The sequence below is a fragment of the Argiope bruennichi genome, chromosome 3 (genome assembly GCF_947563725.1).
Source record: "Argiope bruennichi chromosome 3, qqArgBrue1.1, whole genome shotgun sequence".
NCBI lineage: Eukaryota > Metazoa > Arthropoda > Arachnida > Araneae > Araneidae > Argiope > Argiope bruennichi.
The window spans coordinates 46907070-47051248 of NC_079153.1; the positions used below are offsets into that span (position 1 = coordinate 46907070).

The 144179-nt window shown below is 27.7% G+C and overlaps 1 protein-coding gene across 2 annotated transcripts; it reads right to left on the reverse strand.

The window, feature by feature from the left end:
- Window positions 1-286: 286 nt before the first annotated feature.
- LOC129963083 (sodium- and chloride-dependent glycine transporter 2-like) lies at window positions 287-83526 on the reverse strand. 2 transcript variants are annotated; one of them, XM_056077118.1, is made up of 15 exons: window positions 83173-83522; window positions 77973-78396; window positions 72911-73042; window positions 69123-69292; window positions 62466-62515; window positions 56841-56973; window positions 55164-55298; window positions 53493-53596; window positions 51732-51862; window positions 44813-44925; window positions 40964-41092; window positions 39932-40031; window positions 37675-37775; window positions 29612-29782; window positions 287-1927 (listed from the first exon to the last, which is right to left on the reverse strand). In XM_056077118.1, the coding sequence occupies exons 2-15, from the start codon at window positions 78313-78315 to the stop codon at window positions 1760-1762; spliced, it is 1980 nt and encodes a 659-aa protein (XP_055933093.1). In that variant the 5' UTR covers window positions 78316-78396; window positions 83173-83522; the 3' UTR covers window positions 287-1759. The 2 variants fall into 2 exon arrangements, with proteins under 2 accessions (XP_055933093.1, XP_055933095.1); XM_056077120.1 differs by lacking the exon at window positions 287-1927 and having other exon boundaries at window positions 29618-29782; window positions 37671-37775; window positions 83173-83526.
- Window positions 83527-144179: the final 60653 nt, after the last annotated feature.

Sequence of the window (144179 nt, forward strand, 5' to 3'; positions counted from 1 at the left end):
TTCTTCAGCAGTACTTGCATTCTGATTTTTTTTCTTACGTTATGATAAAAAAATATACAACGAATGAAAAAAGATGTTCCATTAATTTTTTTATCGATTTGCATATCGCTGGCAAAGTTCCGACATGATGTTAGTTACTTATATATTTTAAGTTCTACATTAAGTTAATGCATAATGTTTGGTTTAATCTAATTCATAGACTATTCAATTTATTCCAGACACAAATAAACTTCATAAAATCAAATTTTTTTGAGATACAAGTTGGATATGTATAGATAAAGAACAATTATCACTGAAAATATGTGTAATTTTATTTGCATTTCCGCTCATCTCATCTTACATATTTGCACAACAAAATAAGAAATTTCATTTGAGTGCAAAAACATCATTTTCATTATGAGTACAAAATGATTTCAATTCTTATCCTCAAAATCCTATATATAAAACCCATAAATTGCTGAAATGATGTACTGTGCGTCAATTAAGTAATGTGACATTCAAGAAATGTAAGTAATTAAAAATTATAAAAAATACATTGCTGGATTTCTCCATTCTTCAAATTTCGTTCCAAGGCGCGTTTATTGCTTTATTTGCCGAAACGTTCTGAGAGCAGAAAATTCTTCAGATAATGAAGTTTGTATAATAAATAATAAAATAAGGCATATCCAATTTTATTGTTATTTCTCAGAAGAGAATAACATTATCAGAGGCTAGATTCTCCAACTTTGATAATATGGTGTATTGAATATTATACTTATTTTGCTAAATTTTCTCATGAATAACTGATACATATTTTTTTTTGTTTCAACTTTTATGCATGAAAAGTATATGATAATTCATTACGCGCTTTAATAATTAAATATGCCTATCTCAGAGAAATTTTCATGATTAATTATGATTAAATGATTAAATGATGATCTTCCAATTTAAAGAGAAAATTTCATTTTCTACAATAATGATTTTGAAATGACTGTTAAAGAAATTTTGATATAAATAAAAAAACATTGGATTTATTATGTTCCACATCTCTTCTTAAAAATTAGTTATTAGCAGCTTTAAACCTCATACACTGACTTTTTAAGATAATAGTAAAAATACTATCTACTTTTGAAAGTTAAAAATTTAATCAATATTTAATTAAAATTAAGCTAAGCAAAATAAACAGAAGTTTTTGTTTATTTATAATTTCGGTGAAATTCATTTCACAAGAAATACTTTTTATTACCTTAAAATTCAAACTTTTATCACTGTAATGATATCAGTTCCATTTGCGGTCAAATTTATAAATTGATTCTTATTAATTTTTTCACATTTTAATAAATATGTCAATAGACCGGCACGACATTTGAAAAAAAATTAGTTCTCGGCAGTTTATAAAAATCGTCTGATCCAATTCATATTCGCATTTTAATTTTAAAAAAACACTTCAGACGATTTAATAATTTTGTAAATTATAACGTTTTTTGCAAAAATATTTTTATATTAAAAATAATGGATGCGAAAATATTTTAATCCGATCAATATTTGGCACATCAGCTATAAGAGATAAAAATACTTCTTCCTATTTGCTATCTTTAGCCATTAAAAATATTAATGGAACTTTAAAATAAAAGGGATTTCGATATATCACTTTCAAAACCATTTCAGAAAGTAGAACCATCGCATTATTTTATTGACACACAATGCACAAATACCTAATGGATTTACTTCTTTCCTGATGCATCTTCTGAAACAGATGATACCAGACTGATAAGGATGCTCACAGATATTCTAAAATACCCGATTCATTGCTATTTCTGGCTAGATATCGAACCGAAGTGCTTTCACTGCTTGGAGCGGTATTGTCCATTTGTGCTTTGTAGAAATCTCTTATGAGCTCATCACTCGGGCCCCATTCTTCATTGGGCTTGATGGCAAGTTTGAATTTCTAGAAAACAAAAATAAGGGAAATTAATAAATTTCTTTAAGTGAAGAAAAATTCTTTTTGGATCATTCAGTTGAATTTTATGTTTGGAAAATTTCACTATTGACTGAAAATTGGTATTAGTGAGATCATTGTAATATATTGTTTATCACATCGTGCGTATGTGTGCGACAGTAATATTTTCCAGAGGCCTGCGTCCCACACATCTAAGATGAGCATTACATCTTTATAGCAACGTTATTTGTATTGTTTTGTATTTTATATGGGTATATGATATTGTAGCTTAGGGATACACTATTTACGTATGGTTCTCACAGATGTAAAATAATAAAATACTAGAGTGCCATACCACTTCTATGTGAGCTAATCAAAATAAGCTAAACTCTGATAAAACTAAAACAATTTAGCTAGATAGTATATATATCACACAATGTATTTGATGCCAACATGTGAATAACAATATATACATGTAGACATATCTTTTTAGCAGTTACGGGCCGAATAGAAGACAATTTTGAATTTTTAAATTAGAATTATTCTATCCGAGAGGCATATTATGAACAAGAAGTGATGATGAAATTGATGTCAGTTCATATCGCGATATAAGAGCGAAAGAGACAGATATTTTTCCCTCAGTGATTTTATGATGAAATTATTATAGGGATTTCTTTGACACATGTAGATTTAGGAAAGGGAAATTTAAATATCTTTAAAAGAATGCTGCAAACATTAAGGATTTTTATTCCTCCACTGGAAGTTTGAGAACCCTTTGATTTCAGCAGTTTTACAGAGCTCGTTGTAGGATTAATTAAATAAAAAAGGTGGGATTGGATGACGAAATAAGAGAATATTTTAGCATGAAATTAATATGGGCTAAATTAAGATAAATATTAAGAATTAATTAAGTTTTAAATTAGATTAAGAGATATCATTACATACATATACATCTTGTCCCTACACTCTGGTGTATTTGTAACCCTCTTAACCTTGGCACGCCATATGTAAGATAAAAATATTAATTATGCCAGCATTTTAGAAATAAGGTACAATGATGTCAACAGATGCTGTAACTAATTTATTCAGCAATGGATTCTACTGACATGACATCAGAATCACATGATAAGACTGCGCATGCATCTAACACCGGATTGAAATGAATTAAAAAATAACCGGGATTGGTGCAATTGATATAATATAAATAGACTCAAATTGTGTAAAATAACACAGATTTGATGCAATTATGCGATCGTTAATCAACCACCATTTTGTAAATTTCAGGCTTATTAAGAATATCTAAATGTATGTAGTTTGTTTGCCACACATACACACACTGTTTCTAACCTCCATTTCAGAATATCTTAATATAATAATGCTTTAAACTTGATTTGATTGTCTTCTTATCTTTTTAAAAATTACCTTTAATTATATAACAGTTAAAACTTATTTATACCCCTTCAATAATCAAAATTTGAGCATTTTTATTCTTATGAAATAAAAATGCATATTCAAAGAGTATGCATACAAGATTTGTCATTGATCCAGATATTAGTTTTTAATTGGAAAATGCCTAAAAACTTCTGCTTGATTTAGATCAGCTTGTTGAAGTTTATGAAAGCACTCCCGCTAGTTTGTTTTTGAATTCTTTGTAAATGTGTAGGATTGGTTACAAGACAAGGAGAATTAATCTTTAATTATCTTTTAATTTACTTAGAAAAAAGTTCGCTGCTTAATTATTCATATGATACATGTACTCGTTTATTACTATGAAAAATAAATCTATATTATTGTTTTAAATTGAATTTACCCGGAAAATATAGAATTTACCTGAGATATATCTTTTAACTAACCATTGTGTTTTTTTTTATAAAAAAAGAATGAATAAATGGAATGTCAAAATGATGAATTGTCTTGAATGGTGCTTAAAAGGAGACAGCCGAGTCTAAATAGTTAACATGCGTCAGTTTTCCATTTAATTTATGAAATCCTTCACTGTCTCGGGTGTAATAAAAATAGTCAAAAAATATTTTGCATTTTTTTATATTAGAGTCACATTCCAGCATCTGAATATTGCACATCTAGTCCTTGTTGAGATATTAATAAAGCTTCATTAAAAAAACCGCGAACAATGCAAAACGCAGAATTTATCCAGTTGTTAATGAATAGCATAAACGTTACGATCCTTGGAAACATGTTTTGTTTATATGAAGTGGATAATAAATCCTGCTATTTCCGAAAAAGATGTTACGGAAAGTTTTACGATTTCATAACATAAATGAAAACACGCAGACATTACAACTTAACGCAGATGTTATAAGGAAATCTTTATTTGCGTTTTCTTTTTTTCCTGGCAAAATAAACCGGCGTATGGAATAAATGAATGATATTTCTCCTCAGAGAAAATGAATGCAGTATGCATTGAATGAAAAAAATAATAATATGGTACTTGTTGCTAGAAAATTGCTAGAAATAAAATAAATTATTTTCAAAATTGAATTCCGAACATCAAATATTATGAGTTATCATTTCTTTTATTATTATTCGTGTATATTTATAAAATGAGGTAAAGAATTCGGTGGAAATTTAGCGAATACACAAAAATGTAAATAGTACACAAATTAGAATGTGGAAAAACGTTGTAGAAATTATGATTATGTTAGAACAATAACATTGTGAAACATATTTTTTTCTTTTTAATATTTTAAGTGTTCGAAATAAAATCAATAATAATAATAATAATAATAAAAGACTGAGAAAAAAGGGAATTACTTGTCAACTTCGCTTTTATACTGTGCGAGCTAAATTAAACACCTTTTGCTTGCGAAATATAGAAAAAAAGAGATTAATTTAGAAATGAAAGAGATTTAGAATTCTATGTTCTCGGGTTTTTTTTTGTTTAGAATAATTCATGAGTAATCTACTGAAGATCTAAATATTCTTTTTTACAGCAATAAATAAAATAAAATTTATCCTTTTGATCCTTTGATGGTTGCTTAATATTGGAAAAGTGTAAAAGCTTGTTACAATAATCTTATATCATAATAATCTTGTTTCAATCTTAGAGATTGAAGACATATATAAAGGTTAATTGAAATAATATGGACCTAGGTTCTATATAATCTCTAGTTATGCTGTTAATTAGTGATGTTCACAAACTGGCGGCTTCATTTTTTACTTTAGTAACAAATTGCTTATTGCTGTCCAAGTGGTTGTTGGAAATTTTTCTGATTTTTATTTTTATATAAGAAGTTATAATTAAATAACATGAAATTTCTCATACGATATTAACACTTTTGTAGAAGCAATTAATCAAGTTCTTATATGTTCATTAATTTCTTTTAGTTATTAGAATATTCATAAAACACTAAACATTTGCTTCAATAATATTAAAGTGGATGTTCAAGTATTCTGGAATCAAATAGATAAAAACAAATACATAAACAAAGTACACAAAATTAAAAAGAAAAGATAAACCTGAAATATATCATTAAAATATTAAAAAAAATGTGTTGAAATGTGAAAACTTAATTGTTTAGTTAACAATGACATATCGGAGATTGATAGCGCTTGGTATACAATTTGAGTGTTTCGCTTCTTGTAATCATCAGTGGCTTTGCTAATGGAAACTACTTCCGGATCTCTGTAATATTTTTCAAACTTTTCGCTTGATTTCTCTTTAAAAAATTACATATATGCCCTAACGTTTAGTCACCATAGTGTTCGGGTTATTCATACTACCCATACGTCTCTGCCAATTTATTGAAAGATGGGTCTTATAATGTGCGCTGCCTAGGACCGCAAAATACTCAATTCCGCCACTGATTACGAAAAAAAAATGCTAAATACCGAGCCAAAATTCATAGAAGTCGGTGGGAAATGGGATTAAATCTTGTAGACTAACCGTGACCAAGTAGCGTTTGTTGCCTCCCTTCCTATCTCAGTCCCCATTGCAGTCTTTTACATACAGAACTAATTTATATTTTCTAAATTTACCAGAAAGTCTTGGGGAAGGTACTTCCATTAGTTCACTCTGTGAAATATGAATATTAACCAGTTCATTCCAAAAATCTTACTATTGGTTAAATCAAATCTCTTCTCATATATTACAGCTATGTTAAATTTCTATTTCAGATGCTAGTTAGGAACTGCTTAATCATTTTGATCCGTTATATAAATGCCATATTCCTTTCATTAGAAGTCTTCTTGGTACAAGGATTTCATTAAGCATATTAAACAAAATGAAAATTAAAACCATCTCTAAAGATGAAATTTATATGATATAAAATTAACTAAAAACTTATTAAGTTAAAAGTGAATTATTAAATAAGAAAATAACTCGCTTATTCAGTTTGATATTTAATTTATAATCCAGTCGAGGAATCATGAAGAATATTAAAACTGTGAAAATACATGACAGTAATTGTTATTGAGTTTGGCTATCTTTAATGCTTAAAGCTTATAATGTTTAAGGTCTACCACTTCCTATCTCTTTTCTTAAATCCATTCATTGTTCTATTTTAAGCATAAATGCTCTAAATATTTCCATGTTTTTTTGTGGATCAAATTTTTTTCTGTAGTTATGTAATTTTCTTTTCATTTGCATTTTCTTAAGAATGTAGAAATAAAATCTGTATTATTTTTGTGATTTTTATTAACAGGTGAAATTTTCATGCTCATTCAACCACCTTGTAGCCATAATTGTGAAGGACATATGAGAAGGTGCCATACCTATCAAAAACAGGCTTTTAAATTGGCACTTAGATACAAGGAGTCAGGGCCGGCCATCTGGGGAGTGCAGCGGGTGCTATGCACCGGGGCCCCGCTACTGAGGGGGGGCATCGTGATTAAAAATTAAAATAGTGTTCTGAATAATAATATCTTTTATTCGTACTGAAAGTATACAAGTTTCCAAGTGGCTGGCTGAGCTTCGACTGACGCCGTTATTGGGCAATGATCGCAGTGATACCAATAAAAGAGGAAAAAATTCATTTATGAATAAGGAAATTCCCTTCAGACATGTTGAGAAAGAACTGCGCGATTTCTGGGCGCAGTCGGCTGTCAGATGTCGAGACTGCGGCTTTGTTCAAATGGACTTGTAAATCATCAGTTATTTACTTTTTTCTACATCTAATCTAATATTTTTTATGCATGCATCTGTGCATATTTGTTTCGATTAAGCTATCAAACAAAAAGTAAAACGAAGATAAATTAAAACGATCAACTCCACATTGCATTACTGCTTCTGCGGCCACGGCCGGAATGAAAAGAATTAAGGAAGAAGTTTAAATGGAGCAGTCGACGGATTTGAAAATATACGAAGTTTGCAATATATATTATAGTCAAGTGCAAGTGTGCAAAATATTGTTAATATAAGGTAAGTTACTACACCTACTTCTGGTAATAAATAATAACGTATTTTCATTCTATAAACTGCTTAATACTGTTAGATATAACCATGTTTATGCCAAAGAAATATCTCTCTGGGTGTCAAAAAAAATTATCAGAAAAAAAAATCTAAACTAACTCCAAGAAATCACAAGTAGATCTGTTTTCTTGACTACGAAGTAATCCTGGCAAAGAAATTGATTCGATTTCAGAAGTTACAGTTTAAGCTTCAACTGGGGAAGAAAGCTCCGCGCAAACTACACAGTCTTGCAGTGAAGATGTTGAACTCGGTGGAATTGTTAAAGAACCATGGGTTTATACAAATATGACCGAATCATAAAATAATGACGAAAATGACAATAACAAATATAATCAAGTGAGTATAAATGTTCCTGGTTTATGGCCAATTATTATAACTGATCGATTTAGAATATTTTGTGTTAAAATCGGACCTGTACAACACAAAGGGACTAAAAATGCTGACGGTAGATCATTTTCCACTACACATTACTTTAAAAAATGCCAAATCACGAAACTCAACTTCGCATCTAGTTCATTTATTCAAAAACGCAAGACTCCGTATTTTGTTTTTGTTGTATACTGTTTTCCAAAAGAAGAGGAAATGACCAAACTACACGATTTATAGGTGGCTATAATAACTACTGGAGAAAGCTGTCAACTGTAATCCAAGATTATAAGCGTTTTAGTTGTCATTTTAATTCGTTTATTGCTTGGAAAGAATTACTAAAATGACTCAATTTATGTTCGACTATCGATAAAATAAATGAAATTAATATAAGTAAGGAAACAGCACGACCCAAATTACTATTTCAAAGAATTGTAGATGTGATTCTATTTTTAGCGTGTAATAATCTTCCACTTCAAGGAACCTACGAAATAATAGGTACGCCTAATAATGGAATTTTTTTTAAGTTTAATCGAATTATTAAGTAAATACAACTCTGTGCTAATGGATCATATACACAAAATAATAAATTCTAAAAATAGAATTGTGCATCACTTAGCCCATAGGGTATAAGAAAAAATTATTTCTATAGTATCCAAATGAATTGTACTCCTGATATTTCCCATAAGGAATAAACTTCAATCATTATTAGGTATGTAAATTTTGAAGAGAAACGGTTAACTATAAATGAGTCATTTATAGGGTTTATTGAAGTAACTGATGTGACTGGAGAAGGATTAGAAAAAACTCTATTGAAAAGATTAAATGAGTTTAATATTATGAATTGTATAGGAAAAGCATACGACAACGGTAGAAACATTTTCTGCATCTACAAAAAGATGGAAAGTTCTACAAAAGCATTTAAACATTACTCTTAATCCATTATGTAACACTCGTTGGGAAGCCAAAATAGATTCGGTAAAAGCAGTCTGAACAAACTTGTAATGCCCTAGAAGAAGTAAGTAAGGATAATACAGTGGTATCCGAAGCTAAATGTTTATTGGGTGCAATACAAGAAATGCCATTTATTTTATGTTTAATAGCATGGTTTGCAATATTGTCTAAAATTAATATTATCAATAAACTATTTCAAGCAAATACAATTGTTCTTGATACGACTTTTAATTTAGTCAGTAAGAATAAAATTGAAATCCAAAATTTAAGAACAAAATTTAACTCATTTTTAGATGAAGTAAAAATGCTAGCACATAATTTGAACATTTCAGAACATTTTCCTGTAAAACGAATTCGATAAAGGAAAAGATTATATTCCGAATTAGTGGAAGACGAAGTTATAAAAAAAACCTGTAGAGGAATTTAAGTGTTATATTTTTTAAACACTGTAATTGATACTGTTATTGCACAAATAGAAGAGGGATTTAAAAGTATACCAAATATTTTTCTGATTTCAAATTAATCACTGATATAAAAACTTTAGAAAAACATGAATTAGAGAAATGTTCCAAAAAATTTGTAAAGTTTTGTAATAAAGATGTAGATGAAAATCTAATAAAGGAAATTTGTTTGCTACGAGATTTGATTTTGAATGAAAGATGTAATAATACACAAGGCGTATTGCAATACGTACTAAATAATAATTATAATGAGTTGTTTCTAAATGTATTAATTGTGTTAAAACTTTTCTTTACGTTGCTAGTTACTATGGCAAATGCAGAGCGCTCTTTCAGGAAATTAAAATTAATAAAGAATTATTTTCGGTCAAGCATGTGTTCAGAACGCTTAAATGCATTTGCTATGTTAAGCATAAAAAAAAAATGCAAAAAATTGTAATTTTTTTGAAGTAATGGATGTATTAGTAAGAATAAAAACACGCATTAAATAAGCATTCATTAATAATATATGTTCGTGTTTGTATTTTTTTACTTCATCAAAAAATAAGGGCTACAAATGGCTTCTTGCACCCGGCCCCTTTATAGAGAAGGCAGGCTCTGCAAGGAGTGTTCTAATGAAAAGGTACGAATCGTTGTAACAACTTAACCGTTAACATATTTGCTTATGCTGTTATATGAGAACATAGCGAGACATCTAGGGATGCGATTGGGGTCTCCGGCGTAGATCAGTGCAAGCGCGGTAGCCCGCATGCGCAGGAGAGATATTCATGTGTTTGGTCCCCTGAAAAAAACATTTGAAAGGGAAGCGCTTCAACTAGGACGGTGAACTCAAGGACGCTGTGAAGGACTGGGTCTCGTCACGGCCACAGGAATTCTGGGAACAAGAAATCCTTCGGCTCGTTACTCAATGGGATCGTTGTGCTTAGGCCAATGGTATATACTTTGAATAAAGTCTTCATTTATACCCAGAGTGTCTTTTCGTACTTTTTCATCTGAATACCCCTTGTATATCGCCGTTTAAGGGTGGGAGAGGAGAATTGCAGAAACTTGGACATCAATTTTTTTTAAATAAAAAGATATTAACCTGATTGGAAAATTTTAAATTTAAAAGCTGTATGGAAAAAAAAGAGTTTTAAAATGAACTGCCAAACATCATAATAGTCAATTAGATTACGTGTAAATTTAAAAAAAAAGATCAAATTTGGAAAAATTGTTTTTTTTTCTTCTCAGTTTAAATGAAAGTTTTAGAATTACGCTTAACTGTTACAAAGAAAAAAAAACTTGTAAAAATTTCAGATTGATATCTATATTACTTTTTGCCGAAAGGAAGAGTAACCGAAAAAATAGCTCTAAGAATTTTTCTTTCAATTAGAATTCGCGGACCGAAAAAAAAGCTTATTATAAAAATGATTTATACCATTATTGATTTATATATAATAGCAGTAAACATCCAAAACATGCTTTAAAGAAATAAGCGTAGAATTTTTTTACGATCTTTCTATAATTTGAAGAAAATAATCCAATTTTTAGCTATTATCAAGATTTATTGTCTATGCTTTGGCGAGATCATAGAGCAGCGAATCGAATAAAAAGACAGAAAGTAGGAAAGAGAGAGGGCGAAAAAGTTTACAGTACAAAAAAAAAATTAGAAAGGAATTTATGGAATCAGCATTTTAATCTCGTGGGAAACAGAAGAAGCAGCACAATTTAGAAATTCAACTTATAGTGAAGACATTTCTTAGAAACTAAATTAATTAGAATTTATAATGTACAAACTCACATTAAAGCAGTGAAATTTAAATTTGAAATCAATATTTTTTTTCAAAATTATTAAGGCGGATTTCCTTTTTTGAAGACCATACGCTTATGAATAATCAAGAATCATGGTTAAAAAATTGAGACTCTTATTCTTTTTCAAATTTTATTTTTATCCTTTTTTTTCTGAATATAGATCTTTACGATACCATCTAAAGTAGTAAAGTAATATGTTTAAAGAAAGAATTTTCTTTGGTTCGCTTATTCTGACTGATTGAAAAGAGCTTGTAAATATTTTTCGACCAGACAATTATTCAAGTTTGGAAACAAGTGTTTACAAAGGCCCGGATTCTTCATTCGACGAAATATTTTTTTGAATTTTATTTTAATATGAATCATGTAGTTTTTTTCCTTTATAATTCTAACGAAACTTGTTTAAAAATAAACATATTCGAAGAAAATTTAAAACGCATTATGTTGGATACTTTAACTGAAAACGATTTTATAAATGGTTCATAAAAGATTTCATTTATTATATATTTGCATTTTTTATCTCTTCACATTTTTAGAAACAGCGGTACCTATATTTATTAATTACAAAATAGTAAATTGCACTACAGTCGTATATCTGTAGATTTCTCTAAACTATAAATTTTTTTAACTGAAAATTATACTATGTTTTTTAAATGTAACATATGATTTGTTTTAGAATTTTTCTTTCTTTTAAAACCAAGAGATTGCTATTCTTTTACGACAAATTCTAAAGGCGTAGTTTTTTGTTTACACTTCTGTGTCCATGAAATATATACACGAATTTTTACTCTATATTTTTGAAGTAAACAGTACAATTGTATTGTATTAGAGCACTGATGTTTATGAGGGCTCTAATAAATGCTCTGTTTTCCAAAACTGAAAACTGGACATCCTACTGAGATGGTGTTATTCAAATGACATTATGTAAGATGAAAAGGAGTGTGTAATATACCAAGTCTTTGGTAATATATGAGTTTTTGACTCCATCTTTAAGACTGGGAACATATCTTTTCTGATTTTATTCAAAAGCTTTTGTTCTGCCGCTAATTTCGGGTTTTTTGCAGAACAATACACGTAAATCGTTCGTAAAGATATGCAGGTCTGAAAGGAGGTTTAATTAGGTAGATGACTCAAGATTTCGCAAGATAAATATTTTTTTATCGAAAAATAAGAGAGCGGAGAAAAATGATTGCGAACTCTATTTTTTCTGAGATGAGTTGATATCTATTCAGTTCTTTACCTGTAGTTTTTGTATGACTTGTTATTTTAAGTAGCTATAAAAGTTAATATTTTTTTCTCGTTTATTGAACTTGATTAAATAAAATACATACTGGAGTTTATTGTTGCTTTAAAAGTATTACCGACAAATGTATTGATCTGAATTTGAAATATTAACTAAGAGAAAAATTTTGATGTCATTATTAAAACATTCGACTTCCAATTTTTTATTATAAAAATAAAAAAAAAAATATATCCAGTAGTTTTGGTTATTTTTTAAAGGTAATTTTGCTAACATTTGCAAATTTATTAAAGCAAGATTTTTTTTTGTTCATATATGCATCAAGGAATTTAAATTTTGACACAAAAACCATAAATAAAGTTTTCAAATAAAATAAAAAAATCGTTTTCTTTATAAAATATTTAATTCATAAGGATGTATATTGGCGTATATTGGCGTCTTCTCTTTTTATTTGTTTTGCAGTTAGCATTTTAATTTAAATCAAATATAGATAATCAAACCTGTTAAAGAGATTAATATAAACATTGAAGATATTTTTCTATAAAAAATTATATTAAATATCTAAAAGATTGCAAGAATTTACCGATAAAAATAGTTATAAATATTAATTAAAAAATTCTATGAAATTTCGAAATACTTTAGATTATGTTGATGATTCAGAACGGTAACATTAAACATCTGTTTTTAATAAAGGCTTATTTTGATTTCTTGTGGAATAATTTGAATTTTACTAAATAAAACAAAGTATAATTTTCAATTTCTCCTTGAAGTATATATTTTTTCATAATTATTTTTAACGCCTTTTATCGAGATAAAAAAATCCATACCATACAGATATTCGGTTTAAATTGAGGTATGATATATTTTGAAACAATATTAAATGGTACGATTTTTGATTCAGTTATCAGCTAATTTCAATATTTTAATTTCATCTTATATAATGAATAAAAATCTATATTCTGCTTGGGTTACCAATATGAAACAAAAACGTCTTTAATTCTATTATGAAAGAAAAAATTTCCACCAAAACGGGAAACTATTTATTTAGGCGAATAAAAATATAGATATAAATTTTCTTCCTTCTATAAAGTAATAAAGAGATAATAAACTTCAGAAACGTCGAATTCTTGAAAACCAATAACGAATGTAATCCAGCACTATAATAATAATCACTACTTAATAAATAATCATTACTTAATAAAAAAAATCTATTAAATAATTTTTCTCATACGTTCCGTCATTTTTTTCAAGAAACAAATACTTGGAGATCGTTTCTTAAAATTAATAATCAAACCTCAATTGAAGGACGCCGATGCACTATTTAAATATGTGACTATGTTCGGCATGAAATAAAAAAAATCTTCAGAAATAGTTATATTTTTGAATATTTGCATAAAAAAGATTCAGAAAACATCCATGAAGCAAAAATATACAAGTTGAGTGGCAAATGTTTATTAAAAAATGCAAAAAAGGGACTTTTTTTCGCTAAAAAGAGATTTTCTCATTTAGAGATTTATGAAAGGATTTACTTAAAATTTTGCAGATAGCTTAAGAAATATATTACCTAGTTCTTAAAAAATATGAAGTAAAATATATTCTAGATATTCTTTAAATATTGGAGTTCGATGGATAAATAAGCGAAATTTCCAATTGTTTCCAATACCAAATTTGAATAAAAAATATGCATTAGATTTTATTTTATGAGGTTTTAAGTAAGAAAATTCCATCGCGTTTAGATTTTGAGAAAATAGCATCTAAAAATGGAAAAATTTATTAAAACGAATGCAAATATAAAAATCAGGGTAACTTCTCAAAAAACATCCATCTTCTTAAACTTAACTAAAACTTTTAGAAAGAAAATTCTAAAGGTTTTTATAAAGGAACCTGTTCAAACAATAAGAATATTAAACTTTAAAAAATTGATAATTTCGCAAAAAATTGACTTTTCAACGTAGTCGCCTATCTTAAAGAGCTTGGACTCGTGATCAGATGATGATGAATTTGACATTTACTTAGTTCTGTTTCATGCATGATTGAATAGATAAACATGAATTCGTTATTCCATATTACTGAATTTTTTTATTCTTAGATGAATATGGATTTGATATTCGATTCCAATGCATTTGTTTGTGATTAGATAATCAAAAAATGGATATGTGATTTTATTATATCTTTACCGATAGATCTTCTTTAACAGTCAACATATTCAAAAATGAAATTACAATATATTGACAATAAAAAACAGCGCTTGGAATATTGGGTAATAATGTAAAAACATTATTTAAATATAATATATCTATAAAACAATTAGAATACTAGCTTTAACGGGGAAATATGGAGTTAAGAAACTTGTCGAGATTCCTACCATTAGTTCACACTCTCGCTATATATTTTTACATATCTTGTTCAAATTTTCAATCGTTAATAAAATACATTTTATTCATCCACTCAAGTTCAAATACATTTTTTTAAGCTTGTAGTGAATGAAACTTGATGTTAATACAGTTTTTCCAAATATTAATTTATTAATTAAATTTAATTAATTTTTAATACTTTAAATAGAGTTTTAGCAGTTTGTAATGAAAATTGAAATCAACAGGCAGTAGCTCAATCGGTAAAATTTAAGGATTTCAGTATTTTTCAAGTCGAGGTGAAGCATGCGAGCTCAATTCTTGCAAAAATCAATAATTTTTTTCATACTTAATAATTTTTTGATAATTATTTAATAAAAAGTAACTAAAATAAAATTTTTCTTTGTTGACCTATGTAGGAATTGAATTAATTTTTTTTTATATTACTTGTTTTGTAGTAAGTTTAGAAACAAAAAATTATATCACCACTAATCTCCTTTAAGGGCTATTAAAAATTTAAATAATCTTCGTATTTCAAAATGGAAATGTTTAACTAGAAAGCATACAATTGCATAGCTCCTTTAACAAATCTGTGACAAAAAGTATTATTTATAACTAACGTCGACTTCTAATAGAATAAGAATGTCAAATTTGATATATTTATATGAAAATAAAGAGAGAAAATAATATATTTGATAACTGAAATATTAGAAGGAATTTCGAACGAGATGTTGCAAAATCCTAGGACAAATTAACATCATAAGATAGTTTCGAATTTTGGTTAATCCATCAACAGCTTACGTTAGATTGATCTATCTACTTGATTTCAAATTATATCAAATTTTGCGATTCATAAATTATTTATGAAACTAAACAGTAGTTTATATGGCCCACGCGTCTCATACCTTCATAATTCATTCCTAAAGATACCATGGCTTGTATGCATTTCTATCTCATTTGTTATCATAACCCAACTGCTTCGTAAATCCCCAAAATTCATCATAAACTCAAACTATATGGCATATTGTTATAGCGTCTTGGTTCATATCTCATTCGTAATATCTACTATGAGTAAGTGTAAGAGCAAGTTTAATTCCCTTTGGTACTATAGAAAGAAATTTCTTATAAATGCATCGTTTAACTTTCTGAAACTATCACAATATTTTAAAAGATTTTTTTGAGAATATTTTTATTTCTAAAAAAAAGAATTTTAAAATATTAGTTTATCATGCTCTTTGAAAAATATGCCTTTTATTAATTTTCAGGAATATATATTTATATCCCAAACTTCATATCATGTTCGCACTTGTGGATGGAATTTAAAGATTCAATTTTTATTAGAATTTCAATCAAAGATTCATCTTTATTTATAATTTACATCTTTTTACAAGTTAATTCATTTAAAATTATGGTAACTAACACGCGCACTTTTTAGCAGAAATTCTTTTCAGAAACATTTTTGGAATATTTAATGGAATTAGTTATTTAAATACATGGGTGGAAATGGTACGATTTTAGTTTAGTTTAGTTTAGTTTAGTTTAGTTATATTAGCGTCCCGTTGTAAAGCAACACTAGGGCTATTTTGGGACGGACCTCGTAATTTTGAACCGCGGTCAGATGCCGAGGACGACACCTGAGCTGGCACCCCCCTCTCCACACCACACCACACCAGCGGGAGGACGTTTGGTCTGACAGATTTAACGTGCAATAGACCCCCTTAAACGACGGTTCTTCGGTGGAATCGGGTCACGAACCTGAAACCCAACGGCTCACAAACCGGGACCTTACCACCAGGACACCGCAGCCTGTACGATTTTGTTGAAATTATAATTAAGAATAATTAAAAAATCAATTAAGCAAATCTTTGGCACTTTTAGCACTATCTATAGAAAACATTATTACACAAACTATTTTTACATCATTTTAGAACTCAAATAAGAGGGTTTGGCTTATTCAAAATTTTCTCCCATACTTTCCAATAAAGATCTTATCCACCTTTTTCCCCGCATAAAATTGCGAACCATGGGTAATTTCGCGAATACGTAGTCTGGCATTGGTGAGTGATAGTTATGAAATATAGCTTTGGTTTGAATCAAGCATTTTTAAGGAATTGATTGCGAGAATATGTATTATGGGCATTTTTTTGCCAATCGATTGAAATTAAATTTGATACGAAATTACAATTGTAGTAACATGATAAATACCAACTTTCATTGATTTAAGCCATTGCGTTTTGGAGCTACTGCATAAAAATGTGAAATCACAGTCTTATAAACGATCAATCTTTTGATAAATTTGGTTCAAAATTCGATAAGAATGTAGATTTTAGATGCTAAAACTGTGTACCAAATTTTATTTATCTAGCTCTTTACGTTTTTTAGTAACGCCGAATTTACTTCATCAGACATTCATACAGACATCATTTGAATGAATTTCTTTCTAAATTTTACATAAGTCTACAGTGGAAGTCTACATGGAGTGAAGAGTATAGACGTAATTTCATCCGGTTAGATCAAAGCAATCTTGAATTATCGTGCCCACAGATTGACTAACAGGTGGATATAATTCGAAAAAAGGGTTTTTCCACTGAAGGATGTCTGAAAAGTGGAGATTAATCAGAAATCTCGAGTACGAATTTTTTTTTTTTACGATTATATACTTTCTCGACAATTTGCAAACGAGAAAATAAAAATTAACCAATGTAATTGCTTGCAATTTTTATAAAACTTTGAAATTTTTAAAATTTTTTTACATGATTTCTAAGGATAGTTTCCATTTTTTTGATAAAATTCGCAGTTTTTATTGTTATTTTTCAAATATTTAATCGCGTAATTTCTTCAGTTGTAGGTTAATACGCTAAATGTATTTAGAGATTTATCGATTAGGAGCGAAGATATAATATCATTCCATAAACTTCCTTCTCTTGTAATGAAGAATATAAAAATACGAGAGACGGAGCTGCAGTTTAGAAGGAGTAATAAAGAAAAGTAGTAATAGTAGTAGAGAAAAGCCTCTCTTTGGAATGTTGATCTCGGGTAGTCTTTTCTGAATGCCTTGCGATATTGCGGTTGTTTATTAACTATTTGCTGCTGGTGTTCGTTTGTCTCATGCAAATGCTATCTTTGCGCACTTTTCTGCTGCTTTTCTTCCCTATGTCCAATATGTTTTTCATGAGAGGCAACGTCTTTATCTGTTATTGGATATTTTACTGTAAAACCATTGCATTTTTTCCTGTAATAACTATTTCGAAATGTTTTGCATATCATCCCTGTAAGTTGCATGAGAAATCTGGAATAAGTTACTTTACTAATAAGTACAGCGTACTATTTGACGATAGATTAATTGAAAAGATTAGTATTTAATAGAATCACAATATCGTAAGCCTTTCTTCAGTAAGAACGCTCATGTACTCAATAAGCAGAAGAGATGTAAGGTTATTATAATAATATGGCCATAATGTCTATTAAAATTTAATGTTTTGTTTTACAAAGACGAGTAAGTCTTGAGCATCAAGGTATGCATATGAGAGTTAGTTAATGCTGTTAATATAAATTTAATGTAAATTAAAGAATTAAATTAAAATAAAAATATATAAAAATTAATAACATTTGATTACAATAAAAGACTAAATATTATTAATATAAATTAAATTAATAAAACTTAATTTAATCGAACATTGTTCCACATTAAAAACTAATTATTTAACTTAACAAAAAATAATTTTAATATTTATATAAACTTAGATGAAACCATTTAAAAAATATAGCAAATGCATACTTCGAAAACATAAATAATGCACACCTTGACAAATTTAAATGCATAATTTGTAAATATAATAGCTCAATAAAACTTTAGCTTGTACACGCGAGCTCACCTAGAGTTGAAGTAGCACCACGAATTTCGTGTCTTTCGGCTCTGTCGGTTATAACAGATCTAATATTCCGAGCTAAGCACTTGGTTGTCAATGGCGATTATGTATGTTAAAATTTAATCCGCTGCAAATTCATTACATCAAAACAGTTTCATAAAATTTCTGATTATAAAATAGTATTATTAAATTAAAAAAAATTGAATTTAAGTGGAAATTGGCTCATAAGTTAAATGGCCGACAGTGTTTACATAAAACAAATTTTGGAAACATGAGCGCAAATTTTATTGATGAATACAATAGCTAAAACTATAATAATTTATATAGTATAATAATTATAACTATATATTATGTTATTTAATTTATATTATTATTGATGAATACAATAGCTAAAACTATAATAATTTATATAGTATAATAATTATAACTATATATTATATTATTTAATTTATATTATTATTGATGAATATAATAGCTAAAACTATTATAATTTATATTTAATAACAATTGCATTCCAGTCAATTCACATAAATTCAAAGTCAAATAAGAAACGTATTTACTACTTCATGTCTAATAATGTTGCATCTGTTTTTAGTATCAACAAAATGCAATGAATAAAACTTCTCTAATTACCAAAATGCTGGAACATCAGATTCTTTCAATCCATAATTTAGTTTAGTTTAGTTATATTAACGTCCCGTTTGAAGCAACACTAGGGCTATATTTTGGGACGGACCTCGTAATTTTGAACCGCGGTCAGATGACGAGGACGACACCTGAGCTGGCACCTCCCTCTCCACACCGCACCACACCACACCACACCAGCGGGAGGACGTTTGATCATAACGGATTTAACGTGCAACAGACCCCCTTACACGACGGTTCTTCGGTGGAATCGGGTCTCGAACCTGAAACCCTCCGGTTCCGAAGCCGAGACCTTACCACCAGGCCACCGCGACCATTCTTTCAATCCATAAGATTGATATGGAACGACGCAAATTTTCTTCTGTGACAAAATAACGCTCACATTTGTTGGAAAAGAATTTTATTGAGAAGATCTTAAGATTTACAAGAAGAATTCGAATCCATTTTTTAAAATTAAATTGCAGAGTTAAGACGTCACGTTCTTTAAAGTCTTGCATGTTGAGCGTTGGAACCTAAATTTAAATTGATGCAACGCAATCAACTCATGCTATGTGGATATGAGTTTATTCGATTTTATACTTAACAACTACACAGATATCATTAATCATTAAATATAAACTTGAGAAAAGTATTATGCAAGCAACACGCTCATAATGTAAAAAACAACCATAAAAACATTACTGATTTTTGTTATAAGATTGTGGTTAAAACGAAATTGTGTGACATTATTACAATGCAAAAATTTCAGTATTTTGAATATCCGTAAAATTGAAATGAACCATTTGCTATTGTATTAGTACAATTACTTTAATTCTTATCTGACTGTAAACCTAACGGTGGATTAGAGACTTATAAAGTTTAGATATATTTCATTCCTGCTAATTTCGACTTTTGCCGGAAAAGACAGTTTTGTTTAGCAAGTGAATGGTAAATTAAAGAAGTGAATGAGCCTTTACATGATAGGCGGTATTATTGCTACTGACCAACTGATTTGATATAATTATTTATTAGACTATAAACTGGCCAGATGTTTTTAGACCTCTCGAAAACTATAAATATAATAGCAAATCTTCAGGCAAAACAACCTTTCGTTTGCAAAAATATCAATATTATTGTTTATGATCCAAAAATCTCATATTGCTAATGTTAATCATTAAACAGTTTATAATGAAATCAGAAAAATCTGCCACTGGAATGTTTATTTAGTATGTTAGTCAGTCGGAAATGCATATAGTTCAAAATAAAAATAATTTTAATTCCTTGTGTTTTTTCACTAAAAACCTTCATCCTCAAAAAAATTGATAATTTTTTTTTCTTATTTTAAAATTGATTTTATCAAAATCCTTCTCACACCATAGTTTGTTACACATTTTTTAAACAAACGGTTTATTTATATAGCACTATTAAATATTTAGTATAAACAAAATATTACTCTATAGCACCATATTTACTAGTTACTAAAGCATTTATCTTTCCTGAGGAAAGAAAATCGCATTTCTGCTTTGTAATATTAAATTCATGTATATATTAGATATTAATATTAGTTTCAAGAAAAGTTAAAAGAAATTTTCATTACAAATTATAGGTTAAAACAATGGAATGTTCGTAGATGAATGCCTGCCGTGACCTTTCAAACTATTTTATTTTTAAATTGTAATTTTTATTCTTGCAATGATTATTTTCGTAATTATGTTTTCAGAATTTTTTTTCTCACTAACAAAAACCTTTTGCTTTGCCATGAAGGAAATACAATTAAAAGCCTACTGTAATTATTCAGAGGTCAGATTTCGAAATTTTTATGAATTTGAACATTTTAAAACTTTTTGTACTTAAGAAAAGAATAATTTACTTTCAAATTTATATTCGAACCTTTCGACTCAGAAAAATACATGAAAAAGAAAAGAAAATTTTCAAATTTTTTATACGATGGTCAACTCTTTAACTTCTCCTGGCATTTGATATTAAAACAAAATTATATAGATTATATTTATTGCAGAAGAAAAATGGAATTTTTTATTTGAAATAAATGTATAAATAAACTGATAAAATTATAAGAAGTGGTTATTTTTAATTATTAAGCAATTTTCGCTTATTTTTAATTCAGATACCTTATAGCTATATTGAATTCAAAATCATATATTTTTTAGTTAAATTTTTCAGAACGTAATTATAATGAAAATATAAAAAGCACATTGAAGAGAATTAGAGTTGGAGGTTTCATTCAGAAAAACTGTTCCGAAAGGGAAGTTTTACTTTTATTGCCGAATAGTCTTGAATTTTAATAACAGATGGCAGCACATACCGAATTATCAGACTACACGGACAAATTAATGCAACATACTTTTCTGCTATTTTAACGCAAATATAATACAAGTAAATTGGAAAGTAAGAAAAACCACTTTTGCGTGATTGCTTTAACATACGTAATCTTAGCTACTAAATGCTATGTTAAGAAAATTATACTTCACATTTCGAAATCGATATAACTGCCATCTATTGCGAAAATTGTAACAAAAACATTTTTTTGAAACCTGTGTTTACATTGATGACATTCATCTTCAATATTGCATTTATCAAACATGTTGGATTTATAACTTGAAGTGTAAAATGAAATATCTGGAAGTTAACTGAGATATTTATATCAATTTTATGTACTTTGTTTATTAAAAATACAATTTTATACAAGGTATGATTATATTATACCTTGAATATAAGATAAATTAATAGAAAAAAAAAAAAGAAAATATACAAGCTTTCAAAAAAGCATCTGGAAACATACGTTGTAAAAAAATTTCGATATTAAAAAAATAAATATAAATTTATGAACTAACCCAAATATTGTAATCACTTAAATATTCAATAAAAAATATAAGCTTGGAAATAAAGTATAAACAAAAGGCGAAATTATGTAAATTTCCTTCGATTGTTACGATGAAGTATAAACACAGTTTCTAAAAGGGAAAATGGAAGAATTAATCAAAATTATATTTTAAAGCAATTATTAGGATATATTAAATTTTTGTGATATAAAGAGACACTTGACACGTGCATGGAATTATTCAATTTTCAAAATTTACATCTGAAATTAAGTGAAAGTATTATGTCAATTAAAACTTAAAAATCACTTGGTTATTTCAAGTAACCTTTATGTTATTATAGGGATTGGAATTTCTATTATAGCATCTCTACGATGTTGTCAGATGTTTTTGAATGCCCGTCAATGTTGTAAAAATATCGTAGCAATGTTGTTGGGCATATTGTGCTAATAGGGATAAGAATAAATGCACTAAATAGGATGCCATCTTATTAGGAGGTTTAAAAAAATTCATGGGTGAGGAGTTTAAGAATACAGGATTTATTTTTGACTAACTCAAATTATACCACAATCTACCATATTATATATATATTACAACAATAAGAATTGAGAATTTTTTCTTAAGGTTTATGAAAATAAACTGAAATTCAAATTGGACGAATTTTTTTCGAGTAACAAAATTATAAAAAAAGAAAAAAAAAAGCTATATGCTTTTTATGATTATTCTTTTGTCATACGGATCTGTTATTGTTATCATTCTGCAAGTAAAGAAAAGCTTTTCATTGTATTGATAAAATAAAGTAGAATTAGAATGCAATTTTTAAGATGAACATAGTTAAAACTTTCCATTTTAAATGTAGGAATTTTAACTGTAATTGTCTGTGATTAATAGTTATGATGAATAGTTAATATTATGAATAGTTAGTTTCGATGGTTGAATGTAATAAAATATTTTTAATAAAAACTGTTAATTAGTAACAGTTCAAATAGTGTCCATATGCTTTAAGAGGTATAATTTAAGTGTTAATTTAGAAAAATATCGAATTATTTAAAAAAATGATAGCAGAAGAGTTATTTATAAGAAACTTATTTCAGTTTTGTACTTTAAAAATGAAAAAAATAGCAAACTTGACTTTGATAGCTGAAGTTAATCTATTTTTCGAACGGTTTGTTGAAACTGATTCCCCATGTGGCACTCAAATGAATTTTCCTAATTATTTAGAAACAATTAGTAAATGAAGTCGAGCTTTCTAAGTTCAATTACTTAATGATTCTCCTAATAGCTTCTCGGATTTTCTTCATTTAGCAAAGCTTCAGTAGTGAAATAAATAAATAAATACTTCATAGATTAGCTTTCAAATATCTGAATAAGAAATTTTGCTAAGACAATTTTTTAAATTTATAAATCAATTATAGAAATTTAAAATTTCCATTCTTCATAATTTTAAATTCATGATATTAACATAGAATTCTTATAATCATAAAATATTAGCTAAATAAAATTAATTATACTAATTCATTCTTATTATCTTAGTATAATTTAAAATTTTTGTTTGGCAGGTAAATGAATTAAAATTTTGATAATTTATTAAAATTTTGAAATTTTGATGATGATTTTTTTTATTTTGATTCAGATTCTGAAGTTTTTACAAATAACAATAGCTATCATTTTTGGAAATCATATTTCAAATAATAATAAAAAAGAAAATTATTTTTTCTTAAAAAATAATTTTCTTCTTAAGAATAAAATCACAAAACTTGGTCTTAATTTTTTTATTTTTTTTATGTTTTTAGGCAAGCACAAATTTTATTTTATCATTTAAAAAATTATAATCAAACAAAAATGAAGAATGGCTTAATGATTAATTTAAAGAAATTTATTATATTTCAATAAAGGAAATGTTTTTGAATGTTTTCAGTGAGCATTTTATTCCATATGCAAGGAAATAACTGTTTTAATTTTCTTTGTCGATCAAAATATATCAGTTTTGATTTATTCAACAATTTCATCATATGACTATACTTTATTGAATAACGAATCTATTTTTATTTAATATAGTATCTTCCTCTTGACTACATTAGTACCCGAAGTAAAATTCTGACTTTGCTCGACTATACTAGAGATTATGTTATTTTCTTGGAGAATTATTTATAATTATTATTAATATTACTACCAGTTATAATAATAAAAGTGATAAACGATGGTACCAATATTTACCAGTTATTTATCGTTTTGTATTTGTTTCCATAAAAAACAAAGGGCCGTGGTGGCCTGGTGGTAAGGTCTCGGTTTTGGAACCGGAGGGTTTCAGGATCGAGACCCGACTATTAAATCCGTCGGGGCCAAACACTTGTGTGGCGTGGATGTTTGGGAAGGGGATCCAGCTCAGGTGTCATCCTCGTTATCCGAACTCAATTGAAAATTTGGAGGTCCGTCCCAAAATAGCTCTAGTGTTGCTTTAAAACGGGACGTTAATATAACTAAACTATCCAGGGAAGTCAAATCCAAAATGGTGTTTTGAACTGAAACCAAAAACACTTTCGGTGGTCAGCTCAACAACAGTGAGTAAATTAAATCCTAAAACACATACCAGTGTTTCATTTATGAGAACCAGAATTTACCAGTGTTTCATTTATGAGCACTGGCAGAAGACAGAAATCATAATCATTTTCCCCCATTTATATTCTTCGTCTATGGTATGTATCAACCCATTTATTAGCAAATGGGTTCATATCTTTTTAACCCATTTGTTACCAAATGGGTTAAAAAGATACCATATAAAATTTGAACACTGAAATACATGAGTGTGAAGTAAAAAAAAAATGAAGTTCTTGGGATCATGAATGTTTGCAAAAAAAAAAAAAAAAAAAAAAAAAAAACAATTAATGCTTAAAGTAATTACGGAATGTTTAAATGAAGGATTATCAACTGAAGTATATGATTCATTGAGGACAGATAAATTTCTGAATTCGAACGCATATAGGAATAGAGTTGCTGTTGAAGTATTACGTAACATACAATGTAAATTTCAAAACTATCTTTTATGGTTGTTATTCATTCTATTACTATTATGATCCATGCATTAGAATGCCTGTTGGTTCATTTAATAATTGCTCAAAATACCAAAATTATCTCTTCTAAACACCAGTGATTAAAACGAATTCGTGTTTTCCCCTTGTTCTTCCAATTCCAAGTTTATCCTGTGTTTTCATACTCGATTTTATATTCTACCAAAATAACGCAGTAGCAGAATGAGAAGATTGGAGAAATGCCAAAGGTTGCAAAGTTATACAAGGATGTAAGTACAGCTACTATCTTATATCCCAGGACTCATAAATGGTCCTAAACATTTATAGGGAGCCTGCACTTTCCAGATAAACCATTGTTCTTCAAAGTAAGTGTTGTTACAATTGTTATTTTTGTAAGTGTTCTAACATTCCATAACGCTGTTACAATTTTTGTATTATACTCTATATACATTAATTCCTTCTCAAATATCTAAAAATGTTTTGATTCAGAAAAATATAGGGCAGTTTTTACAAAAAATGATAAAGTTATATAATGACATAAGTACAGCTATCATTTTATACTCTAAGACTCATAAATGTTCCTAAACATTTATAGGGAGTCCCACCTTTTCAAGATAAGAAGCTTTTCTTCAAAGTTATTGTTACTACAATTGTTGTAAATGTTCTAATATTCCATAAAGCTGTGATAAATTTTCTTTTTATCCTTTATATACATTAACCCTTTCTCAAATAATTAAAACTGTTTTGGTTCAGAAAAATGTGGGGCTGTTTTTTTTCAACGACAGTTACATAAGGGCATAAGTACTACTAACTTATACTTAAGGGCATATAAATGATCCTACGCATTTATAGATAGGACAGCTCTTTCAAGATAAGAAGCTGTTCTCCGAAGTAATTGTTGCTACAATTGTTGTTAATATTCTAACATTCCCTAAAGTTGTGATAATTTTTCTTATTATACTCTATAAAGATTAATTATTTTTCAAATATCTAAAACTTGTTTTGATTCAGGAAAACATGTGACAGATTTTTTTTAATGGCAAAGTTATATAATGACATAAGTACAGCTACTATTTTATACTCTAAAACTCATAAATGTTCATAAACATTTATGGGGAATCCTGCATTTCCCCGATAAGAAGCTGTTCTTCAAAGTAATTGTTACCACAATTGTTGTAAATGTCTTAATATATCATGAAGCTGTGATAAAATTTCTTATTAGACTCTATATACATTAAGACATTCTCAAATATCTAGAACAGTTTTGATTCAGAAAAATGTGGGACAAAGTTATATAATGACATAAGTACTGCTATTATCTTATATTTAAGGGCTTATAAATGCCCCATATCATTTATAGGGAGCCCCACACTTTCAACATTAGAAGTTGTTCTTCAAAGTAATTGTTACTACAATTGTTGTAAATGTTCTAACATTCCATAAAATTGTGATAATTTTTCTATTTATACTCTATATAAATTAATCCTTTTTCAAATATCTAAATCTTGCTTTGATTTAGAAAATCATGCGGCAGTTTTTTCAATTGCAACGTGTATTGTCTTAAATGCCATTAAGAATCGAAATTTTCAATTTTAATTTCATGTGTATTTTTTACTCGATGAATTTGCATGTGAAAATGTGAAAGAAATAAAACTGTTTTCATTTACATACTATTAACAAGATTCTTTAAAATACAAACCTCTCATCATTAAACCACAGTGAAAAGAGTATGCTAAAATATTTTTTACGATGGATCTCTTTTAGGAAAAGTTTTAATTAATCTGAAATCATTACGTGTACAAAGCATTCGAAATGTAATCGCCATATGTTGAAATATCTGTAAAGAGTATAGTGTTAATTTATTATCTTTAAAAAGAACGGCTACAACATGCTGATAACTTCATTCGAATAACATATAAAGTTTTCTGTGGGAGTTAAGTGGTATGAAACAATGCAGACTTCTTTAAAAAAGAATTAAAGTATTCCCCATAGAAGAAATAATTAATTTCCGAAACGAAAACGTAATTAAAGCACGTTTTCGACTTTCGTTTTTTCCACCCCTAGTTTAGCATTGAGGAATTTAATTAAGATAAATGTTGTGGATTGAAATTAATGAACACTTTTAAATTAAAAGGCAGATGTAAGAAAAAAAGTGTCTTAATATAATTCTTAATTCGTAAATTAATTCACGTTTCAAATTAAGAACGATAATTAAATAGTCGTCTTCTTCCTAATGCCTTCGAAAACAGACAGAAAATAAAATACAGCGTTAAATTAATCGCAGTGGGTATTTTTTTTTTAAAAAAAAATCAAACGCCACACATGGCCGAAACAGAAGTGAATTGTTATCGCAGTTTTCTGAAAAAAGAATATCTCAGTTTCTGAAATGACTGCAGAATGAGTGCGGTTCAAAATCATTCGGGATCTGATTTAAATATTCTTGAGGTATTTCATTCAAACTCTTTGATTTGGGAATAAAATTAAAATGAGAGCTGACGATTAGATCATAAATTAATTAAAAATTGATTACTGTTCTCAAAAATAAGGATTTTTTTTAAATCTATTTAAATGCATTTATCCTGTATTTGAAAGGAAATCCATCAAGGGTTAGACTGTTGTTCGATCTGTATTTTCATTAACATGTAAATGCACTAAAAAGCACTATGACTTAAATATATGAAACTTTCTATGCAATTTTGTGATTACAATTGTAGTTAAATATCAAATTTTGGCTTCAATTGAATGTAAAAAAGGCATTCAAAATATGCATTCGGCGTTTTGCTAATCGTGTATTAATTGCATCTCCAGCATCTCAATAATTAATCACCAAAAATGGCAAGTTCTTTTGAAACCTTTGTTCGCCAAATATACCTCTTGAAAAAACGAACAATGTATTCTATAAGAAATTCGCCTTTGAGCGTTTGAGTAGTTTATACATGTTCATTGGAATATTGTGCAATTCAATGGTTAAGTATATATATTTTTTTAAGTGCGTTATTTTTATGTTGATATACTACCTGAAACTGTGCCATTCGTGAAGCGAAAATAATACAAAATTTATTATTGATTAAATTTTGAACTATCAGATAATCAACTGTTTAATTTTGCTGCTGCATTTTTCACAACTAGAATTTGTAAAAAACAATTCCACCTTTTAAATTCTATTTATATAATTTTAAATATTTCTTCATTCTATTTTCTTCTAATACGGAGTTTTAACTCACTAGAGTACTCTCTCTGAAAACTTCTCGCATATTCTCTCATGTCTTTGTTTTATTAACCTTATGACATCTGTGAACAATAGTTACAAAAATTCTATTAGTGTGTCAGTTTTGGGTATTATTTTTGGTAAATAATAACTGGGATGAAGTTAATACACAAGTAAATAAAAAAACAATGTAATATTTAGACGCCATTTTTCTGATCAATTAAAAGATAAATTAGACATGGTACTAAATTGTAGTCATAAAATAAGTCATCGTATTTCATATATTTAAGTCACTGTGTCTTTGCGTTTATATGCTTGTGAATGTGTAGACCGGTAGACATCAACTACTAGACGTATTTGGCTCCAAATTTAATGCAAATTTACACTTTAGATGTTAAATTTGAGTGCCAAATTTTATCCCTCCAATTCTCTTCATTTTGTAGATATCGTATCACCTGATATTCGGTGAGCCTGACAGACAAATTTATTTCGGATTTCATTCAAAATTTGATAGAAATCTATAACTATAGTGTAAAGTTTATATTCATATCCGTCTAGGTCAAAGTGTTTTTGAGTTATTATATTCATAGACGGACAGACAAATGGAAATAATTTCAAAATTATTTCGGATTCAGGTTATGTTTTAAATGTGAAGACTCGTTAAAATCTCAAATTGGAATTTTTAGATGATTACAGTACCTTCTCTTTGTGTACTTTTCATACGAAAAAGTAAAAATTATGAAGAAGTTAATCAGACTTTTTCATTTTTACTTCAATCTATTGAAAAGTGATCCAGATCTTGGACGCTTTGGACATTGAATATGATGTAGTGTAATAGTGGTACTATAGGATGCCGCTATAAGACAGGTAGACAAAAAGCCAGACATGCATTTTTCTTTAAATGCATATGAAAACTGTCGTTGCCAGAATCCATTACTCCAATCCATTGAAAAGAGATCCGAATCCTTGGAGGGTTTGGACATTGAATATGACGTAATGTAATAGTGGTACTATAGGAAGCCGCTATAAGATAGTGAGACAAAATGCCAGGCATTTTTTTCTTTAAATGCATGATATGAAAATTGTCGGTGCCAGAATCCATTACTCCAAATCCATTGAAAAAGATCCGAATCCTTGGAGGGTTTGGACATTGAATATGACGTAGTGTAATAGTGGTATATAGGAAACCGCTATAAGACAGGCAGACAAAAGACCAGGCATTTTTTTCTTTAAATGCATGATATGAAAATTATCTTTGCCAGAATGCAATCGAGTCTGGCAAAGGCAGACGGATGAGTCAAGTATTATAATACTAAGATCTTTCGGACTAGATGCTGCTATTTGCGTTTAAATTTAATATAGCTCCCAATTTAATTTCATTTCTATTTGACGCATCAATTAGAAGATGTCATTAGGTTACATTTTGCTCCGTTTTCGAAAAGTAATGATCTTTTTATATTCCTCATTGTTGTGAATAGTTTAACAGCCAGGCGGGAATTCATTAATTACAAAACGACAATAGAAATCTTCATTATTCTTACCTCTTTGAGTGTTGTGCCACGTTGATTCCAAACTGCAAGTACAGCCCAAAAAGGTATCTGAAGCATTGAGAGAGATGCCAATCCCCATCCTACAGCATCTGCCCAGTCTGGGAAATCGTAGCTGCCATATTTCAAAGTTTCATGTTCCACCAAGGAATACACGAAAACAAACTGCAAAGGTTATTAAACATTATTAAACATGTTATACTTTCTGGTGTCTGAATGTTTTAAATGTAGCTTAACAATAACATTTTTTTGTAATAATCAGCAATTATGACATTGGTGGTTTAATTAAATTTTCAGTATAAGTGGAAGAAAATTCTTATATTTTTAGCATTAGAATTAAAACGACCAATCTTATAAAGTATTTTTAAATACGAGAGAATAACATGAATTTTTAAAAATGATCTATTAACTCTATTTTATCTATTTCATTACTTAAAATTTTGAAAAACGTTATAATAATGAAGTAAATGCCGAGACAAGTTGTAATTATCGTATTGAAAATGTAAATAAATAAGTTTGTTTTGAATTCAATACTGAACTCTTTCAAGTATAATGGTTTATTTATTGAATTATTTATATCAATGTATTGAATGCACGATGATTCAGTATTTACACCACTTAAAGTACACACTATATTTTTCACTTTTAAGAATATATCTTCTACATTAAGTGTTTAAAAAATTGAGCCACGAAATATTAGAGAAGAGTGGAGGAATTTCGACCTCCTGAAGAGAGTTATGTAATAATAAATTTATTAATAATCAATATCTATACAAATAATAATCTATACTAATAATATTTTCAATCTATATCTATACCAATAATAAAGATGAAAAAGTGTGTGCTTATTCCGAGATTTACGAGATTATTATATCATAATATTATTGTGTAACATATAATATCAGTTCACTATGTTTGAAAATAAGTTGTTGTTGTTACTTATGGCACTTGACATAGACAAGCACGCTGACGAAGTCAGCGATTTAAGCCGAGTTTGTGCAGTAGCTCCTGAGGGTAAAGGCCCCTGAGCACCGAGGGCAGAATTCGGACTTCTAGCTCATATGAAGATGACACTCACACACTCGCTTGCACAACCTCTTTTAACATGGGGGCTCTTTCACACACCTCATAGATAGAACATAGGGTAAAGAACAACCATGCCAGAAGCAGGACTCGAACCCGAGACGTCCAGATCACGGGGAAGACGCGCTACCCTTAGGTCCGGACGCCGGTTTCAAAAATATTTGGACTTATATGCAAACAACGCATCTAAATAGTGATTTAAAAAAAAAAAAACTAAGCAGTCAGAGGATAAAAGGATATAATAATATTTGAAATAAAGTTATCTTCATAAAAAATATAAAAACAGACCTTAGATGAACTTAAAAAAATTTTTTTTTTCAGATATGAAACATATACATCATCTGAGTATTCAGTTGCATGATATAGGGAAATTAAAATTCTTTTTGATGATTTCTATATAAAAATTACATTCAAATCACGATGTGAAATACTGCCATTAAACATTTTTATGACTGTAACAAAAATTAGTTTTAGATTCCCATGAAAAAAGGTTCAAATAATAACTCTGTTTAGAAGATATGAATAGCGCTTAATGGAACGAAACAAATACTGCCATTTTACTGCATTAAATAAAATACTTTACCGAACAAAAATGAGCGCAGACGACAACGCAACAATGGCGTTGGAATATGTGGAATGCAAACGACTTTTTGCTTTCATTTCCCTTTTCAAACGAAATGTTGCTCCCGAAAGTATCAGAATATGTGATCATAAATATTGTAAACACGGATATTAGCATAGAACGATGTTTTACAGCCACTTTTGTTTCAGAAATAATGGCGTTTTCAGTTTGGCTACAGTTGTGACAACGAATGTAATATCGTTTATTCTGATTCTCCAACAACAGTTATAAATTTCTTCACATTTTCTTGTTTCTTTCTTTGGATTTATTAGCATTAAAAAGCATTCTGAATGTAAAACTTGTATGATATAAATTTTAAAATTGCGGGAAACCATGAAAGAGGAAAAATACAAGTCATATATGATATGAAAATTCGTTTCTCACACGCAAACTGTAATAAATAGTATAAAATATTTCATAAATATTTTAACATAAGCTATGAGGGAGAGAGATACTTCTAAATGTAAGAATAGTTTTTCTATTTTTCTGATGAGTTAAATTATGCATAGAGTTGTTCGTAAACATTGAATTCCATGCATGAAAATTTCTATAAGTGTAATATTCTAATGTATAAGTTATTTCATTTTTTCTTCATTGTGATTATGAGATTTACAAAATAGAAAACTTACACTATATCTAACCTGCAAATATAAAATGTGTTGGTTAAATTTCTGTCGAATATTAAATAAAATATTTGCATTATATAAACATTATATTTTGTATTCAGTTTGAAAAATAAATTTTCATACAGTATTTTCTTTTGTTGTTATTCTATTTATTATATATTTGAATCAATATGAAAACCACTGAATTTTACGATAGACAAGGGAATCCATATTTCATTATTCGCTTTGTGCTGTTTTTTTGAATGAAAAACAACACATTCTAGCCCTCTAGCAGCTATACCAGAAGCATATTTTTATAACATTATTGACCTATGTTGATTCTATTATATGCTTTCTTACATTGGATTTAACACTAAAACATTTTTTTAAAAATCGGTATAAAGTTTTTATAGTTGTACGATTCCTTTTTCTATTATTAAAAAAAGGTATGTTTCAACATAATTGTTTCTAAGCAATTCAAGATGAATTAATGATTAAGAGCATTGTGATTAACTGATAAATAATAATTATAGTCAAGTGATTTTATTTTTAATAAAACATAATAATTCGATAACTATGATGTTTAATTTTTATTTTAACATTTTTTTATATTGACTGATATTACCATTAATATATGCCATCGTATAATTAATTATATAATATATTATGGAATTCTTTTAAATGGAATACGAGAGAAAATCTGTTAAAAATAACGATTTCTATATGCAACAATCTTAAAAAAATGGTTAAAAATTAAGCTGTAATTTGAATCTAGCTTTATTTAAATTACATTTGAGCTTCTACGCTAAATCTAAGATGTAAAAAGCGCTTATTGTTATTGAGATTTATCTTTACATTAAAATTGTACAGCTTATTACAGAAATATGAAAATCTAGAAATACTATACAATTAGATATAGAAAAAAGAGATGAAATTGATTTAAAATGATGGGAGAATCCTTTTTTCGGTCTTGCATTTGAAGACAACGCATTTTCGCTGACTTCTACAATACATTAATTATTTACAAGGATAAATACTAGTTTGAAAAGCAAATTATTTTGATTCGTAATTATATAAGCTAAATTAAGTTAAAACAAAGAAATTATGACTAAAATCCTTAAATATTGAATAATATATTCATAACTAATAAATATTCATATGTTAATCTAGTGCTAGAGATGATTAATTTTTAAGAAGCAAAATGATTATATAGAAATATTAAATATAATAAATACACCAGATATTTTCTCACAGATTTTAAAGAAATCATTTCTTTGTATTCTTAATAGAAACAAAAATAAAAGCATTTAAAAATGAATTTAAAATTTTAACATCGACTTCATTTTTTCATGCAACTTATTTCTAAAAGTAAAAGAGAATTTTTCTGATATACAGCCTTAATAACATTGATTATACTAATTTAGAATCTAATACAGTTTATGATTAATAATTTATTAATATATATTTACATGTTAAAATAGTGCTCGAGTCGATTAAATTTTAAGAAGAAAAATTATCACATTGGAAATATTAAATAAAATAAGCAAAATATTTGCTCAATTTTAAAGAAATGGCTTCTTTGTTGTTTAACAGAAACAATTATAAAAATATTTAAAAATGAATGTAATATTATAACACACATTTCACATTTTTATGTAACTTATTTTATAGAGTAAAACAGAATGCTGATATTCAGCATTGATTAATTTTAGTTGTGCTAATTTAGAATTTAATACAGTTTGCGATTAATAATTTATCGGTATATTTATATATTAAGCTAGTAAAAGTGAGGACTAATTTTTAAGAAGCAAAATAATTACACTGGAAGTGTTAAATATAATAAACAAGATATTTGCTCATAAATTTTAAAGAAATCATTTCTTCGTTTTCTTAACAGAAATAATTATAAAATCATTTAAAAATGAATATAATATTGTAACACACACTTCACATTTTAATGTACCTTATTTCGTAGAATAAAACATATCAGATTAAAAAGAACGGTTAATTAATGCTTATATACAGCATCATTTATCATTAATTATGCTAATTTAGAATTTTATATAGTTTATTATTAATAATTTATTGATATAAAATTGTATGTCATAGTTTAACTCTTTCTTGGGCCGTGGGAAGTATGCCTCCCACCAAATTTATCAATCTTTGTATAAATTTATGTAGTTTGGCATTTCTGACAAATTTTTTTTAGTAAAACAGAAACTATGATGCTTCAGTTCTTTATATAACAAAAAATGATGTGTCTTCGTTTGTAACTTAATTATTAATTAACCAAATTAATTAATTCAGCAAATTTAATTTATCTAATAAGCTAAATGAATTCCTTTTCTTATTCTAATTTCAAGCCTAAAAATATTTTAACATAATATGACTAGAAAAAAAATGGCCCTTTAAAGGGTTAAATGAGGTATTTTTATAAAAAAAAGAAGTTGAATTGAGAATAATCAAGAAATCAAATTTTTTAACTTTTATAAGCTGAGAGAAACTGAACTCTGGTTAAAAACATTTATATACATCTCTTTTTTGACAAAAAAATGTAAGCAGTGTAATATCATTTAACTTCTACGACTGAATTCCGAAAATAATCCTTGAAATAATTAGATCAACATTTTACTTATATAATAGAACAACAGTGATAATCTAATAAACACAGTCCGTTGAACAAAAGGAACTTGAAGCTATATAATAAGTTGCAGATTCACAGTTGCGATAGTAAAAATACTTCCCAAAATTGTGCATCTCATTTAACCTAAGAGGGAGAAAATCTCGTTCCATCACGGACTATAAAAGTAGACCATAAAAATAACTTTAGAGCTCGTTTAAGGTAGAATCACTTTCATTTAATGCATAAGAGGCCCTCAATGCATTTCGCAGAATCTAGAGACCTATTAAAGTATTCTCAAGACTCCTATTCTCGGAGAAAAATGGCATTTCCTTCTACAGATGACGTGTAGAAAGGATGAATATTCCCGACTTCGTGGATACTTTTTTCCCCTCCAGAGAATGAAATGCACTTTTATATGCGAGCCTTGTCAACGTTATAAGTAAAAAGTTTGAAAGTGGCGTGCCTTATCGCTTTAGGAACTCTTTTGGATGTGATGAAAGTGTGAAAGTGTAACAAAAAGGGTTTGTTTTAAGAAAGAAAAATCCGGTAAAAATATAATCCTAAAATGAATAACTATGATACATTTTATCAATTTTTTTTATAAAATTGTTACCATTTTTTTCAGAAGAAAAATCACTTATCTAGAACATGAATGATATATTGGGAAAGTTTCTGATTTAATCTGAGGTATTTAAATAACATGTATTAACTTTATTTCTCTACTTTTAAATGAAATGTGTTTTTATATTTGTTACAATAGTTTTCAGTGCTGAGGCATTGCACAATTTCAGAAACTGAGAATAATTTATTTAAATCTTCCGAATTTGGAAAGTTGTTTGCTAAGTTATAAGATATAACTTGGTAATCATAATAAACTTATATAGAGGGTGTCTGAGAAATATTGGAGTGATATAAAGTTATGTAAAATAAAAGTTATGAAATATAGAAGCAAAATATTTTTAATAATTTACACAAAAGTTGCTACAGTTGATAAATCGTGATGTGAGATCTTTTGATTGTGTATAACGAGTCCAAGCAATACTCAATTTCATGTTTTACACCTGAAGATTCTTGCAAAGCATACGATGCACACATCTTTTTCGTAATCCCAGATGAAAAAAAAATTAATGTTCATAGTTTTGAGAAATGACATGATATGAATAATAAATAAAATTTTCTCATGAATTCATCATCAAGCCAAACATAGCGCCATCTATTGGATTATGAGAAGTAACAATGTTATAAAATAAATATGATCGTGTAAGTAATATGTAGCAACGAAAAAACGTCATTATTCCTAATTATTATTTTACAAAATTTGTAACGCGCTCAAGAATTCTTGGATACTATATATTACTAATATAATAAAATGTACAGTTAAAGTGTTAAGAGCTTTTACTTTGCACGATTATTAGTAAAGAGAAAAACTTGAATTTAATAAATTAATGAAAATACAAGAATATACATATTGTGGAAAAATAATTGAATTGCAATAAAAAAGGTTTAAATTTTGGGTTAATTTGAAAAAAAAACATCTAACAGATGTATCAAGTAAAAAATATTTTAAAGTATTATTCAATTACATGCCACTTAGAGTAACTAATAAAAAATTCAGAAAAAATATGCAATTTCTTGTTAATCCTTTTCCTGACCTTGACTATACGATTATAATAAAAATTTAGAACTCATAAAAAGCAATGAACGACGGTATCATAAGTTTATAACGTAATAAATAGCTCAGGATTACAGAAATAATTCTGAGATATTAAACAAATTTCATTTTAAATATGGAGCGTTATTGTTTAGAATCAATGTTATTAGAGTTTAAAATTGAATTATGCTTAAATACATTAGTCATATAATTAGAACTTTTAATACAGCAATAATCTAACACACAGCATTTCCATATAGTAAGCTTGTGTGATTTGCTGTGATTATCAGTCCTGTGATTGCTCAGTCTAAATTAGCGAAGACAAGACAAATATCGGACTGTTCTATTTTTGGGAAATTTAGTGATTTGCTTGAAGTTGAACACACTACTGACGAATTTAGAGCTACTGCTATATTAGACGTAACCAGAAAATTGCTTCAGAGAAGGATTCTTCTGTAAGCGAAGTATGTGACACTTCCATAATACAACAAATATGGTCAAGTGCTTCTTTTCCCGTTGCTTCTAACAAAAGAATTCCACAAATGATAAAAGTTTATCATGCTAAATAGAGGAATTTATTAATGTCTAAAAGCAGAAACTGTTCAGATAAGTTTAATTTTTACCTCACAGAATTTAGAGAAGAAGCTAGACGTTAATTTGATATTTATGACTTGTATAAAAGAAAAATGTGCCAATTATGAAATAAAAAATTCTAAACTATCAACGCTCTAAAAGGGAAATGTTTTAAGGTAATATTAATATGACAACAACACATACGCTTTGAGAAAAAAAAAGAAGCAAGAAAGAATAAAGAACTACAGAGAATAATTAAGTTTAATCAAGAAAGAACTACAGAGAATATTTAAGTTTAATCAAGAACCAGCAAAAAAATACTTGTGCATAAGAAACGATTACTGGCGACAATGACATTGCTGAAGAATAACAGTGTTCTTTACAAAAAGAGGCAAGCTAACCAGATCCATCAAATAGACAAGAAGCGATAAAACCACCAAGTGCCTGGGCGGTTTAATATTAATTAAAATTTTATACAGAAGGCATCTGAAGCTGAACCAAATAGTATAGGGGATAGTAAATAGTAGTAAATATATAGTAAAATCTGAGAAAAAACTTTAAAGGCCCTTTTTAAAAGTTTCCATTTTTTTCCAATTATTTTACAAATTTCAAGCTCTTTGCGGCACCTCAAGATAAAATAATACTGCAACCAAATTTTTTTAATATTGTTTTTGAGCCTAAAAGCAATTTTTCCGCACTATTACCAAACCAAAATCTAAAAAAACTTTTAAGGCCATTTTCGTTTCACTCTAAAGTGTAGTTCTTTTATTTTCCAAAAATGAGTTGTGGTGTTAAAAAAATGCAGTAACATTCGAAGATTGTTAAAAAAATCATACATACGATTAAAACTATTTACACATGTGAAACAAAGAAAATAAACAGTTGTGGAATTTTACCTACGGTCAAAATTGCAGGAGCAGTTATTTTCCATGTAATTCTCCAGTAGATGCCCGGTTTCTTCCCAAGCATGAACTTTATATCCTCGCAGAATCGAGTAACACCTGCGGTGATAAAAATAACTTGTTTATATAACAACTTGCTTTGAATAATTTACGTTTATTTATTCTAGCTGTTTCAATAATAACGGATAAAAAAAACCTGCTTTTTTTGTTTTCAAAAGAAGTAAATATTCGCAACAGTTGAAACTGATTGCACATCTTCCTTTTCTAAAATAAGAACACTTCTGAAAATGAGACAATTTTTAACGCTTTTTTTTTGGTTTTATTTACTGAAAATATACACTTGTTTTCTTTTTTTATCTAGAAAATATATTTAAGAAAAATATGAAGAATTGGTTTAATACGATGCAAAACGGCAAAATAATTGCCAAGCAAATAGAAGTTTACTAATAAATTATTTTTGTTCAGAACGATTTAAAGAAAAATGCAGTTTTCAGAGAAACAAAATGGTGACATTATTAAAATTAGATCCAATAAACAAATTTTATAAATTATTAGCAAAAACAAATAAATTTAAAAAACTGAAATAAATTTCTTTAGAGTTTGAGATTCGTATGATAAATTTCAATTCTGTGTGAAAAGTTTAATTTAATATAGTTGTAACCTGAGTTCATAAATAAGGCTCTAGATCTAAAGAAAGATATGATTTTGAGTTTTACTTGATAATATTTTAAGGAAATGCTGGAATATTTTTTGTCAGTATTGAAACATATACTATCTCTCGCCTTATTTTTATGAATGATAATATATATAGCAGATAAAGAATTAATAATAAAAAATGTTTTTATGGACTTAAATACAAACATTATAATTTTTTTAATTGAAGGTTTTTTTAGATTATTTGAATGAAAAGTGTACAAATTTCACAAAATGTTTGCTTATAATGGATTTTTTTTATTGACATTTCAATAGTAATTTTGATAATAATAATATCGAATCATTATTTTAGGATCTATATTTTGAAGTCATAAAAGTTACTGTTGTTTAAGATTAATAAAATAGAGAAGTCAAATTTTAAAATAATTTGGGTTGTTACTGAATGAATTTTAAATTCTAAGATGTATCAAATACTTGTAATATTATAAGTGCAGAAAAATTATTAAGGATATTTGTAATAATATACCTAATCAAGATTAGATTTATATGTTTATGTTTCAAAAACCAAAAACAAATAAAACTAATTTTGATTAGAAACATAAATCCATATAAATAATAATAATAATAATAAACAACGTTCTACATGCAATTTTTTCAAAACGAAAGTTATTATAATCACAAAAAATGGTATATAATATGGGCATTCACTATGCGATGACACACGTTATAGCATAATCTGGAGTTAGTGTTCCTTTCTCGAAAACAATTCAAATTAGAAAGAGATGTCAGTTACTAAATTGTAGAGCATTATCGATTAAGTACAAAATGTTAGTGTGTGGACATTAATTATCCACAGCACACGAAATGCATATTTATAGGAATAAAGCACACGAAATGCATATTTATTTATTCGAGATTTTTGAAATTGTGACATCACAGTACATATTAAAAAGCGGAAAACAACAATTTATCACAAAATACTTTCACTTTCATCGTTCAAATTGTTCTTTATCATGTACAATACAAATCTGGGCCTTTGTTTGAATTTCAGTTTGCACACTTTTTTATATTAAGCACAAGTTACAATAGGTTTTTAAAACACCTGTAATGTTGGCTGGAAGATGATTTATACTTGCTTTTTCAGTTATTCCCACAAAAAAAGTATATCAGGGTAATTTTTTTTTGTCTAAAAAATAACATTTTCTTTTATCTATGTTTTGTGTCGTCATAATTTCGGAAAATGCAATAAACAAATATACATTTTAATCATTTTATTCTTAGTATTAGTCTAAACAAAGCGTCTTTCGATACTAAATCGGTAACTTGTTCAACTTTGTAACTAACAGTTTCTCTCTATTTTGTATCGTGTACTAGTTAGGAATGGTAATTCTGCAATTATCCACTAGATAGCGCAGCGAGAGGTCACACTGAGCAACGCATAGTCATTTTTCCATATCTAAACACCACTTTTATGTCTATAGCTGTTGTCATTCTGAAATTATAGGGATGGATGGATGTAAGAGCTTTTAAGTAGGCAACCTGTATAACTCTACAGTAAATTTCAAAATAATTTGAAGTAGAATAAACCGTTTTCCTTTTACCATACATCCATGCAATCGCCATGCTTTCGATCACAGCAACGCATACAACCGCAGTACCTCCGCCATATTTGTCCATCATCTCTAAAATATACTGTCCTCCCTAAGCAATAAAGAATATGAAAATATTAAATTTTAGTAATAATAACGAATGCAATAGTAATAAAAAGCTAAATTTATAAAATAAATTATTAAATTTTTGAAATTCCATTAATGCGATTGCAATTAGAGGAAAATTTAAAACAATTGCATTCAAGTTTAGTCTATTTAATTGAATTTTTTGAAATTTTCTGAAATAAAACCCCCTTAAAATCTGAAAATTATTAATATTTTTAATCTGAAGGCATTGTTTTGCATGTTAAAATAAGAGCCATTATATTGTGTATGTCTTTAAAGGAGATATACATTTAATAAATAAAAAACAGTTTATAAAAAGAATCTTTTATTCATGTACTAAACTGCATATATTGTTTATTTTAATTATTTTTCATTTCTTAAATTTATTTAAAAGTTTATTATTAAAAATATTATAGAAATTAATTTTTCTAAATTTCCTACGAGGTGGAGCAATACATGTGAAATCAAAATTTTATTATATTAATCGATTAAATGGAATCATTGTCTAAAAATTTTAGAAGATGTATTACCATCGAGAACATATATGTTTGAGAAATTTCAAAACCCTATAACAAGGAAAGTGAAAGAGAAAACCGATTAAAAAATTGCTTCTTTATGAAAATGAAAGAAGACAAAATAAATGACAGTGTTTAAACTATGTTATTGAGAATCATACCTATTTCCTACTCTTTTTCTAAATAATCTAATATAATGTATGTATAAAACATATATTTATAAACATTTTTTCTCTCCAGTATTTATAAGTTACTGTTTGTTTTATTTAATATTAATTATAAAATCGAATTATTTAAAAAAAAGTTTTTATTCAGACTACTTTTCAGAAGTTTTATTCCAAAAATTTTTAAGCTTTCAATTATTAGTATAATTTACAAATTATTAGTGTTATTTACTACTTACTCTGGTTGTACAGGGAAGGCCTAATAGGAAGCACATGATGCCGAGCATGATACATAGTTTAGATTTATGATTCCGTAAATGAGGATATTCATCGCAAAAACTCGTCAGTACATTCTCCATTAAAGCAAACTAAAGAGGAAAAAAAAAAACATATACAATTGAGATTGTTTAAGAAGAAAATTTAAAATAATTTGGAACAAATACACAAGAAATTGAAAGTTTGCAGATTGAGCGAAAGAAATAGTATGTTTGAAATATATTTATAAGTGTATGAGACAGTGGTATAGTAAAGAAGAAATATAATATTTTTCATTTGAAATTTCATAAAGAGAAAAAGAAAAAAAAGAAGTGTTTTGTGCTTAGTGAAAAACAAACAAACTGCCATTGAGTTTGAATTTAAACTGAGTGTTAAAGTCACTGATGTTGCTTCAAGGTAAATGGAATTACATTCATTACACTCAAATAATCCGGTTGGACAAGAAAAATATATTCGAATTCTTATGCTTATTTAGCTTTCAAATTAAATTGTTTTTGAATTCTTTATTTTTTGAAGACTTAACTTTCAAATTAAAAATTACTCTGATTTTTATGCCTATTTAGCTTTCAAATTAAACCTTATACACTTGGCGACAGGAAGTAGTACGGACTTCCAGATTTCATTGAACTTTAATTTTTTTGTATGACTGTCAGCGTCAATAGCTGATTAAAAATTTGCTATCCATTGAATAGGAAGAAATTATTCTCTTTTGTACTATAACAAATTTATTAATAGTATTACAGAAAATAGTTACGACAAAAATCTTATAGAGGCTGTATTATGGTATCCTTCACAAACAGCTTTTAGTATGAATGAGTTGCTGCATGCCTTTATGTAAAGTAAATTTAAAATATCTCTTCAGCCATTTAAATTATGACAAGGAAAAAAATTCCAAAATAAAAATTAGTAATTTAATTGTATAATTTTTAATCGGATGTTTCTTATTTGTACAGTAATTAGTTAGAATTAATTGCACATATGGGAAGATTTACTGAACGATTTATAAATTATATTAAATCATGTATTTTTCTTTAAATATGTAATTGCAGAAACAAATTAATAAGGATCTTAATTTCATGAATTAGCCATTTAGAAAATATTATCAATTTAAACAACATGTGATAGTTTTAATTGTTTGAGGATGACTGCATAATTAGAATAATACTGTATAATAATATCAAAGTTAATATGACTTCCACATGTAAGAATTTCCTACAGAATTCAAATTATTTTCAACATTAAAAATACGTAAATTTTGAATTAATTTTATAGATTTTTTTCCTTATCTGGAGTTCAGATCAAATGTTGCAATCTATTTTTCGGCGATGGATTTTCATCATAACTTAATTTTGGATATATTCCAGGAAGTCTTTGTAGTTTTTCGCTAAAAATATTACTTAAATTTCATTATGGGTATGTAAAGTAAGGCTTGCGAAATCATAGTTTTCTATATTATCTGATAGATATTAAATTAATCCAAGCCTTTTACTTTTTAAATGTACTTTGAATGTTATAAAAACAGACGAGAAACCTCATTAGTAGGATCCTCGATTTTCGCAATATTCCATACGAAATAAAAATATTTTTTTGCAGAGATTTTGATACTTTAAACTTCCATGACAACCAGACATTATCTATATTTTTATTACGTGAACTGATCTTATATTTCTTTTACTTTACATATTTCATAAAATCGTCTAGACAGAAGTTATGCAAGATTAGTAGATGCATAGATAGTAGTAGTTTTCATCATATAAAAAGAACACTAAAACAGTAAATGAAGTTTATAATCATTTTCTAGAATTTTTTTAATGTAGCAATTTTAATGACTGATATATTTTTCATCGACCGCATTACTGGAAAATTAAGGATATTTATAAGAAATAAACAAAATTAAATCTTTAAATAATTAAATAGGTAAAAAGGTTCAGTAATAGGCAATTAAATCTAATATTGAATTAATTAAAGCACCCACCTTAAAAGTGTTTCAATTATATTGTATTTATTATAAAAATTATATTATAGACAATACTTCCATTGAGATAGTTGCATACTTAAAAATGAATCAAGTTATAACTACAGATGGAACATAATTTTTTCCATAAAAGATGCATTTTAAAACATTTAAAAATGATATTTTTGCTCAGAATCATGTAAACAGAACAAAGCTAATGTTTTAAAACATAACTTAAATAACATTTATTAAGAGCTCAAGAATTTAGAAGATGGTAAAAATATACTTTGCGAATGAAATTTTACTTAATTTAAATTCAATATTTTTTAACCTAAATGAAACAAATTTAAAGACTGATAATTTTTTGCCCACCGCAATAATGGAAAATTAAAGATATTTATAAGAAAAAATCAGAAGGAAATTGATCAATTATTAAATACTTATAAAAAAGACTCAGTTATAGATAATTAAATCTAATATTGAATTAGTTAAAACAGCCACCTTAAAAATGTATAAGTTGCATTTCGTTTTCTGTAACAAATAATATTGCACACAATAATTCTTTTGAAGTAGTTGCATTCTTAAAATAAATCAAGTTATAATTATTGATGAAATTAATTTTTTTCGATAAAAGATATGCACTTTAAAATTGTTTTAAAAAGATATCTTTACTCAGATTCATTTAATCAGTACGAAGCTATTTCATTAAAAAAATCCATAACTTAAATAACATTTATTAAGAACTCAAGAATTTAAAAGACGGTAAAAATATACTTTACTAATGAAGATTTTATTTAATTTAAATTCAATTAAGCTAGTGTTCAATATTTTTTAAATCAAGTTGAAACAAATTTAAAGACTGCCAATATTTTACCGACTGCAATACTGGAAAATTAAAGATATTTATAAGAAATAATCATAACGAATTTTATCAAATACTTACATAAAAAGAAGCTCAGTTATAGGTAATTAGATTTAATATTGAATTAGGTAAAGCAACAACTTTAAAAATATATAAATTATATTTCTTTTACTGTAAAAAATAATATTACAGACAATAATTCTCTTGAGATAGTTGTATACTTAAAAGGAATCAAATAACTAAAGACGAAATTGATTTTTTTCGATAAAAGATATGCATTTTAAAATTTATTTAAAAAGAATATTTTTATTCAAATTCAGGTAATCAGAACAAAGCTACTATATTAAAAATCCATAACTTAAACGCCATTTATTAAGAATTCAAGAATTTAGAAGATATTAAAAGTATACTTTACGAATGAAAGTTTTATTTAATTTAAATTCATTTAAGCTAGTATTCAATATTTGAATTTTCAGTACTGAAAGGAATTGCGAACACTAATTTTAGTCTTCAAATCGAACAGAATATTGTTATTATTTTAGCATTGAAAGAATTGAAAATTTTCAAAGAAAATATGATAATTACCAAAATTGAAAGTGCGCTTCAAGTATTTTGCTAAACATGTAAGGTATTTTAATAAAGCATCACAAAAAAAATCCTATCTATTAGAGATTAAGTTCAGATAAATTAATTTTTTTTTCTATCTATGTTATGAATGCTATTTTTCCAAATTAAGATTTTTTTTTAGCTGAGCATATCATTAGTTAAAATCCCATAGAAACTTTTCTTGCATATATGTAGGACTTAAGCGGATGATTTTAGATATCCCTGAAGACAGTTGTGGAATAATTATATGAAATAATTGTTCTCAGAATATTTATTGCTTTTAAAGAAAGATTTCATTTTATAAAAAGAGTTTTGATAAATTAATAAAAATTTCGTTGATTTGTTACAGGTTTTTATCTTTTAAGAAGTACCTTTCTTTGTAAAACCTACCTCGCTGTCTAATCCCAGAATGAAGAGCATGAAGAAGAAAAGGATGGACCACAGCTGAGGCATTGGTAATCTGCTTAATGCCTCAGGATATGCCATGAATGCTAATCCCGGGCCTGTAATGAAATGAATAAAGGATTATCAACTAATCCAAGAAATTCAATTTTTTATTTCCTTTATTACTAAGAATACTTCAATGAGCATTTTTATTAGAAGGTAAGGGATTACATTAAAGTAACCTGAAATACTCTTAATGAAGTTTTGATGTCATCAAGTTTATAACGACTTGAAAGAGAAAAAAATGACGTCCCCCTTTTTTTTTCAAAAATATGTTCTTCATTAAATTTATTACAAATAATCTTAATTCTGTTAAAGAATAATCTTTTCTTTAAGGGGTTGTTATTAACGACCGTCGGGTTTTGTCTTTGATGCAATATGCGTTGTGTAAATTTACAACTTTAGTTTTTAAGTTTGTAGAGGATTTATTATCTATAAATAAGAAAGTAATAAAGTTTCTTTTAATGCAGGAAGAAAATATCTAATAAATAAACATGAAGGAATAAAAATTCCGAAATTTGCCTCAGCTAACGTGACATTTTTCTAATGTAATTACTTCCAGAAAGAAAAATATTAACATTTTTGCTCATTAATTTTAAAGTATTGATAGAATTCGCCGTGACCTGCAGTGAAGTAGATTTATATTTTATGTTTTTAGATTTTATGTTCAAGTCCATGAAATTATCTTTATGATTCTAAGACTGTGTTTTCATCTCTGAGGTTTTATACATGTATTAAAACTTAAATATATTGTTATAAACATATAAAACATATCTAAACAATACATGTGAAAAATAATATGTTTATTTAAATTATTTAAATTACAATCTTATCCTTTTTTTATGATAAAGCAAAAGGCTTAGTTTTTCTCAGCCTTTAAAATATTTTTTCTTAACTATTAAGCGGACGGCAAACACATCATAGCACCGCAGAAATCAGAACATGAAAGTCTGCGATAACATTTAGAGCTTTTATACACTCGAAAAGTTTTGACGAACTTTACTTGGACAAATATTTATTTTAGCTACATGAATGTCACGTGATAATGCTAACTTATCCTGCACAATTAAAGTTACTTAATTAATATCTTGAGTGTATAGGAAATTAAAGTGCTTTTTCAAGCTTGTATAAGGAGCAGTCAAATGAAAACGAGACAGACATAAAAATTGTTATTATTTCAGTCAATAAACTGTTTATTATTTCAAAAGTAATCGATGTAACTGTTAATAAATTTATCCCATTATGAGACAAGAGAGTCAACGCTTCATGAAAAAAATGTTTGAGGTGTTGTCTACAGGACCATGATTGTAACCAGGCTTGCGCCTCTTCTTCGGAGGAAATAGATGGCCACATATATCTTTCTTCAGGACTCTTAAAAAATATGGAAATTGCACTGAAGCATATCTGGATTGTATGGATAATATATGAAGGCTGCCTATCGAAAATTTTGTAGTGTAGTCTTAACATCCTTATAAAATGTAGGAGGGCATTATTCTATAACAGAATGATATGCCCGAGAAAATTCTTGGTAGTTTGAAATTTGATGGTCACTGCTGGAAATGTTGAGTGTTAGTTATGGAACCATGTCCGAGAAAATTAATTATCAGAGTACCATTGTAATCATAGAAAAAGGTAATCATTATTTATCTTGAGCTGGCGCGTAGGGTTTTGGATTTTTTCGGTGGGAGGGAATCCACGTGCTTCTACTATCGGCTCTGACGATTCATCCCTGGCTCAAACTAGTGACACCATGTTTCATCTTTCACAACATTGACTGAAGTCGATAGGACTGAAATCGATATTCTTCATCATGATATCGTTGCAAGTACTACAGTGATGTCGACATTCTGTTCAGTATCATTTATTCCACTGAAATCATGCGTGACATATTGTATTTGCCATACACAGCAGACATTTGGGCATGAGTTTCACTTCCTAAAGCTCCTTCCGGCGTCAACATGCTTTTCTACTTTCTTGGTCACCACAGTAATGTCGGATGACCTCACTTTGAATACATTAAATACACAAATAACAAAGGCGTGAACATTAGCACTGTTGCTTCCTGATTCGCAATAGAAGTCGCTTATATACTTCTAAGTTAACCTATCTACGCTACCAATTTCTACTCGTTATATTGTCTGTATCGTTTTCATTGAGTACGCGTTATATATTAAAAGTTATGGAACTATTTTATCGAAATGTTTATGTTTTTATCTTAGAAGAAATTATATCAGAAAATAATTTATTCTAAGAACAAGAATTAATTGAATTTATTACATACATGTAAAACATTCTTTAGAGAAATAAGTATGGAATTATTTAAAGATTTTTACTTTTCACATTTCTTTGGAAATATTTCAATTTTCATCTTTTATCAAGATTTTTTTATTAAAGTTATGACAAGCGAAAGGCAGAGAACCAACTACGAAGGCAGAAAGAAAGAAAAATAGAGAAAGTATTTTGAATTTATATAGTTATAGAAAGAAATTTGCAGATAGCACGTTTTGGTAACGTAGAAAAATAAATGCTAGCCCAACTTAGAAGTTGAAATAAAGCTGATGATTAAATAATTAGAAAATCATTTTTAGGATGTAGATTAATCGGAAATTATTATATGTAAATGCAGTTAAAATATACAAGAACCTACTGTATATCATATGAACAAAATTTCTCTATTATCGCAATTTTGAAAAAAAAAATGCAACAATTTCTTTTAATGTTTTCATTATAAACCTATATTTTTTAATTTAATCGCTTTAGACTTTCTTTACTTTAAATTATTTTTTATGCTGAGAAAATTTTATATTTATTGATCGAATTTTATATTTCTGTGAGATAATCTTTTTTTTGACATTGAGAAAAATATATTAATTTTTTGTGTATATATAAAACTATTAACGTAAACTAAAATTATTGTACAATATTTTCCTACGTTTTAAAATACTTTAAAATATTTCATAAGTACTGAGAGGAACTTGGTCTATACTCCTTGGGATGTAAAAATCGGGAATGATTGCTGAACAATGCTGCTGTTATTTATTTATTTTTGCACAGAGAAAAAAAATGGTTTACATTGGCATAAAAATTTACTTTTAATAAATAAATATCAGATGAAACATGTATCAGTTTCAGGAAAAAAATTTAGCAGGATGTTTAGGAGAATGATGGCCAAAAAGCAAACGATTTTATTTAAAGATTAATTTTTTTTTATTTTAGATTAGTACAAATATGAAAAAAAAAAATTCAGTACTATCTTTCATACTTTAATATAAATAAAACTGCTATTTCCTTATTAAACGGGAAAAATAGTAAATTACAAGTACTATTAGAAAGGCAATTGTGTATTGTTAGAAAAAATATATTTCTTCACAAATAAAAACATTATAAACAGAAGAGTAGAATATTTTGATATATTACTTTATTTTTGATTAAAAAGAATAAATAATATATTTTTACTATAATTTAACCTTTCCAGTTAATAAAAATAAAATGGACATAGATGGAATTCATCATAAACTTGAAAAATTATTTGTTCATTATTCGAAGAATTGCAAACAAACACATAAAAATAGTTTATAAATAGGCTACACTAGACGACTTTTTAAAATAACGTACAAAATAATTGGATTTTTACTTTTACATTTACCGATGCTTTTATTCTCAGAAACTCTGAAAGAATTTCTAGAGAAGTCTTTTAGAAAGAAATTTGCTATTGATTCATTTAACTATTTCATTAGATATAGTTATTTAATAAGACTTTTCATTCAAAAGGAATAAAAAAATCATTTTGAAGCTCTTTACAAAAGGATATAAATTAACTGATATAAATAATGTAAATAATTCGTTATTTCAAAAAATGTATTATAACTTAATACAGAACGAAAGAATAAATAGAAATCTTTTATAAATAGAAAATAGCACTTCATTATTTATTAATAATTAATAAAAATAGGTCTGCAAGATTAATTTAATATTGAGCCTAGGCAAATATTGCTCTTGTCTGATTTATTAAACTTATATTACATAATATATCTGTACAAATATTTCAACTGTATTCGAGCAGAATAACAATAAACGATTTTTAAAATGTTGAAATATAATGTAAAAAATAAGTAAGGATTTTCATACAGGTTTTTGTAAATTATTTATATACGAAATTGTTACCAATGAGATTTCAACGAGACAGTTTGTTAAATAATAAAGGAATAATTGAGTTATTCTACTTAATTTGTACTGTAACTGACTGAAATGCATCCTTTAGTCACAGAAAAGCAAAAAAAAGGAATACCGCTCGTTCATAACAATAAACGAAAAATTACAGACATGATTCGTCTAGACATTCATTTTGAAATGGCTTGCTATAATTTGATTTAGTTATTTCAGATCTCAGTATTATTCAAATGATCCTTTTTCTAGGCACATTAATTTATATATACATTGTAAGGAGAAAACACTGCGGATATCTACATTTCAGTAATAATCTAGTGGCAACTTCAGAAAATTAAGGAGTTACAGAAAGTTCATCTCATAATAAAACAATAAGATGTTCCATGCAAAAGTATTTATTAGCATTTTAATATTTGTTTCTTATGAATGATTGCTAAAATTTAATCAAATGTTAGAAGTACTTGTATTCTCATTCAGATAAAATGTGAGCTTACGAAAATTTTTTGAGCTTCGAGAACAATAACACATTGTATTAAATATTTTCGACTAAAACTATTACAAATTAATTCTTACTTCCAGAGATAATCCAGAATATAACTTATTTAATACATTAAGTAGTATTAACATTTCATAGTCATTATATAATTTGAATCTCTCTTATTTAAAATGATAAAATGGAAACCATATGATGAGAGATTTGAATTTAAATACCTAAGACTTCACAGAAACAAATATTTAAATTTTCATTTCAGTAAAATTAAACATTCTGAAATAATCCTAAAATAAATAATTCCGAAATAATTCCTTTAAAAATAACAATTTTTTAAAAAACATATTTATATAAGTGTACTAAAGTTGCAGTTTTTTATATGTCAATTATTTTCGAATGTTAATATTAAATTATTTTTCCTAATTATATAGTTATGGAAACTTATAATTAACATTTTTTTTATATTTAAACTTATTTAAAGGTATGGAAGCGAAATAAATCAACCTAGATTAATAAAGATATTAATAATTAAGTGCTAAAATTATAAGATACTAACATAATATCATCAAGAATATAAAAATATACAAATAAAGAGAACAAAGATTGTATTGCAAAACTTCATCTTAAAATTAGTCTTGTTACATTAAATGAAATGAACATAAAAAATATGTAATTTGTTTATTACCAATTTTGAAAAATTCGTAGAATGATAATTTTGGGAAATTTGAAACATAATAATTTAAAAATGGATAAATGAAATGTTTTGGTTGAGAAATTAGAGCAGACATACATTGGAAAGTACATATGTATAATGTTTATTTTTAATTACGATAATAGTTCAGTTACTGTGTTTGAAAAATTTCTTCATTAGAACCATGACCAGGTACTCATAGTTCGAAAAAGAAGTAAAAAACACTTTGCGTGTAGACATTTTTCGGAACTTACATAGACTTAAAAGGGAATTTTTTGAGAATAGCATTCTTTGGTTTCAGCATATAGAGAATTAGTGTAGGAAAACAATAATCAGCACATTTCAGAAGTTAATGCGATGCATGAGTATAATTATTTTTCGAATGCTGATTATTTTAAGATTTTAAACACACATACAAGCATGCACAAATCTTGTTTTTATTGAAATGTTTTGTTTATTTTGAAAATAAAACAGAAAACAAATCCAAAAAAAGTATAAAACTAACAAATGTTTATGGACATAAGCTAATGTTAAATCATAGATGATTTTTCTTGTAAGTTCTAAAAATGCTGCAAGTTTTTTTCAAAGATAACATATCAAAAAAAAAAAATCATAATTCATTTCTGCAGTCTAATCTATTAGGATTCTTTTAGATCTAAAGAAAACTGTATAGGAATGTCATTTAACCCTTTAAAAGGTCCATTTTTTTCTAGTCATATTATGTTAAAATATTTTTAGGCTTGAAATTAGAATAAGAAAAGAGATTCATTTAGCTTATTAGGTAAATTCAATTTGATTCATTAATTAATTTGGTTAATTAATAATTAAGTAACAAATCAAGACACATCATTTTGTGTGAGATAAAGAAATGAAGCATCTAAGGTTCTGTCTTTCTAAAAAAATTTGTCAGAACTTATTCCAACCTACATAATTTCATACAAATATTGATAAATTTGGTGGGAAGCATATTTCCCACGACCCTAGAAAGGGTTAAAGAAAATGAAAAAAAAGTATTATATAGAATTGATTATTTTCATGTAAAGAGTTTTAGGAATCTTTCAAATGCATTGCATTTTACTTTTAAATTTTAAAATTATATATGTTTAACAGATGAGTCAATGGGCTTAAAGATCAACAAAATTCGATATGAAGCTTTGAGTAATTTTCTACAGTATTTTTGAAAACTTAATATTAATGGAGTGGTAAAAATATATATAAGAATAGTTAAAAGAGAAGATATAAGTGAAATTAGTAAAATCCTTTAACTCAGTTTCTTTGAATGTCTGCTAGCCATCGGACTGTCTCTAAAATCATTTAGAGCAAGGCTAGATTCGTATTTTTAGAAGTACGTTTCCGATCATTGAAATTTCACATTTTGAAATTATCTATTTATTTCAAATATCGCAAATTACAGTGAAAGTTTAGAATATTCTTGCATTTAAGACTTTTGGAATATGTTACAAACGTTCAATGAAAAAATCTAATTTTAAATTAGGTAAGAAACACTACTTACATACCAGAAGCTACGACATCTTCTACACTCGTTCCAGGTCCTAAATCATGTGCCATCGCTCCTAAAACTGAGAAGATAACCATACCAGATATGATACTGGTCACTGTATCTAGAACACTGACCACCATAGCATCTCTGAAAAATAAAATAAAGGCTTATTGCATGTAGAGTAATGTGCTTTGTCGATAAATGTCTACAACAATTAAAGAAGCGAAATATTTCAATAACGCTTGTAATCTGATTATCTAATATCCGTTTGAGAAAGAAAATAAAATTTTTTGATGTATACATCACATAAATGAATTCTAGGAAAAGTAATTTTTTTAAAAAAAATATTTATTAATAATAAAAAATCCAATCTTATTAGTCTTCGAAGGTTAGAAGTATATCTAAAATTGAAAATATCTATCAGGAAGAAAAATATATTTTTTAAATGTTATTTGCTAATGGTTAAAAACTGAATTTAACATATTAGAACTGAATTCTAAAAAGTTAAAGGATCAATAAAAAAATTGTATTATTATTTTATTACATTCATGTGTCGCCGATGAACAGATTGAAACATGGCGATAATATTTCCTAATTAGAAATGTACATAAACAGTTTCTGAAAAGTAAAAATTATTTATTGAAATGGATAAAAAAATTAATAAGTAGTATATATTTGAAAAATATTTTTCAGTGAAACTAAATCTTAAATAATGAAAAATTCATTTTTGTATCTAAAATTTAATTATTATCTTTTAAAAAAAATATGAAAACTTTTTCAAAAACTATAAAATGGCAAATTTGGTAATGATAGAATTTTATAAAAATATTGCAGAACAATTCGAAAAAAATATGAGTCTAATAAAACCAACAAAAAGAAAAAGGAAATGAAGCTTATTTTATCACGTTTCTAAAATTCAGATGAAAAATGTCAGCATATGCTAGCAGAAATCTGAATATTTAATTTTGCTTTCTTAATAATAAACCGTCTATTGTATTTGGTACAAATATCCGTTTGAGTTATGTCACTTAGGAATAAGTAAGATAATGAATTGCTTATAAATAGTTTTTATTTTAGAAAATTCATCTAGAGTAATATAAACAAAAGAATGAACAATGAAAAATTAAATAAATTCAGAATTATTGAGGAATTCTGACATCCAACCAATTTGAAATCCAAAGGAAGTCTGGGATGACAGAAGAATCGTCTGCCATTCAATCAGTTTTTTTTCTTTTAAATTGGAGTTGTTTATTTGCTTATTTATTTTTTGCTCGTAGCAACATATTTTAGCCCTTTATTTATCGACGATACCTTACAGTACCGTTTAAATCCAGCTGATATCTTCCCAATATGGCTATTTTTTTTGAACAGTATTTGAAAGAATACGGAGAACGTATTATCAATAGAAAGCAGTAAATGTTAACTAAAAATAACATAAAAAAATCTTTTATTAATTTAAAAAGTTTTTTTCCTTCTTTCTTGATTTATTCTGCAACAAAACTTAACTAATGGTTCAAAAGTAAATTTGAAAAATTGATGGTAAAATAATGAAAAGTTAATAAAAGTAAAATAATGAAAATGAAAAGTTAATACGAGCATTTTGGTTAAAATTTGAATGGAAAAATTATTCACGTTAAGTGATAGTTAATGAATGATTAAAATATTATAACTATTAAGTTTTTAACCGTCAAATGGCAAGTTTTTCTGTGCATTAGATTCATTGTTTCCCAAAAATTAATTTTTTAACTTGAATCGACTGATGATAAGAAACATTTACCGAAAAATATTGTTCCTAAAATCATTATAGCTACTGTACATAATAAGTGCTCCCATCGAGACTCCAAGTGAAAAGAACATCTGCCCAGCAGCTGCTTGCCAAACCTACCGAAGAACAAAGAAAAACATAAATAGTTGGTTGAAAAATATTTTTTTTTTCAAACTTTGGATACTATTAAGTTGATAAATGAACAGTTATTTTAAATTAAAACTTTTTAAATTACAAATAATTTTATTTCTACAGCATGTCAGCATTGATATACAGCTTTTGTATTTCTCAACCGTCCTTTAGGTAATAATTCTATGTTGAAGGAATATGGTTGGTGAAAGTCGGTGAAAAAAAGTGGTTTTGTGTTTTGGTAGATTTAGAGATTATTATTAAAACTTATCTTGGTGATTTTTATGAGTTTCATAATATATGCAAATTATAACATCTGTTATTGGAGATATTATTAAAATTTAGTTTGATGGGATGAAAGAGTTTAGAAAGAGTGAATTGACTAACATGTGGTTTGAGAGTAGTAATTGCTGGATAACATCAGGAAATATAGATAGTTGGAATATTTAGGAAGTGACTAAGTTTTGATTTTCCATGATGCCAAGTGTTGGTGAGATGTGTAGATCAGGCTTCGACTGACGCTTGTGTTTGAAGGTCAACAATCGTGAACAAAAATGTACTAGTAAGGGATGATGACTTCAGGCACACGATTGTGTCGATAGAGTATGTCTATGGCGAAACGGGAGGAGTCAGATCTCTCCAAAGAGACTAAGTTTGGAGAATCGGTTGCTGGCGTAGCTAGATGATGAAAATACTAGCACTTGCTCACGACAAATTCTGTTGATGCTGCTTCGTTCAGTAGTAACAGGGTGGCCGGCTGTATATAAATGTCCTTTAGCTAATCTTCAACCAGGCGGAAATGATTCGAATATTTATTTGAAGTATATGTTTCCAGATAGATTTGCTTCTTCTAGCTAAATTTGTAACGTCTATAAATATATGGAAATTTCAACAACATACTATTCAAAACAATAAATAAGTTGTTGAGTTTTCCAAGAAAAAAGTTTTCAACATATAGGACTTAACTTGCTTGAAATGGTGAAAATTAGCACTGGTACTACTTAGTAACACTGGTAATACTTAGTGGATAATACTGGTAATACTTAGTGGAAATTCTTGGGTCATTTTAGGTGCGGACTTTTATCTGATATTTGCTGACTTCTTGTTTAGATGCGGTAAAAATTCAAATATCGTGGCTATGATTCTCTGCATGTAATTCACATCGTTACTTACTTTGTATTGGTGAGGTTTCCAAGCAAATAAATTTTAATTATTTTGAGAATTTATTTGCAAATAGCTTTGTTATTCCTGTGCCTATAGTTTTTGCGATACAAGTTATAAAAAATCTTGAAAGGGTTTGTTGATTAATATTTATTGGTATCAATTACTTATATCATTATTGTTATTAAAAAATGCGAGTTACAATTATTGTAATTGTTTATTTTTAAATTAGAATTTTTTATAAAGTAATATTTTTTTTTTCAAAGCACTTTATGTATTATACTAGGAAAATTCAAAACTTACATAAAATTTGGACTAAAATTTCTGCAGAAAATAATATTATGAGCTGGAAAGTAACATATTTTAGTAATAATTATATAAACTTATACTTGCCTTTATGTCTAGAAGCTTTTTCCAATTAGGAGAAATGAAATACAGAATTCCATTTACAGCTCCTTCTTGTAAAAGGCCGGTGATTAATAAAATTATAAGTACAATATATGGAAATGTAGCTGCAAAATATACAACCTATAAATAAAATACAGACATTAAACAAATTCATAACTATCTGAAACTGAAATTCATATTAAATTCTTAAGAAAACACAATAAATTAAGACTGAACAACGATAAAAAAAGTTAAAAAAGTTAGAGAAATATATTTCCTACTTTTCAATAGATGGCTTAGAAAAATCCCTGGGATTAGAAAAAAAATATTTTATATATTTTCTTAAAAAAAAAAGGAATTTAATTTGCCTAGTTTTGATATCTAGATATAAGAATATTGTTAATGAATAATATAGAATGCGATGCGATTTTTTTTTATTTGTATTATATTGTAGTGTCTATGAATTCTGTTTCATATTTCAGGTACGTTATTTTCTAAAAAAATAATTTTCTTCTTTTTTCCTTCTTTAAATAAGTTTTTATAAGTAATTAAATTTAATTTTCTTTCATTTATTTTATTGTATTAAATTATAATCAATTAAGCTTAATTAGAATATTCTGAATTTTGGAAAAAAATTAAAAAATGAATAATTATGAAAAATAAATAAATAATTAGATAAACATGCTTGTTTAACTAAGTTTGCAACTATTTTGAAACATTATAATATTATTTCATCAATCTTGGTTTCATTAATTTCATGAGTTGTTTTATATACAATCTTGTAAAATTTCAATTTATTCCTGACATAGGGAGGCGTAATTTCTGATTAGTAAGTTGATAAAGATTGAAAATATTTATTCCTCATTTGAAAACAATTTAGCATTCTGCATCATATGATGAAAGCTTTATTGAATAGAACTTTCTATTTTGAAAAGGCATAACCATCTTTTTTTCATCATTAGCGTCAGAATTTCAAAACATTTTAATAAACGTGAGTCTGTAATTGAAACGCATCATTTTAAGGTAACGTTTTTCTTTGTTTTTATATACACAGTTGAGTAGAACAAAATATACTACAAAATGTTTTTGTGGAATTGATTTTGGTATAGTACGCAAAAGTTGTGCATTGGGCTAGTTAAAGCTCACAAAAATTCGATAACAAGGTATCGCACGGTACTTAACAAAGCACCTTTGCTATTAAAAATACTGATTATAGAATTACTTTTCAAATTATATTTCTTTCAAAAACTTAACTTTTCATCATCTTCTAAATTTTGTTAATGTCAGAGAACCGCGACTAAGTAATGGGTGAAATTGATAAAAAATTTCCGAATTCATCTATTGGATAGCATTTCTTCTGTATGCGACACTAGTTACGAAATCAATTTTTAATATATATTTTTATCTTTTTTTAATCTAGTTATCAAACGAAATTGTTAAAATTTTTCGAGAGTTTTAATAGAGCTATTTCACAATCTATTTCTAAAAAAAATATTTCGATACACCCTAATACATCGAGAATTAATATAATATACAGATCATTAATAGAAAATGAAATCTGTTTTAGCAACCATTTCTTCTTGAATGGAATTCTGAGGTAAGTTAAGTATAAAGTTGCCGTAAAAGCATCCATTTTCCAAATATATTATGTATTACTTTCATATAATTTTTAAATTAACAGACCTTTCCGGATGTTTTTATCCCTTGTAGGAGACAAGCAATAACAACAATCCAGCTGAAAAGTAAACAAAGGCTGAGGTCCCATTTTATTCCACCTGGATCTTCGATACCTTCTGATAAATTAAGCACATAGTTTCTGAAAATAAAGTAACGTAATGATAATTGATAATGTTTTTCAGTTTTCAGATTATGAAATTAAAATAAACAAACCAAATTTTTCCTTCAAAAATTCCAGCATAACAGACAGTGTTTAAGGCAAATTCTAAGTCTTATTACTAATAAGTGAGAATATTCTATATGTGTGTTATTGGTGCTCAATAAGTCAGAAATTACTGTTTATCGCCAAATTTCTCGCCAATTTGGCGAAGGCCGTATACAGGAGCTGAGCCGAAATTAATTATTAAAACATTATAGAAATTTAGAGTTTTTTCTAAGATCCAATGATAACAGAAGTCAATTTAATAAAATGAGATCACAAGTATAAATGCTTCGGAGATAGGACTCCTGTCTTATCTAATGTCACACTATCGATACTGGCTTATAATTGAAAGCTGCATCAACAGGATTTTGTGACTTCAAATGCCTTGAGGCACAAAGTGAGCATCTCTAGGGCTGTGTAAAAATCCACTAAGGTATGATAATGTTTATCATCCTATAATAAAATAGAAGTTATTTCTTGTACGCAAGATAAACATGAAATGTTATTAATAAATGCCGATTTATTTTAGGAGTGCATTTTAAATTTTCGGGAAGATGTGTGATAGAAAGTTGTAGCATAGCATAAGATCACAATGCATTGCTAAATAACAAGCGTAATTAAGTTTTTTTTATGTAATTCTATATCGACAAATACAGAATATACAGTAGTTGTATAATATGTTTTTCCAACATTCTGATACGAATTTTAAAAAAAAATTTAAATTTCATAATGATCAGAAAAAAATGCATCTGATTCTTGAAACTGAAATGGTATTAAATTTCATATAATAAGGGAAGATATTACAATTGTTTAAATCAGTTAAGAAATTTCAACTTCGTATTTGGCAGCTTATGTATTTCATTCTTTTTCCTCACATATCTTTGTTATTTTTCTAGAAATTTCAACTAAAAAAAAGACATCATACTAGAGAAAATACTACAGCCATTAATGAAAATGATGGTTTGTACTATTTTATTTGATAAGATCTTTCTTACATAATAAAATTTCTAAACGAACTACTGTAGTATATTATTCCTTTCAAACTGTTTAATAAAACGCTTAAAGATCTCATTAAATTTTATGTAATAAGGGTAGATATTAAAATTGTTTCAATTTAGTTTACAATTTTCAATTTTTTATTTGGCAACTTATTTATTTCAATCTTTTTCTCCACAAATCTTCATTATTTTTAAAGAAACTTCAATTAAAAGAATTCGTACCAGACACAATGCTACAGCCATTGATGAAAATGATGGTTTCTACTATATTATTCGATAATGTCTTTCTCACTTAATAAATTTTCTAAAAAAACTACCATAGTATATTCTTCCTTTCAAACTGTCTCATAAAATGCTTTAAGATCTCATTAAATGAGGCTTCTTCCACCTCCACAATTACCTCAAGAAAATATTCACAAATTCTAACTTTAGGAAATGACGCAAAATAAAATTGGCTGCTTGTCATATAGTTTGTTTAGATTTCTTGCGAGATTTTTATTAGATTTCTTTTTTTACTTCTAAATGTTCATTTCTTGGAGCCTCGAGGTGGTAAAACCTTGGCTTCGTAAGTTTTCTCAGGAAAAACGAAAAAAGAGCTAAATATTAAAAAAAAAGTGCTTTGGGATATGAATTACTTCGGGGACAGCTCCTGCCAACTTGAATGGTTCGGATGGCAATAAGCCAAAAGTATTGGCACTTCTGAGTTAGATTCTGGTGCGTTAAAAATACTTCCGTTCATTTTGGAAGAATCCAACGTGCCATTTTTATTTCTTCGCTAAAAACGCACGTTGTGTTCCTGGAGCGTTTCAACTCCAAACCTTATCGTAAAACCCATTTTTTAAAGAGTTATATTTATAAAGCTGTTACAGAAAAATGGAGGATAGAAATGTTCTCTGCTCTTAAAACAAATTGCTTTCAAGTCACTAACACGCACTTAAAACATTCCTGTTTATTTTTTATTTTTAAACCAAATACCCGGATATAAACACTCACAAGTAGCGCATTATAATATCTATAAAAACATAAATTGTAGAAGGTGTTTTTTTTTATTCATACGAGATAAAAGAGGAAAACAAAATGTGAAGATTCATGTTAATCAGAATATCTACTACATAAGGTATTAATAAGAAGAATAATCAGGTTATCTACTACATAAGATATTAATCAGGATGTCTACTATATAAGATATTAATCAGGATATCTACTATATAAGATATTAATCAGGATATCAACTATATAAGATATTAATCAGGATATCAACTATATAAGATATTAATCAGGATATCAACTATATAAGATATTAATCAGGATATCAACTATATAAGATATTAATCAGGATATCTATTATATATTAATTATAATATATACTTTATTAGATATTAAAGAACAATATATTAAATAGATATTAGATATTAAAGATCCGAATATCTACTACATAAAATATTAATCACATTAATCAGAATATCCACTTCATAAGAATTTAATCAGAAGATTAATTAGAATATCTAATATATAAAAATCAAGTAATTAAGTTTAATTGATATCATTTGAAAAGTCACTTGTTTATACAAAACAATATTAAAACTGTTTATACAAAACAATATTTCATTCAAAAACTTCTTAAAATTCAGAAAAAAAGCAAACATTTCCAGAAGACAATTAGAAAAAAATGTTTTATCGACAAAGTGCAACCGAATAATGATTGATATGTGGATTACGAACTATGTAAATAAAGATGGGTATAATAGTTGCGTATTTTTAGAAAGAAATATTATGTATATCAATTCCTTTCCGAAATATGCAAATATGGATAAAGATAAAAAAAAATTTTAAAACTGGTAATCGAGTTATTGTACGCAAGACATTCGTTTCTTTTACCCAAATAATTAGAGATTAAAGGATCAGTGGAATTTGAAATAAGAGAAATGCACGAAAATATGAAATTTTATTTTTATTGCTTCATTACCAAATATTCATCATTTATATTCAACTAAAATAATGCATTATAAAATGCATTGATCAGCAAAACGAATACTTTAAAAACTTAGAGGAAGAAAAAAGTAATTTTTAAAGACCTTTCTTCAAAATGATATTCTAATTAGATTTAAATATCTTTGAAATGTTTCATGTGAATTAATTTCAGAGGAAATTAAATAGAATTGATAATAAAGACTTCGGTTAAACATTAAAAAAAATAGGGTATGTATTTTAAATTTCGAGCTCTTTTTTGAGTATTTAAAAATCGATTTTATTTCCGAAAAACATACATTTTTTCACTATTTTTTTAAAAATTTACATTTTAGAAAAATATACAATTATTTACTATTAAAATATTTATTATTTACTATTAAAATATTTATTATTTACTATTAAAATATTTATTATTTACTATTTAAATATATATAATTATTTACAATTTAAAATGCACAGTTCATGTGCATAAAAATATTTTCTGAAAATTAATATTTAATTGGAATTACAAAAATATACACAGTTTTGTTTCAAATAAATTTATATAGGGTAATAAGGGAAAAAATGAAATAAAAGTAATTAAGTCACCCGGAATATTTTCAACGTTTTAAAAATTATATACTTTTTAATTCTAAAAAATATTATATCTTATTTTAAAGAGTTATTTTAAGATATTACGCGTATTTATATTTTAAAACATGTGCATAAAAAATTTCATAATATTAAGTTAATAGTTTCAAAAGTGTCTAATAATGTCCATTGTCCCCTTAATAATTTTCAAGATATTTGATTCTCTTTCTCAGGATGTCATATATACTAAGCAAGAAAAGACCACTGCAAATTAAAATTTTAATCATTGCTAACTTAATATTTGCTTAAATATTTGTTTTAGTTAACAAACCATTTATGACTATTAGTTAACATTTCTAACTAAGCAAATAAAACGTCTGCACATTTTAGTATGCTAATAAATTAATTTTTATAAAGCGGAAACATATATTGATGGATAAATCGATTATTTTTGAGATGGAGGAGCACATTTTCATTTATTTGACTCATGCTGATTTGTTCGAACAGATGTCAAGAAATGTTGAATTTTAACGTAGTTCCTTTTTCATACATTACAATAGAGTTTCGCAAATTCAAGTAGCATTTAAATAATAAATTAATGAAAATACATTAATAATTTTAATTCGTCTAACTATTCAAAAATATTTTAATTTCAAAAATCAGTTTTAGTTACTAGAGACGTCTCCAACGCATCTCAATTAAAATCGGTAAAACATCATAAGGCTTGCTTTTATTTAAAGAAATCGTAATTTACCATCTAAATTTCACTTCGCAAGTTTTATGAAGTTACATATAATTTATTCTTCTTGCCTATGCTATAAATAAAAGTTTAAATAATTAAAGTTTAATAAAAGTTTCAGTTTTTATTACAACCAAATTTTATAAATTAGTTTCATGCTAAGAAGCAAATAGGAAGCTAAAATAATCATCAATTTTGAATTAAAAATATTTTTTATCCCTTTATTCGTTTTTATATAATTATTACTTGCATGTACAATAGTGTAACTCAAAAATCGCATTCCCAACTATTGTATTGTTTTATATTACTATTTTCATGTTTGTTTCAATGGTTGTTTATTTGAATCTGTAAACTCTTTTGATAAATGAATATAAGTGTGAAAGCTGATAAAGAATGATTTGTAAATACATTCCCTTAGTATTAGGGATAAACAGGTTTTTTTAAAAAAAATTTTATTATAAAATTGTGTTTTTGGCAATAGAAAACAAGTCCTGTAAACACAGACGAGTTTGGTAATATTAAAGAAAATACTAATTGAGTCTTCTATTTAAATAGAATTAAACAGGCTCATAGATTACAATAGCATTCACCAAATAATTATTGACATTTATTTGGTGGTATAAATGCTTACCAAATATTTGTTCAGAGAATAAAAACATTTTTTATACATCCCACTCAGTAAACATTAATACCGATTTTCTAGATTATTTCGATTAGTAAACTTGATTTCTTTTAAATATTGAGTAAATGAAAACTAAAAAAAAAACTTTAGCATGTAGTATATTTAGCTATGAAATAAATGTGGAAATGATTAAACTAAACTAGAACATTTTTTAGAGCTTTCAAATACAATTTTAAGACATTAAGAATATTTTGAATTTTCTTTTGATGTATTTTTTTGTGAGATGAATAAAATGATTGCCTAAAAATAAGCAATCATCTTGTATAGAATAAAAATTGAAATAATTGCATTATATGCATGATATGTAAAATAATACATTACAATACATTCACAGCTTTAAAAAACAAAGAAAAATAATCATGCATTTTTTAAAGTACACATTTCAATAACTTAGAGCAAAGAAAAAAGCATTTACTGTGCATTAGAAATCATTAAATAATTTTATAGTAAACATAAAATATTTACTTACTCCCAATAGATTTCACTTGATAACTTGGAACCTACATGTGACATATTATCCTGAAATAAGTTAAAATTTTACAAAAAAATCAGTTAAAATTTTATACCGTAAAATAAGCATGAATTGATATCTAAAATATATATAGAGAGAATTCTATTTAAAAAGTTGCAATTAAACTGAAGAAAAATCTTTTATATTAGTTTCTGCAGTAAATATAAGTATCGTAATAAACTAGAAGTATAAAGCTTATGTAAAGGAATTTTAACTATACAAACTACCTGAAAAATGCTCAAGGATTATAAATTAAAATAATAAACTCGTAAGTCTTTCTTTATTCTTATTCTTTCTTTATTCTTTATTAAACTCTTATTTCTTTTACAATCAAGGTTTCATATCGTAGAGCTTTCTTCTGTGAAGGACTTCAAACAAATAAAATCAAGTCAAAAATAAAATAAAATTACAAATTAAATAAATATTAACACGCCTGCCATTGCCGAAAGGCTGTTAATGTGGAAATTTATGTTTTCGGTAATTTTAATATATCTCAAAAATATACGAAGTAGGATCTTTTACGAATAATTAACTTGGATGTTATCATTTATAAAAATTTTCTCGTAAAATTAACATATTATAGTGAATTTTATATTATATAATTTTACATCCAAATCAATTTTTTAGGAACAATTTTAGCTAATAAAAATAATTTCCAAATAAAGAACTATTCTTCAATTATTGAGGTGTTTATTTATTAAGGTGGTTTTTGATTATTTTCAAAATTCTTAAATTGCACCATATATGTTTTCATATCCTTGTGTAAAAAAAAAAATAATTTTGTGAAGTAAGTAGTCTACATTATTGGGATAGATTTTCTAAAAAAATGTAACCACTTTTTTAGGAAACAAAACATTTTTTACTAATTTCTCCAATTATGTCAATAGTTGGAATGATCTGGTTACTTAAAAGGTTTTCAAAGGAAGAATTGTAATCAATAAATCAATAAAGCGTTTACCTACTAATTTTCCAAATTCTTAAATTACACATGCGTTTTCATATCCTTGTATAATAACAATTTAAATTTAGTGCAAAAAGTAATTTATATTATTTGAATAGATTTTTCTGAAAAAAAATTAAGTAACTTTGTGACAAACAAAGTTATTTTCATTAATTTTTCAAATTAATTCATTTTGATAACTGTATATTTAAATTTGCATATAATCATTATATGTTTTATAATAAATTATTTATGAATATTTTTAAAATACAATCACAGTTAAAGAAAAAATTATCCGCTTGAATAATTAATTTTATTTGAAAGCAGGGTTCTGTTCAAGTTCTGAGATCGTATATTCTAATTAACGATTTTCAATGAAGTATTTCAATTTGCATCGAGTCGGTTTTTAATATTACAAAAACATATATGAAATATATAAGTTTAGAAATATTTTCTAATGCACTGAATCATTTCAAGAAAGGTCTGATGCAAAATACTTTTGTGCACTTATTTTCAAGAGATGTTTTTCAAAATGGAAGCTAGACTCTAAATATAGATTGAGATAGTTTGATGACAAGATGAAATGCGAGTGCGAATTTGGCGCGTGTTGTTGACAGACGAATTCGTCTTTTTGATGATAGATATCTCATTCTCAACATTTTACAATAGTGATGAAACGACGATGTTAATTTTAAAAAAGAATACTTTTTAAAATTTATATCGTCATAAATAGCTATCATTATTTAACCCTTTAAAGGGCTATTTTTTTCTAGTTATAATATATTAAAATATTTTTAGGATTGTGATTGGCTTAAGAAAAGTGACTCATTTAGCTTATTAGATAATTTTTTTTGATTAATTAATTAATTTAGTTAATTAATAATTAAGTAACAAATCAAGACACACCATTTTGTGTGACATAAAGAAATGAAGCATTTAAGTTTCTGTCTGATTGAAAAAATTGTCAGAACTTAAGCAAAACTACATAATTCCATACAAAGATTGATGAATTTGGTGAGAAGCATACTTCCCATGGTCCTAGAAAGGGTTAAATTAAAATTTAAAAATATTTCTTAAATTTTTATTTTATAGAGAATAATATCTTTATTTTGATTCAATGAAATTTTATTTTTTTTATTAAAGTTACGTGTTTCAATATATCTCTTTGTATAAAAATAGTAGAAAAGATTAACCTTAATAAAAATGCCAATTTCACAAGATTCTAAGAATTAAATTTTAGATCAGTTAAATTTCTTCTGATTAACTTTTCATCATTAGTATTAGATGTATTTTTATAATAAATTTCCTTGAATAAAAGTAAAACAACAAAATATGGCTTACAATCTTTCGACAATTTTCATTTGTATTATAAAGTTTCAATCAGGTTAAGCTATTACTCAATACATATCTAACTGAAGTCTGAACTGAGTTTATTCTTAATCCTGAGAATAAATCTTAAATAGCGACTGCAAGGGTATTTGGTGCTAATACTAAAAACTCGTATGAAATTTGTGGGCTTATTTAATAAGAAAATGTAGGCTTAATGATATATTCTTATACCAGGAAAACTTACACTTTAATTCGATTTGTCATATTTATTATTTGTTTTGAATTAAAATAACATTACCTTTATATTTCATACCACTATTTAGAAAAAAGAAGACATCGGGTTTTATTTCTTTGAAGTTATTTAAGTATCAAATGTACATTTTTATAACCTACATGATTATAACTATAGTTTCCATAGTTTTGCTTCAATTTTTAAAACCATTTAAAGATAAATTTATAAGAATTATAAAAACAAACAAACATGGAATAAGTAGAAAAGTCTGTTGAAAAATAATTGGGCGTTTTGTTCACAGGTATTGTAAATTTAACTGTATTTTACATGAAAGCTAAGAGTATTAGAGCAGATTAATTTATAATTTATTCAAATGGCAGAAGAAACTATATATTTTAAATTTCTTTTTTATAAAAGTGGTGTTGTATTCACTTGGGCGAAAGATTCTAACTTATGCATAAGTCAACAGTTCTACGAAGGAGGAAGTATGATATTATTTGCAGTTCAAAGCAACCTTGAGACAACTTGCTCCAATTTGATGTAGAAGTGAAATTCATATCTAATAAATAGGGGTATTTTTAAAGAACTTTCAGATGAAATTGTCCCCATTTTTCTTTCACTTGAACAAAACCTCCAGAAGCCTACCTGAATAAACGAGTAATTCTTCTCTTAAGTCTAAGAGTTTTATAATAATGCTATTAAAAGCATGATTAGAGAAAAAAGCTTATAAATTTCTTTATCAGTGCAAAGTTTTTGCGCTGATAAAGAAATTTTTTAATTATAACTCGCTACAACAATTGATAGTTCCGTTAAAAACACAATTAAAAAGTAAGCTTATAGACTTCTATATCTGAGTAAAGTTTCTTTGCTTAGCCATAGCTTGGTAGAGCAACTGATAGATTCTTTAAAAGCACAACTGGGCTAGAGAAGAAAGCTTATAAACTTCTTTATTAGAATAAAATTCCTTTGCTATGCAATAACTCTAAAAGAACTTCTATTAATAATTATATTAAAAATTATAATTAATAATAGTGAGAAACCAAATAAAGATTTTTCAATTAAACCTATTGTTTCTTCAAAGTATATTAGAATAACACACACACACACACACACACACACACACACACACACACACACACACACACACACACACACACACACACACACACACACACACACACACACACACACACACACACACACACACACACACACACACACACACACACACACACACACACACACATTAATATCTGGAATAATTCAGTGATATTCTCCAGTATGAATTAAAAGAAATTTTCAAAAACGTATCATATTTAAAAGTAATCTATTATTTAGTTAGAGTAAGAAGAATAGAAATAAAGTAGGATATATATACAGCTTCACTGATACAAGTACACCAACAAGCATGCACACACACACGCGCACGTGCTCACACATATCGTTACAGAAATTCTCGGCTTATAGTGATTAAGAGTGAAAAGAAAAAATTAAGACAAATGATGTGAAAGAATATAATTAAATTACTCGCCTTGATAATTATCAAAATACTTGATAATTTAATGGGGGAACATACAATGTTTGATTTATTAATGGAAATGGAACTTGATTTTCTTACTACCTAAACGAAAATTATTGAACAGAATAAAAATTTTTGGAGAAAATGTTATATATGCTAAAAATTAATTATGAATAATAAATAAAGCATTAGGATTACGCCTAATTTTATTAAGTAGCCTTCAGAAAAATAAATAAATAAAAAAAACAACCAAGGTAACAATTTCGATTTGAATTAAAAAAAAATCCTCATTTATAAAAATGGTATCATTTGTTCAAACAGAGGAATGGTCCTAATGAATTGATTAGCCAAATTAATTAGGCTCTCATATTTTTTTTCTCTACTGAATTGAATTCTCTTTTTCCATGGAATCGATTTCTCATCAAGAGAATAATCCGGATTTAGTTTCCTGAATAAAGAGATGCATCCTTTTATTAAACGGATACATAGGGATTCGTCCAATACTGAATGATATTTAATATCTTTACAAAAATTACTTTTTATCTTTTATTTTGAGTTTGTTTGCAGTATTGCACTGCCATATTTCTTACCGTTGGGGATTAAAAAAGAATGTTTATTGAAATTCTGTTTCTATTGTTCATAAAATGTTTTTGAGTTGAGAAAAATGTTTCCTAGTAAAGTTATTAATAAAAATCAGCATGGATTTTTAAAAACAAAAATAATTACATAGATTTATAAAAATATTTTTTAAATTCCTAGTGTTTCTTGATGACATGATGAACCGAAAAACATCTATGTTATTCTATTTCGATAATAATTTTTGTTAAAAAGTCTAATAATACACTGATCTATAATTTTAAAAATTTGCTTTTAAAACAGAACAGTTTTAAAAATTTAGATTGTAAAATAAGTATAAAATTCTGAACATCAATCTTTTTGAATACTTTCAAGTACTTTAAATGATAAAATTACGGTCTCTTGAATCAAAATTTGGACTTTTACAAAATTTGGTCTTTTTTAAAACTATAAAATATTTTTTAAAAATGATAGAGTTTTCCTAACTGACTGAGAAATTCCTATTTAATGTCTAATTTAATTGCTTTCTTGACGTAAATTGCAGAAATTTAGATGGATAAAAAATGATGAAAACTGACAATCATCCAATGCAGAATAGTTTTCATTAAAAATTAAATTTGTCTTTAAACTTGATTGAGTTGGATCGCGTAAACAAATTTGAATTTAGTAATTGATAAATTCTCTGCAAGTCAAATAAGATTAACTAATACTAATAAGATAAAAAAAATTGATAATTTATATTTATTCATCGTTAATAGCTATCAATTAGAACAAAAGTCTATGGCAGAAGGGTGGCAATTAGTAAGAAGGAGAATGCAGTAATACCTTTATACACTACTTAATTGTTTAAGGTTATAATGAATGTGAAATTAAAAAAATTATGAAAATATAACACTGTTAAAATATTATTTTTCTCAGTCATATGTTTATATGTGATTAAAATAGTATTATAAAATGTATTTCTCAATATAATGAAAATCTAATTTGCTGAAAGGAGCAAGTATAATTTGAATGACTTTTTCAAAAAAACGATGTTTCTATTAAAATTTATTTGTTACTGAAATGTTCCAGGAGTATTAATGCTTGAGGGAATTATATAAAATTTATATTAAAGATTCCTGCTAACTATTAAAATAAATGTGGATATACATTTTATGATACGAATTCTTTTAGATAGTTGGAAGTGCATTTAAATTTAGTCTTACACAATATTCTTATGAAAATTTAATTAGTCTGTATACAAATATTAAAATACAAAAAAAAAGAACTTTTAAATGGAATTACAAATTGTATCCAGTTTTGTTCCTATTATATTTTTATGCTATAATAAAAAAAAGATGAAGTTAAGAAGATGGGTTAAAATTAAAGATGGGTTAAAATTAAAGATGGGTTAAAATTAAAAATAAAATCGTCTGAAATATTATAATATTGTTTTCTTTTTTTTAAAAAAATAATGTGTTTCGTTTTAAAATGTATTTTAAAGATATTTGAAGCATTTATACTCCAATATATATATATATATATATATATATATATATATATATATATATATATATATACATAAAATTTATTATCTAATTCCGTAATTTCAAAAAATGCCTAACGTATGCTCATTTCATGAAATAAACTTTCTTGAATACATACTATCATATCCAGTTTTGTTACAAATGTTTTTTTATACGATAATAAAGACAAATGAAAATTGACAAGGAAATCGTCGGAAAATATTTTTAAATTAAAAAAAATAGTGTTGTTTTCTTTAAAAAATAATGTATTTTGTTTTAAAATATTTTTTATAGGTCTTTGATGTATTTATACTCTAATATATATTAATAAAAAATTCTTATGACTAAATAAATAATTTGCAAAAATGCCTAATAGAGTTCTACGTCGTCTTACGTATGCCCATTTCAAGAAGTAAATTTTGAAGCCATAAATATATTTACCATCAATAAAACTTATACTTTTAATAATTATAATAATATAATTGAAAGATTTTAATAAATATTGCACACTTACTCCTTCAGTTCTGACATGGCACTTTGTGGTGTTTTCTGGATAAGATGGACAACTGGCCCAAGGAACCGTTGTCTGGAAAGTAGATGCTATGTAGAACACTGTGTAGCATACGATTACATTGTAATATATGCAGATCACTAAGGAAATGGTTACCATTGCGTAACCTATACCTAAATTTAAGAAACGTAGCCAATTTCAGTACACACTTAGTTAAGTCTGGTGGATAGAACTGGAAAAACAATTGAGATATTTTTATATCTTATAAAAAGGCTTTATATTTTTATATCTTATAAAATTATCGTATGCTCAATAACTGCTTGCATAGAATGCTATTTAATCAAGAAGTGTGATTATTGGGAATGCAATTTCTTTATATTCAAATAAAGCTCAAAATAATTAAGGTATTTTAAATTAAATAGCTATAACTTCTAATAGGGATTCCATTCACTAATATTAATTTATTAAAAATTAACTAGTAAACTTTTGCGTATGTTTCAGTGTATATATAATTAACACTTGACTGAATAATAAACCTAAAATATATTCAACAAATAGTAGGACTGATTATTTTCTTTTATTATGTTTTAAGATTTAAGAGGTGATATCAACAATCTGTCTATAAATTCAATGTACAAAAATATGTAAGAACTTCAGTAGACTTTTCAATCTGTCACTTATGACGAAATTTTTAAAATGTAAACAAGTATTTAGGATTTATATATTAAAATAATTTACAAGAGCCTTGAATTTAATTTAATTTCAACATTATATTTAATAGTTCAAGTTGATATTGTTTAGATATTAGCGTCTTGAAATACATTAATAAGTTCTTTTCCTTTCTAATCTACGCTTACATTTTAAGAAGAAATGAACTGTAGAATGCTTTGACAATATTACCAATTAAAATTTTCTTCCAAAATCTTTCAAAATTGATAAAATCGAATAAAAATAAAGAACAATTAAACAATTTCTCATTTATTTCTTTGAAAAATTACAGTTTAAACAAAATTGGAACCGATTTGAAACGTTCTTTTTTATTGAACTATTTTCTACGCCGGTTTGAACTAATTATATATATAATATGATTCAGATATTCTTTTATTAACAATATGTAAGTAAAAGTGAATTCCCTCCATCTTTAAATTTTATTTTTTATCTGATGTATCTACTTAATTATTTTATTAATGAAATAAGTAAGTAGATACACATATATAAAAATGAATTAACATAGAAATTATCTTCTTTTTAAATTTGTGAATAAAAATTAAAGTAAACCATTATTACAAAATGTCATTGATTCTCATGAAAAATTATTCTTGAATTTAAAAGTCGCTTAGTGAAATAACAAGTTTCTCAACCGTGTTTCCCTAACAAAATTGAGGTTATTCAGATTAAATCAATTTTATAAAGGATGTTAGCAACCTTTTTCTTTAACAAATATTACAAACACTTTTACACATTCAAAATATAAATTCTTTGACTAGAAAGGAAAAAAATAATGTGTCATTATCACATAGTCGCCATGGAAAGTAAGAAATTCGTTTGGTAATGATTACTATGCAATTAAGAAATTACAAAATTCTTCAAGCTTCTATTAGCTGTCTATTTATAATATACTATAATTACTGAAGCTATATGAATTTTTCAAATAAAGAACATAATGAAGTTTATATAATTACATTTAATCACATGCCAATTAATTTAAATTCCGTCTCAAATAATTCAAATTTATTTCATAAATCATCAAGAGTAATAATTATTTATAGCATACTACATTTCAAGTTTAAATAAAGAAACAAGAGGATTAAAAAAAATAACAGCACTTGAAATTAAGCCAATATTCATTTTTTAAGTAAAGAAAGAAGTACTTTATTAATGATATTCTTTCTTCTTTACGATATATTTCCGAGAAGCAATAATTACAGAGAAAAGCTATCAAATTTCTTCGAGAATAGTAATCAGCATAAATTAGACATTAGTTTCCGTAGATCAGTAGTCAAGCTAATGACAAAGGGCCATCAACGTTACGTTTCTCTTGTTAATATATTTCTTTGGAAAATAACTGGAATTAGAATTGAAGCAAAAGTTCGAAATGTGTCTGCCCTTTATTGCTTTGTGACGATAGAGCGAATGACTTTCGAACTGAATGGGAAGCTGGAAACATTTGCATAATAATTGCGAGATTTGATTTTTCTGTCAATGATTGTGATGACAGTAGAAAGTTGTAACAATTTCAGTTTTGCATTACGCAATAAATCCTTTCGAAATGTTAACTGAGATTTCTCGATCGTTATGTGGATTTAACTTTGATTTCTTGCCAAGATAGACGAGAGATGTTCTTTTTTTATGTTAGAAATATTCATGTTGAGATATTACAGAACATGAATTAACAATTAAAGAAATGTGAAAAAAAATAATTGAAATCTGCTATCTGAAATTTCATGTTATCATGTGAGAGCATTATTATTTTTTAAGTCATTATTTGTATTAATTATTTTAAGTCATTAACCAGTTTAAACCAGTTTGAAACAATTATCATATTACGAATGCGTTGATATTTAAAAAAAGAAGGTTTTTTCCTATATCTCAAAATTGTTCAAGCTCCAAAGCATTATTTCGATTCCCCTTCCCCTCTCACCCCCAGTAAAATCTGGTTTAAACTGGTTTGGAATGATCGCATGACTATTGTATTACTCAACTTTTTTTTTTTTTTTTTGATTTTACATCTCAAAATTGATCGAGCTCCAAAATCTTTATTGTCAACCACAAAAATTCAAAATTTATATAACACTCGATACCTCCCCCTCGCTGTTTCGAGTTAATTCCCATTTTATTATCTCTGCATCTTTAGGTGATGAATTTTACGACCCTGCCCTTTATTGGCCAGACAAGATAATAGGGTACATGGCGGACATTCGCGATAAGCTGTAATATTTTGCTGGCGATAAGCCTCCAAATCTGACAACCTTCTTTATCATTTTCTAATAACCCCGAAAACGGAAGCTTGATGCCTCAAAAGCGATAAATCGCCAATTTTCTGTCAGTGCTTCAAAAACCTTAACCAAAACAACGTCAAGTTCACACATGGAAAAAAAATACCTAAATATGCCTAAATATTTAACTTGGTATATAGTTGGTTACTTGGTATTTTATTAGGTGTATACTTGAGCATACACCTAAATATTTTAGAAAAAAAAAATATTTAGGTATATATTTAAAGCTTTTAACCAGTCTTTATTAGAAAATAAAATTTGTATTCAAATATGTAAAATATTCAAATAAAATTTTTAAGAAGTCGATGATAATCCATTCATTTTACAAAATTTTATAAAGGAAAATTAATTCTATTAATTACATTTCAATTTTCAGGAAAATTGCGTTATCATAGCAACTATAAAAACTCAAATAATACTGCACAGATCGCTATGAAACAAGGAATACAGTGCATTTGAACGTTGAACAAGATAGAAATATAGAACAAGATAGATAGAAATCACTAACAACAGGAGCCTTGTAATCAAAATGCGCTAGGATTGCAAAACATTTATGGTGACATGAATATGAATGAGATAAGAATTTTAAAGTGACAGACTGGCGCTCTTCGAACCGAAGAAATGCTGAGTTGCACTCGAACGAGAAAAAGAAATTTTTAGACAGCCTGCCAGTTCTATCTTTAAACAAAAATGGTGGGAAAGCCTTAATCAAATTGAATAAAAATGGTAACAAATAAAGGCATAAAGAATCATTGTTATACATGGAATTCTGTCAGAAAATAAAATTTTCTTTACCTTTCGCTATAGGAAGGCAATTCCAAATAGCAAGTGGTCCTAAACCCGCAAATTGACCAAACGCTAGCTCCATGAAATATAAAGGTTTTCCAGCCAGTAATAGCATAAGAAGGTACGGGATGAGAAATGCTCCTACAAAAAAATATTTGATTAATATTTTTTTGCAAATAATTTTTATAATGATACATTCTTCATAATTTAATTCTTATGGTAAATAATGAGTAATTGTTCGCATTTTATCTATATAATTATAAATAGTAATAACCTAATTATTGAATAAATGTCTGCAATAAAATAATATAATTCATCCTTGCTTCTAGTACCATCATAGGTATTCAGGAATGTTCAATACCAGGATTTAGAAGCGTATTCTTTTTTTATATATATAAAATAAACTAAGTAAATTGTTGCTAGGGGATCTATTTCTGCATTTCTTTTAGTATTTTAAATAAGGAAGTAGAAATTCAAGAGAATTTAAGATATCCCTCTTAAAATAATTATCAAAAATTTGGGATAACTAAAGGAAATTTTCATCTCTCAAAACTTAGATTTTTGATAATCTTTTATTTTTCAATTGTGGAATTTAAAATAAAGGCATTACATCTCCTGTAAGTAATGCCTTTATGTAAATTTATTACATATTTTTTCTTAATTATGTAAAATTATTTAAAGGAAATTAAAAAAAAATAAATGTAATTTCAATTAAATTAAATTCGTTGTTTAAAGTAATTATAAGGTATATAACCGCAGTAAAAATAATTTAGAAAGAAAAAATATTAATCAAATATTAAAAATATGTACATATAATTAATACGATTTACTAAATTTTGCAAGTAACATTTGTAATATACTACTACTTAATATGTATTAATATAAAGATTATAGCATTAAACATAGAAATTTATTTTTATAAAATAGAAAAATCCACCAATTCAATTTTATAAGAGGGATTTTTTTTAATTACCACTTAAAAGACGACATATGATATATCAAGCAGAAGACAAGTAATAATAGTAATAAAAAAACGTTAAAAAGTTTTCATGAAAAAAGATAAAGATAAGAAAGATCCAAACTTTTTCCCTTTTTTTTAAACGAGGATGTTTTAATCAGAATTCACTGAATTTCATCTTCAGAACTCCTGATTGCCTCGATAGCAATTCTAGGGAGAGTCCTTCATGTTACATTTATCGAAAACTCCAGGAATTATTTTCGCCAAAATTACATTTTCGATACTCGTTTCAAACATTTCCAGAGCCAAAAGAATTCCGCTTCCAACTCTTTCGCTTCGAAGAACGATTTGAAGCCGATAAAATAATTTACTATTACACGTGAACTGATAGTTTGGCAAACAAACCATTACTTTGAAGTCAATGGGCTTTCAGTCCTTTTCTATTATCCGTAAAGTAAGCCATAAAGGAAATTCAAGATACAAGAACGAAGGAAAAACTTGAAGAATTACAAGAATACCTTTTGTTTTATACACATTTTCAGTGGAATGTGGCCTGCAGAGAAATAAAAACAATGCAGTGAGGGAAAAGGAAAACTCATTTATGAGTTTGCGCAAAATGACGCGCTTCAGAGGAACGTGACAGTATTAAGTATTGGAGGAGACATTTTTTTTTCGTTCTATGTTACAAAGTAAAATGGCGACTATTATCTTTTTCCGTTCTCCTGAACCATGTTAGTTGAAATGGAAATAGGTAATCTATTTTTATTATTATTGTTTATTGTTCGCGTTTTCTGCCGAAATAATAGCATATTTAGGTTTCTTGGCTTGGGTCTGGAAGAATGGAAGACAATTTCTTTCTAAAGAGGTTAAAATGGCGCGAAGACTTTTAAAGCTTAACTATAACAAATTGAAGAATTGATTGCTGTTTCCTAATGTATCAGAGAAGTGATATTTTGTTTGTACAGAAGTAAATATCGTTTTTATTCTCGAAGGTGAAAAAAATAATGTGTTTAGATATAATCTCATTAAATCTATTCTGGAGTAATTCAGTATTTTGAAAATACAAAGAAATTTTGCATAATCGAAATGCAAGAATTATAATATATTTCAAAATAAAATTTAGTACACACACGTACGTATACGCACACATAATTCAAGAAATACGTTATATTTCAAAATAAAATTTAATACACACACGCACGTGAACGCATACATAATACAAGAAATGTATTACATTTCAAAATAAAATTTAATACACACACGCACGTGAACGGACACATAATACAAGAAATATATTACATTTCAAAATAAAATTCAGTACCACACACACATAATACAAGAAATGTATAATATTTCAAAACAAAATTATTAAACACACACACACACACACACACACACACACACACACACACACACACACACACACACACACACACACACACACACACACACACACACACACACACACACACACACACACACACACACACACACACACACACACACACTTTAATAAATGGAACCCCTTTACATCCCCGATGAGCACGAAGAAAGGGAAAACGACAATATTAAACCCTTTAAATTCCAAATCTATTTAAAAATATTTTTATTGAGATAATGCTGATATCTCCGTAATATAACCATTTTTTTCTGACGGTATTCGGAAAAAAAAAAACACGAAGAGCATAACTCCGATAGCAAGTAGAAGATATGAACTAAAGACAGAAATTAAAACTTCGAAATATTATTTCAATCAATTAAGTTATTTTAATTAACATTTATAACTTCTCTTCTGATTTCTGGACTTATTATGCACCAAAACTTATCTAATGGTGTAAAAATAAAATAAAAAAAATTATCTCAAATTAAGTTGTTAAGTAAAGGATTAAATTAAAATGGCAGTATATAAAGATTTCCATTTAATATTTCGTAAGAATTCATACATTTTAAATAAACTAAATAAATTTAAAAATGAATAAAAAGCATTTAAAAAATAATTTTTAATACAATTGCAACAAATAACTTTCATAATAACAAAAAACGTAGACCTCCTTGTATAATTCACCAATTATACAGGAAGGACAGAAAAGAAGCAATGAAATTCACATGTAACATGTTTTAAGAAGTGAAACACTTCTTGTTGCTGCTTTCGATACCAAAAACAGTGAACTGCAGCAAAATTATCCACTTACTTTACATTGACGACTCAATGTAAGGTAGAATTTAATTATTGAAAAAAATTAAAAATCGGAGCAAATAAACTTTACTTATGGTTTGAATCTATCAAAATAAATTCACATTAGAGTCGATATTTTAAAATAATGTTCAAATGAAGAAAAATCAAATTATTGAAAAAATATGAATAAATTCAATTTAAAAACACTCGAAATAATGAAGTTTCGAATTAATCTTTTGATTAACTACAACTTTGTAGTAGCATCAAAATTGAATTCATTGACTTTAATCTCTGAGTGATCATTTGCAGCATTTTTAATTATATTTTTGCTATTTATTTTTCTTTGGAATAACCCATCTCTCTTCTTGAATTTTCTATTTTTAATGCATTTTCACTTCCGAGTATTTGCATTTTAGCTAAACTTTTCTTGTCCAAATTTGTTTTTAATATCAAGGAATCAATTTTCTCTTTATTCATATGTAGTGATTGGTCCACTATTGCAATTAACAAAAAGAATAAAAAATTTCACTTTAAAACTAAGTATTTTTTCAAGCAAGAAAGCAATTTTTGAGAATTAATCTTATGAGTTTATATATTATTTGAATATGGTACAAATATCAGAAATATGACATTTATTGTAGGTTTTAACTCTCGCTATAAACTTCAGTTCCAGTTTCGTGGATATTTGTTTATTAATGTGTAATTTTATTACATGTTTGTTTCGATATTAGTTTTATTTAGGAAGAAATATCGAATCGATATATAGAATTTGCGCAGCATGTCGCATTAAAAAAATTAATAAATAATAATACCAAACAATAAAACAAAGAAAAAAAAGAGGTCCAACAATTTTTTAAAATTAATATTTTGAACCCAATACTTCATTAGTTAATTTTTACTATATATAAAATTACATAATTAGATATGTCAGTTTCAAGTATTACAAATGCATACTTTTAGTCTTCTATCAAGGAACAATTATTTGAGTAATTATGAGCAATTTAGCAAATTTAGAGAATCATTTAACAGGCATAGAATTTTAGTGCTCTGTCAAGGAACAATTATTTAAGTAATTATGAACAATTTAGCAATTTGAGATAAACATTTATTAGAGCATATAATTTCCCTTCAGAATATATGAATCACAAATAAAAACTAAAATCTTCATGAGATGGGAAAAAGAAACAGTATCAAAACAATAATCTTCCATATATTTTTGGGAATGAATGAATTAAATTAATTAAACGAAAAAAAAGCTATATTCAACTAAAAGCGATAGAGAGCATTTACTTCAGTTAAAAGCCTTTTTCGCATTTCCTTCTGCTTTAAAAATGAAATATATATATATATATATATATATATATATATATATATATATATATATTTAGTGAAAAGCCTTAGAGATGCCTCCTTCTGCTATAAAAATATCACCATTTTTTATAACAAATATGACTCGCACACAAACAGAAAATCTTGGCTGATAGAGATTAAGTGTGAAAAGAAAAAGAAAAACAAATGATGTGAAAGAATATAATTAAATTATGCGTTTTGACAACTATCAAAATACTTTATTATCTAATGGGAAACATAACAATATTTTATTTATTAATGGGAACGGATCGTGATTTTTCGGACGAACAGATACATACACATTTATATTTAATTTAGTATTGTCACCACTATTTTTAGATGTATGAATATATAATTTGTTTGCAATTGTTCATCCTTTTATTCCCCATTGATATTATTTTAAATGGCATCAAAACGCATCGTACCTTAATGCCACGCCATTTGTTGAAACCAAGATGCATCATATGTATCAGAAACTGAAATATATCATATGAATGTGGTTTGATACAAACCATATTGAAAAAGTATGTGAAACTATGCCTATTTATATGTTCAAATTATTTAAAATAAAATCAAGGATATCTTACCTCCACCATGCTCATAAGCCAGATAAGGAAACCTCCATACATTTCCTATACCAACAGACAACCCAACACAGGAAAGCAGAAATTCCCATTTAGATCCCCAGTTTCCCCGGGATGCTATCGTATAAGTTGATAATTTCCTAATAGAAGCACTGCCCTTACGGTTGCCGATGACTGAGGCTCTCCTCAAGGAAGACCTCGATTGACAAGAAAACTGACGCTCCAGAGGAGGTTTGGGCTTCCTCCTGGGGACTTGAGCTAAGTTGTCGATGCTGTCGTCTCGTCTGCCGTCCAGGATTTTGCTGGTGAGAGACTTTTGATGGAAGGATACTCTTCTGGTATCCATTATGGCAAAGACGCCCGGTGTAGAAACGCCAGACTTGAAAATGATGAAGAACGAGGAAGAAAAATTGTGTTATGAAGTTGCCTGGAAAAGAAAATTAAACAATTAAAATATTTATTATTAAATCAATGAAAATAATTCAATTATACATTTTTTATTTAAAATTTAAACGGATTTGTCATTTTTTAAAATAATTTTATTATTGTTACAATTTGAAGTTATAGTGGACTTTTTAAATCTTGATACGAGAAGAAAAATACTTCAAATTTTCACCTTGGCTAATATAAGGACTGTCATTTTTTATTAGGAGATATTCAACATGAGCAGTTTAGTTCCAGCAAACCAGTTTAACTGAAATTTCAGTATAATTATGTTGCCATGGAAATGAAAACTTTTCAACAGAATTGCTTGGCCTCACTTATTTTACAATTGATGAATAAATGATTTGTAACTAATATATTTTTTAAGTACCTGCTTAAATGTGACGAATAATTAAATTTGTTTTTAAAAATCAGAAGTAGATTTGTTATTTCTAGGACTCGTTTGATTGTCTTTCCGAATTAATAAATATGAATCCTACAATATGATTATGATTTAATAAATATCATAAAAACTTTTTACTTCACATTTCATTACAAAACCATAAAACACTAGTATCGACAGCTTTAGTCACTAAGTCACTAAAGCTAAAGATCACTTTCTTGTTAAATAAGCAAACAAAATTTTAATATTAAATTCATGTAGCTAACAAATGCTATTATTAATAATGATTTATATTCTGTACTAAACCGTGGAAAGTAACACAGGAGACGCCACTTATTTCTTAATTCTTAATATCTACGAGTTTAATATTCTAATTGGACATCGCTTTAAATTTCGGACATAATTCTTATTTCAAACTATATAAGAATGTAAAATGCACTTGTTATAGTTAAGTGTTCAACTGATTTTTGTATTTATTTATTACTTTGGATTTATTACAGATTTAATTTTTTTACAGCGAAATATCTATCCTAGCATTTAAATGATAAGCATCTGTTAGTCCGAAACAGTTCAATCTTCAACATAGGATTGAAAATCGGGAATCTTGTTAATATATGTGTCAATTAGTTATTGTAGATGATGAAGCTAAATAGACAACTTTCCTAAAAACAGATCTTTCATATTTGGATATAATCATTTCAAAAATTAAGGATACCAAATATGAGCAAAATATTCACCTAATACAATCCTCTGAAATCATACTAAAGGAAGACTTCGAGCGTTGTAATGTATAAAAATCCCACGATTGAATATTAAAATTCCCTAATATTGATGTTATAGGCAAAAATTTCTCATTCTTTATTGAGTTGTATCTTTATAAATTAAAAATTAAAAATAGGCTTTAATTTTGAATTTAACTGTGCTTATTTCTAGACATTTCATTTTTTTTTTGTTATCCTTCAAAATGAAAAAAAAAAGTGGTGAAGTTGTGAAGAATTGGAAAATATTTATGGGCGTAATAATTGTCCCACGTTGTAGTTTAAATTCATTCTCCATAATATAATTTTGAATGTGTACATTAATCGTCATGCATTACAAATAAATTATAAACTACACTGATTATAAAATTTTAAACAATAGAAATTTAAAAGTTTATTTCTTGTTTTGTAAAAGTTCAAAAGACATTACGGGCTGCTCATTCATACCGAAACGCGTGGACGAAAACAAAAATCAAAATGCTTTGTATAATATTAAATGCTGCTTCTTTATCAACGCTGAAAAGTCTAATGATGCATAGTATAACAAATCAAAGTCTATTTCCCGCCATTTAAAATAACAATAGTCTTTGCAAAGGAAAACAGTCAGTATAATGCTCTATGATAATTTTTTGTACACTAAACTTTATCTGAAAATCCAAACAAATTGAATGAACTTTTATTTCACCTAATATAGCACTTTTAAGACAATGGTTATGTTGGCTGTAGAAATTAAAGAATAAATCAAATTACAGAGCTAAAACTGTTCCAGTGCTTCTTTCATTGATCATCATGCATTTAAAGAGGCATTCATTTAGTCTAATTTATCGTCGTTGATGAATCTATAACCAGGTTCAAAGGTCGGTTCTCTATTGCTAGTTTCTTTGATCTAGGGTTCTTTGTTCCATACGCGCCGAAACATAAAATTAAATTAAATGCCTAATCTAATTTTGGACGCTTAAAAGACGCACGTGTCAGGCCTTTTAGATTCCCCCTGATTTATTTTATAAATTGTCACGAGTCTAAACCTGAACGTTTGGAAATAGAATAGCAAAGCGTCTGAAGTTAACTCACTGTTTACGAACAATCTACAGCAACAATTTTTTTATGAACTGAAAATCATTATGTTTGTTAAAGCTTTAGAATTATTATTGTATTCAAAGTAATATTGATTAAGTTTAAATTTTTATGTGAGAAATTAACATATTCTTTTATAGCAAAATTTCAGCTATATTAAATGAATAGTTATCAGAAATGTGATATAACTATTATATTTTGTCTTGTATGTTCGCAAATTTTCCCGCTACAAAGATTTATTCATAAATTGAATATCTCACAGGGAAAATTTCTGCTGAATACTAATAACTAAACTATATAGAAAAGAAAGAATTGCAAAAACAAAAGTATAATTTTTTTTTGAAATTTAAAAAATCTTTTGCTTTAAAAGTCAGTTAAAGTAATAATTTAAATATTTAACTATATAAACAGTTACAATATGTAAAAAGAAATATAAATTTAATACCTTAATTGAAGTTTAACAAACAGGCAAAACTCGCACGTAAAAAAGATAACGAATGTACCTTAACATCTGCAATATTTTTCAATTAAAAATAAAATTAAGCAAATAAAAATAAAAACTTTTGTTTAAAGTCAAATTGCCCTTTGTTTTAAAAGTGAGTTAAAAGAAAGTTAATGATTTAAATATTTTATATAACTAACTAAAACATTATAGAATGTTACAATTAAAATATTTTATTTTATATCAAACGATATAATTAATTTATTCTCCCATTTAAATTTCAAATGCCAACAATAAAAACAAATTTATGTCTGTATTTATAATAAAGACTAAATAATTATCTGAAAAAAAAACTTATTTACCTTATTTCCATAAAAATGTATATTTACAATACAATATTTGTTAAATGTATTCCAGGTTGAATTTAACAATACGATAATAATGATTGTTACATTCCCTTACTGTTTGTTGATAACAAAATCTTTTTTTCTTTTCGTTACTTGTCTAGACATGTTTTTATACAGGAATCATGCTTTTAGCATCACAAAATTAAATTAAAGAATATGTAAATTATAAAAATTTTATCTCTGATAATGATAGGTGAGTTGTATAATTAGCATGGGGCCTGGCGTGCATTCTGATGTCAAATTAAAAAGACTGGCGTTATTTATTATGTAATAAAATGATAGCTACTTCATCGCAACAAAGGCTTGCTTTGTGAATATTGGCTTCAAATAATTGTGAGAATATTAATATTAAAATTATTCTGCGATACTTTTGGGAACAGAAAAATTTTTTAGTCTCCATAATTGCCTTTTGTAACATCTCAAAGAATTTGCCGAAAGAAACTTAAATTATTACTAAATTTAATTTCTCCCAGTAAAGGAAATTGAGGCAGGTAAAGAGTGTTATTTTTTTTGTACTGAACTTTGATGATGTTTCAATGCAAAAATGTAGGGCAAACTATACTAAAGGTAAACTTCTGAGATAATTAAAATGAAACTAATATCAAAAGTGAACAGTCTTTTATAAGTATGTAATAAAAAATGAATTATTAATTACATTCATACATATAATACAGAAGCTTCAGTAAATTAGAATTCTTATCAGTTCTTTTAAGTATCGAAATTCTATTTGAAAAAAGTTACAGTTAATTAAGAATTCACTGTGAAATATTTATGAAGATCTACCACATAATATATAGCCTATAACAAATAAAAATAATAACATAATATATAGCTTATAGCAAGTAACATAAAAAAAACTGATTTAAATTTAAGAAATTTTATATGTGATGGTCGCTATATTGAATATATAAAATATTTGAAAATTAAAGAATAAGATATTAGGTAAAGTTTTCCAGGAAAAAAAAATTACTGAATGAAAGGGTAAAACTAAAGTAATATACAGCTGATAACAATCATGAAAAATCTAAGGGAAAAAAAATTGAAAGAATTTTACTGAATTAAAAATACAAGAAAAGATTTATTACAGATTCGTATTTATAATTAAAGGACAGAGTGACGTATTATGTCCACAATGAAAAGCAGAATCCAAGGATTCACTCATTTTGAATCCGGAAAAAAAACTTTATGTTCCTTAATTTTTGTATTTCATTGTATTTATCCAAATTTGGTCTCTATGTGAAATAATCAGCAATCATTCACCATTTCTTGCCTCTTTCTAATGCTTTCTTTCAAAATGTGGTCCAAAATAATTAGAAATAAAATAGAGCAAGATAAAATATTTTTACTTCTTATAAATAATTTAATAAAAACACTTACTGAAACAATTCATCTTTGGAAACTGTTTCAGAATTCATAAAATTTTCGCGCAAAATATTATCATCATCAATATTTGGCTTCATTTTAGAAGGATAAATTTAAAATTCAGATTATTTTGGATTAAATTCAGTTTTTTTTTCCAATCGATTTATGGAGATAAACATATTTTTTTTATATATTTACAGATTTTTATGTTACAAATATGCTGCATTAATGGATTCCTTATTTTTAATGCCATACACGGAAATATATTATATTAGCAATTAGCTTATTTATAGAGTAATTTCAATCTCATTTATAATCAAGCATCAACACTTACCTTTTTGAAATCGTAATCCCAGGATGGGGTTAAGCCCCGTGCCCTGTAAATAGCGGAATGAATGTTAGTAGGACGGAATAAAATTTGTGCTCCGTCCTCCCATCCATAATTCCGTCATCTCCTGCTGATCGTTTGCCAGAATGTTCTTTTTCATACCTCAAGGGTGCCTGCTACGTTCTGCTGGCCCGTTCAATTGCATTCTTCGGTAAACAGCAAAAATTTGGCAAAGGTTTGAGGGCCACCCACCATCGAGGATGTACTTGAACCATAATTCTACTTCGAGATATGTTTGTTCTAAAATTGGAGTTCATGTCATAACGCACCCAGAAATAAATCTTCCAAAGAATAAAGTGAACAGAACAGCATTTTTTTTCCTTTTACCTGGGGGGGGGGGTGGATTAGACAGAAGTATAACCAATTCGAATGCGTCAAAAAGTGATGATCATTGCCTCATTTTTTGCAAGGGAACAATAGGTTTGTTTACATTCTTGTTATGATTAAGCTGTCAGCTCTTATGAAAGAAACATGTTCCCTTCTTTGTTGTTACATAAAGTGGAATTGCAGCGGCAGCAAAACTTTGTGCCAAGTTCCTCACCTCAGTGAATGAAAAACAAAATTTACTATAAGGAAAAAACACTTAATTGAGATGTCTGAAGAATTAGAAAGAAATATTTATTACATTATTTTGAAAAAATATTTAATTTATTAACAGTTTTAAATTTGAGAGATATATGTTATTATTTAATAATTTTATGTAAAAAAAGATTTATATCTTAAAGAGGTAATTATTAAAATTTGAACTGAAGTGACTAGAAAATATGCCTTCCAATTCAAATAAGTTCTTTTATTAATTTAAAAATTGCGAAATTTTGCAAAATTTTTGATATGCATCATTACAGGTATTATAAAATTTGTCGATTTAATTTTGTTCTGAATCATGTGAAGTTCATAATTGCATGTATAGAAGAGTTGAACTAAGCCGATTTTTTTTTACAGCTTTTTATTGAATTAATATTCTTTCCATTTAATATTGCTTTAAAATATCATTTATAATTCAGTTTAAAACTAAAAAGTATAAAAAAATCAACTTTATTTTGAACTATTTCCCTCGTTAAATCCTTACTTTGCTCTAATAATAAATTTCTATTTACGTGATAATTTATTTAAAAAAGCAATACAAATTTTTCATCATATTTAGATTTTTTTTTTTTACTTTAGTGAGTTCATGTTGAAATTTTATTACACAACTGTTGCATTTAATGCGCAGTATAAAATAAATTTATAAAACTACTTATTTATTAAAACTATAATTTCTAAAATTATTAATGTTTTCTATTTACTCTTTAATATTATTCATTAATATGCTTATTTATTCATTGCTATTAAAACCATTAAATGTTATTAAAAAATTCTTGCAACCATTTGTAGTTAGCTTTTAAAAAGTTTCTTCTTACGTGCTCATCTTTAAACATAATTTTTGGACGAATAGATAAAAGAATTTTGTGCTTCCCCTTATTTCAGATCGTAAAGTCAAAGGCATAAATATTTATTTTGTAGCAGAAGTAATAAGGAAAATTTTTCTGAACAAACACAGAATTAATAATGAGAATCTAGTTTCTGTAAATTAAGAAAAAAGAGGAATGTATCGTTGAAACTGCAGGTCTGTTCGGTTCATTGAGCTAAAATAAACGAATAGAAAGAATAAGATAGCATTAAGTTACAATTTCACTAACGCTAACTAAGATACTAACTAAGAAAATATTCCTGTCTACAGTAGAGCTATTCTATAACTTAAATAATCTTCTGAATATTTCTCACCACAACTTTAAATAACTTATTTAGAACAGTGGGAGGGTTTTAACCACTTTTCTCTCGTAAGATGAGTATTCATAAAATTAGAACATATTTTTCAGACATCCTAGTTAATGAAAAATATCAAAAACAAGATATTCAAATAAAAAAGTTCAGTATACTTTAGATAAGATCTTACGGCCGTTATCTTGTTTGAAATCAAAGCCAAATAGTAAAAAAAGTGCATAATCTGCTAATTTTTTTTTCATAATTTTATTCTTGAAAACGCATATTTCTAAGTACACTTAACTTTTTGGAACAGCAACAGTTTCCAGTGAATAAATTATTTTGATATTTCTAGAATGGGCCATGAAGCAACTACCTTACATTTCATATTTTACATTTTTTGCAACTTTTTTGGGAGAGAAAGAAGTGTAATCTTTGGAAGAATACCATTCGAATAAACTGAACTTTATCTTCATTATTAATTAATATTAAAAGTTTTTCGTTAATTCACATCGGTGCTAATATGCGAAATTGTTATAGCAATATTTGGCTATTATTTGCGCTATCTTCAAGACATTGCAACAAGGTTTTTACAATAACTAGAGTCAATATTTTAACTAGGATCCGTGGTTGCATAGAATCAGTACTAACGCGCCAAAGTCTGGAGCCAAAATTTAGCCAATATTTTTAAATACTATTTATATTATATTGCTATTATATCAAGGATATTTGGCGCTAATAATTCATCTTTGGGGTGACTGGTGCCCTGACTATGCAGTCACCATTAAAAATATATTATTTGTTTTAACTAAAATTTCTTCAAATATTTATTTGAAATTATATTTTATTTCAAGTATTTTTGATTAATATTTATTTCAAAGTTTATCTTTCTCGATGAATGTGCAAATGCTTTGACGATGACTCTTTAAGTTTTCAATTTTATTTGAAATATTTTGTATCTATAAATGCTGTCAACAAACACAGAGAAATCAGAATGAAAGGATATTAATTATTTTAGTGTAAAATAAGTTCGCTGATATTTGTTTTTTCTAAGGGTGCTAAATAGTAAAGAAAATCATTTATATATTTTTGGTGGGATTTATTGAAGAATCAATTATATTTATAGGAAATAAAGAACAATTACCAGTATTTGAAATTAAACCGCTTTTTTCTTCTGCAGTCAGATTTATTATTAATTATTTGTGTTTTAATAGATAAGAAAAATTATCCTCAGCATTTGCTTGGTTGTAAAATATGGTGTTCATATCATAGAAACATAGTGGTTCAAAGTAAATCAAAGCTGTAAAAATAACTGCCAATAATTTGTTTTTCCTATTACTCAGTAAAGGAAACTGCGTAAATAGGACGTAAAAATAATAAAAGTAATGGTTTCAAAAGTATAGTTATTAATTTCAATAATTTTTAATTTCTAATTTGTTATTTATAATTAATAATTTCATTTGATTTCGGAGCAAAATCTTTCCCATTTCTATTTTGTGATATTCATATGATATCAACATTTAATAAAATTAAGTGATTAACTAATGACTAAGATCCGAAAATATAGAAACATAGTTGTTGAGATTAAGTGCAAAATTTTGGAATCCTAATGAACCAGACATTAAATCAAAACTCATTTAGGAAACCCCATTTTTTCAAATATGAAACATGTCAAATTAAATGAAAACGTTTACAAGGGCTGTAAATAGTGTCTGAGTATGTATAACGTTAACTCAATTTATTCATGAGAAATAAAACTCTCCTATTTGAAAATCAAATAAAGCACAGCGAATGATGTTTTGGCAAATGAAAACTCAATTTTATTAATGACTAGCCGCCTTTGGCGACCAGCCTCTTCGCCAATCTAAATGTTCGTTAAAATTTTAATAATTAAATATTTTATGTAATTCCAACTTTAATAGATTCTTCAGCAAAATATTTTAAAACTTCAAATTTTGATAGTCATATAATTTACTCATAATATTATAAAGGCCTTCAGTCATAACGTTATATGTATCTCTCTAATTTTCTGTTACCCCTCGTAGAATTTATGCTTTAAATTAAAGTGTAAATGATTAATCTGCAATTAATATAATAATATTTTTTACTGAAACAAAGCATTTTTTTAATAATATGATTACTGATAATAGAGTCACTGAGCGTTTAAACTTTATGGGCACTAAAGAATATCTTTCTTAATTTATGTAATCTCTCAAGAATTTGTCAACAAAATTTTTTCAGATTCATCATGAACAGATCGATTCATTAACAATGTTTAATTTTAAATGCATAAAACATTAAGAAAATAAACAGAATCGTTTGAAATAATCCGCCGAAAAGCGTTAACCCTAGCCTCATTACTGTTGGGAGAAAAAAAATACTGAAGCCTTACTCATTTGGCGGTGGGAAAAATGGAAGATTTTTTTGGCAGGAAAGTTAGTTTTTAATTAATAATTAAAATTTCAAAAAAGGGACCCCAGGTGCACATTCCCGACCTCTAAGGTATACATGTACCAAATTTGATAGCTGTATGTCAAATGACCTGGCCTGTAGAGCGCCAACACACACACACACACACACACACACACACACACACACACACACACACACACACACACACACACACACACACACACACACACACACACACACACACACACACACACACACACACACACACACACACTGAGCTTTATTATAAGTATAAATTAATTTAAGATAATATAACTGAACGCAAATCCTTTGCTTGTGTAAGTAAATAACATTTTGGAAACGTGGTATGTGTCTGTTATTAATTCAATATTCGCGATAATTCAATATCATATGATCATACCATAAAGGCTGCTTACTACAAGCATTTCAGAAAAGCTTGGAATACTATCATAAAAATAAATTTGGTTGTATAGGAAACCATAAAGTATCCTATAATCTATTTAAATCTAATTGTCTTGATAAATTGATAAGGAATTGACAGGAATTGTTTATTAAGTAATGATTTCCGTCTGAAAGCACCTTAGATATGGAGAGTAGATGCTTTCGGTGTGATGACTGGTTTTCAAAATCCTTATGGGTATAAAAACCTATGAGAGATTATCTTCTCCCGACAAATGACTGGACGAACCTCCTATAGGAAGGGTTGTACCGTGGTCAGTGAGGGTTCTTAGGACTCAATTATAGTTCTCTCCTATGGTACCATAGCTTTCAATCATTCAACCTTACCTTAGGGCTAGAGGAATAACCACTTTTATATATATGTTACGGTCAAAGCCAGAAATGCGGCCAGTTCGCGAACTGGCCAAGAGGTTTGGCCAAAGTCCGAAATACTTGCAATTAATGTTGTATTTTCTACTTTGGCTGGCCATTTCGCGAAGTGGCCGGGCATCCTTGGCCAAAGCCCGATGTGATAATCTATACTTATAAATGAAGCTCAATGTATGTTTGTGTGTGTGTTGGCGCTCTACAGTACAAACCGTTTGGCATACAGTTATCAAATTTGGCATATATATACCTTGGAGGTCGAAAATGTGCACCCTGGAGCGATTTTTTAAAATTTTTAATTAGAATTTTAATCAAATAATAATTTAAAGTCGATTTTTGCATCAAATTAAAGCTTTTTTTAATTAAAGCTTAAAATTTAATTTATAAATTATGCTTAGATTAAATTATGCTAAAATTTAATCTGCACGAGCACGTCAAATTAAAAAAATATATATCTTTTATCAATGTGTTGCCATCACATTGATAGAAGTTTAAATTAAAAAATAAATCAACTATTATTGCAAATTTAATAAACAAAATTGTAATTTTCTGCAGGTGTCTGTATAAAATGAAAAAAAAAAGTGAAATAAGATATTTTCTGAAAAGTAAAAGGAGGAAAAGTTTTCTATGAGCTTTGACAATACCTATATTATTAATTCAATAAAACAATTTAATTTAAGGCAAACATAGTTTAATATACTTAGGATAATCATTCTAATCAGCTACCATCAGCTAATTTGGGGCATACATTTGCTAACAAAATGGTCTAAATTAACTAAATAATTATATTTAATATAACTTTAGTCAATAAATGCTCCGATGAATCAGGAATTTTAAATTTTTACATAGGTCCTCTGCTTTTTGAATTATATTTAACAAAATATTCTTGATACACCAATATTTTTAATAAAAATTTAATAAAAATTTTAATAATAATTAACTCCAACCAAATAATTAATCACTAAAACTGACTGATTTATGAAATTTCAATATCTCACTTCTATAAAAACTGGTGATTTTAGACCACTTCACCGACTGTCTCAATGAAGATACGCTAATCCTCTGCAGGGTTTCTAGCCAGTGATTGGCCAGTGATTATAAAAATGATGCATAAAAACTTCATAAATCGGTCAGATTTCACTGCTGAAAGACTCTGATTTCAATTTTCATATTTAAAAAAAAGACATGGTTAGCTTTAATATAAAAAGCTTTTATATTTATTGCAGTTTAACATTTCCACTTTAGTTTAAAGTAAAAATTTTATAGATACTGACAGAACATTAGGGAAAGTAGTACAATGAAATAGAACTGTTTAAGGCCTACATAAAAGTACGACTGAATCATATAACTATCAAAATATGAAGCTCAAAAATATTTTGCAGAAAAAGCTACTAAGAGAGCAATTTACATTAATTGAAAATTTTAGCGATCATTAATACTGGTGAACCGGCTGGTCGCCAAAGGCGACTAGTGGTAAATAAATATAATGACATTCATGTATAAAATATAAATAAGGACATGTTGTAGGTGAAATTCGACAGATGGCTCCAACAAAGAAATGTCTTTAAATGATATTAATAACAAAACTATTTGTCCTTCATATTTGTTTTAATTAGCCCTTATTTTTGTTATTTGCCTTTGCAAAAAATTTCATATTTTTTGAAGCGACATTTCGGGAGACAAAGTGATCTGGGATCTTTAACATTAGGTCCATGGAGCAGAAAAAGACTAAGGATCACCCTTAAAGGTAATTGAAAACTGAATACTCAATTTGCCTTTGTATTCATACACGAAACGCAACGCTTTTGCTCAAGATATAATTATTTCATTTTGAAGGGCGCAAATCTAATCTTCACGCTATCACATTGTTAAAGTATACACGTTCACTGAATAATTTCTATTATGGCTTTAATATGAGAACAGAATAACACGAGATCATATTTTTATATATTACAAGCTTATTTTTAACTCAGAGGTGTCACTTATATTTGAACTCGTTTCTGAAACAATTGTACTTAAAAAAAACAGTACACAGAAGTACTCATTTTTAACAGGGTGTAAAACAATGTGTTCTTGATTCCTTTCTTTCTACTTTGGCCGATCGTCCCCAGCCGTTTCGCGAACTGGCCGGCCAAAGCCCGAAATCAAGAAAAGATCGGACATTGGCTGGTAAGTTTACAGCAACGTTGGCCAGATAGCGAATTGGCCGGCCAATTCGCGATCTGGCCGATTTCGGGCTTTGGCCGTAACATATATAAAAAATATAGAGAGTGATTAAGTTATTTGTAAAAATTGTTGAAGGAAAATATTTTTTCTATACTAACTAAAAAATATACTAAAATTAAAATCATTTAGTGCATATAATAAGAAAATTAAAACAATAAAAATAACTTTTTGCAAGAAGAAGAAAGATTATAAACTTATGTATCCATATTCAATGAGAGAAAGATCTGTTTAAACTATTTGTCAATTTCCTTAGCTTAACAGCGAACTGGTTGGAAACGATTATTATTTTATTGGCCTCGTAATTTCGAATTGCTAAAGGCGACATATGAGTTGACAATCATTCTCTCAATATTTCTGCATCATACCGAATCTAGAGAATTTAGATCACGATACTGTAATGAATCAGCTTCTTCCTGGGTGACCACTGTGACATTCCTTTTTCCCACACTCGATAATGTACATTCCGGGCCATTCTTCATCAATGAAACTCCCACAGTGTTAAGTGCCTCCAGATTGCCAAATGGAAGACCCTCCTTTTAAGTACGGTCATCTGGCCATTTAGTGCTAATCCAGATAAGGAACCACACGTGCGTTTCCCAGGGAAATAAATCGTGTCTTCGAAAGGCGACAGTGCCAAAACTCCAGATGTCCTGCATTTTTCCCATGGTGGAGGGTGAATCATCAATGGACATTTTCCCACGGGCGACCAGAGACGATTCAGGTTGTTCTGAACGGTGATTGGGTAACAGGGAGTCTGAGAGGAAAATAAAAGGTGAGATTTTTCGGAAGAAGACGGAGAGGAGCTTCGTGTGAACCAAGGAGAGAAGCTTCGTGTGTACCAGGGAGAGAAGCTTCGTGTGAACCAGGGAGAGGAGCTTCGTGTGAACCAAGGAGGAGAAGCTTCGTGTGAATCGGACTTCTGCGTAGAATTCCACCCGAAGAAAATTCGGTGGATTCCGAGAGCTACCCCCGGAGTAGCCTAAGACGCCAACAGCCTGTTAGCTGTTCTTGTAAAGTTGTTTCCTTCGAAATGGTTCGAGGAACTATTCTTGTGTAATTTTCGTGTGGTAAATAGCATCATTCATTTAACCTAGATTAGAAAGAGTTGTTTTTATGTAATAAAGCTGTAAATAAAAAAATTTGATCATATCGCTACCTGTTTTTGGATCGAGACTTTACAGCTTTAATATTTGGTGGCAGCGGTGTTGATAGAACTTTGCGCGGTAAGCTATCATTAGCTAACTGGACTTGCGTTTCAGACTCAGAGATTTCTAGTCTGAGAAAACTTACAATATCTAGGTTAAAGTTACTTTTAAAAAAGTTGCGTGGTAATTGCCAACTTCAAGATCGACGAGTGGAACTCAAAGCGAGGAAGAATCGCTGAGCTGCAAGAGCGTACTGACCCAAGTTAGAAAGGAATTCTCCAGCTGCAAGTTCGACGAGTGGACTCAACTTCGATTGGAATTCCCTCTACCTCCAACCTGGTATCAACCAACCGACGAAGTGTTCCGAGTCTCCTGCACACCGGTGAGTGCTTCCTAACTTTCCTTTCTCTAGAGGCAGTAAATTTATTATAAAAGTAACTGTCGATCACTGAAGTAAAATTTGAAATTTCAGTGTAGCATTTTAGAATTGGCTATTAAAGCAATGCAGTAAAGAAATTTTTAATTAGTTGGGACTAATTATAAAGATTAAAATTTTGGTGTACAAGTTCTGTTAATAAGTTATAGAAGTAATGTTAAATTGTAGATGCTAATTAACTTGTAAATGCTAAATGTAACCACAGGTTTCAGTGGCTGAACCAAATGCATTCGATGAATGATAACTTTGACTTTTTTCGAATGTGTATTAGATGAAAAATTGCGTGACAGTTTGCAGTAATTAGTTGAATAGAAATCTGCTGATTTCAGTAAATTATTCAAAACTGGTGAAATAGTTAATAGAATTTATTTTGTGTATTGTATAAACCAACTGTGTTTTATGTGTATTGTTGATACATAAAGGAGTTCCTTGTGTTTAAAATCAGTTGAGTTTTGTGTAGCTTAAAATATTTTTTGAGAGTAAGATAGCTAATCAGTTTGTAAGTAGAATTAAATTAAGAAATGGCTTTCTTAAACAGAGCGTTAAAAATAGATTTATTCTCCCTGACGGAAGAATTAGGGATCGAGACTGACCCCTCAAATAAAGTAGTAGATCTGATCAGGAAAATTAAAGAGTTCCCAGATATTGACTTCGTAAAAGATAGATATGAAGTTATAGTGGAAGAACGAAAAACAGAGAAAGAGCGCGTAGAGGCAGAATTACAAGCTGAAAGGCAGCGCGAACGGGAATTTGAGTTGGAGCGTTTAAGAATATCTAATTCCTCGGAAATTAATAGCTCACATTCAAGCCGAAATGAAAATTCTAGACCGCGAAGAGATATTAAGCATTTAATGCCTAAGTTTGATAGTAACCAAACTGATATGTCAATTTATCTGACATTACTAGAGAGGCAATTAAAAACCGCCGAGATTGACGAGGCTGAATGGGTCTCTCAACTACTGTCATTATTGCCGTTAGATTTGGCTCACATCATAGCGAAAGAACCGGAAGACAAAGCTCAGGATTACGAGCATATTAAACAAGTTTTGCTGGAACGATTTAAGATAAAAACTGAGACATATAGGCAGCGTTTCGTGAGCCATCAGAAAAAGCCGAACGCATTGTGGAAGGAATTAATTTTTGATCTGGAACATTTCTTAGATGGTTGGCTTTCGGGATCGGGTGTAACGGATTTTACCGGGCTAAAGAAATTGCTAATCACCGACCAGATAAAAAAACGCGTCCCGAGCCAGATAAGAGACCATTTTCTAGACGTATGGTCGGAGTTCGTGGATCCGTTTGTTCTAGCCGAGAAACTGGACCACTACGAATCGGTGCGGACGAAATCCAACTTTGTAAAATTCCCCGAAAGAAAAATGGTTGCGAGAAACAGACCGTTTTCGCCTAAGAAAGAAGAGAAGTATAAAGCTACGGAAAGAATGGCAAACGCTAAACCAAATGAGAATAAATCGTGGAGGAATTTAGCCCCACAAAGGAATTGGAGGGGAGACAATTTTGATCAGCGGAAACAATTACAATGTTATGAATGTCTGTCTACGACGCATTTAAGGCCAAACTACCCTCAATTAAAAAGGAATCAACCGACAGAGCAGATAAATCACGTAGGAAGCGCGCACGAAAATGAATTATTTGCTCCCTATATAAGTGAAGGATCCGTTAACGGATCGGAAATTAAAATTCTCCGGGATTCAGGCGCCAGCGTAGATATCGTTACACGAAATTACGTCAGTAATGCAGATTTTACCGGTGAGGTAATTTGGGTGAAACAACCATTGGACTTAGATTTGAGGTGTTTGCCTCTGGCACGTGTAAAGCTCAATAGCCCAGAGTTCGGGGAGGTCGTCACAAAGGCCGCTATTGTTGATTCATCTCTCGAACAAGGAATTTACCTTCTTAGTAACGCCACGGCCGAGTTACTTAACAAACGTATCAGTATTGCCACTGTGAATGCTGTCACTACTCGTTCACAAAAGAAAAGGGAAAACGCGAAAGGGGATGGAAAAGCAAGGAGAATAGAAAGCGGGACAGGAGGGCATCAGTACAAGGCTCCTAATAATGTGATGAATAACATTGTGCCCGATTCTGCTTCATTACGTTCGGCAATCAGATCACCTACAATTGATGTGTCTACAAATCGCACCATGTTTAATGTTAGTACTGCAGTGTCTACTGCAATAAATTCTACTCCTGTTATTGCTGTTCCCCCAATGTCCACTACTGGTGTGATTGGCAAACATGGACAGCCTCAAGGGAGTGCTCTTCCTACTAATCGTATGACAGCAACTTCTGGAAAGACTTCTCAGTATTCAGTTCCACAGTCACAGCAGGCTTATTTTCAATTTGGACAACAAAATTTTAATCACCTGCAATCTAATCCAATTCGAGCTCCACAAATGTTGTTTCCAAATTTTGTAAGAAATGCTCCTCATCAACAAATTCCAACTGTTGCTGTTGCAGCAGCAGCGTCTAATTTACATTACCCACCACCTATTCGGAGACCTGGGCCTGCAACTGTTACTCAAGCTGCACCTCAGCCTCAACAAAAAATTGGAATCAGACCACAAGCCAGTGTGCTGGTTCCTGGAGGAAAATTAACACCAGCCCAGCAGGCAAAACTAAGAGCAGAAGCTGTTCAACAAACCCACATGTTCTTTGCTCAGTCAAAAAACTGGCAAACATGATGAATCTGTATCTAATATGCTTTCCCAAGATAACAAGAATAACATTCAAGGAGGAGTGATTCAGAAAATGCCCCTGATTATACAAAAAAATTTATAGTCCAAACTGATGCGTCGGATGTAGGGATGGGAGTTGTAATGTCTCAATTAGATTCCGAAGGCAAGGAACATCCTATTTTATATCTAAGTAAGAAATTTTCAGACGCGGAAAAGAAATATAGCACTACTGAAAAAGAGTGTGCTAGTATAGTATACGCCATAAAGAAGCTTAAATTTTACTTGGATGGCCAGCACTTCACTATTGTCACGGACCACAATCCGTTAGTTTTGGCTAAAAACCAATGCGGGTAACAACCCTAGATTGATGAGATGGTCATTGGCTTTACAACCATACAACTATACTGTCACACATAAACCGGGCAGTAAGCACCAGAATGCTGATGGTTTGAGCCGCTGTAACCTTTAAAAAAAGGAAAATCTAGTGATAAATTTTAATATGTAAGCGGTATTTTAATGTGTAAATAGTGTTTTAATGTAAATTGTTTTTTAAAATGTATTTGTATTGTATAATTGCCTCTAAGAAGGGATAGTTGGTTCCACGACCCAGTAGTGACTTTCGTCCAAGACTGGACAAAAGTCCCCTTTCAAAGGGGGGGAGAGTTGTAATGAATCAGCTTCTTCCTGGGTGACCACTGTGACATTCCTTTTTCCCACACTCGATAATGTACATTCCGGGCCATTCTTCATCAATGAAACTCCCACAGTGTTAAGTGCCTCCAGATTGCCAAATGGAAGACCCTCCTTTTAAGTACGGTCATCTGGCCATTTAGTGCTAATCCAGATAAGGAACCACACGTGCGTTTCCCAGGGAAATAAATCGTGTCTTCGAAAGGCGACAGTGCCAAAACTCCAGATGTCCTGCATTTTTCCCATGGTGGAGGGTGAATCATCAATGGACATTTTCCCACGGGCGACCAGAGACGATTCAGGTTGTTCTGAACGGTGATTGGGTAACAGGGAGTCTGAGAGGAAAATAAAAGGTGAGATTTTTCGGAAGAAGACGGAGAGGAGCTTCGTGTGAACCAAGGAGAGAAGCTTCGTGTGTACCAGGGAGAGAAGCTTCGTGTGAACCAGGGAGAGGAGCTTCGTGTGAACCAAGGAGGAGAAGCTTCGTGTGAATCGGACTTCTGCGTAGAATTCCACCCGAAGAAAATTCGGTGGATTCCGAGAGCTACACCCGGAGTAGCCTAAGACGCCAACAGCCTGTTAGCTGTTCTTGTAAAGTTGTTTCCTTCGAAATGGTTCGAGGAACTATTCTTGTGTAATTTTCGTGTGGTAAATAGCATCATTCATTTAACCTAGATTAGAAAGAGTTGTTTTTATGTAATAAAGCTGTAAATAAAAAAATTTGATCATATCGCTACCTGTTTTTGGATCGAGACTTTACAATACCAACAAGCACTGGCATGCAAAACGGATCGTTACAGGAATCAACTTTCGAACTTGAAGCCTTCCGGCTCTAAAACTGATAACTGACAACTAAACCATCGTGGCCATGATTGTCTCCAGAATTTTGTTAACAGAAAAAATGCATTGAGGACATAAATATAAAAAGAAATAAAACTTTATTTTGTATGTTTAATAATTTAATTCTTGAAAGAAATCCTAAATGTTGTGAAAATATTCAATCCTTGCACAGATAAAAAAAAAAAAACATTATTGAATACGTTTAGTTTGAGAATCTTGTTTAACTGGATGTAAAACAAGATCATCGTACTTTTGAAGCGTAGACAGAGGGCGTTACATGTAGCAAAACTCTTCTGTAAAGTATTTCCCGCCATAAGAAGAGAACGTTTGTCTATTAAAATTAGATTTAATGTTTATCAAGTTTACGTAATTGCATATCTTCGATCGAATCAAGTATCAAGTCTGGAATACTCCGATTTCAAATTTATATTCTTACTCTCAGATACACGTGACTCCCAGTACTCATAAGAAGCATTATTAAATTATAACTAACAATTAATGTAAACAATCATAACATATACATATTTTCAGGTAGGTACTTTAGTGTGGGACTCAATGACATGCAAGTAGAGCTAAACCAATTTATTAACTCAACTTAGAACACCGTGACTGAGAGATCTGCTTTTATACTAGCAGGGAAAGTTCCAGAATACTTTTCTGAAGACAATAAGAAAATCCAGAATACCTTTCTGAAGACAATATGAAAATCCAGAATACCTTTCTGAAGACAATATGAAAATCCAGAACACTTTTCTGAAGACAATATGAAAATCAAGAATACCTTTCTGAAGACAATAAGAAAATCCAGAACACTTTTCTGAAGACAATAAGAAAATCCAGAACACTTTTCTGAAGACAATAAGAAAATCAAGAACACTTTTCTGAAGACAATAAGAAAATCCAGAACACTTTTCTGAAGACAATAAGAAAACCCAGAACACTTTTCTGAAGACAATAAGAAAATCCAGAACACTTTTCTGAAGACAATAAGAAAATCCAGAACACTTATCTGGTAAACTAAAGAAAGGCCCAGAATCTTCTGGAACACGAAATAAAGGAGAAAAAAAAATCCAGGGAATTAAATATTTACACAAAGTGTGAATCACATTGTCGCTAGCGGGATTCGAACTTACGATCTCTTGATTATGAAACCAATGTGATGACTATTCGGCTATGGTGAGTCGACTGCCACTTTTGAATGAGACAATATGAATAAATTTTGTATTGCAAAAGTTGATAAATAGATTAAAAATGAAGAAATGATACCAATAAACATTTACGATAATAATATTTATAAATTATTTTATTAAGGAAAATGATACTATAGCTTTATTTGTTTACAGTTTATTCTTCGCACGTATCATATTTAAGTTCCTCAAAGGAAAATAAAAATTTTCTTTTACTAAACAAATAATTTGACAAACAATGTTCGTAACGCCTACAGAAGAAAATTTGTATGCATTCCAAAGCAAATATTTAAAAGTTTCATTTTAAAATTAGTTTCGTTACTGTAGATATTTTCAACGAGAAAGAATTACATTAACAGAAACGTGTAAAAATATCAACAATGAATATTTCACAAGAGAAGGTACTTTAAAATAAAATAAAAAGTGCTGTTTTGTTTTAAAATAACATCAACAATTCCACTCTGTATTAATATTTATTTTTCCGGATATGAAAATAAACATGAAAGAAAACCCAAACAAATGCTGAAGGCAGCTGCTAAATTTTGCATTTAAATCTTGCTGATCTGATAAAATGATTGTGGTTGTGCATTTTTAAGAGAACATTCGCACATTTTTCGACTTCCGACCGAAAATAAACGGACTTGGCAAAAGAAGGAAAAAAAAACATATATAAAGAAAACTTGGCGAATTCTGGCGTCTTTGTTCAAATTCGCATGGCGACAAATTGAGTTATTTGGTGAATGCTTTATGAGAAAGATGAAAGTTGTCGCGTATTTTATAAAGGTGCTGCGTTAGGGGATTCTAAATCAACTGAATAAAAATGAGCGTGGTTGTAGAACTGCATTATATTTTGTCCAAAAAGTTCATTGCCATTTCTTTACTTGTTTCGTCAGATATGTTTTTATAACAAATGACGTTTATTTCACTGTGAAACTTTTTTTTTACCTTTATAATGAAAAAAATATTAAATATAGTATTTTGTTTTCATTCCGCATAGGAATAGTTAAATCCACTTTTTCATTCCGGAATTCTAAAAGTCACTGCTTTTAAAAATTCAATTGGAGTTCTTAAAAATTTAAAATATAACGCATGGATTTTAGTATGATAGTAATTCATCAAATACTTAAGTTATAAAAAATTAAGCTATTAATATAAGGTAAGGTAATCAGATGTTCTTCAATATTGTTTATAATTCCTTCACATTTTATTTCATTTCCTATTGGAGAATAGTATCTCACAGAAATATAAACAACATAAATCTAACAGCATCTAAAGCATATGATACTGTTATTTATGATATATGCTTATAATGTTACTATTACCCTATAAGGGTGTTCATTCAAGTTATTCTACCCACATTAACTTTAAAATGACGATAGCTATTACCACAAATGTTGTGTCTAGGTATAGTTTTTCCTACGAATGTTCATGTTTCGAATAGGATAAAGGACGATACGAATTTTAAACATTAACATACATTTATTTTTCATACACACCACAGGACATCACATCATCCAAATCTTCAATGGGTTTTCAATTTCAACCTTACTAGGCCAAAACTCATTAGGTTGACTCATCCAAGGTGGTCCATGCCACCACAAAGAATTTTGGGCTAAATCTGAAGCAGAAATATCCATGGAAAGATTGTCTGCAGGGTTTTCTTTTCCAGGGCAATGAGACTATTGTACTTTTTCAGTTAAAGTTTGAATTTCATTGACTCTATTTTTAACAAAAGTTTTGTAGTTATCAGCCTCATCGTTTATTCAAAACAAGCGTATTGTTGAATCTGACCAATTGTGATGAGTAGTTACAAATTTTAAACATTTACTTACTTGTTTAGCTAACATATCAGACAATAAACATTCGAACTATTTTAAACGTGGCAAAGTGATACACTTAATAGGGACTACCCTACCCTTGGAACAAATGAAGCTAGTAAGCTAGCTACTCGGTTTTCCAAAGTGGTTCCTCGCAAATAGATCACACAGCCGTAAGCCTTTATGGAAGCATCTGAAAAAGAATGAATATCAAATGAAATAAAATCACATGAAGTTAACCCTGAAAGATAATGCCTAGGAATGAAGATCTCATTCAAATGTTGATTTCACTGCCACACAACTGCCACTTATAGACCAGTAAAGGTAGAAGTTCACTATTCCAATCAATTTTTGCAGCCCACATTTCTTGGATAAGAATCTTCAGTTTCATGATGAAAGTCCTAAAAATCCTATGGGATCGAAGATGCGACACAGTACGTGGAGCACAAATCTCTTCATACTTCTACTATTGGCAGGAATGTCTTTCAATTTGCTGACGTCAAAAAAGATTAAATCTTTGTCTGGATCTCAGGCTAGTACTTGAACTTTACATGGAAAACCACATTAATTGATGTTACCTTTTGTGTCATCAGTTTCTATGCCTGATTGTTTGTACTTTTTATGAAGTGTTACCGAATTAGTTTGCCATTTCATTAGCACAATTCCAGCCCTTTTCATGACTTCTACACTTTAGGTGCTGATTTTGAGAGCCGTTTCTAGGTCGTCAACTCCACCAACAGGGTCATCGAGCCATAAAGAATTTTTCAACTCTTCACAAGTTTCTGGGAAATGTTAATACTTTTCAAAATTATACTTAAGAGTTGCTGCGAGCAAGTAAGGACTTTGGTGTGAGTCCAAATAGCACTCTGGTAAAGTTTAGTACTTAAAGCTTGCCTGAATTGAGGTCTTCAATGCAGAAAAATTTAGCAAGTCTTCGATACTCTGGGTTTATCAAAATTTGCAAGTATGCCTGTTTAACGTCCGCTGTATATGCTACAGCATTTTTTTCTAAATTCCACCAAAAGTTTGAACAAGTTAGGGTACAGGTTTATTCCAATGTGAAGACAGTTATTAAGTGAGTATTCTTCTTCAGCATGAGCTGTACCATCAAACACTATTCTAAGGCGACTACTTGTTTTATCTTCGCGAATGACAGCATGGTGGGGCAAATAAAACGTTGATTCATCTACTAAATCATCTGAAAATTCCACTATTCTTTCAAATAATAGTAAAAAACTTCCAGAAGTTCTTTATACAAAAATGAATCTCTCTTAAAGCTCCTGACTAAAGTATTAAAGCGTTTTAATGCCACCGCCCTATTGTTCCTTAACTTTTCTTGCATCCCTTCTATCCATGGCAACTTAACACAATACCTATTTTTAACAAACTAAATGGAATCATTGAGTTCCCTCAAAATGCCTTGCTCATTCACATCTAAAGTATCTATTTCGTCACCTCTAATTTCCAAACTTTCCAATTCCCCAAAACGTGTAAGCTCCGAAGAGATAGCATCCTTTACACTGAAAACGAAATTAACTGATGTGGACTCACTCCTACCCTCACATCTATCTTGAAGGGACCATCCAAAAACAGTTTCCAGAGCAAACAATGACGAATTTAACCGTTGAAATCTCTTTGTCAAATCCCAATAATAATCCGATCCTACTAACAATGAGATCCGATAATCTCTAGACAACTCATTACAATTAAACGTCCACTCAAGTCTCCTAGCCTTCATCTCAGCATAAACACTTTGATCAGGAATATGAATAGGAGCTCTCGAAATTTCATCAATCTCCAATGCCTCAATCACCACTTCATTGCCTACAAAAATGTTTCTTAATCTTACTTCAACTTTACGTCACACCTGCAACTTAGGATTTTTCCGCACCAAAATTGTAAATTTTCAATTTTTCAAGTTCAATAACCCTCAATCCCAACCTTTCAGAAACAGATTTTTTTTTACGAAAGTGCGTTCAGAACCATTATCAAACAAAGCAAATATAAATTCCGCAGATTTAGAACTAATAATTGGTAACTTTACACATTGCAACAAAATTCCTCCTTGATTATTCTCCTTGCGATTCGAAGTATATACAACCTCATTCAAATTTTTCTCTTCATTTTGTTTTTTCTTTGACTCGCCCTCCCCTTTTGCCTCTTAGAGTTTTCTAATTTATAACATATTACGCAGGCATGTTTACCATTACAAAAAGAACAGACGGTGCCATTGTAGTTTTTAACAAAACAATTTTCATTGCAACATAACAGGCATCTTCTTTCGCGTACCAATTTTTCTCTTATTTTGAGCTTTCATGTTCTCACATAAATGACTGGAATAATTTTGATGGCAAAATATACAGCCGCTTGAAGCAGCATTCGTCATTCTCGGACAATATAAATTTATTCCGATTCGAGGTGCCTCCGTAATGTTTATGAGAAAATTGTTTGGACTGGGAATATGACGCCCGATGATGCGATGGGAGGTGAACAGTGGATTGTTGCACATGAATGGCTCTTTCTCTCTCTGGCGATAATAGCGTTATGCAAAAAACTCATTAATTTATCTAGATCAAATTTAGAACGAATTTGAGTTTGACATTTAAAATAAAGATTCCCTAATTCCTGTAAATTAGAAGAAATTTTTAAAGGTGTCATATTTAAAAGTTTAGATATATGGGCTTTAACTAACACATCTCGCTGGCCAAATGTATCGTGAATTAAATTAAATGCTGACTTATAGTAATTTCCTGTTATCGCAAAACCTTCAATGCAAGAAAGTGCATTACCACGAAGAAATCTAAATAAATAAGAAAGTTTTTCAACATCTGAGAGAGAGGAATTTTTGTCAATTGAATTTTCGAATTGGTTCCAAAAATTTAAATACTCTGATGTATCACCATAATAGGTCTGAATTTTCAATTTAGGTAATTTTTCATTTATATTTGATCCGCATCGATTTGCTGGGGTTTCACCCAAATTACTGGATTCATTTACATAATGCGAATTCAAAGATTTTATTTCATTCTTTAATTTTACAGAAGTAAAAACTATTTCTTCATTACATTCATCAATTTTCTGAGTTTCCGATTCAATATCATTAATGTCTAAAAGATATTAGAATTTACGTTAGAAAGATTTCATTTGTTCATCTTTGGTTTGTAGTTGCACCAACAAACCTTCAAATTTATCCATTTCAACTACCGATTCGTCTAAACGAGTTTTTATTTTTGAAATTAATTTTGTAACTTGTCTTCTGAGTGAGGAACATTGTTTTTTCAACTTATCTAATCTATCCTTTTCGTTCTTTTAAGCCACAGCTAATTCTTTTTCTTTTACAGACATTAACTAACACTATCAGATGACTTCCTTTCCAAACTCAAACAATTTTAAAACATATGTGGTTCAGAAATATTAACAAAACACAACTAGTAACAAATAACGAAAATGAAACTTAATTCAAACACACTCAAAACGATTCGCATTACAAATCAAACAATTTTAAAACATAGGTGGTTCAGAAATGCTAACACAGCACAACTAGTAACAAACAACGAAAACGAAACTCAACACACTCAAAACGAACGCATATACAATGCAATTTTACCATTTCAAGTATTTGCTACGAATAAACCCTAATTCTAAACATAAATACAATCTTGAAACAAATAATTTCTAAACTAGAACTATTTTACTTTCACCAGACAAGAAATAGCAGAATTTCAACTACATACCCCACCAGCTGATATCTGTTGCTCCTCAAACGAAGTTACTTCAAAATAATCAGGATATCCAATAAATTTCTTGAGTCATATTCCAAATGAAATGTTCGGATAAAACACTTCAATAATATTCTGAAGCATCGAAACATAATTTGCCGTGAAGTGGGAACACGAATGTACTTTCGTTTCGAGTCCGTCCAAACACATTTTACTTAACCAAATGAATCCATATTTCTGGCCGATGCACCAATATTTTCCTACGAATATTTATATTTCGAATGGGATAAATTACCATTAAAATTTTACCCATTCACATACATTTATTTTTCACACACACCACAGGTCATAAAAAGACAGATAGATACAAAACCAACTTGCATCGTTCTATAATAAACATGTTTTAGGTGTGCCCTCCAGTGGCGAAAAATTCGGAACAATAGTAAAGTAAATATGATCTATTGCTTGAGATCAGTTGAAGGCAAATAACAGAGTGAGCGTTCCTATCTTGAAAACAATACAATAGAAGAAAAAATTAGTTACAAAATTGCAGAGCACTTTTGATCTAGTGTAAGAAGACATTTTGTGAACATTATTAATACCAAGAATAGAAAGCTTAAAATGCATATTTGTTTTGTTAGCATTTTATGAAACTGAGATGTCTCAAAACATGGGCAAAAAGATTATGTCATTATTTTTGAAAAAAATATCCCAATATACTTTTTTTAATGAGAATAGCACAAACAGTAGGTTTATGCCAGCATTGCAGGATTACCTATTACTCATTACTGTTATTTCAAGTCTATATAATAAAAAGTGCGGAAATTTAAATAAGAGCCAAAATCTATGCTGTAGACATCGGGGAATAGTTTAAGCACCGACAATTAAATTGTGACTATTAGTTTTTTTTTCTTTTTTGATACTCTTTATGAGGTCACATTTTCGAAATTTCAACCAAACAAATGCCCGTTTCATATCTTTTATTGCTAATATTATTGCAATCAAGGTATTTTTGCTTATTAAATCGAACGTACTCTACAATTTTGTAACTGAAATTTTTCCTGTATTTTGTACTCTTTTCTAGATAAGAACACTGACTTCTTTGCTTACCACTAGGTGTCGCAGTAACTTATCTGGAGTTGTAGCGCATGGTTATTTCACTATATCTAGACATAAATTTTGTGGCATTAGTTATCGACTTTCTCAAGTTAATATGTGGTAGAAAAATTTTAATGGACAACCTGCATATTATTTCGGAAGTCACCAATCATTTTTCGCTAACAGTATAAGATCTTTCGGGATGAATAAGGTATCAGTGAATTGAATTTTATATAGATTCAATTTTTTACCTTCAAGCATATTCTTTACTTGCATTGTGATGAGTAGACATTCTAGCTATACATGAGTTGAGGATATAAAAGCTCATCTCCAAGGTGTGCGCTTTATTAGTGCCAATTTGCAACGTGTTTGGAGTTTACCTCCAATCCCTCGCTTGCGCAGATTGACCCTGGGAGCATTTTGAAAATTATTTATACTAATGAAATACTCCATTTCCATGAAAAAAATTCCCTTTTTTTTAGTAATAATAAAATGTTAACATTTTTATAAATACCACAGACATTATGAATACGCAATTCCCTCTCTCCTTTTTTTTCTGTGTTAAAAAGATAATCTGTATAAATAAAAGAAATTATGAAGTGCTTTCATGAGTTATTAAATATAACAATATTTTACTATTAATTGTCGGATAAGACAAAGAAACAATTTAAGTTAACTGTACTTTCCGTCTTGTGTATAAGGAGAAATTAAAATATTTTAAATATGTCAAGAATGAAAAGAGTTTTATATATGAAAAGAATTTAAATAAGTCAGCATAATTAATTGTATTTACCATTTTGTGCTTACACCTAACTAACCCAACAAAAGTTTAAACCATATTTTTAGGCTTAGGTGCGTTTTCTTGGGGAGGTCGTGTGCAAGATTTTTATGGATTTACTGACAAAAATATATTTATATAATAATATAATTTTAATTTAATTTTTCCCTATCATCATAGATGCACAGATTTTTAACAACTGGAATTCAATAAGAAAAAAAAAAATCCAAATAGTTAAGATGGTGGACAGTGGTATAGAATTATGGTTCAAAGCTAGTATAATTTGTTAAAAATAGTCTTATTTAGGTAATATTTCCTGTACACTGATTACTCAAAATAAATGACATATTATTTTGTTTCTATTAATTATATAATAGCAATTTGAAAGTAATGATAAGTGATTGGGCATTTTATATTTATTCATTTTCATCATGCTTTGTATCAAATTTTTCGAAGCCAAATGGTTTCCAACTTCTATGTATAATTTAAATTTATCGAAACTTGGCATAACTAGCTAGATAAGAAACAATAAAGCATTTTCTTGAATAAGTGTGATTTTCAAATTGAAATTATAATTTTAACAAATAGAAAATGAAGATATAGTTATTCCAAATTTTAAAATAACATATTTTACAAAATCTAACCTTTATTCTTCCTTTCTTTGTACAGACGAAACATACTTTGTATAGCATAAATATTCTGTTTCTAAAAAGTATTAATACTTTTGGAATTAATTCTTGTACATTCATAAGTGAATTTTTTTTAATTAGTGAGTGATTAATTAATAAGTGCTTGATAAATTGAAAGCCATCATGACAAAAAGGAAATACTGATAGAATTAGCGATCTAAGGAGGCAAGCAACGTATTTTATCACGTCATTGAAAAACCGCATGTAACATTGATATGTTGCACCCCATGTTTTACTTTGGTCATGCTGGAACTGACTATTATTTGTTCATGTCATAAAACGATTTTCTCCGTGATAAATGGGTGCATCCATAAGTGAAATAAAAACACATTTCGAAGAATATTTTACAAGTAAACCCCCAATATTTTGGAAAGAGGAAATAATGAGCTTTCTTAAGAAACTGAAGAAATGATAAAGTAGCTATCTCATTTCACATTTTAAGCAATAAATAAATATTGAACAACAATTATCGTATATATATTTCATATCAAAAAGGAAAATAAATTTATAGACATCTTAGTATTATTGAATAAAAAACTCTACTATTTTCTGCATTACATACTACAATTTCTGCATTTGATAACTCGATTTGAAATGACCACGAGTTGTGTAATAGTAATGTATTATACGATTCGCTGGAATCTCTAATTAACTGCAGCGTAATTGCATTGCTCAGAATTCTGCAATACTCTAGTTTCCATGAGTGTCATGGCAGTATCACACAATATGCTTTTAATTACCCATGATGCATGGGAGATTCGGACTTAATAAAACGTTTCGAATTAATAATTAAGTAATTTTTCGAATTCATTATCCCTGTGACATTTCAAGAATACATGATTTAAATGTTGAATAATTTTATGCGCATTTGCTTTAAACTTCAGTTATTTTTTAATTGTAAATAAAATTAAATATCTGTTGTTCATGTTTTTTTCATTATTACTTAATTATCAAAACACTGTAACAAAAGATTTTTTTTTTCAAAAGCTGATCATATAGAGACAAGTATCGGCTTCAAAAAAAATTTCTATCTTAGTCACACTTAGATGTTTATTAGAGTTTTAGGTTCATGTTTCATAAGTTTAAAACATCTATGATATAAATTCGTTCTGCTTTGGTGAACTGTTGATATTATACCTAGGATGGAATGCTTTGAGTTAATACGATTTGAGTCTACATTTTATAAGTTTTTTAAGTAGTTAGATTTTTAAAAATATTGAATCTTAATTTATAACGATTAACGCAGTGCTTCATTTAATCCTACCACAGATGAAAAAAAAAATGATTTCATAAGTAATAAATTAAATTTGTGGAATTTTAAATACTAGGACTAAAAGAGTTATTTATATATACACCATCTTTTAATTATTTTCTCACATATACGATATATAGATGTAAAAGTATGGTTTGTCAAAAAAAAAGCAAACAAATCTTGATGAATCTCTGTTTTAGATCTCCCTGAGTATAAAATACAAAAATTTTGAATTATATATATTTATGTGTCTGTCTGTCTGTGAACACAATAACTCGTAAATACTTTGAGTTAAATGGATAAAATTTTAGACATGAATTTCAAATGAAATTTGTAGATTTTTTTTCAAATTTTAAAAGAAATCCATTCAGAGAAAATCTGTCTGCCCGAATATAAGTGGAACACGATAATTACAAAAGGTACGATCGATCAGCAAAATTTAATAGGCAAGCTAAGCATCTAAAATTTAGATGCATATTAAATTCGAAATCAAATTTGTCAATATCTTACTGGTCTGCAGTTTCGCATGCATGTTGTTTATAATGGCACTTGCCATCGACAAGCTGACTGACGAAGTCAGCAATTTTAAGCCAAGGGAGCGTCTCTTGTTTTAGTAGCGCCAACTAGGGACAAGAGTACGTCTCAGCTACTCACGCATCACATTCGCTTGCACAACCCCTTTTTACAGAGGGGCACATTCACACATCTCACAGATAGAACAGATGAAGAACAACCATGTCCGAATCGAGACTCGAACCCAAAACGCCCAGATCACGGAGAAGACGCTCTACCCCTATGCCAGGACGCCGGCTAGCATGCATATAAATGCAATAATTGAAAAATGAAATAACTTCAATAAATGAAATTTGGCATGCGATCGAAAGACTACAGCTGTATTTTCGAGTTGAATATGCGAAAGGAAAAAATACGTTCGAAATATATATTCGATTTTATATTAATGTAGATAAACGCATTTCAGCGATTAATCGCTTAAGATCGGAAACTATATTCATGCCAAAAATCGATAGTTCATAAATATTGTTCGAAACTGCCATGCAATTAACTCAAAAGTACGGCTTTCTGTTTTGTACCATTAATCATCATACACCATACTCTCATGTATGAGATTCTAAAAAAAAAAAAAAAAAAAATTGAGCATTAATGGTATTTACGCTATCATCCCTATCATCCTAATTTTAGCTTTTCTATTTGCTTTGTAAGAACGTAGTATATATTGTGCTTTCTTAAAAAAAAATACTAACTCTTCTTTTTCGGAATATTTTAATAATATTTAGCAAACTTAAATTATTAATTAAATTAATAATCATCTCATTATTTATAAATTACTTCAATGACATATTTGAATCTCTATTTATAAATATAGTTTTAATTGAAATATATAGACGAAACATATTGATGATGCAGTTTTATCATTATTCTTTTTTTTTATCACAACAAACAGTACTTGTCTTAAAGTTTCATAGGATTACATTCGGCTCATTATGGTGAAAAACTGTTTGTTCATATCAATTTTTTTATAAACACCATTTTCAGTAGTAACTACGAAATTACTTTGATAAAGAACTGATTCAAAGTTTCATTGTAAAAACATAAAAGCCATTTAAGCCCAAAGTTAAACAATTGCTTGTTTTATAGTCTCTCTTCAGAAATATCCCGATTCTTAATTGGCTTTCAAAGTTCAATGAGAGATAAAATGGATTAATTTTGGGAAGATAAATAAATCGAAATAATTTCCATCTGTACTATAGCATCTAGAAAAAGAAATAAAGATGAAGTATTCTACGATATATTTCTTTTTTTACTTTACACTTACACTTTTTTAAAGATTTTCATCAAATCTTTCAAGGAAAACTGATTGCGAATCCTGGGGTGGAGAGGGGGACAAAATATTTATTAGAGTGTATGCGAGAAAGTTTTAAGAGACCACTCCTGAAGGTTTTGTTCATGTTATAGTTTAGAAGTCATAGTCTTTAAGGATTTATTCTTACTTTTTTTGAAAAAAAAAAAGTTTTTCAGTTTTTTTTTAATTACATCTTAAAATTTAAATAAAATGAAAGGCATCAGTTTCATTCTTTTGAAATCGTAATAACTTTAGTTTAACTTATTCCAAGGAAAGTGACAGCTCTTACTCAAACAATCAAAATAACAGCTGTTATTAATTAATATCTGAAGAAAATGGCAATAAAATATCTTAGTTGAATAACAAACAGTCAGGTAATCTTATATAGACACCATGGTCTTGAAATAAAGATTATATTATGGAATAGAAACTGTTTAGGTCTGGTATTATTAACTATTTTGTGAATGCCTCAATATATATAAAATATAAGATGTATATATAAATATAAGTAAAAAATATAAGATGTTTTATAGTAGATTTGAAAAATCCTTCAGATGAAGCAATAGTTTTGACAAGAATTTCGTCGAATAAAGTAACATAAAACAACGCCGTAATAAACTATAAGTTTGCATGAGTTCTCACTCATCGATTCCGTGAAAATTGTGGAAAGAATGTAAAGGTGAAATAAAAAAAAGAATGTGAAATAGAAGATTTCTTTCCAGACGCTAGGATACCGATGGAGACTATTTTTATATATTAACCCAAAATTAATAGATTTAGTCCCTTGTTGATTTTTATTAGCCAATTGAGCTAAAGATCAGGATCTTTCTGAGTAGACACTAATAAAAGTGATTTTTTTAACTCCGAGCTTAAAGAGCTTCTCTGATTATAAAATCGAGTTTAAATAGGTTCTTTATCAAAATAATTTCTGAATTAGGACTCAAAATGGTGTTTATAAAGGAAAAATCTGAGAACAAGCAGTTTTCACTATAATAAGCCAAATGCAATCCTGTAAAAACAGATAAGTATTGATTACCATAGAATAATAATGATAATTTATTTTTTGTCTATAATTTGTAATTGCATCTATATTTATAAATAGAAAATTAAATATCTTTGGAATAACTTATCTGATAATAAGATTTCTTTATTGAATATTTTAAAAATTTTATCGATTATTTTAAAAATATTCCGAAGAAGAACAGATTATGTCTTCTTTTTGTTTGCTAATATCAAAAACTATAAAGGAAGTGCAAGCCATCACATTTCCACATACCAAAAAGCAAAGAGGAGATTAAGTTAAAAAAACACAAACAAGCGTTGAGCTTGCGAACCAATAAGCTGAAATAACACATTTTGAAATCTTCCGTGCATTCCTCCATTCTCTCTATATATGAATGTTTTGGAAAGAACAAATAAAAATTATTATTATTCGGATATGCTAAAAGAATAAAAAAGTGCCTTTACAATAACAAAAGTTATCATCTAAAATCATTTAACCGGATATTTAATAAAAAAAACAACTTCCCTTGATCGAAATTACGTTTAAAAACATGATCGGATAAAGCAATATATTAAAAAAATACTAACTGGTTGTCGAAATCAAGAGTTTACTTGTAAAATGTTATTACATTTTTGGTAGAAGAAGCCTCTGTAATATCAAAATTAAATAAACAAAGTAGGCACGTAAAGATTCACAGTCAAAATATCTAAATACAAATTTTAAAAACTCAGCAAAGCAAATACGAATTTTAAATTGAAATTTGTAACAGTAGGTTGATTTTATCAGACTTTGTTTATTTGCTCAAGATAATTTGTTTTTTGCATTTTTTATTTATTAGCTATAAAAATTTCATTAAATTCCAATTTTAATGTAACTTTCTGATTTGTTTCTCAAATGATTTAAATTGCGGAAATCATCCTTGATATATGTTTATAAAAAGTGTTTTCAAAAATATTAAATGAAGCGAAAGAAAATCGAGAGAAATAAATTAATTTTTATTTGTTTTTTGTTAAATCATAGTCTTTAAATGTTACGAATAATAATAAATAAAAATAAAAAATGGTGGCATTGCCATATTAAAATGAAACAGGTTATAATACACTTACAAAAAGAAGTATTACCTAGTAAAGTACTACTTTTTTCATAGATTTTGTTTAGACAAATCAAATAAACATGTTTTTCAAAACAATTTCCACAAACGATTTTTTTCTTTTTTCTTCTGTAAAATCTGCTTTTGGGAATGACATGATAATTTAGCAAGATATTTTGAATAAAATGACAATAAAATCTGGTTTTCTGGTATTATGGGGAAAAATAAAGGACAAATTATTAATAAATATTGCTTAAAGAAACTCATTTCTAGTAAAAATAATTTTATTTATTGTTTATAGATGTATACATTATCAGTTTGTACTGACTTTAATTTCGTTATAAAATATTATTTAAAATGATTCAGAACTTGTTAGTTTTGGCATTTTATATCAAGTTAATTTTTAAATTCTTAGCGTGTTTCCACTCAGAATTCATTAAAAAATTTGGAAATTGAGAAAAAGCGAAATTTTATTTTTTTAACAAACTAATTCAGAGGAGTTTAGATATTTTAGGAATAATTCTAACAAGCAATAAGAAAGTATTCCTTGAAATAATCAATAAGTTTTGAAAAGTATAACGTGACTTTAAAAGATTCTTATAAAATCAAAAACAGACAAACAGAAGATGCGAATAAATACAAATGCTAAAACGCAACATTACATAAGCCTTCGTGCTTAAAGGTGCATGAGAAATAAAATTAAGAACAATGGATGGAATAAGACACGCATTTCCTCCTCCATTTAGCAAGCGGTTTGATGTGAAAATGTCTATTTTGCCTATGGCATTACAACTCTGAACACAAAATAAAAGGAAATGGCGAAAAAACACTGTCAAAGAAATTGTTACATTATAACAGCTTTGGCAAAGAAACGGAATTCGACATTTATAGTCTGTTTTCGTGTTTCTAGTATTCTGGACTTTTGCCCAAAACATATCTAAATTATTTCCCAAAACGTGAAATTTAATTTCAGAAAGTTTTTCTTACATTAAAGAACTAAATGTAGAAGATCATAATAAAAAGGATAGAGTGACGTTTTGTTTTCTTACTTTCAAAAGACAGAAAAATAAAAAAACTGGTTTTTTTTATGTTTTTGAACATTAGTTCTCAAAAACTGTGCTATCTTAAAATTAAATATAAAAATATACTATTTAAATATTCTAACAGATATTTTTTTCACAAAGTGTTTCTATTCTTAAGTTCAATTTCTTTAAAGTTTTGATTCTAACAATGTCCTTGTCAGACTCGGACTTTATTGTGAAATGTTGAAAAAATGACAACATTTTAGTTTTTATTAAGTAATGGAAATGAGAAAGGACGATTTAACCCTTATTCATTTTGTTTTTGTTCCTAGAAGAAAGAAGTTTTCGTTTTTCCAATGACCGTATCACGATGACCAGGGAGAATTTAGAAAGTCTCTTTTAACTATTGATATATAAATATGAAATAGGTGACTTAATAAAAAATAAAATGGCAATGAAATCAAGATTATTAGAAATGTTGGACTCGTCTATTTTTGGAAAATCGTGATGTTGACGCACATTCTTGAAACTAAAGCTTAATAAACATGGATCTCTGTTGTTCTAACTTTGGTTCAATAAATATGCATTATTTAGAGAGTAGACTATAAAAATCCTAAACACATGACTTCGAATCTAAGAGATGTATATCAAGGGAAAATGTGTGAATATTAAGTGGCTTTGCGAAAGGGAATGAAAGTCATTGTATTCTTTCAGAACTACAGCGTAATATTTTTTTAAATATTCAAAGTATAAATACATGTTTAGCTATTTGTTGTGAAGATTCGAATGAGTGTAGAAATGCACAAGCTAGAAGATACCAATATGATTTAGATTATGTTATCTGTTACTGGTACTTAAATAAAACTTTCACTTTGTAACAAAGAGAAACTTTATTTCAAAAGTAGAACCTTTTCACCATAATAAATAGAAATTGATACTGCATGGAAAAAAAAACGAGCTAAATTTTATATTTAAACGAACAATTTACCTTCTATAATAGAGTGATAGATTTTATGTCTAGGTAAAAATAAAGATATATTTGAAAAATATTACATATAAAATAAAATATGAAAATAAGTAAAATAAAGATATAAAAATATATAAAATAAAGACACATATGAAGAGTTTAGTTTTATATTCCAATTATTTTAAATAAACACATGTTATCCATTTAAACTTGAGACAATTTTCTACTTAATAAGCTGTTAATTTATGCCTAACTGAAGGTCTAGGAAAAGATATTACTGAAGTAATTGTATGAAAAATCTATAAAATAAATATTTAGTGTAGTGTAAAATAATTAAGTATTTATTAATGAACACGCATTATTTGAATTCTGGAAGATTTTTATTAACAGGTCCCAAATTTGTCATATTGGCAGTGAAACATTTTGCAAAATATATTTATTTATTTCCATTTATCTTTATTATTATTTATGTAATTCCATTTATCTTTCGCTTCCATACACTAATGAAGAATGACGTGCCAGTACCATCACTGAAAACACTGACTGCTGAAGTACAGCCTATAGGAAGCAGAAAGTGGTATTTCACGTCTCCGCACCATTAAATGTTGCTGGACAAAATGGCAAGAAAACATGCGATATCAAAAAAGGAGGAAAAAGAAAAATAAATCCATTTCTGACAGGGGTTGCACGATTTTATTCGGTTGAATAGAAAGGGACTGCCATTGGGACAACTAAGCGAGAAATTTACTACCTGCAAAGGGAATGGTACTGAAGCTATAGAAAATGGTATCCTATACTCCATGTATTTTTTAAAACCGTAACACTTGTAGGAAACATACTCAATGTATATTTTTATGCAACAAATCTATTAACCTGTCTGAGCTGCTATTGCAAGAAAAATTAGATGAGTAAATTTTTTACTTGCGATTATACTGCTTGAAAGGTTTAATAATAAGGACCAGTAACTTTTCCCCCAAGAAATGACGAGGCAATTTTGTTTGTAAACTGTAACATTTTTTTAAAGCGAAATTAACAGATGAGGCATTTAGACCAAAATTTCAAATTTTACAACTCTTAGGAATTAATGTTAAAAGGTTTTATTCATTGAAAGTGTTATTTCAAAATGATCTAATCTTCCTCTTTCATTGAAATTAATATAAAACAATGAAAACAATTTTTTTGAAGCAAAGAATTTTCTCTAATTCTGGAGTAATTTCACTGCAATATTCAATTAAGGATAAAAATCAGATTGTAATATTAAGTTAATTATTTTAAAATTTAAATACCTGCAAACACGCAACGCACACATGCAAACACACACACACACACACACACACACACACACACATACACACACACACACACACACACACACACACACACACACACACACACACACACACACACACACACACACACACACACACACACACACACACAGACTATAGAATAGATGCAGCACAGTACAGTGTATTAAACTTGCCAAACAGGTTATATGCATAAATATTCCTGATTAATCTTTAAAAAATTAAAACTACAATGCTTATAAAAAAGCAGCCATATAACTCGAAACTGAGAATAGAAGAAATCTCACACTGTTAATTTATGTTCTTGTGGCATGCTGTCTGTCTCTAGTGATGTCTCTTAATTAATTTAAATGCTAATTAATTTCTTATTTTTTCTTAAATTTGCCCATGTTAGCTTCATTCTAAAATGTTCTTTTATTTCCTGATCCAAATTCCTCTTTTTTATTTAATTATTTCTAACACGCTCTCTAAAAATTGCTGACTCTGTTTGTTCCCCTGCCATATGCGAAGGGACAAAAATCCTTAACACCTATACATCTATTTCATAAATACCTAAGTTTCCCTTGCTTAAGTCGACACGTGTCAAAGAAATACCTATAAGAATCTTGTAATAAACGCATGAAAGGATTTATATTTGTGTATTGGTTAATGTCTTGAATAAGTCTGTGATATTCGCCAAGATGGTTTAAAATAAAAAATATATCCTATTTAAAAGTAATCTATTATTTTATACAAAAAAAATAAACATAAAGTTGGGCATATGTAAAGCTTTACTGAGAAATGATATTTAAGTGTTTGAAATTTAAGAGTTTGCATCTTTTTCCTATGGTCAGTTTTCCCCGGATCAGCATGGTGAACAAATTTTATTCCGAGGTACGACTTCTGTGATAACATACTTAGTTTGAATTAAAACACTTTACTTGCTAAAAATAAATGAAAAGAAAAACTGAAATGATTCATGTTTCGAAATATGTATTTACATAAAAATTAATTTATATTTAAAGTAATAACGAAAACTCAGTAATAAAATTTGCATTTACCTAGAAGAATCAATATTAAATACCTATTTATACTAATATAAATCTATTTAAACTTTTTGTCTACAGAAATTTATCAAGGGAAAAATATTATATAAACAGAAAAATAAATATCAAACGAATGAAAATATTTAATAAAATCTCATAATTATAATTCACATATTAAAGTAATTTTTCAAGCGTGGGGAAACACTGATCGTTTAGTTTAATTAAAATTTCGTTTCGATGTTATATGGGGCATTTAAAAGCATAGGGTGTATAATGAAGCCTGGATTGGCATTTCTATTTGAAACATTTCAGGCCATACCGGTAGGAGAGCGTTTGGTATTCGACATGGTTCAAGCTCTCTTAAACTGAGGATATTTCGAAGAACTGGCATTTCATCCAGAGAAAATTTATATATATTACCCTGTTATTTATAGTAGTTTTAATTATCAAGTTGTGAATATAGTCAAATCATTTCCAACTATTTATGAAGACAATTTTAACATACAGATTGTAACGTAAAAAAAAATTACTTGTTACACAATGATAATTACAGAAGAAGTTGTCTGTTTTCGTTTAGAATGATTTTTAATATTATTTCTTTCTTATTAACTAATTATAAGAGAGATTAGTCTATATTTCTTCTTTAAATAAGAATATGCGAACACTATTTTGCCTTCAGTTCTTATTTTTAAGTTATTTAGAATAAATAAAAAAAGCAGAAGATATTTTTACTTAGCTGATAAATTAACAAAGAGCATTTTAGACGGCAAATAGAAAGAATGTTTGTGAGTATTTCAAAACAAATATTTAAAAGCTTAATTTTAAAATTAGTTTCATTGCAATTGGAAACTTAAAAAAAAGGATTCACTTAGGAAAAACATGTGTAAAAGCAAGAATGAGCATTTCACAGAGAAAAGTAACTTAAAACAAAACAAAACTCTGATTCAGAAACAAGCAACAGCAGTAATCCGCACTTTTTCGTGCCCCCCTCCCCTTCAGAATATGAATAAAAACCAAGAAGAAAACCCAAACAAATACTGACGACAGCTGCTAAATTTTGTATTTAAATCTTGCTGATCTGATAGAATGATTGCGGTAGCGCATATTTATGAGAATATATTCATATTCGCACGTTTTGACATTCGAAAAGAAACGAACACGGCGAAAAGAGAGTGGAAAATATAAAAAAAAGATTTGGAGAAGCCTGGCGTCTTTGTTCAAATTTGAAATAAGGTAGAACTACGTATGGCGATAAATTGAGTTATCTTTGGTGGTTGCTTTATGAGGGAGATGGAAAGTTTTCACACATTTTGTAAAGTTAGGGGATTTCAAATTTCCTGAATAAAAAAGAATGTGGTTGTAGAATTTTGTTGTACTTTGTCCAAGGAGTTTATTTCCATTTCTTGTCTGGTTCTGTTAGGTTTGTCTTTAAAATAAATGACATTTGTATCTGCACCTTTTTACGTTTACAAGAGAGAAAATAATAAATCTTGAATTTTGCTTTCTTTCCGTATAGGAATAGTTAACTCTGCTTTTTCAATCCAGATTTCTATAAAAAAAAAATGTATACTTCAGTGTTTTAAAAATTCAACTGTCGCTCTTCTAAGATAATTCTGAAGGTATCATATGGTTCTTATTATGGGAGTGATTCATCAAATAGTTAAGTTATAAAAATTTAAATGAAATAACATTTTTCAAAATACTTCACGAAAATAAATAGTTTTTCTTTCAAAACATTTCTTCAAATTTTTAATACAAGCAAACATCTCAATCCACGAATAAAAGTAAAATAATAAAAAAATTAAAATATTGGTAAAGTATATGATACAGTTATTTATAACTAACCGAGATTGCCGGTTTGCTCAAATTTTCTTTTAAATATTTTATATAATTTCATATCTTAATGACTTTCTCAGCAAAAACATTTTAAGCTTTAAATTCTGATAATCATATAGGTCATAATTTTATAGAAGCCTTACAATATTTTTTTCGTTGTGTTATGCATTAACCTTATTTTCATCGAAGACCTTTAAAAATTGATTAAACCTTAATTAAGATCAACGCGTTTCTTGTTGAAACTAAACAGGATTTTTTGATAGGAGTACAAAAAAAAAAAAAAGAATTGAGGAATTTTATGTGCACTATGAAATTTATTTAATTTGAAAAGATTTTTTAAAAATAAGTTTTGCAATATATCACAGAATTATTCTATAAAAACTTCTCAAATTTATCATAAAATTCGATTTTTATTTTTAATTTTAAAAAAAAAAGATTTAACTGACCCAGTAATAAAATTTTATTTTGCCTCGGTCAATAAACGTACTTCCGAAAAAAAATAATGAAGTTTTAATTTTTACAATGTTTTTGATACTATTAATCATATTTAACAAAATATTTTTGACTCTCCAACATTTTAATAAAATAAAATAAAGGTCGTTTAAATCTTCTGAGATATCTGATAGAATTATGAATGTTTGAATATCATTACTTTATGACAATCAACAGTTTTAATATTTTAGGCCAATCAGCCTTGGAGAACTCCAAGCGCTGTCGGTTTACTTTCGTTGAGGCATCGATACGCCATCAAAAAGGACGCATTTTTATAAAATAATTACATTAAATTTTTCATAACTGAAAATAGTTTTTAAACAGAAGAATAAAATTTTTTATCGGAATATAAAGAATGTTTTATTAAATATGACTCACAAGATTGAAGGACTACGTAAAAGAATAGAATTCCGTATTTCACTAGAAAATTTATTGATACAAACTAACCAAAGCATAATTATTTATTTCATTTCGACCATTTCTTTTTATAGATATGTATGCCTATTTTTAATGATTTAGGAAATTAGCATTTGTTCCTCGATTAGAGTAGATATTCTATAAATAATAAGCTATATTTACCTTAAATAACGCAGAATTATTGAATTCATAATATACATATTTTTAAACATCCCAAACACATTTTACTTGCATTTATTTTTCCAGAAAATATCATTCCCTTTATTTATTATATTTCATAAAGATGCTTACTAAAAATCATACTTTCCTAGGGTTAGTTTTCTCGACATAGGAAACTTTGGCTTCGTTTGCTAGCTTAGTCTTTTAATTTTAACGTTTATCAGCATGATAGAAATACATTGATAAAAGCAAAGCTAATATTTTTCATGCATCCACGCATTTGAGTGCTCGTATAGATTAAATTACAACCCCTCCCCCCACACACATGTAATGATACCTCTTAATAATTTAATTCATATGCTAATTAATTTCCTAATTTTTATCTTTAATTAATCCATATTGCTTTATTCTAATATTTTCTCTTATTTATTCATTTGAATCTCGCTTTTTTATTTGTTTCAAACATGTATTCTAAAACAATGCTTTCGCTTTTGAGTTCAGGTAATTGTCTTTATGCATTAATCATGCCCTATTGTGGAAAAATAAAATGATGTCAATTCAAATTTTATCTTCTTCTTGGCCGCTTTGTGAAACTATGTTATGCGTATACATTTACAGGAAATGTGATTAATCCGGTAATAGCTGATTATATATAATTAACTGTGATTATTGTTAGTCATTGGTAACTATGCATAATCACCAGTTTATTATATTTAACTTAATACATACATACGCGCGCGTGATGTTTTTAAATACTGTCTTATGAAAAAGCTACTATCATAAATATCGGAAATAGTATGGATGTTCAGGTCTTTCATTTTTTGTTTTACAAATTTATCGTACGTAAATTGCCCAACTGTTGATAACTTTGAAGCCTCATTCAATCTAATGATATTCTTGTATATATTCCAAACGTGACAATGAAATCAACACAATTATGTTTACACATCAATTATTATTTAATACAAAGATATATTGTAAATTTTAAATATTCTTGTATTGATAGTTTGCATTTGATATTTCGCATATAAATAGAGTTGAGTATGGTATTTGAAGAACCTAACAAGAGCTTAATTAATTCTTAGGGAAGGAGGGGATGGAGAGGAGGTGAGAGTTTTTTCTTTGTAGGCGAGTTGATATGGTTTTATTGGCATACTTATATAGCAGTAATTTTACCTTATATGTATAATATTATTTTTTTTCTTGCAGTATGGCTATGCAAATCACACTTATCAGCAAGTAAACTGAGATTTGAAACATTGCTATAAGCAAAGAAATATCATGAGTACAGTATTTACCAAAATAATATGGCCAAGTCAAATATGATCTATAAAAATATGCAATCAAAATAATGTCTGTAATATAATCCTTTCTCAAAATTCATGGAAAATATTATTCTATTATTAATTTTGAAAAAATAATTTGAAAGCATAATTATTTTTAAAATTCATGTAAACACATTTATAGCATGTTTCTTTAAAAACTCTTTAAATCATTGCACTAAGAAGATCTTTAAACTTTTCTTTTAAAATTACTACATTTTTTTAAAAAAAAACTTAAATAAATTCTTCGATAAAATGTCTTTTAATGGCTAAAAATAAATGTTTGATTTAGAAATAAATATTTATATAAATAGCCATATCGTCATTTAGTTTAGTTTTACTGATTAAAATGAAAATCGTAATTCTTGTGAAAGTTTTTTATATATTATGATAACTAGCAAAAAAGTAGTTTTTTAAAAGATATTGAATAAGAATTTCTTTTCGACATCTCTTTTATAAAAGCATTATTAAACAACTTTAAATGAACTTCGTTTTTTAACAACGTTTTAAAAACATAAAACAAAATTGATATTTACTTAAAAAAAAGTAAGAAACTTTTTTTATGCATAAAAATTTATCAATTATTTTAAACACACATAGTGCGGATATGTGAATGAAAAATACATGGTATCACACGCACTTACACTTGCAAATGAAAATTATCATATCAGACACATATTAAATAGATATGATAATTTTTCTGTTGATGTTAAATATGGCTTAATTCATGTGTGAGTAAGTTTTACTAAGATGATCAATAGAATTAAAGAATAATATTACATGAATTGGTGACTTCAGCATCTTTTAACTAAATAATTTTTAAAAGGTATTTAAATGGCGTGTTTTTTTTACCTTTTATTTTAAAAGTGAATAAATAAAGGGAAATAATTCAAATGTGTAATAAAAGGATTTTGAAAAATTCACATACAGAAATTTTCGTCTGCATAAAAATATACAAATCTAAATTATGTATTTATAAATTTAAAAAAAATTGAAAACTAAATTAAAGCAGTTATTACAGAAATATTTTCAAACAAGAAAAATGAATAGCTTTTTTTTGATTAGCAATAGTTAAATAAAAAAAAAATGAAGGAAGCTCAATTTACCAGATATTTGAAATACAAATAAATGAATAAATAAAGATTAGACCTACAGTTTAAGAAATTTTTAATATCGAAATGTTCATTTGCTGCTCAAAAAGATATAATACATTCAGAATCTTTCTATGTTTTCAACCATCAATAAAGCCGAGAAATAGTCAAAATCTTCGTGAAATAATAAAAGCCAATTTAGGCATTAATATTTTTACAAAACAAAATTAAAAAATATTGCAATTTCTCGAGTAAAATGTATTTAAAGGCTTAGTTTAGTTAAGAAAACAATAAAAACTAAAAGTAATCCTGTTGTTCTTTACTGGTCTATTTGACCCGAAACTTTTTTTTTTAATATTTATATTATAAAAAGTATATTTTCGTCTTTCTTTTATTTAAAATCTTGAACAAAATATTAGTAATTCAGCTACAAATAATAAAAATAAATTTCTATATATAATTCGCTTTGATAATAAACCCACGCATCAAGAAACAAGTCGACAGATAATTCCGGATAGACAGATAATAACTATCTCGCCCTTTCGGAAAATTTGTAAAAAATACGTAAGTCAACACTTCTTTTATCTATATACAAATGTTTCGACAGACGAATAATTAGTTCTTTCTGTAGTCAGTGAACAATAAATGTCAAATAAGTCATTTCAGTATGGAACCAAAATTTTGCTGATTGATGATTGCAAAACTTCTTCTTGAATAGCCTAATGTGATTGTAAAACTTCAATTTGCTCTAAAGGTATTCATTTATACAGAAAAAAAAATACGATCAAAACCAGAAAATTCAAAGCATGCGAATTGGAAAAGAACTAGCACATAAACTTAGAGGACATAATAGTGCACCTGCTAATTTTTCTTTTTGCAATTGTGTCTTCTTTAAAAAAAAAGATTACTATGCTTAGAACTTAGGAGGAAAAAAATTAGTAAACAGAATTTCCTGATCAAATGACAAACAGAGACACATAAGCAAAGTTTTCAATTTATGGATGATGCATCTGCTGTGAATCATATTAAAAAAAGGCAAGAATATCATTTTTATGACCACAATGCATAATTGTAAATCAATTGTATCAAATAATAAAATACTAGATATAATATTATATTAAAACATTAGTAAAGGAGCTCTGGGTGCTCTATCAACTTATGAATGATCACTGTTCTAAATTTATATTTTTTAATAGTTCATCTGCTAGTTTTGCTTTCAACAGATTTATTTTCTAGACATCGGTAAATACTAAATGAATTTATTGAAAAGAAGATTGTTTTTAGAAGAATTAGGAAAACATATATTTAAAAAAAATCAGTCCAAAAACATTACCCTTGAAACGAAGAGTCATGTAATGTAATCAAAAGATTACAAGATAAAATATGATTTATCATCTTTTGCATTTGATTTATAATTGAATAATAAAACTGTGCGCTTCATGTTGAATTCACCAAACAATGATAATAAATAAAAAGCATTGTGCAAAAATTATAAACGCACATTTACAACCTCTATATAGCCACAAGAAAATATAAATGATAATTTTAAAATATGATCTTATTTACTTTTTTTATTTCAGATACGTAGGTTTTATATTTAGATATTTAATGTATTATTTTTCAATTATATGAAGTTAATTCTTAGAGTAATTTTTTTTCTTTAAACATAAGTTTTCCTAAAACCGAAATATCATAGTTCTCGGCAGTTAGTATTTAAGTTTCAGGTCATATTAACCAGAGTGTTATATTTGCATAGCAAATGTGAACAGAACAGCTGGGTTAAGCAGTTATCGACAGCGAGAATTACTAGTAAAATATTATTATACGTTTTTAAAAATATAATTCTGTCATTTTAAAATTAAAAAAAAAATAGAATTGATATGTAATAGAAAGCAGAAAAATATCTAGAGTATTCAGCAATGAAAACACAAAATTTAATTTGGAAAATTGAGCAAAATAACAGATACTAACTTACTTATACTTACTTAAGTAAATTTGTTTCTTTAGAAATTGCATCAAGCAGTGATCGAAGAATGAATACGTTGAAGTATCATTTTATAATAATAAAAATATTATTAACTTTTAAATTAAATATAATTTTCTAAGTTTTTTAATTATAAAAAAGATCGAAAATCAATTTAAATTTGTTTACAAAAATTGAATGCGTTGATTTTGAAGACATTACTGTAGGAACTCAAATGCGATTAAAATTCAGATGTAAAAAAGACACGAAAACAAGAATAAATTGATATTAAATTACTTTTGCCAAATCTTGATCTAATAGGATAAAAAAATAAGAACGATACAAATGAAATATCAGTAGTGTTATACTGAGTTAGGAATGATTTTGTAGTTAGAAATAATTTTGTAAAAACTCTGTCTTGTCAGATTTTAAATATAATCAAATAAAGCGGTAAAAATGTTTTTGAAAATATCCTTTCAAGAATGTTATTTTCAATAAAAGGTGTTTTTTTAATGTTGCTTTGAGTATGTTATGATTAATCTTTAATATTTGAAATAAGATGCAAAGAAAATTTTCTAATCAATTTCAGAATGAAATCTGAAGGATTAAAACCACATTTCAAATAAATTCGTTGCTTTCAAAAATAGTTTCTTTATTGAATATAGATGCATGTATAATTAATTAATTAGCATTGGCTTCATAACAAAATAGTAATTAAAAAATGTAGAATTTTTTCCTTTCTTTTTTTAAATGAATGTTTCAAACTTCAGTAAATTTGCATCGTAATTTTATAAATAAAATAGTGAAATTTAAAAATAAGCAGATATTAGAGTTTACAAAAAAAATTCCAATAGAAAAGTATTTACAGATAATTATATTAGAAAAGAAAAATAAGTAGACATAAATAGGAAATTCATATAAATAATGCATTTTCCAATAACATTGAAAAAAAATCACTTTAGTGGGAGGTTGGAAATTCGTCATTTAAAATGTATAATATTATGAATACATGGATAAAATACTGGAATGAAATCTTCATAGTTTAGAATAAATTACATCGATAATTTGAAATCGAGATTCATCAAGCGTGAATGTAAAATATTAGCACACAAAATGCAATATTTTTAAAGCATACATTTCTATTATTTGAGATGATGATATTATTGCTTGATATAAGGCAAAAACTGTAGTTACAAAATAGTTTTAAAATACTTCATATACCATAGATAAGATGAATTAACAATTATATTTTTATTTTTAAGTGGATAATTAAAGATTTGATTTTTTTTCATAAATTGTTCCTTTTGTCGACTTCTAAAAGTTACATAATTCGAATTGTATTTTAAGTCCCCTTTAGGTGGGGAAAATTATTTTCACTATTTTTATCAAACATTCATTAAACCGTCAAAAAATTTTGAATATCATTTCTTTGAAATAACAATAAATATAAATTTCCATTAAGAAGGAAATTTAACTTTTGCACTTAAGTTATTTTATATTGGAAAATAAATACATTTGAGGTTTGGAACTGAAATCACTTACTTTTTGTGTGTGTAAGAGCACAAAATATACACGGAGAATATATTGTGATCTTACCACAATTAGTTGTCGAATTTTTTACGAATTTAATGTTTTTAGATCTCCCTGAGATTGAACCCTCCATTTTTATGTCTATTTATCTCCGAATTTTGTTTGGAAATAATGAATTTGAAAAAATAATTTTGATAAGACGTTTTTACATTAATCGGTAAATATTATTGGATATGTATAAAAATATATTTTTGGACAAAAAAACCTTTAAAATCAAGTTGTATATCCATTCACATTCACATGAATAGAATAAATTAAAAGACAATTATTTAAATAGATAAAAAAAAAATTCGTAAGTAGTTTTATCATTAGAGTAGTAAATTTACTCCTATTTTGGAATCAATGCATTTGCAGGATGATTTTCTATCGTTAGAATTGATATAAATACTTGCATACATGTGATAATGATCAAGGGCGGTCAAAATATTTTTGAACTTCAAATTTCAATAAATATATATATAATTCGTTTTATATTAAAAGCTTTATCTCGTTCACTCTCTGCATTATATGTGTTTATATTAATATTATTTTGTGTTTGGCAGAAAAAACACCTGCTATTTTAAAATTAAAAGAGTTGATTTATATAAAATGGATATTATCTAAATGCAAAAAAAAAAAAAAAAAAAAAAAAAAATGAGATTTCAGCTAAGAAAACACGAAATGTAATTTGGAAAATTGAGCAAAACAGAAGATTGATTTGATAATAGGGATGTTATATATTTACTTAAATTAATTTGTTTCCTTAGAAATTACAGAAAGCAGTGATCGGAAAATGAATATACTGGAATATTAATTCATAATAATAAAAATATTATTAAATTTCAAATTGAATGCAATTTTCTGAGTTTTTTTTTCGTAGCAAAAAAAGATAAAAAAAAATAATGTTTTAAGTTTGTTTAAAAAAATTGAATGCCTTGATTTAAAGGCATTAATGTAAAAATTCAAATCTGATTAATATTACGATGTGAAAAAAACACGAAAACAAGATTAAATAGATATTAAATTATTTTTGCCAAAAATTGATCTTATAGAATAAGAAAAAAATATCAGTACTTTTATTGTGAGTTAGAAATAATATTGCAAAATAATATTGTGTATCTGATTTTAAATGTAGTCAAACAGAGAGATAAACTAGTTTTTCGAAAGTTCACAACAAGAATGTTGTTTTCAATACGAGCTGTTTTTTAAAATGTTACTTTGAATGTTTAGAACTGAAATCACTTACTTTACTTTTTTGTCTGTAAGATACAAAATATACATAGGGAATATATTGTGATCAGATCCCAATTAATCGTCGAAATTTTAATGAATCTAATCATTTTAGACCTGCCTGAGAACGAAGTTTATTTTTATGTCTATTTATCTAAGACATTTTTTGAAATAATGAAATCGACAAAATAACTCTGGTCCGCTGTTTTTACAATAATTCATAAATATGTATCACATTTTTTGGGCATAAACCTTTACAAATCCGGCTGTGTATTTATTCACATTCACGTTAGATGAACAATTTACATTCACGTTATATGAACAATTCACATTCACGTTATATGAACAATTCACATTCACGTTATATGAATAATTCACATTCACCTTATATGAATAATTTGAAAGACATAAGCATTTACATAGACAAGAATTTAACAAATAGTTTTATTGTTAGAGTAGCATATATGCTCCTAATTTTGAGCCAAATACATTCATAGGAAGATTATCTGATGTCAGAATTTACGCAATTACTTGTATAATGTGCGGTACTTGTATAATGTAATTATTTGTATAATAAACTAGTGCCGACCAAAAGGCGATCATACAAAATACAATTTCTCGTCTCTATATTATAGAGTAAAAAACGGCCATATCATATGCCAGACACCTTTGGTATTCAGTTAGAGGTTAATAGTTAAAAACTCAGTTTAGTATTGTGTGTATGTACGTAATTTTGTCTTAATCTCTTTCTTATGAACACAGTTTTGAACTTCAAATTTCAATAAATATATAATTCGTTTTACTTTAGAAGCCGCACCTCGTTCTGTCCCTTGTACTATGCATTTCCTTAATTTTATACTTATATCTTTGTATACCCAATTAATGTACAAAATAGTCGCTCCTTAAATATTATTTATTATTACTTGATTCTAAAATTTAGCTTTAACTGTAGAGACAGAAAAATTAAAAAAAATATTAAAACTACGCCATACAATAAAATTAAATCAACATTAAAAAATAAGCTAAACCTTTATGTTTTGATCCTTAACGATGGAAAATAAAGCGAAAATGAAATATTGATAGCAACAATGAAAACGATGTGAGCTTCACTACCAACTTATTAATATGAGAATTAATTTATGAAAAAATTAAAAACACAAGGAATAAAAAAAAACCATTAGAAAATTGTTTGAAGATACATTGTAATTTTGGTAGATTCTACAAAATATTATACAGTAGACAAGAATTAATACTCATGCAATGGCATACATTACTTACGTTTCCGTGCTTAAAGTACATAAAAATAATAGTAAAAGTAAGTTGAAATAACACACTTTTTCCCCCTCCATTAAGTCATGTGCTTTGATGCGAAAATGTCTATTTTGCCTGAGACACTTTCAGAAGAACTCTCGTAAAAGGATGGAACAGACGAAAGAAACTAAACATAAAATAAAGATGGTAAGAAAAAAAAAACGTAGTCCACGGAAATGTTGCATTACAACTGTTATGGCGAAGAAATGTATTCGAGATTTTGTATTAATATTTAGTATCTATTCCATGCATTCTGGACGTTTCCCAAAACGAATCTCAATTATTTCCAAAAGTGGTGATGTTTAATTTTTGAATTTTTTTACATAGTAGAGCTAAATGAAACAAAATTAAAAAAAAAATATGCAAATGATAAAAATTAAAAAAAAGAAAAGAAAATGGTAAAAAGAGTTTTGTTTCTTCACTTTTCAAGCGATATAACAAATAAAACGGGATTCAAAAAAATTTAACCATACAAATTATTCGACAATAAAAATCGAGGTAAGAAGAAAGTCAGTGAAATATTATTTATAATAATATAAATAAATCTTAAAATCGTCACAACAATATAACAATAACAACTAAGAAATCAAAAAAAACTGAATTAATTGTTTTGATTAGCAATTATAATACAAAATAATTAATAAATAATTAAATTGTGTCAAAATTATGATTTTTTTAAAAATTTTAGATATTCATGTAGGTATGAAACATTCATGCATACTTTCGGTCAATAGAAATTTCAATCGATTCTTATTCATATTTACTATATTGCTCATTATTGACATACAAGAAATTTACCTATTAGTAAAATACTTCAAAATAATGTTTTTTGAACTGTTAGTAAAATGCTTCAAAATAATTACACTGGTTTTTATATTTCAACGTAATGTTTTCTATTCCATGATGTTAGCTCCAAGTAAATCAATAAAAATGATAATAAAATCTAAAATTATGCATTCATTGTATGCATTCCCAATTTAAGAAATCACAGAAAATTTTAAGCAATGTCTGGAAAGAAGTAACTTATTTCAAATTGAAGCACCCATTTTTATTTAAACAAAGGTATTATAAAATTTTTGCTGTTATTTATGTTGTGATAATTGAAAGTAACAAATAAATGGCATCAAGTAATTCCATCTCAAATTTATTATCGTTGGAATGTTCTGGAAACTATTGCATGTGTGGTAAACTCCAATGGATATAATGTATCTTGATTTTAAAATTGTATTGTAATCTTTAGAAAATGCTTTGAAAAACACTCATAATTCACAAGAGTGTGATTAAAATTATGAAAATACGGTTATAAAATATACAAAATTCCTTAAAAAAATAATAAGTTGCGTATTACAAGAACACGATAATTAAAACTGCAAATGAGTTCTAAAAGAAAACCACACGATTAAGATTATTTAAAAGTAAGAAATCATAAAAAAAAAAAAAAAAAAAAAAAAAAAAAACTAGTAGTGAAATCTGAAAGCGACGTCATTTTAAAAATATGCCAAACAGTTTTGTTCTTTGAATTTTATTTTTCAAAGGATTCATTCATTATTTGACAAGTTTGGAGTATGATTGAATATATATATAATATTGAATCATAGTATTACGATGTTGCTGGTAAAAACCCAAGTGGGAGTGGTCTTCTAAAACTTTTTTCGCGGCTTAAAAATATTTTACTTCTTAAAAAAGCCGGATAAAGATTGGGGGCCTTTGCAAGGCCATGAACACAACTAGTATTCAGATTTCTATTATGTACTTTAGAGTAAGAAAACCCCAAATACCTGTATTTTGTTTGATTGAAATCAATTGACTTAGAACTACAATTTTAGTAACAATATAACATATTAAATTTCATTAGTCCTAATCATTTCGTTTTGAGTGGTTGTACACACACATACTATAATGTATAGATTAACAGACAGAATTGATTAAAAATTTGATACAAATGAACATTTTAGACATTCATATTGTGAACAATATCTTATATATATAGAATTCGGACATATAGACAAATTTGCGGAGAATGCTATTTACGCTACATTTTGCTCAGTTTGATTGACAGATGTACCATCAATGTTATAAAGAAAATCAATAGAAATTTGAGGGATTTTAAGATATATTAAAAAGTATTGGAAAGCCGAAATCTATAGGTTACTTATTTTCCAGAAGAGGCACGGGAAATATTAGGCGTTACACATATGAACAGAAGGTGACATTTGGACTTATATAAATAACAAACAGTATTGCTTTGTTTATTTAAATAGAATTAACATCTTGTTTCGTAACAATAAATGCTTATTTTGTGGTAGTATTGTATTATTTGTGGAGAATTGAGATTTAATTTAATTAAAGCTCTTATATATTCAGAAAAGTTAGTATATGTCATCAAATCAGGAACCCTGGTGAAATTCTGATGTAATTTCCGAATCCTTTTTGTATGTATAAATGGTATATAAGAAAATATTGCCAAATTCATGCCCAACGTTTTGGAAAAACAAAGTTTAATGAAAAAAATTATACCTAACATAAAGTAAAAAATTATTTGCTCTCCAATATTTAATTATGCATTGTAAGTGTTATAAGAATGACTTTACTTTCATTTCTTTATTATTATGTAATTATGAAAGAGTTTTTTCCTTCATATTATTTTTCTTAAATATAATTATGCGATATCTTATAGGATTAGGATTTCTTATTTTTAAAAAGCAGGCCATTTCTCCAAAAGAAATTAACAAAAGCAAATGACATGTTTCTTTCAACGAATAACTAAGCCATCTGCATTCAAAACATGAGAAAAGAATTGTTCTAAACATTCCTATACAAATATTTAAGAGCTTAATTTTAAGATTAAATTCAATACTGAAGGTAGCTACGAAAAAGAAATGTCGTTAACAAGGATATTCTTAAAATGAACAATGAGTATTTCACAGAGAAAAGTGTATTAAACTAAAAAGCGTTGATTTTGAGAGATGCAGAAACAATAATTTGCACTCCAAATTCGCTTACTTTCTTCAGGTACGAAAATGAACATAAAAAACTTTCCCTGGACAAATGCTGACGGTAGCCAATAAATTTTGCAGATCTGATAAAATGATTGTAGTATCATATTTTTATGAGAATATTCGCGCATTTCATCTTTTACAAAGCAACGAACATGTGGAAAAAGAACTAAGAAAAACATATATAAAGAACGGAGCCTGGCATCTTTGTTCAAATTTGAACTAAGGCAGAACTCGCCTGGTGGCAAACTGAGTTATCACTGTTGAATGTTTTATCAAGAATATAAAAGTTGTCGCTCGTTTTATGTATATTTTTTTTGCGTTGGAGCATTCTAAATTTAGTGAATAAAAATGAATTAGGTTGTAGAAATGTGTGGCACAATGAACAAAAATTTTCTTTCTTTTCTTTTCTTTTTTTTTGTTTAGCCTAGTTTGTTTGTAAAACGAATGACGCTTTTTTCACACTGACCTTTAACATAATTCGTTTCAAAAAATAATTTAAATTTTGAATTCTGCTTTTATTCTCTATAGAAATAGATAAATCTCTTCTTCAAATCCACAACTTGAATTTTTTTTTTTATTTTGATACCTCTAAATTCTCACTCTAAGTTCTATTATAATTATAATTTAGAAATAATAAGAATTTTAGTATAATTGTATAATAACGCAGTCGATCTGATTTTATTTATTTATTTATTAAAGAAATTCTTCGCAAATACATAGGCACTCTCAAAGTATATTTTTGAGATACAATTTTTAAATAATATTAAACATTTAGATTAGTTCTGATAATTTATATTAAACACTGATTAATTTGTGTGGATCAAAATTTTCATTTGATTTTATAAATAATGTTACATGAAGCAGTGTTTGTCATTATTAAGTCTTAAAAAATATTCAAATGCCATTACTTTTAAAAACATAAATTATACAAAAGGAAAACGTTTAGATAGCCTTTAATGACCTCATACAGCGAATTTGGAGGGGGGATATAAACTCTCAACTCTTGTGAATCAGAAAAAATGTTGGAAAGGAAAATTTTACTGTATATTTATAACTTAAACATACTAACTGACAACCTCAAAAATTGGCAATCTGCAGTGCAATAGATCCCATGTTATTCATGGTAGTATCAGAGAATATACTTTTAATTATCCACTTAGCATGACAGATGCGAGCTTTAATAAAGCATTCCAAAATTAAAAGCAAAATAGTTTTCAAGTTATTACTACCTGTGAAATTTTTGAGCATATGTGAGTAAGTATAGTAAATTCAAACAAATTAACTCTGTTCTTAATGAAAGTTATCTATTGTTGAATTTTCTTCATTACAACCTAAGCGACAATTTTCTTCAAAAAGTTTTAAGATGAAATTTAAGATATCGACTGTATGATTCTATAGAACGGAAGCATATTATATAGATATTATAAAAATAGTAATTTAATAATAAAAATAACTCTATTAATAGTTGGAGGAACCGTCTCTGTTTTCATGCATTAGACCAAATAGACTATATTAAACCAAGTAGAATTGAAAAATAGCATGAAATATTACAATGATTTCTTAAGTGGAAAATTATCTACATTTTATTTTATAAAATATTAATATGAACTGAACAATAATCCCAAATTACTTCATTTTATGCTAAATTTTTGAATTTCATTTAATTCGTATTTATTTCTTAATAATGACAACAAAAAAACTAGTTTAAAAGGGGTTATATTTAGAAGAACATGCTTCAGTTTTATTATTAAATTGATAAACCGTGATTGTTGTCTTAGGATCATATGATAGAGAACGGATAGACCGAAGAAAGATATTAATTTCAAAATAATTTTTTAATGGAAAAGTGAAATGAGCTGGATAGAAATTTCAAATTTCTATATTTAATGGTAAATACATACATTTCATTGTATTAGTAATAAATTCGTCATACACATGTTATATTTCGACTAGCATTCAAATTCATCTAGAAGTTGAAAAGCGTTACATAATTTTTCCCTGTAGCGAAAACTAAAAATATTTATTTCGTATATTATTTTATTTTGTTATGAAGTACGAGGGAAATCTTTAGTATTTTTTTAATTGTCAACAGGGAGTAATGTATTAAAAATTACTACATTCTGAAGTTGCACTAGTATAAAAGCTCAAACAACACTGTAGAAAATATCAGTGTTTTCTATTTTTAATACAGTAAACAAAATATAGCTGAAATTGTTTAAGCGAAGGAAATTTTGCTTTATGCTTAACTTGAATTATACGAAGCAAAACAGCATAACACGAAACCTAAGGAGACGCTTAATTTAACAGGAATCACTTAAACTTTTCTTTGACCCCCCCCCCTGAAAATTTTCAAAATAATGTAAGTGTGAAATAAAAGACGAAGAAATGTACACTAGGAAACTTTATTTCTTTTTTAGGATATTGCGACACAGATGGAGATTTTTTCGAGCCATTAATCTCAGAATTAGGAGAATTTGTTCTCCGTTGAACACTTAAAAAAAAAATCTAAACTCGCTCCGTAATTGTTGATCTACTACTTTACATAGGGATTTTGTATTTCAACAACGAAATTTTGAAATGGCACTCTTTTGGAATGTTTTGAAAATTGTTAAAGAATTGCATTAAAATAAAAAGCTTTATTTATGCAAACAATTTTGAAAATACTAAGTTAAGTATAAATTAATTAAAATTGGAGATTAATTTTTTTATTTTAAAAACCGAATTTATGGTCCTGATTATTTTGAACCGTTTCGTCTGCATAAATATTCACATATTTCTTCATATTATATATATAGATAGATAAACAAATTGAAATGCATATTATATATATATATATATATATATATATATATATATATATAATTATTGTACAGGTATATATGGTAGCCAAAATAATTACAAAGAATTTTGAATTATTCTAATTGAGAAAATCTGTAACTTGTTTTATGCTTAACAATATTAAAGCAAATGGATGAATCACGCGCTATCAGATATTTGACATACAAAAAGACAAAGATGAAATCGACAATTTAGAAATATAAATAATCGAAGATTTCTTTTCTTTGGATCAAAAAGCTATAGTAATACATTCCAGAGTTCATACATTTATCTTGATTATAGGATTATTCAAGAAAGTATAAGTAAAGTGAATTCTTGAAAAAAATCAAAATTGCCATTTCATTTATAAAAGGCAGCGTAAAATGTTGCGACAGATATTTAAAAAAATAGTAATGTTTTCATTTAAATGAAATAAAAAATATAGTTACATGAAGCAAAATAGGAACTATATATTACGAATCAGTTATCGCAATTTAGAATTCTCAGTAAAATATTATTAAAATTTGATATAAGATCAGTCGATTTCATAAGAACCATGTAAAAGAGCTGATAAACAATGGTTCACAATCATAATATTTAATTTAAATCGTAAGAATTAAGCAAATAACATATGTATAAAACTCAGATGTGCGTATTTTTATATGGAATTTTTATATTGATTTTATATCAGAATTTTTGTATATTTGCTCATATTATTTTTTTTTAATTTAAAGAAAAATTTGATCGGAAAAATAAATCCTACATATTTTTTAAAAAATCGTTATTTTTACAAATTTATAGTTATTATTATTTTTTTAAATTTTGTTAATAAATTCAAGAACGTAAATAGTTATTTATATGTGTTTTAAAAATGGAAGGTTGTTGATTTCGAAAATATTAAATGCTGTAACTCAAATATGAATAAAATATTAAAATAAACAGATAAAACATTAGCAGAGTAATATTTGATTAATTTTCATGCGCTTTAAAGAAAAACAACAACAGCAGAAAGACCATTGTGTGTTATGTTTAATAAACAATGTTCGATGTAAATATTTTGAAAATAAAACAATGGTTGTATATCATTTTTTTACTGACATATCAAACAGAGAAATGAACAGATTTTTTTTAAAATACATTACAAACATTCTGTTTATAGTAACAATTGTTTTTAAAAATGTTTCTTTTTGAGAAGGTTAAGATAAGTCTACAGATATTTAAGAGAAGGAAAGAAATAATTTTTTTAGCCAACTATAAAAGGTATATCAATATTTCAAATGAATTGAGTGTTTGCAAAAATAGCTTTTTATTATTGTTTTATGCATAATCAGTTTTTTAAGCATAATCATGCTTTTTATGCATTAACAGTTATTTTATGTTATATTGACTTTGACATGGTAAAATAAAATGTAATAATAATTCTGAATTTCCTCATTTTAGTGGGGGTTTTGTAAATTGAAAGTTTAAAATTTTAATATTCTTCTATTTTAATGTCGTTACAAAAATGGGGAATTTAGAGAAAGAAATTTCATTCTTTGCTGTAATGTAAACAACAGTATTTACACATTTTATAATGGTTTAAAATTTTAATTTGAACAATTACAGAGAAGTAAGATGCAAAATATTTTGAAACACAGGAATTCTGAAAAACTGAAGAGAAAAGATATCTTTTGTGATAAACACAATACTTGGGGAAAATTAATTTTTGTATAAGGCTGCCAATCAGCTGTTTTAAATAGAAGTTATGAAATAGTTTATATCAAATTTCAGATTTTAGAATAAGTGATATTATTGGTTTCAAACCATTAAAACGTTTGATTTTAATGTTAATATAAAATACAATCAAAAGGCAATCAAATCGATGTGGGAAGATGGAAAGTGTAATATTGATCCATGCAAATACCAAAACAAAAAAATTTTCGTTATAAAATTGTTATAATGTTTTTTTATTATAAACAACATATATTGTTTAGAAGCGAAAGAAGTTAAATGCGGAATAAATTGTTTCTAAAAACGTAAATATTAATTCTACAACCTGTTAAGAAAATATGTAGATTTCTCATTTTAAAGAAGATAGAAGAGGAAATTCTGCATTTCTAAATTAAAGAATGTGGAAATCAGTTTCACCATAGTGAAAAGACGAACTTGCAACATTGCAATTATTTTTCAAAAAGATTGAAATCAGAACTTAATATGACGCTTATTATCTTGAAACATTTTATTGGAATATCGACTTACATAGCTTGAATGGATTATTTAGCTATGTATATTCAAAAATAGTTATATATATATATATATATATATATATTCTTAACCGATATATAGTACATAAGTTGAATTTGTAGTTTTATTTTGCAAAATAAATATTGTGCTGTTATCCCCATTTGATATGCAAACAGCATTGGACAGATATCTTATTAATATTATGCAATAGAAGTATATCAATTGTTATGATGCAAAATAAGTAAAAATATTATTATAAATTTTTGCATTCCAAGTGTTTTAAAATTTAATTTCTTATTGAAAAATAATATTACAGAATTTTAAGTTATTCTTTGGACACAACTCTTTATTTAGGAAAAGTTAATTTTTGAACAGCATTTTATTTTCAATCAAACTGCTCAAGTAGAGAATTTAATTTTAACAGTTTTAAGAGGATTGATTGATATAGAAATTTAAATTTTTTTTCATTAAAAAACTTTTTTTAAAAATTAAAACACATTCTCAATGATTTCTCTTTAGAGCAGCTCATCGTTATTAATTATCTCAAGAAAGTTCACGATGAGATGGGCTCGTCATTTCAGTTTAAGGGGTTATTATAAATGGAGGTGACATTATGAATTACACGTTATTAAGTTTCTTATAATAATTTATTAACAATAAATACAAGAAATAGTTTCTTAAGAAAGCCAGTGCTTCTGATGTGTCTAAAATCCATGTATCGTATGTAATTTTAATTCATAACTTCTTTGCTTTAAGCTACATTTTTTTAAATATAGTATAAAGGGAACACATTACATATCTGCTTTGATGCAAAATACGTAAAGACATTTTTTTTAATACATTTTCTAGCCATTCCAAATGAAATCTTAAAATTTAATTTTTAATTGAAAAATATTAATGCTGTTTTTTAGGCAAATATTTGTAAATCTCTCAATTTCTAAACCGCTTGGAGGATAATTTACGTATAAAAGTGCTATAAATGACAGGAAAAAAATATATTATATTATTGAAGTGCAAAAATATATTTCTGAAAAAGTTATGAATTCTAAATATTTATATGTTCTTCTGATCTTGTAAGGCATATTTAATAAAAATTTGTAGATGCTCTAAAGAGTGTGCTAAAAATTGTTAATTTTTTTATGACTAAAAGTGACCGAGTTATACCTGTTTAACCTAAATTAAAGTCGTATATATGATGAATTTTAGGAAAATTAAAAAAAAAATGTACTTTTTCTTGTACACCTGTTTTTACATATTTAAAATGTTTTTGCTCTTTTTTATTAGTTTATATATTCAATGAAAAATTGTAAAATAGATCTTCATCTTGTATATATAAACTAATAGAAATATAATTTGTACAATAAAAACGTAATGAAAAAACTAAGTTAATTTCATTACGAAATGGAATATTATTAGAATACGATTAAGAAAGAGTGGGAATCTAAAAGTCTTTTGTAAGGGTTAATTTACATAATAGGGATTTTTCACGGTCTGATTTTCAGTATTCATTAAGTGAAACTATTAAATATGAAGAGAAGTATTTTTTTCGTCAAACCAGTGTACTTTTTAAAAAATAATCAATTTTCTATTAAGTTCATTTTTATGATATTACCTCGTATGGTAGGTAATTTTGCGTACTGAGAGGCTTAATACCGCACATATGAGTTTGAGAGGAAATTTCGTGAATTAAGCGTAAAAATATTGTTTCATAAGGACCCTGTAAGCATAAATGTAAATATGCATCCAATTTAACCTGAAATTTGCATATATTAATAATATTCTTATTATATCTTAATAATAATTTATTATTTGCATATCTTAAATAATAAATCCGTTTAATCACTATCATTATTAAATAGATTTAATGTAACAAAGTTCACACAACTTTGACAACAAAAGCATTTTTTATAAATGCCACTAGTACAAAATGAATAAATTAACTCAGTACTATCTTTAAAATTTTCAAAGTTCGTATTTCTACAATATTGAAAATAAAAGCATTGTTGTGTTATTTTTGCGTCTCTAAGATGCAGATTTCTCTCCTTTTTATGGCATTACTTTGAAACGCTTTTGCACCATTTTTATTCGATATCATCTATAATGAAGACTTTTTTCGATTAATTTGTATTTTTCAAAATATGTTTGTAAATTTTTGAAGTAATTTTCTTGTAGTTCAAATCATTGATACGATTTATGTCTGTCCGTTTCTTTGTTTCAATGATATGGATAGATTGTGTTTAAGAAATAATTTAAACCATCCAAACAATAATCGACAATTTTTATCGATTTATTGAAATCAATTTAAGTTCATATCTTTCAGCAAATCTTCACACTAATTTCCGATGGCTCCTAAATATACCGGCTATTTACAAACAATATTCAGTAATTTTTTAAAAAGAAAACTAAGAAAACATACTTATTTATAAAATGATTTTTCCAAAAGATTAGATAAAACAAATTTATCTCGTATAAGGTGGATTTAGAAGTGTTCAAAGATCTTGTCTTCCCTGATTTTTGGTCACCCTGTAAAACCGTTTGAACGGATGTTTATAATTGATTCCAGCTCCAAGATTCCTTTTAAATAAACTGTATAACATTTTAATCATCTGTAAAGTTTAAAATATCCATTAAGGCAAGCATTTTTCTTAGAGGATTAAACAAATCAATAGTTTCTGTGCCGCACAGAGTTATCCCACACATAATTCATTTAATCAACAGGTCTCCTTTCGATTAAATACGAGTTAAATGTTTCAGTCAATTCTAATTAAAAACTCCAGATATAATAATATTTAAGAAAGGATTTCTTTTTTCAAAAAGAGGTTTGCTTCAAAACTTAGTGTGTCTGAAATTCTCAGGAATTCTTCCATTTCTTTTACAGTTCAAGATTCTCGAACAAGTAGGGGGTCAAACCTATAACGTTCATGCCCCTTTCATGAAATAGAGAAGGAATCTAACATCATATTTAAATTAAGTATTCCAGTAAATGGATCCATTTTGGAAGGAACGGAATATTTCGTTTCTATTTCTTTTTCTGGGGAAGTGCTTTAAAAAGAAGTATTTTAATGAAAAGCGTCTGAAAATTTTACAAATTATATTGGATTTATTTGCAATATTTTATTCTTTAAAATATTTATTCATCTTATATATATATAAAGTAGAGTTAAAGAAATAGCCAATTTCTACATTTTTATATTACGGAATACAGATAATGTGCCTCAATCAACAAACAATTAGGACTCGAAATCTTCACGAATCCATACGTTTCCGACTTCTAAAGTTTGAAAACCGCATTTTTGGCATTATGTCTACCTGCCAGTGTGTTTGCCTGTCTTTCTTTAGGCACGATAACTCAAAAAGATTCTGAGATAAGTGGATGGAATTTGGCACATGGATTAAAGACGAAACTTATAAGAAATAAATAAAGATGAAATTTATAAGACAAATTTTAAAAGAAATCCATTCAGCAGAAATCTGCCTAGCTGTTTTCTAGTATGCAAGTGAACTACAAAAGATAGTGTCATAAAAATGAAACTTGGTTCACAGGTTTGCATCTAAAATGTATATTTTTTATCAAATTTTGAACCAAATCTGTTCAAAGAGGTGATCATTTCTTTTACTGTACTTTTTCATGTATGTAAACTTGATAAATCATAAACACAATGATTTAAGTCAATGGCATTCGGTATGTGATCTGTGATTAAGACTGTACATCAGTGTCAATTATGTCCTTTACTCCTTTTTGCTCCGAAAGTTTGTGGTATTGATCAGTCCGAAAAAACAAGCTATTTAAGCTAGCGTTCAGCGTTAGCGTTTTAAGCTTACAAGCGTTTTAACTATACAAATATTTGGGCGATATATTCTTTAAAAATGATAAATTCAATCAAAGATTACTATCGATTGCCAATTGGAGCCTTATTCAAGATCCATAGTTTTATTCCGCCAGGTTGAGGGGGTTGAAAAGATCTTTATTGGAGAATATGCGACAAAGTTTCAGGAGACCATACTCGCTACTTAATATTTTGTTTTCATCATTTATAATTTTAAAGGTATTCCAATTAAGAATTATAATAGCAGAAAACTCTAAATATTTTTAATGAAAGCACTACAAATTCTTTTAAAATCATTTTCATTACAGAATCAGTATCACAACATTAAACAATTCCATTAAATATTTTCTTGAATGGGAAGTGCATCAAGAAATAGGACAAAATTGTTCATAAAAAATAAAGTTACACTGATACAAAAATAATTTTAATAAAAAAAAAAACTGTAATACATTTTTGTTACTTATTTTTTTTAGAGTAGTTTGAAGGACTTTTTAAGAAACACATTTTAAAATAGTAAAATATAAAAAAATAATGCGTTATTTTTACGTACATACACATTTATACTCATATTATAGTATCTTATTTATTAGAGATAATTTTAATAATTGTGTTATTGTTCCAATTATTGAAACTGGTTCACTTATTAAACTGTCATTTTTTACTATGAAATTAAAGAAATCGTTGATTTTCTGATTTTTATTTGAAAATAATATATGCATTAATCCAATTTTCATTTATGCTAACTCAATAAAAGCACTCGCCAATAACAAGTTCTCAATTTCAGAGCAAACAATGTCGCAAAAAAGAAAATAATATATGTACAGTTTACAGAAACTGAGCGATATTTTTGCAATAACCAGGGAATATTGGGGTCATTGACTTTTCCGCAACATTTTAGTAGCTTGTAAGGTACACTGGATACCTGTCAGTGCATCTTAGGAGCAGAAATAAATCGACGGCTCGGAAACTGCCATGTTGACACGGCGTAAACACATTTTCCAAAATATGTTTGCTGCCAGATGGCATTTATTCCTGTTTATCTGTAGCACCCAAGTGTGAATGAAGGATGGTATACTAGTTCCATCATTGCAAACACTAAAGCTTAGAACAGCCTCTCGGAAGCAAGGGATGGCATTTCACATCTGTGCACCATTAAATGCTATTGGAGAAAAAAATCGCAAGAAAGAGGTCAAAGTGTAAGAGAACAGAAAGAAATTCCATTTCGGCGAGGTTTCCTGGATTCCATTCGGTCGAATCGAAAGAAACTAACATCGGGACACCCAAGCGGAAAATTTACTACCAGCAGTGGAAATAGTATCGAAACGATAGAAAATGGTTTGGGGGAAGAAAGTTATGTATGTTCTTGCTTCTTCTTTCAGTCCTGGGTCTTTCTCTATTTTAACATTTGTCGGCCAGACACTCGCCGGAATATTTTTATGCAGTGGATGTATCATTTTGTTTTCTCTGCTATGACAGAAAAATGGTTAGACACGTTTTTCTATAATATTGCATACCGAAAGGATATTCCTGGAAAGGTTTAATGATAAAAAGCAATATTTTATACGAAATTATGTTTGAATTTCCATTTTCTTTTGAAATTTATTTATATATGCCTTGAATTCTTTCTAAATAAATTTACTTTATAAAGTAGATAAAATAGATTAATTCATTATAAATTAGTAATGAATGTAATGTTTATTGTTTTAGCAACAGTTATTTCTGAATATTAAAAAAAAATCAAGAAACGATTTTTTTATTTTTAATTAGATGTCATGTAGCTTTATGTAAATATTTAAATCCTTGCAATGAATAAGATTTTATTCTATTATCAAGGAAATAATTTTATAGCAATTGTTTAAATAAATGTTTGGAGGAATATAATACTTTAGCCAAAAAGTTTTATTGTATGCTTCGAAATAAATATGAACCAATTTTACATTTTTAATCTAAAGATTCAATGCATAGTTTTTTTGATATAATTACAGTCCTAGGTTTATTTTAGGTAATTATTTGCCGTAGATGATTAGGTAATAATTGTACCTCATTACAAAATAATCATTGATTCTTGATTAAAAGAATGAAAATAAATAGAAATCATTTTATGTATTACTTTTTAAACTTTGGATTTTTGCGTTCATTGGAACATAAGACATTAAAAAGAAAGATATTTATAGTATTATAGAAGCAGGAGGAAGATAGAAAGAAAAAAAAAGAATTATGTTTCTTATGTTTGTTCTATGGATACATATATTCTCACAATATTTATTAGATTATATTAATAATTCCTTCCATAGAAAATTCTGCAACTCAAATTTCTTAATTTTATTTTTTCTAAATCGATATTTATAAATCAAAAGTATAAAGAACTACGAGATGCTAATAAGTTTGTAATAAATATATTCTCAACAATAATAAATAAAATACACCAATAATATGTGAAATAAATTAAATTTTAAAGTATTTAAAGTAGTAATAGATGATGAAGAATATATATATGTAACATTATTTTGTTTGCAGCAGAAGGCAGGTTTGAAGACATAGACGAGACGTTGTATTTTTAATTCTCTTTAATATCCATCTCGGGAAAGCAATTTATTTACAAGCAGACGCAGTGCGTCACAAAAGCAGAAGTAAGAAAGAAGGCAAAAAGTGACGAAACAAATGATCACTAGCCTTATATAACATAGGATTTCTGGCCACGCGGCAATTCAATGCATATGTTGACCTTTGACACCTTTTCAAGGGCACCGAAGATATCACTTTTATTTGATATGTAGTACTGATTGGCGCATTATTTTTACAAAGGGATTAATTAAACCGAAAGTGGAATTGGATCACAAAATAAGAGAATAATTTTAGAATGAAGTGACTATGGGCTAAATTAAGATAAAATCTTGGAAATTAATCAAATTGAAATTAGAATTAAAATATATTATATATATATATTCTAAAATAGGCTCTTATTTCCTGATCCAATTCCATATTTTTATTTAATTCATTCCATTTATTCCACAAGCACTGTATGAAACTGATCACTTCAACAGGTTCTTACTGTCTGAGCGAAGAAATAAAAATCAGAAATGCTTACCACATTCTTTAAAAGATATTTAAATTTCTTTTTCTTAAATCTACACGTGTCGAAGAAATCTGTATCCAAATCTCACTATGAAACTACTAAAGTGAAACTTTCGATCTGTTCTGGTTTTGTGTCGCTTTGTATATTGAAGCATAACTTATTTTTTATATGAAAATTATACATCCTGGGATAAATAAATCGAGGTTTTAAATTTTCAATCTCTTCTATACGGCCATGTAACTACTAATATTATATATAAATATCAGCAGTTTATTTATATATATATTAGCAGTAAATTTATATTATATATATATATATATATATAAATTTCAGATGTAATTAACTCTAAAAAAGCACTTTTTCTGAAATTAGAGTGCTGTATACAGGGCGATTATAATTCAATTTCCCCTATAAACAGCATCCTATAAAACAAACGGGTGAACGGATTGCAACGAAATTTGGTAAATAGACTACACACGAGATGCGCTCATGGAATTTCGATAAAAAATTTTTCATTCCAAAATTCCCACCAGAGGGTGCCTTTTCCGGAAAAACATTAAATTTAACACAATAAACGACCAAAACGGAATACAGAAACAATATTAACAATCCACAACAAGAATTATGAGTAATAAAATGTAAAACCGGGAAAGGCTGTTAGTTCTAGGGGAAAAAAAAAGCGTCGAGATTTGTATGCTTGCGAAGAAGAGGAAACTTTTTTATAAAACGGGTTAGGGTATGAAACGTTTAAAGACAATGTCATGTTTTATGTCGATGTTTTCGGCTGTAATGATGACGGTATATTGTTGCGATGCTGAATGACTTAAAGAATTCCACCACGCTTCATGTGCGAAGCATCACAACTGATCAGTTGCGATCTGCTGTTGAACACACTGTCCATCGACTTGAAATTTTGCAGGTGAACGAAGGTGATCACATGGAGCACCTTTCCCTACATCATCCTGGACAAGATTAACAACTGCTCCTATTGTTCAATTTTGTCTTTATCTGTTCTTGTTTCTGCAAACTGAACTTTTTTTTTCTCAAACACTATACTGTTATTTTTTCCTTATCTTTACTTAATGCGGTTCGATGACAAGGTTATCAGAAACTAATCAATTAATGTTAATAGTGTTTCCTAATTCCATTTTTGTCGTTTATTGTGATAAAATTAATGTTTTTTTTTCGGAAAAGACGCCCTCTGGTAAATATTTTGGAACTAAAAGGTTTTTTTTTTCGAAATTCCGTGAACGCATCTCGTGCATAGTCTATTTACCAAATTTCGTTGCAATCCGTTCACTTGTTTGCGTTATAGGACTGTTTATAGGAGGAGTTTAATTATAACCACCCTGTATTTGACATTAGGGAAGTTATATATATATATATATATTATCAGATCTTAGAAAATAAAAGGTAAGAAAAAAACAAAACAAGGTTTTGCAAGGCAAAGACAAGAGAGGTTTAGTATAAACTTTGTTTCATTTTGGATATATTGTACGAAATGAATTGCACCAATTATCAATTATATTTTGAAATGTATTATTTGTAAAATAAATCAGCTTTCGAGGACTAAATTATCAATTTCGATATATTTCTTAATATTTGCTAGTTTAAAATTTTAAATTTTTTTATGTCTCTACACAAAATAGCATGGAAGGTAAATTCCCCCAAATTTTACAATTTTTTTTATGCGTACACTAAAATATTAAGTCTGAAAAAAAGAGCAATCAATGCCGGTTAATACCAAATAGATTCAATATAAAAGCTTCATATCTATAGATCATATTAATTTGATTCCTTCCTTTTTCTGTTCTTCTGTAGCTGAACGGTTTCATTTTGATAATATTCGAAATATAACACCGAAATTATTAGCACAACACCATAAATACACCACCAGAAATTATACCACCTACCAATACATTTTATAGAAATATACATTTTTGAAAAAGTTTTAATCGTTTTCTTTCGACAAAAGAAAATATTTCCTATGAAGAATTGATTCACGACAAGCTATCAAACATTCTATATACGCATTTCATAAAATGGTCTAATATATATTTTAACAACAACTTCATACCTCTCCAAGAAGCCAGTACCACTAAAAGTCGTTCAATATTTGTCTCTGCCTCAAAGGTAACCTCCATAGAAAGGCAACTAAAAATACAATTTGATTCTGAAATATTTATCAGCTTTCGTTCAAAAAACACATGGGTCAGATTTCTTTTGCACATTTTTTTTCTTCTTTTCAATCATAAAAAGAAAGAAAGGAAGTTGGTGACTTCCTTGCCGTTCCTATTCAGATTTGAAATATTCATGTCTGTATTCGTTCCTGCAGTGTTTGGCAAGCTCACACAGGTACAAGACGACTCCTAACTTTTCCTGCTTAGCGAGCTTTCCAAACCACCCAAAAAGCAGAATTCTCCTTTTTTCCTTTCCAGTTTTTATTTATTTGAGTGTTTGATGCTGCTTTTTTTTTCAGCTACATAGTATTTCGTGTCTCAAAACCAGCCAAATCTTCTTCCCACAGAAGTTATTCAAAAGAAACATAATTCAGAGATTTCTCAGTGTTTTGTTTTATCATGATGCATGTTAAAATGTGCCTAGGTTACTCAGATTTGCTAGATTTGGAAATTAAATTTATCTAGGATGTCACATTTTCGAAGAAAATGCTGTGTCCTACAGTTTTGTTTCTCTAAACTGACAGAGATGCCAAAGTTGTATTTGCATTTAAATCGATTGTTTAAAAATTGAAAATTTTCTTCTTATAGAGTT

What these genes read in the sequence shown, in the direction of transcription:
- LOC129963083 (XM_056077118.1), bottom strand. Translation starts at nt 78,315, where the DNA reads ATGGATACCAGAAGAGTATCCTTCCATCAAAAGTCTCTCACCAGCAAA. An exon ending in GCCATGTCAGAACTGAAGGA is followed by an intron (nt 62,516 to 69,122) that starts GTAAGTGTGCAA and finishes AACTTATTTCAG; the next exon opens with GATAATATGTCACATGTAGG. An exon ending in GGCGATTGCATGGATGTATG is followed by an intron (nt 37,776 to 39,931) that starts GTAAAAGGAAAA and finishes TTATCACCGCAG; the next exon opens with GTGTTACTCGATTCTGCGAG.